A 121,896-nucleotide genomic window follows, 5' to 3' on the forward strand; every position below is an offset into this window, starting at 1 on the left:
AAAATTGCAAGAAATAAGGTGATAAAAACGCTCTGATCGCAGCCTCAACACTGCATCTTGTTGAATCTGTCGCCCACTAAATAATACCACATGACTGACATCAGGTTGGTGTAAAGCTGTCAGGGATTTCATTCAGCTTTGTTGTTTTTTATGTTTCTGGTAGTTGAGTTCTGAGCTCTGCTGTTATTTAAACTGATGTTTTTTACATACACGTGTAAGCCTCTGTATACTTTTGATCACTTAGGTAAAGCCGGGTGTGCTGCTTGTCGGATCGTTGTGTTTTCTACATTTTTGTCGAAAGATTAATGAAATACGCTATTTGGCAATCGTGTTTTTTAAAACAGTTTTGATTTACATTTACATAAGGTTGTACAATCACCAGTTAAAGACAATAGAAAAACATGGAAAAAGGCATCCCATCAAACTTAATAGCCCACGCAGTCATAACAGCCTACCCACCATTATTCTCACTAACTGTAATATGTAATTATAAGCAGTCATATACACAGTGTCTGACTATGAATTTGCTGGATGTCTATTTCTACCTCATCACAGGTGTTGTCCATGATTATTACATTTTGTAAATGTTCTGTTGTCTTGTATAGAAAGATGCAAATAAAGGGTTTTTCTTCCTCTTGTGTTCCAGTTTGGTGAATTTCCAGTCCAGTTCTGATAGATCATGTTAAGACAGCACTAAACTGGACCTCTAGGTCATAATCTACAGTGTCTCCATTCATGATCACTGATGTAGAAGAAGAGATGCAACATCAGCAGGCCCCAGTGACAGCAGCCTGGTTAATGTGTGGCCAACTTTACTCCAGACAGGATTATTAAAGCATGCATATGTGTAGTACAGCTAGTTTTCACTCATAGACACCACCAGGGAGATAAAAATAACCGCCTCCTTTGGCCAATGGGAGTTTACAACTGTTGTGTAACAGCCCTGCAGCGCGCCCCCTCCCGGCCCCAGCATCTGTATCGGTCTGGAGAAAAAAAGAGGCAAACAGCTGACTGACAGTCGCGGTCAGGGCGTGTTGTTAGCTGAGCACTACTAGCCAGGCGGGGCAGCCAGGCCGAGCAGTCGCCCTTTTAAACACACGGTTGACTTATGTTGGATCTATAGAAGATATGGATTTCGACGCGTTATTTAACGAGAAGACCTTTCGGTTTTCAGACTTCCAGGAGTTCACGGTATGTTCTTGAGTTAAGGCCGCGCTAGGTCAACACAACACGGAAGCTAGCGCTAGGCGCATTACGTGAGCTAAGTAGATGTGTTTAGCGATGTCAGCTAGCCAGTCCCCTTGTGTGAACATGATGTCCCAGGACAATACCTAGCTACGGTCTGATGTTGGATAAGTTAATGTCACGTTGATAAGTGTTTTAACTCAAGCTAAACAACGTGTCGTTAAAATCTTTTAGATTGGGGAAAAATAAAAAGCAGAACTAACTCGCATAACTAGCTGACGCTTGTAGTTTGTTAGCTAAACTGTTAGCTACACTCACTTCGTCGTTGACCCGCCACGGGCACGACGTTAGCTTAGCTAAAGTTGTGTAGTGTATGAGTTACAGTTGATTTAAATGGCAAACTAATGTTGATAGAAGCATTTTGTAAACATGCGTTAAAGTTAATGCCGCGTATATTGGTGACGTTAGCGTTTCAGCCGACGTTAAGCAGCTAGGTTGGCTTATTGCTTTCCAACTGACTTGACCTAGCTTAGTTCCCTAATGCTACAGCTAATCAGGAAGCTTATGTTATTGTTTCGTACAGTTTCTTCCTGCACACCAGAAGTTGACTGAACGAGTGAGGAAGCGACTGTACTATGGCCTGGACAAAGACGTTTCTCTGGACGCCCTCTCTTGCCCTGTTACAGGTAAGTTAACGTTTAGCTTTCAAACTGGGCTAGTTAAATAGTAGCAAGAACTCAGCTCCTCTCTGATGCTCCTACAGAAGAACTACCGGATGTCCATGCCCTTCTTCCTGACTTGCTGCCAGTCAGGAGATTTTAGATAATAGATAATAACTTGAGTTCACTTTTGTCTTTGTCCTTTCCAGATATTGCTGTCGAAATCTTCCAGAAGTCTGCCCCGAGCCCGATCCGAAAGCTTCAGAAGAAGTATGCTGCTCATGTCTCCAGGTTTGTACTTCGTATTATGTATGCACAGATCGAAACATGGCACCGCCAGTCATAACACTAAAAACAAATCTATTCTTGTCTCCAGGGAGGCTTGCATCTCTCCGTGTGCCATGATGCTGGCTCTAGTTTACATAGAAAGGCTCCGACATAGAAACCCTGAATACCTCCAAAAGATCTCCTCCTCTGACCTCTTCCTGATCTCCATGGTATGTGTGTTGGGTTCAAAGGTCATCTTTAATGCCTTGGTGTTATTTCTAGCGTGTTCTCTGCTCGTTTTAGAATGGATGCTCGTAATTGTTACTTACTTGTGTCCTGTTCTGCCTATTCCTCATCTTCCACACGGAATTAGATGGTTGCCAGCAAGTACCTGTACGACGAAGGAGAGGAAGAAGAGGTGTTCAACGACGAGTGGGGAGCGGCGGGCAAGCTGGACGTCAAGACTGTCAACAACCTGGAGATGAACTTCTTGAACGCCATTGTGAGTGTGTGCATGTTTGCGTGGGGTGTGTGTGTGGTTCATGGCCTCTGTTCTAACCCGCATGTCATGTCTTGTAGGAGTGGAGCCTCTTCACGGAGCCAAATGACTTATTTGATATACTAAGTCAACTGGAAACCAGGTATGTGTTCAGCTATGTTAAACTTGCATCATGCTAAAATAATGTCCGTAAGACCTTAATTTGACAAAGCATGCTGGGTGCTTCCTTCTGCAGCATCGCGGAGCGGCAGGGGATGAAACGCGGCTGGTTCACCTACACTGACCTCTGTGTTCTACTGGAGCAGTCGGCGTGGAGTCAAGCCCTCACCGCCATCTACCAGCACTTTACTAAGGTGAGGAGGATATGAGAAGATCTTTATGTGCTAATGGATGTTTGATTTGTAATCACGTTGGCTTCCATAGTCTGATTCAACATCATTCTGTTTCCAGGTATCCTGTATGCTCGGCCTGGTCTATCTCACCAGTGTGGCTGGCCTCATTGCCACCAGCGCCGTGCTGCACCAGCTCAGTCTCTCCAGAAGCGGCCAGTCCCTGCTTCCACCTCAACCAGAGATTAGCCCGGCCCACGTTCAGACCTCCAGCCTAAACCCCGCAGCCCCGTCTGAAGCCCAGCACGTCCCCTGTTGCATCCTGGCCAACGAGAGTCTGAACCGCCAGACCGGAGCACTTGGAGCCGACCAGCACCTCGCACAAAGCCCCCCGCCGGCTTCCTCACAGACATCGCTGTTGTGTCTCTGGGGCTCCCTCCTGGCCTCGATGGGTCACACACATCCTGAAACTAATCCTGACATGGAAGCTCCCCAAACTTGGTCTCCTGCCTCCTTCTTCTGTCCTGGCTGTCTTGCAACCCTCCCTCCTCTTCAGTGTGGGCTCAGAAACACCTCAGCACTTTGCACGCAAGGTCCTCTCGATAACCATCAGCGTCACGCCCCATGGCTGGCCTCCAGCCTCCTCGGAGGGGCCGAACCAAGTCTGAACTCTCGCCTGGGGGTGTTCCCCCCTGTGCAGCTCGGACCCTGCCATCCAGAGTCTATATTACCTGTCGACAAAGCCCAAGCTCTGCTGATGCCCGGCTAGAGACTGCAGACTTCCCCCCTGCTGTCAACCTGTAGTTCTGGACTCTTGAAGTTAAACCAGCGTTGAATTCATCACTCATCAACTGCTTTGTGTCATGTTTTCTTACTTTCCCAGATGTAGAATACAGGTGCAAAGGCAAGAGTTACTAGGCACATTTTGACAGGATGGGAATGCACTTATAGTCCCTCAGAATACATTTGCCATAATTGCAACGCCATAGTGTTCGGTTAACGCCCTGCTTTGTTTTTGCTGTGGAGGGAAGATCTGAAGGGATTCGAGAATAATTTGATTTGTTTCTCTTTTTATTTAATTTTTTTCATTTTGGCTGCAAACCAAATCGTTTCGTTACCACAGTTGCTCAGAAATTCAGACGCGTGAGACGGTGATGAAGGGCCCTCGTGTTGAGCGTGTTGAGTTGTCGTTATACTAAGGCTGTTAGCTACTTGGCAGGTTGATGAAAGTGTACGAGAGTTTCGCAACATATCTGGAAGTTGAGAGTTTCGCAGTAAGTCGAGAAGAATGAACTAAACCAGTTTACCACGCCTGCTACATTTTGGCTTTAACACATTTGCTCACTGTTACCATATATTTTTTCTTTCGCGCACAAGGAGCTTTACGTCGGTCACGTGCGAGCAGCGAGCACTGATTTTGTACACCGGGTAGTTTTTGTTACTGTTTGTGAAACGAGCCGTCTCCTGTCCTCGTCAACCTCCAAGAAAGGAACCGGCTTGAACGCAGACACCACCTCCGTACCTCAGCGTAACTGTTATCAACCACGCGGAAATGACAAAAAGAAACTTCTCTTTTTATAGCTGCTTCTTTTTTTACAGTCTGAATTCATCAGTTTGTATGTGGACTGTCACATAACCTCAAAGCCACTTGTGTAACAGGGTAATGTGTAGCCAAATTTAAGAGATTAATCTAGAAGTTCTCCGAGGGGAAGAAGGTCTGTATAAAAACGATGTGTTCCTGGGGGTTCAGTCAGTTTCTGGTTGGTGTTTTTGAAGTTTTTTGTTAAGATAACGTGTAACGCGTCGAAAGCTAACAGCAGTGTTTCTTTGTCTGGAATTTTGCACACCTGGCTCCACTTCCATTGCTACAGGACTGTTTCACTCCATCATTGCTGCGAGGTCACCAGAGGAAAACGTAAAAGAACCGATGACTTTTTATGTACACGGCCACACACGGTCCACGGGACGTTTACTTTGTAATTGAACCTTTGACGAACTGCTCTGAGCGTTTGAATTTGATACACTTTGAAGCACGAAGTCCTTAAAATTTTGTACATGGTGTAAAATAAAAATGCAAATCTGTAGAAAAGGAGCGAATAAAGACTGCATTTGTTTATGACGTTTGTTAATCATTGTCTGTGTTAACGAGAGAATTAAAACACACCGCCGTCATATGTTAACAGCATGTAGCATGTGTAGCCTCTCGTAAAGACCTTGACTGCATGCAGCCTTGACATTTACTCCATATAGACCAAGAGTTAATTCTACCACAGAAGTCCACTTTGTGTGCTGCAGCCAATAAATAGTGGCAAACGACTGTGATCAGCAGTGACAGTAACACAGATTGGGAATGCATCCTGAACGCATTCCATCAAACATCCATGAATGCGTTGTGATGATGGTTGCGCGATACAGAGACAGGAAGCAGATGTCTGGTTTTGGCAGAATGTGGCGCGTCCCTCCCCCTGGGCCCTGCGCCAGCTTCTTTTACCCCTCCCCGTCACATACCACCGGAGAGTTCCTAATATAGACCCAACTGCTTTGTAGGAAAGGGTAACAAACCACGCAGAGTCGCCAAGGGTTTGAGTTTGCTGCTTTGCAAACAACTTTTTCATGGACACACAGGAGAATTATGGAGCGTCTCTCACAGGTGAACTCTTACTTTAGAGTGAATATATAAGTGGGGAGTTTAAAGTGTTACCGGAGCCGTGGAAGTGATACGTCTTGTAGATTTTTTAATTATTGTGGCAATGTCAAGTAAAGAATGTTTGGCTTGGCTGTGTCGTAGGTGTCATTCCAAGTAAAGAAGCAGGAAATACAGGACAAAGGTACGATTGGAAAAATTGGCGTGTGTGTGTGTTTTGGTCTGTCTTTGGAAATAACAGAGCTGTGTGAACACATGTATATGCAGAGTTGAAGGAAGTACCCAGATTGTAATAACATGATTTCTCACAGAGGCTGATGCCACCATCTACATGAATTTCATGAAAAGCCACTGCTGCTACGAAGCCATTCCAACCAGCTGTAAACTGGTCGTATTTGATACCACGTTACCAGTAAGACTTCATACTTCCTGTATCTGCTATGGGAAATATAACGGATGAATGTGTGTGTGTATTTCTTTGCCTGTAAACCTGCACTCTGTGTGAATTTATGACTTCCAAAAGGTGAAAAAAGCCTTTTTTGCACTGGTGGCAAACGGCTTGAGGGCTGCGCCTCTGTGGGACAGCAAGCTGCAGAGATTTGTGGGTAAGACGAGCGATCAATAGCAGTGACGTGTGGAGGACTATAAATCAAAATGAATAAATGGCTCAATAAATTAATTAATAAGCTATTACATGCAACAAAAACAATATTTAAAAAATAAATAAATGTAGGGATCCATCTTTTTCTCTCACAGGAATGCTGACTATTACAGATTTCATCAACATCCTCCACTGCTATTACAAGTCCCCTCTTGTGAGCATGAATACACTCCGGTTTAATAATTAATATTTATAGCATTGATTTGATCTTTCCTTCTTCTGCAATTATTGTCATAACTTGACATTTCCATTTTAAAGGTCCAAATGTATGAGCTGGAGAGCCACAAGATTGAGACATGGAGAGGTGACTCATTTCAAAGTAAAAGAACATAACAGATCCATGATAGTATCTTTGCGCGTGCATCTCTGTGGATTACCATCAGAGCTCTCTGTCTTCCTCTATCTAGATGTCTACTTGCAGTGTTCCAATCACTTCCTCATTAGTATTTCTCCAGAGGCAAGGTGAGCGCAGCACAACACACGCAAATGAAATCTTTAATGCCGTTTTATCTCTGTAACATTCCACTTAACCTGTCTAGCCTGCCGGACGGTAAATCCCTTTGTTGTCTCGCCTCTCAGCCTCTTTGATGCCATCTATTCCTTACTTAAACACAAGATCCACAGGCTGCCGGTCATCGATCCACAGTCTGGGAATGTCCTGCACATTCTGACCCACAAACGAATCCTCAAGTTCCTCCACATATTTGTGAGCGAGCTTTTTTACTCATTCATTCAACCTGACATCATCAAAAAGGGGCTGTGGCATCAGTGTTCTTCTGCTGTGGTGTTTGGGTGTTTTCAGGGGAACAAAGTTCCCAAGCCTGCGTTCCTTGGGAAGCAGATCCAGGAGCTGGGGATCGGAACGTTCAGGAACATCGCCACCGTTCAGCAAACGGCAACGCTCTACGACGCCCTCTCCATATTTGTGGAAAGGCGGGTGTCGGCCTTGCCTGTGGTGGATAAACAAGGTATAAGGCCTGCAACAAAGGATTATTTTCTTTGTCCACTAATCTGCTCATCCAGTTTGTTGCTTGGTCTGTACTGTGCTAGAAAAGTGTTCAAACAGATATAACAGCATCCTACAATTTCTTTTCACAGGCAAAGTGGTGTCGCTCTACTCAAGATTCGATGTGATTGTAAGTACTGAAGAGAAACGAGAAATCTAACATCTTAACGCTTCTTTGTGGGACTCATTTTATTATCCTTGCATGTAGTCGCATTGTTTGCTGACACCTGCTCAGAAACTGAGGCATCTACCTGTGTTTGCTCCGTGGCAGAATCTAGCAGCCCAGAAGACTTACGACAATCTGGACATGACTATGCAGGAAGCCGTCTGCAGGCGCGTGTGTTACGTTGAGGGAGTGATCAAGTGCTACCCTGATGAAACCTTGGAAACCATCATAGACCGTATCGTCAAAGCTGAGGTAGATATTTTCTTCCAAAGAGTTTCAATTTGGTTCTAACATCAGAGAATAAGAGGTGAGCATTCTTTCTCCGTCCCTTTCCTGCTTATCACAGGTCCATCGGCTGGTCCTGGTAGACAGGGCTGACGTGGTGAAGGGCATCATCTCTCTGTCTGACCTGCTGCAGGCCATGGTCTTAACCCCTGCAGGTATTGATGCCCTTTTGTCCTAGCACCAGGAGACAGAGGTTCCCCTACTCTCCTTTACCACCTGTGTAGGCTTGAGTCCTGGTCATGTATCTAGCCAGGTAGGCCCTGGAGCCTCTTTTCACCCCCAACTGCCCGCATCTCCCCGCAACAACCCTCCCTCCTGACTTTCCATTGGCACGGCTGAGCAGATAATGACTGAATTTTCACTTTTGGGTGAACTATTCCTTTAACCTCACTAGTCTTTTTTTTTTTTTACCTTAAGCTGCTGTCACATAGCTTCACTCTTATGTGCAAATGAATCCAGCACACTAACACACAGACATGCACGTGCTGCTTGGCTTCATCTACATTTTCCCATGATGTTCTTCATAGTTGCTAAGTATCTTCTGTTTGTGCCTTTCAGAAATCAACCTGCCGGGGAAGTGAGAGGTCAGAAAGGGATAAGAGTTCACTGACTGTGCTGCTGTTTACATTGAAATGTCTTCTCTGATCTATGCGCTGTGTTCATGTCACGATAATGGGCAGTGAGCCGACCATGATACTGTGATGACTCTTCTTAGAGGTCTCCGGCACTATGTCCATATTGGCTACATTTGATCAAATTGATCAATATATGTTTTCTTAATACTGTTTGTTTCTGTATTAAACATTTGTATGAAAGCTTGCTGGTCTGCTCAGTGTACAGATCCTGGAGAAATACAGAATGTGGACTATGGCTTAAAGGGAAAGTTCACCCCAAAATCAAAAGTATGTGTACAGCAACAGCAATGTTTCTCTACAGAAATCATGACCCAGGTACTCAAGATGTTAACATTAATGGTGTGGGTAACCGGGTCATGATTTCTGAAAACAGACATTGCTATTAAGTTTTTCAAATGGGTTTTTTTGGTGCTTTGAGCACCACAAGCCAAGTGCCATCTACTTCCATTATATTTGAGGGAAGGCAGACCTCTCTACAGCTGATATTTACCTAAAGTGGGCAACTTACACCAAAACAATCTTGATGAATAAATAGCACAAGAGGTAAGAGGAGATGTGTTTTTGATTTTGAGATGAACTGTCCCTTTACGAGTTTTTATACAGAAGAGATTACAAAATAAGAATAAAAACTCAACACACAGCAAAATATAGAATATAAATGATCAGTAATGGTAGTTACTGGTAAAAGGAGGTCATACATGTTGGAGAGAGCTTTCATTTTCAAGTCTTGAGTGTTTTATGCAACATCTCATGCATGCAGCAGGATCCTCAGCCACACGGTGGTACACTTGGGCTTCAGCCCCATTCCCTCTATACAGTAAACAAGGAAACACGTGACTATGTTTTTTTTTTTTTCTCATCCGTGACGGGCCTCGAGATCATGGATGTATTATTAGTGGATACAGGACCGGAAAATGGCCGCCGTTGATTTCAACGGAGTTGCTCGCCTGGCGCATACGCCGAAAAAGTTTCTGACTTCCGGGTTTACTTCCGCGTTATGGGGCCCATAGAGCATGCGCAGTTGAGTCACCCCCCATGATGCTCTGGGGCCTCCCATCATGCCCTGGGGCAATGAGAACGAGCAAATTGCGTTCTGGACAAGCGCTGCGCGCTCATGAGTGCTTGTGGATGAGTTTGAGCGGTAACGACAGATCTACACAATCAAATGATGGATTTATAGCGCACATCAACCGATGATGTTCTCAAAGTCATGGTTATAGACTACACGTGGTTAATTTGTGTTGTGTTATTATTTCTAAGTAAGGATAAAACGTTGTTCTCCGCTGTTTTCCTAACCCTCCTCCCGGTCGTATGCTTTTGTTTCAGCGAAGTCAATCGGTGGATCGATGGATTATCATATACATGTTGTGTTGTGTGTATTTGTGTAGTCTGATCTGTCATAAACAACAGATTACATGTTACGGGGCGCGTTTGTGTCGCGGACTCACGGTGCCACAGAGATGGGAACTTTTTTTTTTTCTGTGGCCAGAGCGACTGTCTGTTTAGTGTTTCATACTGTACACAGTGACTCAACTACATCACACACTGATGGCACTATAGTCTACACATGTGAGACACAGTAATTATGGCACATGTTCCACCAAACACTAACAAAGTGATACAGCATGTCCAGTCTCCTCTATTCAGGATCCTGACTCTCCCTTTCAGGCGGAGCTGCTGTGATGTGTAAACAATGTTGTGTGCGAATCCAATAAAGTACAAATATCTCTACCGAAGTGCAAGTGCCATTATTCATGTGCATTAAGTTGATTGTGTATATGTATAAAAAATAATTGTAAAATATTTCCAAGGCTCAAACAAATCTGTCCCAAGTAAACATTGTTTAATTTGTGATTACAGTCTGCAAACCTGAGAAAAATAGTTTGTAAGAGCCAAGTGAGAGAATAACATGTGACTGCATGTTGACTTGTTTCTTACTTTCTTTAAATAGAGAACGCTTTGACATTACTTAAGTAAAATGTGCATTTCTTAGTTAATTGTATCTTATATTTTTCTATTTTATTCATCTTTATTATTTATTGCGTTGTCGTTTATACTTGCATCATCATCATCAGCTCTGCTGCAGACTGCATGACTCCAGGCCATCAGACTGAGACGGTTCAAACCGTAATAAAAGGTCGTTATGACAGGATGAAAAGGATATTAAACAGTCATCAGACCCTGGTGACACACATCACCGACACTATCACATGCATGGTAAATAACTTTTAGACTTTTCCACAGCAGTGGCACTGGCAGTAAGTGAAAATGCGGTCATTCAGCGGGTGATTTAACGCCAAAATACCTTTAGAACTGCATTTAAAATACATGCCATTAAAATATGAAACTTGTATCACAACGCTGTCTTGAAAAAGACTCACCCTGGAGTCATTTAATTCACTTTTCCCACCACGTTTAGCCCCGTTCAGAGCTGTCATTCAGCCAACAGGCATCCTCGCTCCCGAGACACAGCGCGACCGCGCTTGGGAGTGCACGCACACAGCTGTGACGTCACCATGGAAAATGAGACTTTGGGGGGGCTTTTCTGGCCTTTACAAAACTTTGTGACGGTTTAAAAGTCCATGACTTAAAAATATGGAATACAAAGATTAGCAGTTAACAGTGGTGACAGCTGGAGGTGTCCTGAGAACAGTTTTACAGGCTTCTCTTTTACTATTACGGCTTATGGGAAAAATGCTTTCTGGGCCCCATGGGATTTTTTGTTGCAATACCGCGAGTGGCCACTGGAAAAAATCGGCGTGCCTGCTGAGAGGCTTCGTCATATCCAGGTTATATTATAGATCCATGCTCGAGATCCGTCCGCCCATCTGTGTCATTGGTACATCAAGTTTACAGAAATGATTAAGAAAAAGGCCGGAAATTGTATCGCCTTCAGAATAAAGTACGATTAAGACCCTAAAAAATAATTAAAAACAACAAATTAAATTAAATTATTAATCATGTTAATCCTTACATAATATTAACTTATTTGTAAAATAGGACATTAATTTAATTAACCATGACAATATGTATCCGTATGCTAAATATTGACTTATCTACTATCAAAACAACATAAAAACAACTACAACCTTTTTTTGACCGTTTTGGTTTTACATTTGTGGTTCCATAATTGCCATTTCAGTTTCCAAAACGTATACAACCATTCACCAATTAAACCTTTAGTCATCTTTTTCGCTCTGGTACCTTGTGTACTTGCGCTAAACGGAATCGGCTTTATTTTGACATTCGCAACCGGAAGTTTGGGTTTTTTAAAGCCCGTCACGCTTGACGCTGATCTTTCCATATACCCCGTGATAGCCAAAACAACATAACAAAGTGGGGGAAACATGGCGAGCGGAGAGGAGGCCAGAAGACGCCCCTCGGTTACCTCGTCTTCGGTCGGCCTGGAGTCTCTGTTCCCTGCAGGAACCTCGGAGCAGGCCTGCGGGGACCTAAACCCGGAGCTCGTCCGGCTGCGTGAGCGTCTTCAGGGCTGGCTATCGCAGTATGAGCCCCTGCTGCTGTGGGTGCAGAGGCTGCTGGTCTGGGAGAGGCCGTTGTACAGCATCTCTGTCGCCCTGACACTCAACACCTTATTCTGGTAAACGTCGAATCACGTTTTTCCGCCTTTTTGACAGCTCGATAAGGCTGCACTGAACAGCGTTAGCGAGCTGGCTAACGTCGGCTAGGCTATTACGAGTGAATGTCAGGATAAGTTAGCTAATCCCACGTCTTTAGCTCGATGCTAACGCAGCTTGTAAGCAAGTCCAAACTTAATTTTCAGCACGACAGATTTGGCGTCATGTATTTAACACTGTTAGGAAAAACATTAATGCGCTGACTGAATGGACAACCAGAGTCATCGTGACATGCTCCACTTGTTAGCTTCAGGTCAGCTTAATCCCAACAAACACTCATGTCATGCTGTGTGGCCCAGGCCTCGTTAACCAGCTGTCAGTAAACATAGCTGCTGTGTGGGTGTATTCATTGAGTCTTATGTGGAAGTGAGCTTCTTGACATCATACGTATGTCTGTTTGTTATATCATATGTTTATATGTTGAACATGAGCCAACTGTCTCCACAGGCTCCTGTCATCCACCTCCCTGCGGCCTCTGTTCCTGTTGAGTGTGTCCCTGCTGGGACTTATGCTACTGGAAAGATGGAAGCCCAAACTGCCCATCATTACTGGTAAGCCCAGGCCTTTGTGTAGTTTGTATCTTGTCTTCAGGCTTTGTCACACAAGAAATCTCTAAAAAATTAAATAAAAATTCACCTTTGTAGGTTTACGCAGTGTGTTTGTCTGCTTAAATACTTTATTCAACTTGCTTTAACGCCATCCTGGTAGGGGGTTTGGTTTCCAGTGAAGACATCAAGTGGATCATGATCAATTAAAGGAAAAGCTCACCCTAAAATGAAAACTTAAGGCTTATTTTTAAACAAAAGCAACTAGCAAGAAAAAAAAATGGCTCTATACAACTTGTATCCAAGTCTACAGAAGCTCCGAGATCCGTCATTTGCTTGATTATTCTATGAACATTTAATAAAACACACTGCATTTTATCCACCATGTAAGATGTGGCAAAATACACCCCTGTGGTAATGAAAACCTTGTCATTTCATTTGTTTAATAAAAGAATATTGCTTCATGACGTGCTGCTAATTGTGTTTTTCTCTTCCATTGCAGTTCAACATGCAGATGCTCACCCTGTCGAAAGGTGTGTAGTGTGTACATGATAAACAAGATTACCTGCAATATTGTGAAGTAATGTCATTATTCTTGTGACGTCATATCCTGTTGCAATTCAAAATAAGAGCATCTGGTAAATCCACCCTGTCTTTATGTTTATGGCATTTTCTTGCACGTCACACAGTATCATCAGAAGTAATTGCAGGCTTCCGCTCGAGTTTAGTCTGTTGTATTTGTGTTCGTCTGTGTGTGTCTCCCTCACTCCACTGTCATTACACGACCACAGAATCCACCTGCAATCCTTTAAGTGCAGTCTGAAGCACTTTTAGGTACTGATTTCCGTTCTTTACAAGTGCTGATTCTGTCACTCTCTTCCTGTGTTTGTTTGTGTTTTTTTTTTTCTCCATACAGTGAAACAATGAGCACGGAGCAGCGTCTGCTCAGCATTCCTGAGCTCAGCCACCACCTGGCTGAGAGCTACCTGACTTGCTGCCTGTACCTGCAGGAGATGTTGCAGTACAAACACCAAAACCATGGCAAGGTACAGTGCTTTGACTCATCCCACTGACACACAAGGAAAGATATGTACAAGAATTATGAACAGCAGGGTTCCCATGCAGTATGGAATTTGATTTCACTGATTTCCAGGTCTGGATAAGCATGGAAGAAAGAAAAGCAGAGAGAATGGATACTGCTTTTCTTAAATTTTAGAAACAGAATTTCTTTAGAAAATGAATAAATTCATAATGCAAGCTAAAGGGTTTTTCATGGTGGTTGAACGCACACTGCTGCACAGAGCTGCCTCTACACCTGGAAGTCACACCTCTGCCCCAAGGGTCTTATAATTTTCCAAATCCGGACATTTGCAACTAAATTAGTTTGAAAGAAAGCGTGGCAATATCTTTGATCGCACATATAAATGACAAATATCCTGCTTGTATATGCATTTGTGAGTTATGCAGATAACAGAAAAGTAAATGGCCACTTTTCTGCATAAGGAAGCCATTCCATTATGACTGCATTTATCATTGTTTCCATCGTTTGGTGTCAGTTGATTTGTATGAGCTACAGTACCTAGCTACAATCTTCCGGCAATTATTTGGCAACTCAACAGCATACATACTGGGAATGTAACATACCTGTTAACAGTTTGATTTTAAAACCATTAATTTAAACAGTTAACATCTAGCTACTTGTATTTTGATGTCAAATCTGGTCAATGGAAAAAAATCCAGAAAATGTGATGGACGCTGGAACAGTGTAACGTATTTCAGACAACCTAAAAATTTGTATTTTTGGCTAAAGAGTGCACTTCTAAATTCACTGTTAATCTAGAGAAAATAAAGAACAAGTCAGTCAACACATGTGGCTGTCACTGAATAAAGATCTTTAAGAGAGTGCTTGTAGATCTTTAAGGGAGTGCTTGTGCCCCGTTCAGATATCTGATCCCTCGTCTCTTAAGTGTAACTCTGTAAAGCATGGGTTTATTCAGTCTGGACTATCTGGTGTCTTTATTTATAATCAGCTTGTGCTTTAGGGTTGTACTACGAAGGAAGATTAATGGGTTAGCAAGGTATGTAGAGGCTAAATGCAGAGTTTTCAATGTCTGAAAGATGTCTCTTTCAATCTGCTAGATCAACATGGTAATTTTTACTGCACTACAACCTGAGTGGATACAGATTCTCAGCTGAGGAAATGCATTATGCTGTGTAATTACAGCAGCACAGGCTGAGTGTATCAGGTTATGTTTTGCCATGGGGACCTCCATGCATTCAGTTAGCCATGCATAAAGCATTTCCCGCCCCCCATTTGCTTCAGGTAATGGTTAAATTCAATTCAAAGTTTCATTTTCTGATTAGCTGCCTAGTCCGTGGTACTGCAGCTGAAAGAACTGATTAGAAAATTGTGTGACTGTGTCGGACCTAAATGCAGTTTTTGAATATGATATTTAAATTTGCTGTAGCAAGTTTAAAGTTTAAGAGGATTGAGAGTGTGCAGTTGTCAGGCAGTGAGAGTCAATTGAGTGTTAAAATAAATATATTATTTTATGAATTTACACGCTTAGCGAAGTTTTGTCAGCTGTTGCTGTTGTTATACACTCTTCATAACAACCCGTTCCTCAGACTGAAGCAGGCGAACGTGATCAGTCCGTTTTGTGTGGAAGAAGAGACAAATGACTCACTGAATGCCCCTTTTCATGGGAACAGGCACATGAAGAAGAAAAACTGTATTAACAAAGAAAGTTGATTACTAGCGTCACGATACTCGACGAGCCAGGTCATGCAAAAATAGTCTGGCTACATCAAAAGTTCTTTCGTAGTACACCCGTCCAGTCACTGAAAGCATACACAGAATGTAAAAGTCAGCATTTCTAACAATATGGCTGAATGAACAACAAATGACTAATTACCAGGAGACTAAAAACGTAAGTCTGATCTCAGCAGGTGCTGCAGGTTCCAGATCTCATTCAGACATCCTCGTCTATCGTACACAGACGCACCACACACCTGCACAGACGCCGCTTTTTTTCATTTGCAGCTTGAAGGTGTAGTCGCCTAATTTTGCTTACTCGTTCTGTCTCCTAGTTCTGTGTGATGATGTGCAGTGGCTGTTTTGTACTGGCCGTGGTGGGACATTATGTACCAGGAATCATGATCTCCTATATTATAGGTGAGTCTCTTGCATAATAATTGTCATAAAGTGGGCATGTCGTGACAAACAGAGTGTGTGATTATAGGTAGTAATGGCAGTCAATGGTGTAATTACATTTTATTGTCTAGCTAATAGCTCATGCTTGGATTATAATATTTTGTAGCAGGTGGATTCTTTTTTTACGTCCCCTGTTAAACCCTATTTCCTCATACCACTTCCATAGATCACATAGACTCTGTGTAAATTTGCAACATCGTGCTTTGCCAACTGTGAAGAATCAGGGCAGTGTAAAGTTGTCACTGTTCTGTTTGTGCACCTGTTCAGTCCTGAGCGTGCTGCTGTGGCCGCTGGTGGTGTACCATGAACTGATCCAGAGGATGTACACGGGCTTGGAGCCAATCCTCATGAAATTGGACTACAGCATGAAGGGAGACACCGAGCACCGCAAGCATGACAAGAGGAGTGAGTGCCACTGTGACACCTTGGGGATATAGATACCGCCCTAACTTGTGTGCAATAGATCAAATTCATGCTTGTGTTTGTAACATTAATCCAGGACTTTGGCACAAGAGACGAAAGGGTTCCACAAGGAGCTTGAGTTTTAAATGGGTGTCGATGACCTTTCTTTTCCCTCTTACTGAGACACAAAACCATGCAAACACAGGAAGAATAGCGACATGTTACATAATTATGCAAATAGAGCAGTGCTGAATATCAAGTGTGATTATAAGTTCTTTTGGGTTTATTGGTACCTAGTTTTCATATGCTTAACACGTTTAGTCTAGCTCTTTCTAATGGGTTCTTTTCTGCATTTGTATCCATCCTTAGTTGTTTGTTGCCACTGTGTCATTATGTTAAGTTCTCATGCATTTCCTTCTCTAGGGTGACGTTTTAAAAGCATGTATGTGTGTTTTAACAGAGGTGAAGAAGGAGATGGAGGAGGGAGACGAGCCAAGAGCTGAAACGGAGAGTGAGAGCGAGGAGGAGCTGTCCTGTTTCGCCCCAACGGTACAGTCACACACTTGAAACTAAACCCAGATTACACTGACACATAAGGTGGGCTTTTATAGGTGTGTGTATTGCAGAGGAAGCAGCCGTAGAGTGGATAGCAAAGAATGTGTTGGCTTTATTATTTTAGCTGGAATGGGAGGGGTGCTCTGTGTGGTGTAGTAAATGGCTTCAAGGAATATATTTGAAGTACTACCGCGTTCCATTAGTGCAACTGTAGTGAGTAAATAGTTATATGAGTACTATTGCCAATTTTGATGTCATGCCAGGTCCTCGGTCACTGTGCTTTGTCTGTGGAATGAATTAGGACCTTGCAGAGCACAATGTAAGCTAAAGCGTACTTTACCAGACGGCTTTACTGCTGTCAATCTCAGTCCTTGAAGGTCACAGTCCATAGCAGTGCGTTCACGCCTGTTGATATATGTGTATAATGAAATTTTGATGCCTCAAGGCTCAAAAAAAGAGCGATTATGAAAACCATTATGATACATTAGTGTTTTAGCAGTGATATAACGCTGCGGTTTTGTCGGTCAGGTGGATGTGAAGACCACAGCTCTGGCGATGGCCATCACAGACTCAGAGTTGTCGGACGAGGAGGCGTCCATCTTGGAGAGTGGAGGGTTCTCAGTGTCCAGAGCCACCACTCCTCAGCTCACTGACTTGTCTGAAGGTAAATGATTACACGTATCATAGTCGCACTTGATGTTACGCTCATACAGAATTCGTTTTTCAGGGTCAGTTCAGCTCTGGAGCCAGTAGGTATTCATAACAGAGTGCTCTTGTCTGTGAATGCAGATGTTCTTCTCCCCTTTTCATGCCACACCGGTTCTATGTATCAGTGATTTTCTTTTAAGTGAGTAATTTCAGCTCAAGTCTGCATTCAAGTATATGAAACAAGATATATTTACGGCAGTTACCTCCTCTCTTGTATAATTTGACCTCTTCTCCTGGTATATTTACCTGTTCATCTTGTCAGCTTTTCGTCTTGTTTTTAACACCAGAAACCTTTTGGTTTGTTTGGATGTATCAGTATTAATCTTTTAGTCTATAAAAGGCCAAAAAAAGTGAAAAATATTCATCACAATTTCCCAGAGCTCCGAGTGGCGTCTTCAAATTGCTTCTTTTGTCCAACCAACCCAAGTCCACAACCCAAAGACTCAAAGCATAAAGTGTGACATTATAACTTGAAAAACGATTAATCAATTATGAAACCAACAGGAAATTAACTTTGTAATTTTATTTGATTAATCCACTAATCGTTGAAGCTCTTTGTATAATGTTTTGTTTATTATATTTGGATAAGATACTTGAGCCAGTTGAGTTTCAGGCTGGACACACTGGATGTGTGTTCAACGCTGTTGTGTGGCGTTACCTAATTTCGGCGTCCATGTTAACAGGTTAGACTGGCCACACTGGATGCATGAGTCGCCCTTCTCACTCGCATGTCAAGTGTTTCAACACGCACATGGTTCACAGCAAAAATAAACCTGAAAACGACCTGTAGAGAGTCATATGGACGTCATGCCAGCGTTTCAATACAGTTTTAATGTCTGTAAAAGTTAAGGTCCGTTTGTTTTCCCCGTGCACTATTTCTTTCTCCCTCCCACTTTCTCACTCTTTCAGCAGGGTAAGGGAAAATCATGTCATCATATTTATTGATAATAATCAAAGCCAACCTACATGTAAACAGATAGGGCAGGCAGGAGCCACGCTGCAGAAGCAGCAGCAGCAGCCTATGTGAACACAAACACGCAAGTGAGCAGCAGCAGCAGCTCAGCAAGCATCTTCTGTGGCCGGCCTGTAAGATTTTTGTGCTGTCTCTTCTCGACTACAGATCTGGACCAGCAGAGTTTACACAGTGACCCAGAGGAGCCATACATGCGGGATCTCCCCGAGTTTCCCTCAGTTGAGGAGTTTCCGTCCATCGAGCATAACCTGCTCCACTTCCCTCTACGAGGCCCCGGCCAGGCTGACGGAGCCCAGGCTGGTGCTCAATCAGAGGGAGAACCACTGAGCCCCGCCAGCCTCCTCATCCAGCACCTAGCATCTCCGCTCCACTTTGTGAACACGCACTTCAACGGACATGGACGACCACCTGGGGGTGAGGAGGGCATGTTGCCCATGTCGGCTGCAGGTGAGGAAGCGGGGAGGCAAGAGGTAGAGGAGAAGGAGGGAGCAGTAGCCCAGGGTGCACAGCGCTCCTTGGAAGCCTTGAGCGAGGAGATAGTAAGCACAGCGATCTCCACTGTGGTGCAGAACACTCTGTCGGCCCTGCTGCGCTCCAGCGAGGCCAGCGAGGAGCCCTCCTTGGCTGAGTTCCTTCCCACCGAAACCCCACCAGGTGTTCTGGAGACCTCCACCCAACCCACCGACGTCACTGGTAACACTACAATTGCTACAGTAGGAGCGCTGGGAGCTGACGAGGACCTGGATGAGGAGATTACGAAAGAGGAGATGCCCGACGACACACTAGTTCCGACCGAGGAAGAGGACTTTGAGCTTCTGGACCAAAGTGAACTGGAGCTGGTGGACGAGGAGCTGGACCTCAACTCTGACAGACAGGTGGTGGGAGGAGCTTCAGAGACACCTGCATCTCCTCAGCATCAACCACACTCATAGCTTCCCTGTTGCCTCCCCATGCCCCCACCTCCAACTGTTTTGTTTTTATTTGTACGTTAGAACTACATTATATCCATACATACTGCTATATACAAAACATTTATCAAAGAGTCTGGCGTTAAATTCTGTTGGTCGATGATTGTGTGGCAGATGGTTGAGATTACTTGGTGCGTTTTTGCTTTCATAGCCTCGCCATTACAAGGGTGCGTTCAGCCTCGGTACCTGAGTTGTTTCTAGTCCAGGACCATCACATTAGCGGGATCATCAGCTACTACCAGGTGGCATCCACGAAGACATGGCTTTGATTTATACACTTAAATTCACACATCAATAACGAAATCATCAATAATGCTTTTACGGTAGAGTTTTTGCGTGGTGTTATTCTGCCTGTTAGCCTGATAGCATCATGTTCAGTGAGAGCAGGTTCAGGGCAGAACTGGATTGGGTCAACAGAGACGTCATTGTGTATGTCTGGTTTTACACGATCATCTATTTGTTTGATAAATTGGCAAGCAAATTTTCTCACAGCGGAGTGAAATATCTCTCCTCGTCCAGTCTGATGTCACAATAACGATGCCTTTATTTTCTACCTTGGCTCACCTTCCACCTTGTTTTCGTTCAGAAGCAGATGTTTATCTAGATGGTCTTATGAAGAGTTGAAATGTTGGATTATATAATTATTAATATATGCTATAAATTATTTAATTTAACAGTCAGTCGATGAAACTTTATTGTTCGGCCAAGGGGGGAGTTAAAAGTAAATTTAATCCTTTCTGTTGCCCATGATGATTGTATAATTGTTTTAATGACAACACCATGGACGTGCAAGTTGGAAATGTAGTTACGTATTCCCAGAGTTAGCGTTAGTAAAACGATAGTATTATCCTTCACTTTATCCTTACCTGCAAGGTCTCTAAGGTTCCAGTTTGGACAGAAGCATTCAGTCATTAGTGGTCTTTCACTTGTTGCCTGGAATTGGAAACTTTTGACATTGTTGGATGTTGACGTGTAGTAGATCTTTACCCATACACATAAGTGACTTTGATGTGGCAAGATAAAAAGAAATGTTTTCCTGAATTTCCTCTATGATTGATGCCTCGTTTTTACTCATATTTGTGAATAGGATTTAATTTCACACATCCGTATATAATTGGTCCGTATGTAATTGATTCTTGATCTTTGTTGAGAAACACAGGCTTCTTGGGAGACAGCTATTTGTACATGTACAGTCATCACTGGGATATGTATATTTACCAAATAACCTCCTATGTGCCGCGACAAGTCCATGCATGCCATGCATCACGCATGTATTTACCATGATCAATATCTGAGGTCAGATTTCAAAAGAGTGTTACTTTTACTGGAGCAGATTTTTATTCCGTTTTTGGAGGAAAATCGTTAAATTACACGGGCCGTATGTGGCCGCTGCTGGGGGAAATAGTTGACACGACATGGAAGAAATTAGCACTATGCTCGACTGTATAAAGAGGCCACTTTTGCTTTTGTAAACCACTCAGCATCCAAATCTCAGGGGTGGGTTGTACAAATTGAATATAGCATTGCAGAGTATGTGTCCATTTCCCAACTTGTCGTCGTGCATTGTATTTGTACTAACCTTTCCTTTTTTCAGTCAATGCCTCCTTGTGTATAGTGTAGAAATGCTTAAAAAGAACGTGTATATTCTGCATGTAAAAACAGCACTCTGTTCAAGTTCTCCTTGTCAGCCGACAAAGTACTGCACAATTTGTGAGAAAAAAAATTGAATGTTTTCAGGTTAAACGAGCCCATTAAATTCAGTTTGTTTAATATTTAATTGCCAACCAGGGGAATACGAGTTTTGATGTGTCCAAATTTTAGAGACTGCCCAACTGTAAATGGCAAGTGATAACAGCAGATTTAGAGAAGGATATTAACTGACTAGTTTGTGTATGGTAGTAGTGTGTTATATGCTCAAAATATTGCTTCTTGAACTATAAAAAAGGCACTTACTGAACTGTACAATTTTAAAAAAAGGAATATATTTTCTAATTTCTCCTTTTTCCATAAAGTACTCAGTTTGATCTTTTACATCTAGATATATAACGGCTATGGATGAGTTTCACAGAGCGGGAAAAAGATATATTGACATGAAACTGGTCAAATAAAACTGCAACTCCACATGTTGAAAGTAAGAGAATAAAAGAACAAACTGAAACAAACTTGAGATGTGGCACTGAAATTTATCTGGACTATTTACTTTGATCATTTTAAAGGTCCCAAATAATGCTTATTTCTAGGTTTATATTTTTATTTCATGTTATTCATATATTTATTAGAAATGTTAATTAAAACACATTGTTTTTCTTATACTGTCCTTTGCTGTCCATTCCACTGGGACAGCTTCTTTTTTTTCCTAATCCTGATGACTCGTAAGCGTTAAGCATTTTGATATTTTCACAGTATTTATATAGCTGATCAAGAAAGACATGGAGATCTAACTTTCTACAAATGGAATCAATTTCTAACCTGTGTTTATGTTAATGTTTTAAGTGATGTCATTTAGGTTTACAGAAAAAATTAGGACAAAACACGTCACTTTTAAATGACTATCAACTGTCTTCTTTATTCATAAGGTTCCTGCAATTTTATGATCCAAGTTCTTTTTCCTGGGGAAAAAAACACAGCTTTGTACCTTAGACGCATTTTTGAAAAGACCATATGTTGAAGTAGTAACAACGCATTGTAGCTATGAAAATGTATGCTACAATATCCCTCGTTATTCTTGTTAAGTACCTGCCTGAGTTCACTCGCAGAAAGGTGAAGTCTCTCCTTCAACTCCTCGCCAACAGTCACATCAAATAGCACGGACCATTTGCCGTCCGTGAAGGTGACTGGAACTGAGAGGACGATGCCATCTGGGAGATCGTAGTAACCTACACAAGTAGCCAAAGACTATTACATTCCAACTCTAGCTAGATCAGTCAAAGTCGCAGCTAAAATGTGAAAGTTTTGTCACACATTGTGCTTGGCTGCATCTTCACCTGGGCAGAGTACACCCATAGAGAAGACCTCATCTGGACCACAAATGCCATTCCAAGCTTTTAGGACAGTGACGATCCCATTGGCGAGCGACATGTCGGCTGCACGGCAAGTCTTTGAAGCCACAGCTGCACGCTGACAGCGTACCAAGTCTTGAAAGTCTGTTTCCAACCATTTCCTGGAAGAGAGAAGGAGGATTATTGGCTTTTTTGGCATATCCCAGCACAGGATGCTCTTGATCAGAGCAGTCAAACTGCTTGGTCAGATGTATTGTGCAATCAACACTGGCACAGAGCTGAGTCACAGCAGGGTGCAGTTTGGTAGGCAGTTTTGTAATTTGATGGTAGATGAGTGCCAGAGCTTATCATGTTCTGTTTGTTTAGCCTGCCAATGTGCCCGGTGGGTGGAGTTGACCAGTAAACAGCATGCAGAAGAGTAAACACAATGAGATAAGCCTATATGAGTCCAGTGTATAAAGCATACTAGTAACCACCGATACCATTGAACCAGGGATCTGAAGCACTACTTTCTTGAGTATTTCCGTATTTCATACTTCATACTTCTACTTCACTACATCTCAGAGGAACATATTGTACTTTTTACTCCGGCTGTTTTTACCGTTTTCAATTATGGGGTGAACTTGGATGAATGACTGAATATATAAATATAATATACTTATATACATAACATATTTGTATTTTTACTTCAGAAAGGACCTGATCATTTCTTACACCCCTGGTTATTACAAACCTTTCATGAAGAATCTTTTCGACGGGTTGGGAGAAGAAAGCCGGTCCTTTGATTGCCCCATCATAGTTGAAAACCTTCGCCCTCTGCAGGTCAACATAGAAACTACCACTGATGTTTCCCCACACAAGGACATTTGTAACATCTAGAGCAGGAAAGGGAGAAATGATTTACCTTGCATTGAAAGTGATCATGCATAACTGCAGTGGGAATGTACAGTAGGTAAATCACTTTCACCAGAGAGAGAGAGAGAGAGAGTGTTTATAAAAGCTACCTGATGTCTTCACTTTCAGCTTCTTTGCGATGACGGCTCTGGCTTCGTTCTCCAGCTGTGTTGCCATGGTGACAAACTGGTGGCTGTCGATGGAGCGTGCGTTGTCCAAAAGGAGCGAGCATCTCAGGTTGACGAATGAGTCACCAGACACAATCACCTTCACCTCCTTGTTGGCCCTTGTGTCGATGAGTTGTCCATACTCTCTGTACCTGTCTGAAATCCCCTTCACCGTTTTCTTCCTCTTTTCCTCCTCATTCTCATTCTTTGTACCATCAGACCAACACTCATCCAGCAGTAGAATGACATCTGCATCTTGGAAGGCCTGTCCCAGGTCTGTGTGAGTGGTCACCTGTTAATAAATAAATCAGATGGCTTTATTTTCCTTATGATGAAGTTAAAAAAAGGGGGGAAAAATACTAAAAATCCTATACTTGATGGAGCAGATGTAGTGCCAGGTCCTCTGTCTCCATCCTCAGCTGCTGCAATTCCTCCTCATTCCTGTCCAGGTCCAATAGGTGGAGGCTGATTGTAGAAACATGGGGGAACACCTCAGCCGAGAGCAGATTTGGGATCAGGAAGTGACAGGCTGGGCTGAGAGCACTGGGAAGATTTGAAAAAATGCTGACACACTTGGAACCTTCCCATAAATTCCTCTTTTTCTTTGGTTTGGAGTTTTTCTGACCAACCCACCTGCTGATCCATATGTGAAGGGGTTGGATAAGACTCAGGCGATGCTGCTCCTCTACAATAAGTTTCATCTCGGTTTCAAGATTCTCTGCTGCAACACTCAGCATTATATCTGTAGGCATGTCTGACGTGATGTTGTAGTACTCCTGCACAACCATTGATATAAGAAATTGTCATGTTTGGAAGTATACGTTAAGAAGTGAAAACCTAACGTATGCCTACCTGACAATGCTCTAGGAAGTCACTGAACCCCCCTACGAGCATCCCTTTCCCTCCTTGGTCCACCAGTTCCCTCCAAACCAAAGGAGACTCCTTGTGTTTCCAGCCATTTCTGTTGCAGGTGGCCTCCAGCCATTCCTAACAGACACCAGTGAGAGGCCACATGAATAAGATGACAAATAAGTATAAGAAAAAGTACGCAAAATCTTACCTTCCACTCATCTGGGAGGATGGAGATCTTATGGACCCTGAAGTTCGGCAGAGATCGATGCAAAGTGTCTGCTAATAGTTCCGCTTTCGCATAATGTGGGCAGTCTGCCTTCCCTAAAGAGGTTGAAATCATAGACAGTCAGAAATGTGATGTTTTCATATGCAGTTAAATGCTACAAGATAAGGAAGTAAAGTCAAACTTCACCAGCAAGCACAATTTTTGCCATTGCGTCTGTTGCTAGGAAACGGAGTGTGTTGCGCTAATTTGAATCCGTGTAGGAAACACCAAACTAAAAAAACATCAGGACCCGCTATGATGACTGTGAGACCTATCATTGATAAAGGTCACATGTTGGTTTTATTAAGCGTAATAAAAACATTATTCTTGAGACATTTTATATTAGGGAAAAACATTATTTATTACATTTTGAAAGTACGTGCCGTGTCAAGTTGACAGGGGGACTGAATATGGCGACGCACACAGCATGAAGCTGCAGCGTGTGGTGCTCGCTAGCTAACATGTAATGTATCTGTTGTAGTTCTGCGTCTCAGCTGTTTCTGCCAAATGTCACATGGTCCAGTCGGTACTATGCGTTACTTTGGGACAATTGTTTCTATTTACTCTCGCGGTTAATACAATAAATAAGGTAGGAGGCTAGTTGGCTGACATTAGCTAATGTAAGCTAGTCACTTTTCTTAACTTGAAGGAGAATGTCTGTTGACCTTGTTGGAAGCCTGGTTGTAGTACTCTGTTATACTCTAACTACTTGGGTATTTTAACAGTGTATGCAGCCAGGAATGTAAAGTGGAGACAGTCGGATAGTGAAAGTAATAGTAATAGTTGCTATTACTTTAACTAGCTTAACACCTGACGTCTTTGTTTTGCTAGCTAGCAGCTATTTGCTCCACGCAGGAGACGTCGTAGCGTGTTATTTTCACCCTTTTATTACAGAGCAATGTCTCTCAGGGTGACAGAAGAGGTCATGAGACGGAGCCTGCACTTTTGCAGCCGCAGGTTTCTTTGGCACGTTGGCAGATTCCCGTTGACACCGTCAATCACAGATGCGCCTGCCTCCAGTCAACAGCTGGCACACATCTGGCGCACAGGGCAAAGTCAGACATGCCTGGCTGGGAGTCTTATCAGTTCAGCGAGGTTTTACTCCCACGATAGTCATCACAGCGAGGTCTTCGAGGAGAGGGAGCCCGCTGAGAGCCAAACTGATGCCACGAGGCAAGGACAGTGGTCGTCCGCCTTCAATGACCGCTTGATGCGCTGCGGCTCCCCATCGGACGTGTTAGACCTCACCTGTCAGTACGCACCCACAGTTAGACAGGTCAGCAACTGCTTCACCCACATGTGGTCCACCACCAAGAAGATGTCCCATGAGCAGGCTCGCCTTGAGCTGCAGCTGATGTTTGAGCATCCCGCATTTGAGAAGCTGCTGCAACTGGCCATGAAGAATGTGCGCTACATGAGCTGCGAGGACATTGTTCATTCTCTCATATGTATGGTCAAACTGGGTGTTCCCCAACGTAGCCGTGTGATCCAGACTTTCCTCCGAGCCAGCCAGGTAGGCACTAAAAGATTGTCCAACAGCAAGCAAACATGTTTTCACATTGGCATTATCTTTTAACGTTTTGTGTTGTTTCTATTGTCCTCTCTCAGGAGAAACTGAATGACTTTGATGAGAAGGGCCTTTCCATCTTAGCCACCTGTCTGGATCATATAGAGGAGGGCACCCCCAATGTTGCTGCACTCAAGAAAGGCATGAGGTCAGGATGATTAAATGATCGGTAGCCAAAAATCAGCAATCAATGCATCATCTGACACACTTGAGGCCTTTGTTTGTTGTGGATCGCTGTACATTTTTATCACCACTTGTTCAGACTGATTTGCATCGCTGATTTGCATCGCTTTGTTGTGGCTGTTTCCCAGGCTGGTAGTCGAGGCCCGTCTTCCCACGATCAAGAATGTTGTGCTCCTCCAGACCATGATGCGTGTCATGGGGAAAGATGCCCCACTGAAGCTCAAACGGAAACTAGAGGTTGGTTTATGAGTCGTGTTTGTGACGATGTTAGGTGTTCAAATCCCTGTGTATGTGATTCTAACATCATCCGGGATTATGATTGCTTACTCTTGTGTATTTATGTAGTGCTTTTCTAGTCTTAGCAGCCACTCAAAGTGCTTTACAACACATGTCAGCATTCACCGATTCACACACATCAATACACTGGAGGCTACCACGCTACAACCAATATTGGATTATCCCTCTCCATCCCCCCGAAGATCACTAATAGGCAGACTGCTGTCCATGTCCAGACCCAAACACCATCCTGTCCAGACCAGACCTTTAATTGATTGTTGAGGATTATTACATTGTTAGGGAGCATTTGTATTTCATCCGGTGCAGCATTTTTAACTTTTACAGGACTAGTGGCCCAGGAAACTCTCACACCAATTGCTTGCGTTCTAAATCATCTCACAAGATGCTACTCAGCCAGTCAAATCTGTGTATAAGCATTGTGATTTGATTTATCAAAAGGGGCAATGTGATGCGCCAATGTGAAGGCACAGGAAATAAAACATTTTATGTGGCACTGAATCATAATGCAAGTTAGAAATTCAGCTGTTCTGGACCTTTGACTTCGGGGATTTAGGTTTTAGGAAATAGGGGACTGTTAAAAGTTAACAAATCGCTGACTCTATCTATTTCCACATTGGCATTCATTCTACACTCTGCTTCCTCCAGGGAAAAGCTTTATCAATGACAGACCAGTTCACCCTCCCCAACACCCTGTACATGATCTCCACCATGGCCACAATCGGCTTTTATTCCAGACCCCTACTGGATGTCTGCAGTAAGACGATCAAAGGTAAAATATTTTCTGACAAGATAAAAATTGTTTGAATTATAATGACCTCACGAAAGTGGAAAAAATCTTGCCATATGTTGCAGAGCTTGCAGAAGTGTGTTTTGTGTTATAGTTTTGTGTTGTAGCTCTACCAACCTTCTATCCCTCTTCTGCTCCTCTTCCACATCTATTCTCTCTGGTAGAAAACCTCAATGTAATCCCCTTCGGCGGACAATATAGACTTCTGCAGTCCTGTAAGCAACTGCTCTACAGAGACATGGATCTGCTCACTGAAATGTCTGAGTACACCGCATCTATGGTGGACATATGGTCCAACAAACAGGTGCTGCGACAGACAACTGTTTTTTTATTGAATATTAAGTCTTAATTTACATTTTACTGCTCTTTTAATGCCTGTAATCATATCATACAAGCATTTGTTCTATGTAATAATAAAGGTCATATTTGCCTTCGTTTCTGGACGACTAATGCCTTTTTCCTCCTCTCCGTTCAGTTGGTCATCCTCCTATCTGCGTTCGAGAACCTTTTCTTCTGTCCCACTGCCTTTATGGAGGCGTTTGCTGAGAAGGTGATCGTCAATCCAGACGCCCTGACACTGAGAGACCTCCTCTGTGTTCTCAAGGCGTACGCCTCTCTTAACTATGATCTGCGGCACCAAAGACAACAGTAGGTTGCTCATGTGTCTCCATCTGAAAATCCTACTCATACACAGGCCCTTAATGCACAAGTTTGCGTACAGTTGACTCAATAAAGACATGATCCGTTTTTAAGTCTGCTGGTACTCTGCTGTAGTTGCTGTCTTTCAACTTACTTTAGTCTTTGTTCAGATTGGGAGGTGAGATTTGTGTGTCCAGCTGTCATCACCAGCTTTCCCAGCCTTGCATGCCACTTCGGTTGTAGCAGCTCAGCCACTCTGGTGCACTTCGGTCACTCTGGATTTGACAATGTGTGATGTATTTGAGCAGCCACAGCATTCAAACTGAGACTTATCTGAATCCCAGTTGGGATTTTATTGTTAACCACCTCAAAATGTGTCTTGGATTTGGACAAATCGCATATCATGTGGTTGTGTTTGCCATTCAGACTATCTAAGAACAATCTGGATATCCCAAAATAAATAGATTTGGGTTGGCAGTCTGAACAAGGCCTTAGATGGGGGATCATAAAACAAAGGCAGTGTTGGGTACAATTCAGTTGAAAGAGGGGAAAACCCAGAGAAGACAACTTTTATATACCATAGATCAACGCATTGTGGCGTGTGATCTTTATCAGTATCATCATGATGGTAAGTTGTTTCATGATAACAACGAGGGCGCCAAAAGCTGAAACCCTGAGCCTGAAAAAACAGTAGTTCTTTATGCTGGAGTTTCGACTTTAAATTTTCATCCTTTCTCTATGCACCCTGGAAGACGGTGAAACCCCTACTCTGCTTCTACAATGGTTTAAAGACACGCAATGGAGATAAAAGGGAGAACAACAACATGCATATTTGTCCCATATCTTTTCAAAACAGCCAGTCAGTGCGGTTTGTCAGGCAGCAGAATGTGTAGAAAAGAATTTCAAGGCCAATCAGTGCAGAAAGCAGGTGGAACTGTCAGGTTGTTGGTTTCTGAAAGTTTTTCAAATTTTTCTCTGTAATCATTTTTTTCTTCAAACAGTCGATGTTGCATAACTTCCATGTCTGTTGCTCATGTTGCTGTTCCAGGTTCCTGGATAGTCTCACTGGGGCTCTGGTCTCCTATCTGCCCAGGATGTCTGGGTTTGAGTTGTTAAAGACCGTGTACCACCTGTGTCTACTGGGCCACTTCCCCTCCGCACCACTGGAGCAACTCCTGCAGAGCAGCACACTGGAGAACTTTAAGACTACAGGCAAGATAGTGGACTCACTCACACGTGAACGCTCCTGCCAATCTATTCTGTCTTCTTCTTCTTCTTCTTTGTGACTTATTATCCACCATCGTTTTTCTTTTGACTGCTGAAGTGAAGTGAAGCTGAGTTAAAAATAGGCAAAACATGAAATAGAAAGACAGCTTCCACATTGTTGGGCACTACTTTTGGCTTTTGCGGCCCTGCAGTGTGTGAGTCTTTTTGTTTCATGTTCTGTTCAAATATCATCCATCTGAACTTTTTCTGTTTCTCTACAGCGCCCAGGTATCTCAGTAACCACGAGAGAATGTTTCGAACGGTGGACATGTGCCTCCGTCTCGACCATCCTCAGCTCCCACAGCACCTGACTGTCCCCCCGTTTGTCCTGGGCGACCCCACCCCCAGCAGTCCATCAGACAAGCCGTGGCTCTTGCAGAGCCTGCGGAGTGTCTTGCGGGACCAGGCAGACACAGTTCTTGAGGAAATGGTGGTGGAGAACTTCTACCTCATAGGTAAAGACAGACTCTTGGAGGACAGAAATTTAGTTGGAGTCATGTTTATGAGTCTTCGTTTAAAAAGCCAAGACAGGCGGCTGATCATTTTCTCCCATTGTGATGATGACCCTTATATCTTTCGCTTAAAGAAGATGGCTGTATTGGAAACTGTGATGCTAGCCCCGTCTTTGTGTGTGTTGACTCTTAGATGGTGTGATCACCAAACCTCTGACAAACCAACCCTCTGTGACTGAAGCGAGTGCAGGAGAAGCTTGCTCTCCAGCAGAGAGCAGTCAAAGGTAAGTTATCAGCAGCGGCTTCGGCAGTGGTATGTTACTAGCACGTTCTGTTTCTGATTTAATGTGCTTATGTCATGTTTGGTAAGAGAAGGTGGGGAGGATGTCTGGGCATTCTGCACTGTCAGTGTCGGGCATTGACGCGCACCATGATCGTATACGTCGTCACGCAGCATGCTGTGGCTGTGATAAAGAGCATCCAAATATAATCAGATTAAATAGATAAAATAAAATAGTGCTGCAGAGGCAGGGCTGTTTGTCACTTATATTGATCACCACACTGAAAACTGGTACTACAGAGTTTGAATTCCATTTTGAACTATTTTAAATGATGAGATGAGAAATCAGTCACTTGCTTTTACTGAGCAGCAAGGGTTGAAAATAGATGTTAAAAAAATCATAAACAGAAATTTGTTTTCTGTTTTCAGATTTTGTGCAAAAAATTAAAAATAAAAAGTTTATCCACTTTTACTTAAGTTCTAAAATGTAATGAATTTTAACTGAGTTTACTAACAACCTTTGGAATAGTTTGAATTTAACTTTGCATTTACTGTTTTTACCATTTAGATTTTTGTTAACGTGTGTACTTTATAGCACAAAAGTCTTCTTCTTGGCGTCTTTTTGTATTTATTTGTGTGTGTCGTTAAGATACTGGAATTTCTAGCCTCGATATCGAAACTATCTGTTTCATATCATGTTGGATACCAGGAGGAAAAACTGACACGACATTGAGGGCACAAAATTTTAGATTTTCATTAAAAGATAGATAAAACATGGCTTGTGTACTGTGTGTTAAGCACAAAGGCTCTACTTTAATTTACTTCATGAGGCGATGTGCCTATGTGGGCACTACAGCGATGTATATGTTTTAAATGTTCAGAATTAATATGTGTTGATAATCTGCTAATTGGTGTCTAACTCTTCACAGAGATTCTCCTCGGTAGTCATTTAATTTCATGTAAAAATAAAAATAGCAATACACTTGATTCATAGAGCACTTTTCTTGACAATTTTACAAAGTGCTTCACAAAACATAAATTACAATAACACAATAGAAATAAAATATAGATAAATAGTTATAGAATAAGATTTAAATAGAGATAAAAGTTTTTTTTTTGTTTTGTTTTTTACAAAAGATTGTTTTAGGAAGCGATTTAAAAGAAGTGACACGTTCAGCAAATGTAGCGTTTAAGTCGTTGCAGAGTTTTGTGACCCGAGCCGGATCGTCCTTAGTCACCAGTCTTGCTCTCAGAAAGACCAGAAAGCATGTATATACTCACCTTTCTTTCTCTATCTTTCTCACTACTGCACTTAGATCTTTAGTCTGAGTTTAGTTAAATATTATGTTTTAAATCAGTTATTCAGTCTGCTGGTGCATTTTGCCCATGCAACTCCAACCAAAATGGTTATAAGGTCTTAGGCAAACTGAAGAATTTGTAGAAAGAAATTTCAATAGTTTGTTGTTTGTGTTGCACAATGCATGTTCTCAACTGTGACGGAAATTTTAATTATGAGTACAGATTGTCGCTAAGTGTGCGTCAAAGGAAGTCAAAACTACAAACGCAGCACTGTCTCAGTGAAAAGAAAGCCACAAGTCTGAGTCTCCGGCTCAGGTTTCACATTTTTTGACATTCTTATAACGAAACCTCAACTTTCATGCTGTCATACCTGCACCTTAATTCAAACCTTGACCTTTTTAAGATGAGAAACCCTTGTCTGTGTCCTAGAATTGCAGTCGTTTGCACGCCACACCCTTTTTGCCATGGTACATCTCACCCTCGTGGTCCTCTGGCTGCTATGACTCGTCATCTGAACAGCCTGGGATATGACTTTGTATTGGTGAGACTCAGAGATCACAATTATATATTTCTGCATTAAAAAAATCTGTTATGCTTATGTTGTTGGTAACTCTTTATAATGACCATCATCAATAAATAGTGAAATTATAGTCAAACTAGTTCATGGTTTTAAGGCTCAACCATATAATGGCCATCCGAATAAAGTTTATAGATGAACTACACATTATTTATGAACAATTTACAAATTATTATAGCAGTATATCAGTTGCAACTTTTCAATAAACTATTGCTTAATAAATGCTTTATAAAGCATTTCATTGTTTGTTAACCGTAATATAACTATCAACTAAGGTTTAATTAACTGTTAATATACTGTTATTTAATGATGGTTATTATAAAGTCGTTCCATAACTTTATAATACAGCCACATGTTATTTTTCAGGTTTGATGACCGCTGCAATGAACAATGCACTCATTTCATCAGCATATTAATATTTATTTTTCCATTATTTTGTTCTGCCATGACAATAACTCACTGACATTTCTACTGCTGTTCTCCAGGTAGTGGAGCACTCGATGCACGCCATGACTGAGGAAAAGAGGATGGAGTTGCTCAGTAGACAGATTTTTCCAGAACGCCATAGATCAGACACACAACCAGAAATGGAGCAACTGGGATCTTGAGGACAGATGTCAGTGTTTAATGGACGCCAAGAGCCAAACCAGGCTCAGAAGACTCCCAACCTCTGCAAATGTCATGATCTCGTTGCGCATGTTGAAGCTTTGAAGTGATGAATTTATTTAATTATTTGAATAAAGGTGGTATGTTTTGTAAAGTTGTGAAAGAGTCTTTTCTTCACTGGAAGAGTCACTTTATAGAAAGGGGAAAAATCTGCTATCGTGAGCCTTTTTGCTTTTAATCATCTTACCCTAAAACGTCTTGAAAAACCTAACAGAAACAATATGTTAATGTTGCTGATGCTTGTGGTAGTTGATGAGTAAGATCAGGCTGCTGTATTACACTCATAAAACCAGTGTGTGCACTTGCAGTAACTGCACAGAAACTGCAAGGTGAGCAAGGTAAACGTAGAAACCCTTTGAACCAGCCACATCTGCAGAAAGCATGAGGAAGGGAGAAGAAGTAGAGGGAGGAAGACAGGAAACGGTGCAGATTGTTATTGTTTGAAGCGTGCCTCTCCCTCTTGTATATCTGGTTCTGATCATCCTCGGTGATGGTAACTATCCGAGAACACAGTTTGATTTCTTAGAAATAAGAGCGTGCATACTGAAGAGGGGAGTGTGATGTTAATCGGCCATTTGAGATTGAACCTGTAACGGCTCTTTTTCCATTCTGAAAATGTGGTCTCTCTTTATCGGCATGATCAAATCAATCACACAGGTTTACAGCGTGAGAGAACCCTTTACATGTGGTTGAATCCCCTCATTTCAACACCGCCTTCTGTTTCGACCACAGAAGCAGGGGTTCCAACTACAGTTTATTGTGTTTGACAGGCAGAGACAGTGAGTAGGTGAAACAGGAAATGAGCAAACCAAAACTGTTGGGTGAGATGTTTTTTTTTTTTTTTTATTGTTTTTTTCTATACAACTGTAAAAGGTTTGCTACTTCTGCTGAAATTACTGGCAGACAGCCTCAGGCACAATGTTCCATTTAGGGCAAATATGACAGGGATCCCTCCCTGTTTCTATAAAGTAATGATGAGAGGTGTGCAAGTAATCCCATGATTCTCAGGTAATCAGAAGTGTCGTGGGAATGGATTTTGAATCCCTCGATTCTTCTTGCGGTCCCTCGCCGGTTTGGGTTTGGTGTTCATGTAGTCGCTCTGGGAATCTGTCTTCCTCAACTTGAGCTGTGACACACGTGAAGAATGTTAAACAAGTGAAGCTTACATTTCAGAATACCAACATTTTTAGGCTTGACTGAGTAATTTAAGGCCAAGAGAAATAAATATTTACAATAAGGTTAACTGGTTTTAAGGTATACTGTGGTATGGAAATTGACAGTTAATAATAATAATAATAACAAGTGCCTAAAACCTTATACAGTGGAACCATGACATTATCTGAGATGGTTATTGTACCACTAAAATCTCGTATCATTGCAGCTCTAGAAAACATACATGGATAATTTTCTTAATATTTTTGAATGAGTTAAGTGAATCAAAGAAATTAAAGCAGCTGTATAAATTAAACGGGAAAACAAAATTCATAAGTGACCATCTTTCAAGACTGTCACTAAATTTACTGCATAGATCAATCCATCCGTCTATTGTCTGCACCGGCACATTTGCAGGGTGGCAGGGGTCGGAGCTGAACTCAGCTGACACTGGACAAGAGGCGGTTTGCACCATGGACAGGTTGCCAGTTCTGACAGAGGAAAAGTAATCACTCACACCTATGGGCAATTTAGAGTCACCAACTAACCACATTGCATGTCTGTGGACTATTGGAGGATGCTGGACTACCCAGAGGGACCCCACGCAGACATAGGGGAGAACATGACAATGACACAGTAGTGCTAACCACTGCACTACTGTGCCGCCCTAATGCAAAAATGTCTTGCATAAGAGATCATTTGGATTTGTTTCTTGGCAATCTGATGATGTGTTATTGATCTTCATGCAATATGAGAGTATGTACACAAATAACTGTATACAAACGTATTTATATCGTAATTTCTTCTTAACCAAAAAAATATTTGCTCCCTGTTTCACTGACGGCCAGACAAAAAAAAAAACATTAAACATCAAATGAACACAGACAAGTCAAGTTAAATTCCAAGCTGAGTCAGGTCATTTATTTTCTGTCAAGTCAAGATGCAAGTCATCAAATCACTGACTCAAGTCCATATCTCTGTTTCCTACATCCAAAAGGTCAAAGAATTTATTTGAAATGAAGGCTGCTGCTGTGCTGTTTGAATACTGTGCGTTAAGTAAGTAAGTTTCAAACTCAAAATTTCAGGCTTTTTTTGTGTTTGAGGAATAACTTACCCAGGTGGAGATAGCGATTACGGTGACAATTATGCTGTAGACGGTGACAATTCCAAGAATCAAACTCAAAATCCAGTGCAATCCAAAGTTTGGTTCTCCACATGTTGGACTTGGAGGAGTCACAGAGGTCGTATTGCATTGGTGTCCTGGAAGAAACATATTCAGAAAGGATTCAGTGGACTGGACTATGTTGTGCACTATGTTGTGGACTATGACTGCACTTGTTTTAAGGAGTATTTACCTTTCAGTAGTACCAGGATCAAATCACTTCGTTCTGTTATAAAGGGAGGAGGGAACGAGGCTTTCTTCTCACACCTGTAGAGGCCATGGTTGCTGGCGTTCACTTGAGTGAGCATGAAACTGAGCGATTTATTAACTGTATTGTTATGCAGTTTCACATTCTCAAAGTACCGTGCATTACAGTTTTGTGCATTGTGGTTCCATGTACAGTTGTAAATCAGTTCTCCGTTTTGAAGAAGTTTGTACGTCACAATTTCTTCTTCTGCTTTCAACTTTGGACACGGCACGAATACGCTTTCTCCGGCAGATACGCAGACAGTTCTCAGGTTGTCTGGAGAGAAAAGATGTGAAAATGATCCAGGTTGCAATTTTATTCTGATTTCTGATAGTGGAGGTCTCTTCCACAAACACATTCAAATCTACTATCTCTCGATATTTGTTACGAACAAAGGCTTGCATACATATACCGCCAATGTGACTTTTCAAAACTTTGAGTTAGAGAAAGATAGTGTTTTCTCGTTGCAGTGAGTTGAGTCAGGATGTCTATAACCAAACACCTTTGCAAAGGAAACGGCTTGTCACGTCTACAGCTCCAGCAAAGATTGATTTATTTGCATTTAATCCCACTATCTTTGAATTCAGCCTTCGAAACTCAAACTCGTCATTTCACAGCAACTCCACCCCCACTGGAATTTGTTAAATAATAGCACATCTTGATCACATTTACCTCTTTTAAGCAGCCTCACATTTCACCTGAAAAGAAGGCATTTGCCATGTGAGTGAGTGAGTGAGTGAGTGGCATACTTGAGTCACTCAAAAGGTTGTGGTTTAGGTGATTTAGTGCTATTTGTTGCGAGGATACGTGTCTGAATTAAGGCCTTCTGCACTATAAACCAAAATTGTTGTTGTATTTTTACAAATTAAACATGTTTCTCTAGCAGTTAATACACATATTCAGCCAGCATCACGTGTATAGCATCAGAATATCTTCACTATACCTTACAAACCAACACATTTTTTGGCCCTATGACTCAACTTTCCATATTTTAGGTACCTAAACTAACCAAAGCTGGCAACCCAAGAAGGTACAATACCCACCCTGAACATCTACTAATACCACAACAGTTATTATATAATCCACCCACATTAATATTCAAGTTTTACTACATTACTTTTGAGGGTGCTAACCTCAAGAGTGTTAAAACCCACTGAATATGAAACCACATATGCTTGGTAAAGTTGGAGTCAGTAGGTAGGGTTTTTTTTGTATTTTTAAACAAGCCATTTCAAAATGATGCCATCCCCCTTATTAACCTGCCATCCCCACTCTCCACTCACTATTAGCAGAGACAGAGAGGTTGTTTAGTTGAATATTTTAGCCTGTAGTCGGCCTGACTCAATGATCCTTTATCTGACTGAGGTTTGCGGGTGTTACAATCCGTGGCCCTTGTTTGAAATTAATAAAATGCCTATTGACAACAAGCATATGAATCACTAAAAGCAAGAATTTGTGTGTTCGAGTGGAACTTACCAATGCAGCCGCGGTCGCCCTGAGGCTGACTGGCATGAGATAATCTGCAGCACACAAGGATCATGAACACCCAGCGAGCACTCATCTTGATCTTTTGCACAGAGAGCGTGAACTTGCCTCCAGCAGCAGAATGATGCCCTCGAGGCTTTTCCTCATCACCTTTAAAAACTTCAAGTTCCTCAGACTAAATGTACGCTGCAGACAAATCTGATCTGTCACCCCGATATCATCAGCCCTGGTTCCGTGCATGCGTTCTTCTGACAGTAATGCATCATATCTGCCTCTGATTGAAGCACTCCCACGGTGCTGCAATGACTGAACCTTACACATCCTCTCTTGAAGGAAAACATCCTGTGACATAGACTCCTCCTCTTGTGAAGTTTCCATTCTGTCCCAGACTTTTGTGACATTTGAGGTCTGAGGTTGTGTTACTGTAAACCAGGTTCATGTATTTATTTAGACTTAAAGGTCATTGCAGGACAGTTCTGCTCCTCTCGAGTATTTTGGAAGCTGCTGTATATTCAATGTAGTGTTTTATACTGTGTCTTTGTGTAGAGACAAAAATGTGCATTGTTTGCATGTAAATACTTGTTAATGCTTTTGCCAGAATCAGTTTTTTTTGCATGAAAGCAAAGACCTTGGTCACAGGAGGAATAGTGCACGGATGTTAAAAGCTGTAATACTAACATTAAGTGCAAATGAGCACTGCAAGTTAGATTATAGAACATATATATGCCATAAATGTTTGTATTTTCTGCTGGGATATGGTTGGTGTTTGAGCAGCATGCGAAGAATAATGTTGCAACCACAGCTGGAGGCGGAGTGAGTGACCAGAAGTGCAATGACCCAGTGTGCCATGTGGAAAGGCTTACTAGACACAATGGAGAGCCCCGAATAGACATTAATGACATTTGTGTGACTGTGAAAGTGTCATTGCCTCACAAAAAGACAGAGGTAGCCCAAAGGCTGACAGGCAGCGAGAACATGTCAAGGAGATGTGCTAAAGAAACTATCTCTATACTGTATGAGTCACTGAGTGTGTCACACTCACACACTGATATATGTAGGTGAGAGAAAACGGTACTGTGTTTGTGCTGTAACAGAAGGTAATTCCTTTCCATGGTGTAGTGAGACATAAATTCTGAATCTTTGATTTTTGACTTAAAAACCCACGTCTGCAGCCACAAAATGGGGTTGAGTGGATTAACCATTAGCTTTCTTATTCCACTAGATGGCAACAAAGCACTTTATTTTGTTCAGCCTGTTGATAACATTTTATTCTGCTACAGGAAAGGAAGACAACTACTGGCTACAGTCTTTTAATTGCAACAATATTTAATTTTGCCTCAATGCCCTGTCCTGTTGTATGCAGTTTTAACAGCAGGGATTAGAGACAATGAAAGGCTAGAAAATATTTACTTTGTGGGGCAACACATGGTGACAGATTCATGGGATTGTGAAGTGGGGATTAAAGCATTTCAAAAAATGTTTGTAAATTCTAACTCAGAAAAATGGATGAGGGGGATTGACGGGTTAGTAATTCCATGTGTCCATATGGATGACACGTAATCTCCTAATCTGGAACAAGTCCCATTTGTCTGGCGGTGGCTGTGGTGATGGCTTTAAGCGAGCATCAGCAAGAATCCATGCAGAGCTCCAGTGTGGTTAAATGTGCAGCTTCACTCATCTTACTAGGTTTTATTTATTTATTAATCTTTTTTTTCTTTTCTTTCCTTTTCTTTTTTTTCTTTTATTTATTTATTTATTTATTTACATATTTTACCTTCATTTTTAAATTATCTTTTTTTTAGCATACTTGTGTAAAAAAGAGCATTATAAATTATTATTATTATTATTATTATTATTATTATTATTATTATTATTATTATTAATCTACTACCAGTGACTACAGGGAATAACTACTGGATGCTGATGCTGCCTTCACTGCTCCCCCAAAACTCCGATTTGTCAGGTTTCCATTGAAACGACAAAATAAACAGGCAAAAATGGGCATTCAATTGGCATTTGTACCGATTAATCAGCTAAATATTGCGCTAATATGTGTCAGTTGATTAACTCGGGCAACGAGGCAATTTCTATCTTTCCAACCGATATCTAACATTTACCGAGATCTTTCCTCTTCTCCGTTCCCTTTTCTAATACGTGATATTTTCGACAGGCAGTGAAGGCAGCTTTGGGATCTGGGCTGGACAGGAAACGACGGAGACGCGCAGCGTGTCTCCTCCTCAGCTCCGGGAGGGAGAGAAGAATGGGAAAGAGACTGGGAATGTATATCTAGACGAGGCAGCGTGCGAAAACATGACAAGGGGCAGTTTTTAGCTTTATTCCTGGTTGAAACAGATAAATTACACATATCACATCAGGAGTTTTCCTTCCTTTCCCCCCCCTGAGGACAGGGATATCTGGCTGCCATTGGAGAACACAGGAGAAAAGAGGACCCGCTTTGTGAATCCCATTTGGCTGTAAGTGGATTTTTCTTTACTATTCCGACATGTTTTAATTCTCTAACGCCCCCTTTCCCTTTCTTGAGAAGGCACACTCAGAGACTTAAAATGTCAGTCATGTATACAATTCAGTATGCCATACACAGGCAGCCCATCCTAGATTGTGTCCTCTGGAAAGGAGACGCAGGAGTAGCTGTGCAGCATGTTTACCATACTTCCTAAAGAAAAGGACAGCCAGTTATGAAGAAACAGCCTGATGTGACTGTGTTGTCTGTTAGAAACGGTGTCTGTGGTGTGGTGGCTGTGTCAGTGGGGGGCTTGTGTCCCCCCTATGCGGCCATTGAACAATCCCTTTCTTGGGGAGAAAGGGCGTGCAGCGTTCGGGCCGACTTGGGGAAAAAGAGCCGCAGCTTCACGGGAGAGGCAGCTGAACGTGAGCCTATTGTTATGATGTATTTGTTAGTTATGTTGCCAAACCCTAGCGTTTGGACTGTGTCGTAGCCGGTTGGAGGTATTTTTTCAACCTTTATTTTCCTCCCCTGCGCCCAGCTGAACAGAGAGAGATGTATAGTCTCCACCCTGTTTAACGGGAGGAGGCTATCAGCTTAATGGCCGATGGTTCGCTCGCGCTAATGTTTATATCCCACCGGGAATTTCTTTAAATGCCACATTTTACGTGATTAAGAGCCCATAAGGTAGGTGGGGATGTACTTGAGTGTGGTTGGGTTGAGTTCATTATTCGCCACCTCGTTCACTGCAACACTGTTTTAATTCCCTTTGTTGGGTGACGCCGCCGGATAACATGTAGCCAGCTTGACCAGTGGCTATTCCCAATTTAATGCTAGCATTCTCTTTAGCTCGTACAATTAGCAACTGTCCCCCCCAAAAAAACTATGACGCGTTTTCGCTTTATTTTGTCCAAGCTAAGCCTTGTGGATAAGTTAAAGCTCAAAGACATATTGTGTTTTTATTCTGCTGCTGCTGCTTTACTGGCACAAATGACTAATTAGAGGTTCACAAACAGCCGAAAGATTGTAAATTACTTGAACACTCCTCCCCATGCAGACTTTGCTTGCAGTCAGACATTAACACTGGAAAGATAATGGCCCTTCACTGACAGTGGGGTTCAAAGGTCATTTGTAGAGGGGCTGCACACCATGCCACTGTCTGGCATACTACCATATGGGCCCAGGTTTTCACCCAGTAAACATTCCCTGTGCCTGTGTTATTTACACTATGACGGCCAGGCTCGGACAGCTTTTTAAGGGCAACACTTCCATTGAGGGGTGACTACACAAAACAAACTGTATTCGCTCAAAAAAAGGCCACTAAGAAGCCACTTGGCCCGGCCTTTATTCCCCACAGTGGCATTATAATAGACCGTCTGTGTCCTTAAGGCACGCTTGATTTGCATCCTCAAAGCAATAGACTAGGAGCACATTATTCTGGGCATGGAGACAGTGCCACAACAATGCTACCCATTCGCTTACAGTGCAGTTAATGGGTCGAAAATAACTACTGGCCTTCTGGTCGCTTCCCCTCAGGCACATGCCTTAAAGCTTAGAGCTTGTGCAAAGGGAAAAATGGCAAGACTGTGGAGTCAGATTTCACTTGACTGTCTTACTGGTACTTATTGTCATGAGTGATGCCACAAGCACATCTGGAAAACCCAGTGATATTTTGTGTTTGTTCCTTTTGGGCATTTTCATTGCGTCTGTTTCCTGTGCTGTGTTCCATTATGAGTGTGTTTCGTAAGAACTTCATTATCATCTGGTTGGGAAAATGGAGGGATTGGTCTGTTTTTGAAGTTCGAGGCTACTTTCTCAGGCTTATTTTTGCCCTGTGGCTGAATTCCAACAGGATTATTGTCGTCGTAGCTGTAGCAATATCACAGAAATTAAGTTCAACGAGTACCTGTTTGATTTGCTCTCATTCATAACAAGCGTGCTGTAAATATGCCAAGGACAAGAATATGTTGTGACGGCATTGATGCAAACACCCAAACAACTCAAAAGGAAACGGTGGACATCGTGTAACGGGGTCATACAAGACATTCACTCAGTAGACTTAATAGTCCTGAAGTCATTGCCTTCAGACAGTGCAGCTCAGTCATAAAAAGCTCAGTCATGGATTAAATTTCCAGCCACGGAGGTAAAACATATGTTAGAAAAGAGCGTGTCATTTCACTGCCTCTGTTTAAAAGCGCATGTAAGGAGTTCCTCACTGCCAGCTTTCTTCTTGAGGCTATTGAGGAGAGAACCTAGGGAGAGAGGGGGAATATATTTTGGAAGAAAGCATCAGTTCAAAACACATAACCAGAAACGTGGTTTTCTCATTCACCCACTCTGTCTTGTTTTGCCAAAAGAGGAAAGGAAGAAATAAACCCCTTCTGCTTTCCTCCCTCCATCCCTCTGCTCCCTTTCATCCTTTTTTTGTATGCTTGATTTCCTTGGGATGTAGTTGATCAGATGAGAAAAACAGTTGTCAGAAAAATTCTGGCTAGGGGAATGATCCCCAAAGACCGTGTGCATTAGAGAAGAGAGATTTGAAATCTATTCTTGGTTTGTGTATTAGCATGTCCTGCGTGATGTTCTGTCTGTCTGTCAGCACTTTTCTGGCTCTGCCGTGCGAGTTGCCAGGGCCATGTCTGACATCCACCCATCTATCCATCCATCCGCCCATGTCCTTGGGCACGAGACTTTCCTGCACAAAAGTTCTAGACCGAGACAAGTCTGGGGGTGGCGATGGTGTAAGTTTACCCAGGTTGTGTTACAGCCGGGGGGTGTAGGTGGGTAAAGGAGGGTAGGGGGAAGATGGCACTTCAAACGCAGCCTTCAACACTACCTGATGGAGAGCCGGAGGGTAGAGTGTAACCTGATATTTCCATTGATAGGAGGTACCTTGGCTTTGGGTTTGGGAGTGGAGGATAAACTCCTAAAAAAGAAAGGCCTACAGGCTCCATCAGGCTCCATCAGGCTCCTTGATGCCAAACAAGACGCCACATTATGGGTGTGTTGTGTGCACGAGTGAAAACAAGAGAAAAAGCGTCTGTGTCATTCCACTTGGGTGTGTCCCCAACTCTTGTCACCGGCACGTGGTCGCAGCCACTATAGGGCCTTGTTCTGGTAACATTTTGCTGACCTTTGGTGGCAGCTGCCCCTGCCATTTGGAAACAAAGACAAATGGGCTAACCAAGCCCGCATGTAGCCTGCGAAACCGCTACTGTTTCAGAATGTTGCTCTTCCTGCTAGCCTTTTCATGCATACTGTGAGACTCATATCAGTGCCCTATATGGCAGGAAATCAATTGTTTGAGATCCAAAAACAGTGTTTTCTTTTGTGATGATTGATTTGAAGTAAGGATTAAAAAAACATGGACTTTAACTCTCATGTATATTTCAGTATGTACTCACCATCATGAAATGTATGACGATCTAGAGATGTGAAGGTGCATCATATCATCCTACAGCACTGATATATGGACAACCCAGCCTCTACCCTCTGGCTGCTGATCGAAGCAGGCAGAAGGAGGACACCCTCCTTTCCTTTCAGGGCAATACATGATCTGGGTCCTTGTTCAGCAGGTGCACTGAAGCGCACAGGCGCACACACACTGCTATATAAAGACAAGTAGAGACACAAATGGCAAAGATTGACCTACAATTGAATGTCTTTCCTATGTTAGTTTCCATATCTGTGCCATTGGGTGAGCGGTTTCTCCCGGAGCACTTTGCAGTATCACGAGTGTATGCATTTTTAGTACAGGCCAGTTCTGGTGGGATTTACACTCTTAAAGGAAGAGGCCACTCTTAGATGCTTCACCATTGCTGGAAGTTATTGATTCATTGTTTTCAGTAGGGTTAGGCAATGTCTAACAAATTAGGATATGACGATGTCCACAATGAAACATGGGCGATGATTTTTGTGATTGGCTAATTTCTATTTTTGAATGTATCAGAATTTAAGGCTGTCCCATAGGAGAAAAGCCCACTTGCTTAAGCGAGGAGGGAGAATCCTCATCAGTTAACCACCATAGTCACCATAGATTGCCGTTGTCACTCTGACAGCATCCTCCAATGACTGGTTACCACCATCAGCACTGCAACACTGAGCAAGTTAAGTTAAGAAGACAATAGTGCAAATAACGTCAGCACGGTTAAAAGAAACACTGCTGCCACCAGTCTAACCAAGCATTTTAAGTTTGTGTAACCTTTTAGGGCAGGTTTGTAAGAAAATAATAAACGGTACATTGAGACGAAAAGCATTGACGAGCAACAAAAGCCTGGCAGGCTTTTAAAATCACTACGTTCCAAGGGTAGAGGGCAGCCATCAGAGATGGATGATTGCATCGTTCATTGGCCAAACCCTAGTTTTGAGCATGTTATTTATGATGAAATGTTGTAATTCTTCCTCAAACAGTCTTGTCTACCTTTCTACATTTCCCACATTACCTTGTAACAACTGTCAGAGAACTGGTCTGCACTTGTTGCATCTAGTTGTGGGTTATAATTTGCAGGTGGAGAGAATGAGGTGCAAGTCTTAAAGTGGCGAAAAAGTGATGGTTGCACTCCTTGTTTAATACTTTATTGTTGTGGCAGTAATGCATACTGGTATATACTGGTGCTACTATACTAGGAGTGATTGATGCCTCTGCTACTTTGAGATGTTTTTTCTCTCTTTTAATATTGTTTTGCGTCTGTAGAAAACTGGGACAGAGACACCAAAATTTAATATGAACTGTTTTAGCTTTTATAAACATGTTTTCAAAGATATATTTTATCTATCAAATGTCATTAATAGGGTCTTGATCCATCTATTAAGCTACATAACCACCTTAGTCTGTCAGTCTTTATCTCCACATGCAGCTTTTCCATGACCTATTTTCCTATATTTGATCTGATCTGCTATGATACATGTGCAGCCGGCTGTATTGTTCATTCATTAATTGTCCCTTTTGTTTGCTACCTCTTTCACTGTACATTTTGTGTAAGCAGCTTAGGCAGCTATTAATCAGTGTGACTTTGACAATGGCAGGTGGCTGATTCTCACCCCCCCTCTCTTCTGTATTACAGATGGTCTGTTCCATTCACTGTTGTAGGGGATCAGTCTTTGTTAACCTAACAGCACACGTGACAGGAAATGGGGGGCCCTGTCTTGCTACTCTCTGTCACACGTTGATCATGCAGTCACAGCAACACCTGTGACTGTCACAAAGCCTTGAGGCTCATTGCTGGTTTTTATGCGCCTATTTTAAAGTTAAGTTACACACAGTTGGGTAATCACCTTGAAACTGATCTTAGTACCCAAGGTTGGAAAAGGGAATCTCATCCCAGTGGGAATTCTCAGTTTGAATTCCAGCAGCTGCATCAGGTATCTGTGAGTAGAACATAGAGCGAGCAGTGGAGGAGGTGATTTATGGTGTCGTGTTTCTTTCTCTACCCCACCTGCCTATGTAATCCACTGCAAAGTCCAGCTGAAGCTCCACCGCAACAGCCCACAGGACGGCTTGATGGATGGGGCGGCCTGTCTGCGTGGATGGACAGCCTTTATTGCCGAGCCATGGATAATGCGTCTTTGACATGAACACAAGATGCTTAAGGCAAGCAGGAGTGCTTCAGACAGAGTAGTTTTAAGAGCACAGAAAGTGCAAACTCATAGGAAATATACATGTGCTGTCTGGCTTGTGCGGCTGCTGTATAAAGAATATACACTATTGACTGGGTGATGTATGATCCGTCTGGTGTAAGGTGTAGATATGGAAAGAGAAAGTGGATTTATTTCCTACTCTCTGTATTGCTTTCATGTGGGCTATTTTGTGTCCTTAATTGAATTAAATTAAATTAAATGGCCGGATCATGCAATGGATTACAGCCAGGCATAAACATCAGCACAGCCACTTCCTGTGTCCTCGCTGCACTGTGCAGAGTTCAGCTAGTTCTCATGGAACCATAACAGCAGTTTGCGTGTCTGTGTGTTTATGTGTGCGTAGGATTGATGGCGTTTGTTTGCCCTTTTTTTTGCAGTCTCTGGTAACACTTGCAGTCCATCATTCAAAGGCGTTGAGACACACACACACACACACACACGCAAACCAAGTGAAGTGTTTTCCCTCACCCCACTGTGAAATGCCTCCCTCTTGGCCCAAAATGTTTAGATGGCCTCTGTTTAGATGAGTTTATGCTTGTACAGTTGCTTTCTAACCATTGACCTCCATATTGCATTCCAGTCAAATCCACCGAGGGTTAGAATACACTAACAATGGTGGCATAACAAGACTATCAGAGAAAGTCGAGGATGCAGTGATTACAGTGTTCTTTTCTGGTGTCTCTTTTAGGAGGTTAGCATCGTATTGTGTCTTGTTTGTGTGTGTGGTTACAAAGGCAGTATCTGTATTGTTGGAACAAACCCATATCTTGCCACGCATAGAAAATTCACTCCAGACCTGAGCGTGCGCTCGATTGGTTTAGGCTCAGCACCCAAGCCATTGGGACAGAAATATGCCATTGCAGCTTCTTGTATGCCTTATCTAAAGAGGAAGAAACACCGGCGTTGTCTGTAATGTTGTGGTCAGGATCTAATGGTCATAGTTGGTCCTGAGTTGAGTTCTTTAGCTAGTTTTATCATTAAGCTTTTTGGGTGTTGTTTATTCATTGTCTACTCTGACTTCTCCAGTTTTTGCACATATTTATGATGATGATAATTGGCCAAAATGATATGAAATTGCATATTTATTTATAGGAAAATGTACGATTTTTTTGCATATATTAACTAAGGCTTCCACAAACCTACTACACTGGAATTTGTCATCCTCTTGAATCGCAGCGATTGAAGGGTCTCTGCTACACTGCATGAAGACGAAAACAGGCTCACTCTTACATTATTTAAATGTTCCAACTGTTTCAAGTGTTTCTGTGTTCAGTTCAAGCCACAAACTAGCAGTACACCAGAAACTGGGGCTGGAATGGCTTGTTTTGCTATTAAATATGCACTGTAGCCTACTTTTCCCCCCGTCAGACTTTTAACTACACCCTCACCCATAATCATGAAAGTTACCCCAGCTCAAGTAGCTACACTATTAAGGCGGTACTTAAGCGTGCAGTGAAACCTCAAGAAAGGAAAATGAGATGGGATCAAAAAGCAGCCTGCCCTTGTCCCATTGCCCATTCATAACACCGCAAGCCAAGAGCCACAAGGGTCACCACACATCGCCATGTCAGTAGTGACCCCACACTAGAGCTTGGCTGACAACAAAGACTTGGGGGAAGTGAAAGAACACCTGTGAGGAGGAGGGTGAAATGTGAAATGGTGAGAGGAAAGAAGTATTGGCTGAAGGGGGGAGAGGACAGAAGAGAGAGGTTTATGAGAACCAATAAAATGTTCTTCAGAGCAGCTGATGTCATGTGAAATACGACAGCTTGGAAACACTGAGGTCATTCTTCGTTTCCTCGCGTCCTCTGCCAATGTCTGGTAGTCGCACTTTTCTCACAATGCTTGGCTTCAAGCTAGCACTCTGCATTTACTGTACAGACCGATGTTGGCAGGCTGCTTCATTTTTCCTTTTTTATATCAGGGTTCATGTAGGACACTGAAGGGATCTGGAGTTTCTGTGACCTACAACACAGAGAATACAAGTGAAAGCAGCCGCAGTAGAAGTAGATTGACACATTTTTGCCAGAGATTCCCTTGACAGTCACTCAAACCTGCAGGCTTAATCTCACAAAATAGCACAGTGTGTGTGCCTGTGTGGCTGCTCTTGCCAAATCTCATTGACTAATACCCTGGCAGCTCTGTGAGGGAGCCCGAGCCTCTATTGACTGAGTCTCTGGGTTAAGTTAGTGGCTGAGAAGCTTGCTAATCTCGCTCTGCTCCACTGATCTTTACTGTCGAGTGATTCCTGATTATTTCGTCCCACGTGCCACACACGCAACTTCACTCTCAGTGACCGAATTGAGATCTGCCCATGAGTTTGGCACCGTGACCGACTTTTAGGCAACGGGGAGGTTTCACTGGGCACATTTGTGGTCACTCAGCTTGACCCCTCACCCTGCGCTGCTGTAGATAGTCCCCGACGGGAGATTATTAGAGCGAAGCAGTGTAAATGAGAGGTGAGATTTCAGTCTTTAAGCTGATCAGCTGTGAGCAAGCTGTGCTAATGATGAGATTTGAGAGTTGATTTCTTTAGCAGTTAAATGAAACCAGTGCGCACACAAAGGACTATTTTGATCCAACACAAGAGCAGGTCCAAACGTACACTAACACAAGAGACATTTGATCATGTAACTCTGTATGTGTGTGTTACATTACCCATAAACCCCACAAGCCAGCCACTGGGACCTCCATCAGATCCTGCTGGCCATCGTGGGAACATTCCTGACACAGCATTATTCCATAATTCCCACCATGTGTGGTTTTTCCAGAGCCCGGCGCTCACTGCACAGACCGTGGAGAATCCCACCAAGGAGAGGAGATCAGCTCCTTGTAATCGCAACCAGACTTCACTTTGTTCCAAGGAATAGAAAACTTGATAAACGATAGTGGAGGGTCAGTTCAACAACACATTCACCGTGGGGTAAAGCTCATAAACAGAGCAGGTTGTTTGTTAAGCCTTTGTACGAGACTTACTTGTCAGGTGACCAAGCTGCTCTTTGGTGTCTGTATGCATTGAGTACACTGATTGAAATTAAGTGCCAATAAGGGTGGTTGTGTTCAAATTAGTCATGGGTGAGTCACTTAAAGTGTAATCCAGTATTCGTCAGAAAAGCACCTCCTGATGCCTCCTTTCCCTTGCATCATACGTCTTGACTCAACTCGACTCAACTCGTTTAGGTGTATTCTTTTTTGGTTTTCCTTTTTTTTTTTTTTTTTATGCGGATGGTACCTGGTGTTTTTTTGGCATCACCTCGGTCGAGGTCCCAAGCAAGCTGAGCTAATGCTAAATGGTGGAGTGAAAACACTGCAGACCACAAACTGGTCAGAGAGAATCATCAGTTTTGCGACATGGACCAACCAGAGACATCTTGTCTGTGCTCTGATGTAGAATTTCCCAAAATCTCTTTTCTCTCCTTGCTGTGACAAACAGCCACATACCAGCAATCAAGAACACCATCCCTTCAATATCCTCAATTGTTCCTGTGTTTGTGTTGCGTTGAAGATGATGTCACGGCAGCTTTCACACAGCATCATTAAGATCCCGCCCACACTGTCTGCTCAGAAAAATGAAATCGAGAAACAGTACCTGGTACCGAATGTGAGTCAGGTTGAGCCGTGCCATACCACGCAGTGGCAGAGACAGCCATGTCTAGCTATATTTAAATTCATGAATGTGAAATGATTAGATACAGCTTCATTGTTCAACATTTCTTGTGTAACCATGAAGTGACGTGTAACTTGAATTCGTTACAGACTTTGAGCGAGGCCCTTTCAGACAGCTTTTGTTTTGATTTTCATTGAACCACCAAAGAGGCAGCAGTCTACTGTGTACCGGTAGAAGCTGTTTCTCCTGTGAGTTGCACTCGACTTGGTATTAAAGCAGTGCATTGATTAATACTAATGCACCTGTTCAGTGAGAATCTCCTTTGTAGCGAACCATCAATCAGATGACTGATGCTTTACCTCAGCGCCCTTACAAGAACGCTCAGGGTCACTGCTAAGGCCTTATCTTGTTCTTGAACCAGATTAAGAAGCTGTTGGGTGTTTCTGATCAATAAATCTCAAGCCATTGTTCTGCAGATCATTAGTGATTTAGGGAGTATATCTATTATGTGTTGTGAATCAGAGTTGATCACCAGTTTATAGCGCTGACTGGTAATTTCCTCTTAAAACACAGTGTAGAAGTATATCACATTTCCAGACGCTATCTTATCATGTGACACAAGAATGAGTGGAATGCATCTTTAATCATTTATCTGTATTGCGTCGCCATGACAGTGTTTTTGCTATTTTGAGCATGCATGGTTAATAGCAGACTGCCCTCTGTGTTTTATGAGGTGGCTGTTATTTTAATGTTAAATTGTAAATAGTTTTATGATCTCATAACATTACAGATTGCCTGGTGTTTCCAAAATGTTTAGAGGCATATTCAAATAATACATTCACAATGCAAATCCATAGAGATTACAAAAAGCGTAGATACATTTCTACCATTCAATGCAATCCATTTCCAGTACCCTGATAGATTATGTGAAGAGATGCCTTGATTCAACTGTAGTTGCAGTCATTTGTAAGGTGTTTGTGCTGAATTGTATTCTGCAAAGATGTTCATGTTTTTCTGTTCAGATAGGTTGTCCCTTCCAAGTGTGACACAAGTTTAGAAACACAGCTATTGAAATTCGAACATCTTCACAGTATACACAAAAAATCATAAAATCTGTACAATCTGCATCAAAAATTAAATACATTTTCCACTGTTCGTACAAATGAACAGCTAAATCTGATAGCGATATATCAGCCGATATAAACAAAGTTTTTGCACTGATCCCTCGAATGTGGGTATCAAACACTTGTTTGGACATTGTAAATGTGCCAAGCAATATATCTGTCGCGCTTTAGTCAAAATGGCCAACCAGGTCCTCTTTTTTTTTGGCCATCATTTATGTTGATTATATCGGTGTAGAATGACTACGAAAATGTTTTTAATTTGAATTGGGCACATATGGCCAATACTCAGTCTATTTATTATGGCGTATATTATTGCTCATACCCATCGACTATATCAGATTTGGCATCACTAAGCAAAACTAGAGAATCAGAATGATACAGTTTATTTTGTAATCTTATTTTACAGTAGATTAGATGTTTCTGGTATGATGAGTGTAGAAATTTTAAATAAAGATTTCTCTCCTGGAAGTCGAACCGTATTAAAACGCAAACAGATGATTACAGTATAATCTTTCCAAACCTGGAATCCATGTGAATGAAAAACATGACCGAATATCAGTATGAAAGGTATATTTTCTTTGAATATGGCTGACTCAAGTGCCTGAGGGGCATAATGTACACTAATCTACCCAGTTAATTTGGTGTGTCATGCTGAGCAACAAGGAAACTTTGTAGGGACTTGTGTGTCATTTCTGCCGTTCTTTCATGTCAGTTTGGGACAAGTCTGTTATGTGGTCATGTAAAACCCATATTACAGTATGTGTCTTTTTATAGATGGATGATTAGTCTAGCACAGGAAGTTCTTCTCACACTATGATTAGTAGAAAAAGCCACATATTTGGGATTTGTACACTTGTATCGTGCGTTTAGCTCTGTTTGACGCCTGCTTACTCATTATGTGCTTTCCCCTACAACAATCCTGTCTTTCTTTTCCTGCTGTGACATCATCATCACCCCTGCTCGCCCACTGCCCTGCCCTCCTTCCCACTTCCTGCCCCGACAGGAAATGAGTTGCGCCGAAGGATTGCTGTAAATGGGGGAAGCGCGGGTGGACAAGGACACACCTGTGTCCACTACACAGGAGCCTGTGTTTCCCCTTGGTCTGTTGTTGAAGTGGGGCACCAATCTAGGCCGCATAAACAGTCTGTCGAAACAGAAAGTGTTCTGAAGGCGGTGATACGCAGGGCATGTTTTTGGGCAGTTGTGTGTTCTCACTGTGTGTCAACTCTGCATGTACCTGAACAATTATTCTTCTCATACCCATGCAATTTGTATGCAACAACTAATGTTGCTGCAGGAAAATCTGAGTATTCCAAAAGGCAATAATGCCACTATTGGCTACAAACATTGGTGTGTTGACTACTTTTGCCATGATTATTACAGAATTAAGAGGTGAAAAATCTAATTTCCTCAACCCGTTTCAAAAATGTGTTTTTCGTCTTGTTCCTACAGTTGAATGTTTGAGCTTCATTGTGTAGAATGATGTATGTGATGAGTTTGACACTGGAAGGCTGTTTTCACATTCATTGCTGAAATTGAAAGTTGTCCTTGCTCAATGAAAAAGCATGATTTGTGACATCACAAATAGTTCACAAGCCAGTCATGGTCCAATATTCAGCATACACACGTGAGATGTGGTAATATGAAGCCGTCAGTGCACATACAGTGAGGTGGGAGACATCTTGTGTCCAGCAGTCAAACTTGTGAAATGAAAAATACTTGTACAACTTTTAATGAGGGAGGAGTGGGTGCCATTTTAAGGATTTGTATTCAAAATTTAAGATTAATCTAATTGTCATTATTCAACACAAGATTGTACAATGAGGTTTCTGTTTCCTTAAGCTACATACACAAAAAAATGAAAACTATGCAAACTGATCTATGAATAAGTAACAATCAAGTCACAAAAGTAAACTATTCATGGTGTTGATGATGAGTTCAGGAGTCTCACAGCCTGAGGAAAGAAGCTGCAGTGTAGTCTGGTGGGGCGGGCGTTGGATACTGCTCTATTTTTTTGCTAGACGGAGGCAGGGTGAACAGACTGTGGCTGTGATGTTTCCAGTCAGAATGCTTTCTATTGCTCTTCTGTAAAAGTTGACAAGAACTAGGCACAATCATTCAGCCTTCTTAAGATTCCTTAAAAAGTAGAGCCTTTTCTTGTGTAGAGGAGATGTATATGTTGGTTATGTTTGTCTGTGCATGTGCCGCAGCCCTGCCTTTGTTTTCAGCACAGGAGCAGCTGCCCACTGGCTCCTGGCGCTGTTGTGACTGGAGCAAATGTGTTCGCTGCAGCTGCACAGATCCATGTGTCACAGCCACACCTGTTCAATGGCCTTGTGTTGACTGAGTGATATCACACGTTAACTGTGTGCAAATTACACCAGAGAGATGGGGAGGGAGGTGGGGCGCGGTGAGCTGTTATCTGAGTAGGCAATTGTGTGTTTTTGACACATATATGGATGACACACAAAGTACCACTCTTCCTGACACTCTCTCTCTCTGTTACAAGAAGTCTGTTTGCTGTGAAAACACACACACACACACACACACACACATGAGAGGAGCCACATGCTGTGGCTGAACAACAGTTGGTATGTAGAAAAACGATGGAACAGCTGAGGCCAGCGGGAAATGCTTCCTAGTAGTTAGCCACAACATCAGCTGCCTACACACACACACTCACACACACACACACACACACACACACACACACACACACACACACACACACACTCACACACACAGTACACACTTATGACCAAATTGTAGCTTTGATATTTACCTGCCAGCTCAGCATGTTGTAACCTACAACCAACCTGTGTGTGTGACATGCCCAAATTATGTTTAATTACCAGACTATGAATCAGCATCCAGATTGTTTTAGATAAAACAAGGTTAGGCCAGTATGAGTCAGCACTGTTGTGTATGAGTTGATGATTTGCTGAAGTGTTTAATGCCGGTCAGCATTGTTGAGTCACAGTGAATACACGAGCAAGAGTTTTGACAAGGTATGAGTTTCTGCTCTGACTCATGTTGTGAAATTATTATCCTGTGGTGGTTACCATGCTAGCTGCCTGTGTGTGAGTTTGCGTGTGGATCTGAAAGGCTCTGTAGTAAAATGAAGAAGGCCTCTGCAGCTCAAATGTCACGTTCTTAATCTTGCTGTAATGATGAAGAGAGTTTATAATGAAGGGGGAGAACCGCGCTTGATTGCTTTCAGAGCTTTGCGATAAGTGTCTTTCTGGCTGTACATGTCAGTTTTGTCTGTGTGTAGTTAAGTCTCTCGCTGAAGCACCCTCCATAATCCTCTGCATTCTTGTGACAGTGAAATCGGTCTGCTCTCCTCCAGCTGCCAAGTCTCTGAATTCTGCCCCTGCAGTGCGGTGAACACGAGCACATGCGATCCATAAGTTTGGTATTTCACTGACTAATGGCCTTGGATGAGGTGGCCAAAACAGGGATTGTTTTCTGCTACTATAATCACAAAAATAGACACTGACTGAATCATTTTCTTCTCCCTTTTTTTTCATTTCCAGGGGATAAGAGCCCAGTCACAGAGCGGAGTGGTGGTTTCATCTGACCTTTAACCTCAGTAGGAAGAAGGGAAAGCCACTTCAGAGGTAAGAGTTCCTGTAAACTGGAGTGAGTTAATGGTGCCACTGCTACTTTCTGTGGGTAATAAATTTGGAGCAGAGGAAAAATGTTGCTGCCAGGAGGCTTTGCAAAACCTTCCATGAACAAATGCCACAAAGATTATTATTTTGACACAAGTGCTGTTGCAAGCTGCCAGACATGTTCTATTTAAGGTGGTCTCAAATGCTTTTTTTTTTTGCGCTGCGCCTCTGACCCGCATGTCTGAGGCATCATGTGCTCCTACAAGCTATCATCTGTCATGTCACTGCTGCACATTTTTCAGAAAGTGGAATCTCCAGTTGACGGTGTGGATCTATGTGTTTGTTGTTTGTAGTAAAAAGGGGTAAATCCACAGCAGAGAGGAAAGGCTTCACCCCCCCACCAAAAGCCTCCGTTAGAAGGCCTTGTAAATCAAAGCCAAATGAAAGGGGAGTCAAGCCTCTGAGGATCTTGTCAGGGGAGACTCTTCCTCGCCGAAGGAGATAATTCCTGACTAAAGTAGAACCATGTGAGGGCGAACCGTGGCTGTGGTCTGTAGCTAAGAGATGCTCCTCACAGTGAGCCTTTATTCTCTCACCATCACAGATCTGTGTTGAATTTGCAACCAAGAGTCTCAGTGTTTCCACTTGTATTCATCCAAGGGATAGCAACTCCTTTTTTAACTAATTACATACTATACACAATTTTAGATTGACTACTCGCAGGCAAAGAAGTGCACCAAAAGATTGTTTTTCTCATTAATATTTAGCCTTCGCTCAGTTAACACAGTCAGTGTTAGATTTGATACCGATAATTTCATTCTGAACTTACAAGTGAGAAGAAATAGAAATAAAAAGTGCTTCATAATGGCCATAGGTAGTAAGAGCCTCGGGGTAGAACAACAGAGAATGCAAGAAACCAGAACTTAAAATTGCAACCTTGTAAACACCTTATAAACTAAACTCGATTAATAAAATGGCCTACTGGCCTACTAGTTTTCTATCATGTATTTAGTTTGTTATTAATTCAGATGATCTGGAGGCGGGTGCACTCTTCTTGCAGTGGTGGAAAGCAGAGCTTGTCAATTAGAAAAGGAACGTCTGAACAGAACATTTTGAGAAAACACTAATGGGGTGACAATGTGGACAAAGGCCCAGACACACACTGTGATATTTTCATCTTTGGAAACAAATCAGTGATGCGTAAAAAGCCCAGCAGTGGGGATGTGGAAGGAAGGAAGCCGGGTTTTAAACTGGGACCCCAGCGGTGATGGAAGCCGGAGGCTGAGAGGAGGAAGCCTGCTCCCCTGGACTTAAACTGTTCCAGGAAGTACTGATGCTTGTGTGTCAGTCAGAGAGGTTTATAATGGTTTGTTGCTGGATGTGTGTGTGTGTCAGTGGCGTGTGTTAAGGAGGGATCTGTCATGCGGAGATGCTTACCAACGTTGACACTTGCCGTCAATATTGTTCAGCATGTACCTCACATGTGCAGAGCTACAGGTCACATGTCATTGTTCTGTGATGTGGTGTCATGGCAACAGTTTCATCAATGCATTGAGCATCCTTAAAACGGACTGTCCTTGAAACGATCTCCCATGCTGCTCCCGAAGACATGCACGCTTTTGCAAGTTGCAACCACGAAGGCCTTTTGGGAAATTATAGAAAAACTTAATTATGTGTGTGTGCGCAACCAAAAGTTGGCAGGATGGCAGTGTATTGGGACAGCAGGAATGCTAGAGGTGGTGTGGCAGGAAACAGGCTGGCATATTTTTTGTCTGTTTCATGGGAGACACAAACACACACCCAGACAGTTGCTTTGAATATAGATAACAAGAAGCTTTTCAGCAGAAGCCAATCAGTGGCCAGCTGCAGGGGCTATGGGGCAAAGGACTGAGCAAATGGTGGAGATGAGAAACGTAGTACGCTAACAGAGGAAGACTTTCCCAGCTGCTAGTGGCATGTGTGCAGACGTGTGCGTATTTCTCTTTGCCTTTAGGTATAGCACATAGCACACGGTTGGCCTGTTGCAGTAAGAATGTGTTGTTCATGCATGGGTTATTCATGCGTGTGTGTGTATTTGGGCACGTGTTGCCTTGTGCAGAATGTTATACCTACTGTACTTTGTATTCCCTGACAGGTGGCAGATGTAAAACCCCTGCTCCGCTAGACCGAGCGCAAAAGGATGAGAAAATTCTGTTGGCAGCATAATGATTTCATTTATTTACAGTAGAGGATGACAGAAGATGAGCTATATAAAAATCATGCTTAAGATTCTCAGTCAAGAGTGAAAGATTTGTTTAAAAGATGAATAATCTGGAATTATTTGCAGGGTATCTGCAGGTCTTAAAAATTCTTAATTTAAAAGACATTGAAAAGTCCAAAAAAGAATTGTTGCTATAAACAGCATTCAAGTAATGAAAACTCTGAAATAGTAATGGATTATTGTAGGTCACATCGTCTCTCCAACTGGTACGATTGTGAAATTTAGTTATCTACATGAACTATGCAGTTGCCCTTATCTAAAGCGACACTGATATCTAAGAATTTACAATCCATGGCTACTTCCTGTTTATTTTTCAACCACAAACGAGTTATCCCAACAAGTTCCAGCAGGTTCTTCATGTTTTAGGGCTACATATTTATTCACACACATTATTCCTGACCAGGTGAGTACAAAGTGAAGGCTTGCATGACGATGCAACAAACTTCAATTCGACAAAAAGTAACCATCAGCTGAGAATTTACTTAACATTTATTTCACATACTTCAGCACTGAAGCTCTTTTTATAACTTGATGTTTTTACCAGAGCAGCAGGCCTCTCATCTTTTTCAAGCGGTGCCTGTTTCTAATGTGTAGCGAGTTCCTCTCAGCAGTCAGCCTCCGTTGTCGGCTGCTGCAGTGCTGCATCATGTTTAAAACTCTGTCTGTGTGCATGTGTGTATGTGTGTGAGGCCACTGCAGCAGACCACCTGAGCCCCTTTATGTGTGTGGGTGTATATACCTACGTACGTGTGTGGATGTAACCCGATCTCCTGAGGGCAGGGACAAGACTATTGATTTCACATTTGGACTGCTGCCCTGCAGAGAAGCAGGGAAGCTGACACATCCTCTCTGTGTCTGCATGCAAGTGAGGGGGAGGGAGGGGGACGGTCAGAAACAGAGAGAGAGATACAAATAAGACAAGAACGGAGACATGCCAACTTGTGTGCTGCTTGATTTCTAGCCTGCTTTTATATTGTAGTCGGCCATTTTGCCCAGCGACCGCCTCTGATTTTTCTTTCCATTGTCATGAAGTATTGGGGAAATTTTGGAATTCCATGCAAACTGAATGCTCTTTGGTTCTGTGAACAAGCAGATGGACACCCTGCAGGCAGGGATGTGGAAACATCACATCATTATGTTATGGTAATATGTTATTAGTGAGGATTCAGGCATGGCTCCCGCTGAAGCCTTGCGATAGCCTCATGTCAGTCCACAGCTGTCAACGTGAAGATGTGCATGTGTGTTGCCATGGCAATGACTATTCAACTAGATACAGGGCAGCTGAAGTTTGGCTCACTCTGATGCTGGTGAGCTGCCGAGTCCTCACACCTTCCGCCCACCAGTGTGACCATGCATTTTCACTCTCTTCCCTCGTCTCAGTTTTTCGCTGCTCTTCCCCTCTCCATTTCCTCCCCCCGCCCTCCCTGACTCCCTCTCCATCTGTCTCTCTCTGACATCCTCCTCATCTTTCTCCCCTCTCTCTGTCCCCCATCCCTTTTCTCTGCCCCTCCTTCCTAATTGGCTGTATAAGCCAGAGAGGATCTCTGTGTCACGCTGCGCTTGAGTGAGTTCGTATGTGTCTGTGGAACCATATGTGTGTGTTTGTGTGCGAGTTCGTCCGCTGCTCACAGGCTGTTGGTCGCGCTTGAGTAATGACACCGGAGCAGTTGTTTAGGCCATCAGGCCCTTTCCTTTATTCACAACCTAATAGCTGGCTCCCTCCCTGCCATTATTGTACCTATCCATCATTCCCTCCATCACTCCCCCTGCTTACTCACTGGCCTTTTTGTTACCCATCTCATCTCTCTTCCCCCTCAGTGCTCTCTTCTTCTTTTATGCATCGTGTGTCTAGTTTTTTAATGTTTTGTTTTTGACTTCTTTGGGACAAAATGTATTGACATTAGTGCACACTGACTAGGGGGTGGGTGATATTATCTAAAAACAAAGATACCAAGGGGGATTTTTTTGATAACAATGTTAATGATGATATCATGAAATAGGGACTTGCATTGATTGCAGCATTGTAGAATCGCACGTCCATGGTTGTAGTAGTCTGCAGAAGATGGCTGCTATCTGATTTTTTTTGTGCGAGTGCTGACGAATCCCCTCCACAGCAGGGCTGGCAGCATTTTTACTTTCATTTTGATGCAATGCTTTTTGCTGCTGTAAAATAACATGGATACTATCAAGGAAAACTCCTAGGGCTGCAACTAACAATTATTTTCATTGTAGGTTAATCTGTTGATTATTTACTTGATTATTTGATTGGTTGTTTGGTCTATAAACTGTCATAAAATGATGATAAATGTCGATCAGTGTATTCAGTTTACTGTCATAGAAGAGTAAAGACACCAGAAAATATTCACATTTAAGAAGCTGGAAGAAGTTTTTATGAATTGAAATAAATTGATTATTAAAATAGTTAGATTTAAATAGATATTAATTTAATAGTCCACTAATTAATCCATTAATTGATTAATTATTGCAGCTCAACTCCAATTTTAGACTTTTACTTTGAAGGGGAACAGGCTTTTTGATATAGTCTCCTCAGAGAACATGCATAACAACAACTTTGTGTTGGCTTTTGACAAAATATTTAAATTACAGTGTTTGGGACCAAACTAGTGCAATTTGATATTCGCTGTGAATATCCTCTACTCATTGCCTAATCTAGCTGCACAGAAAAAAGAAACTTTACAGTATGATATTTAATGGAGGCTGAATATTTTACAGTTCACAATAAACTATATTGTCTAAAATGCCATCAGTGCACAACTCACTGTGAATTTAATAATTGTAAATTACACCAAGCATCTTTTACAACTTTTATATCCGTGATCGACCAATATTGGCTGATATATATAATATAATATAAATGCTCCCTGCCCCTTTCCCTGTTTCCTTCTCCCTCCTCCTTGTTTTTATTAACCTTTAAGGATCCATCCCACATCTCTCACTCATGGAGGACACACACACAGACACACACACACACACACACACACACACACACACACACACACACACACACACACACACACACACACACACAGAATTATGTAATTTTTTGTGTCAGACATCAGTGGTCACTACAGGTCAGTTGAGGTGGACTGCCCCGCCCTGTCGGACTTTGGACAGCAGCCGACTAGTCGCTCCCTTCAAAGAGTTCTTTTACTGGCGCCGCTAGCTCAAGCTTTTAGCCAGTTTCCTCTTTCGACTTGCATAAATGTCTATTTGACACACTGACGTCAGTTCCTGGTCTCCATTGCTCCCCTCCCAGTGTAACATCTATACATGAAGGGAGTTGACCAGGAAAAAAGGCAAGGCAAGAGGGGTAAAAAAAAGGGATGGGAGCGGAAATGAGCGAATAACCACAGGCCTCGCTGAAAACGTGAGCCTGGAAATAACCGTTATTACATGCCCGCACATTTACAATGAAATTGTATCTGTTTTTTGTGTCAAAGGCAGTGAAGCTAAACATGTGAGAGCAGCAATAAATGTTCATTCGTGACAGACGCCTTCTTTTCGCTGTCTAGCCGCACACCAGATCACATGACAAGCTCCTAAGTGTATAATGGCTTTAAACGGCCTCGCTATGACACAGAACATCCTTACGATAGCTTGACACTTGGCATTTCAGTGTGTGTTTTATGGCTTGAGTTTATAGACCTTGCGGGTTTATGATGACAATCAGACACAAGTATGTGTAAGAGGTGATTCATAGTCTGTCAGGCTCGAAGCACAGTGTCGCACCAGATGATGGGTTGACATGAGACAAGAGAAGGAAAAGAGGTCAGTAGAGAGGAGGTGAAAATCTGCGTTTTATGTATTTGAGAGCAAAGCAGAGGGTGAACAGACTGTGTCTTGGGTGGGGATTGTTTTTTAGCACCCTTTGGGCTCTGTTTATACACCTCACCTCACCAATATCGCTGATGCTCAATAGATGGGTACCAATGATGTTCTGGTCCGTTTTAATCAGAGTCGATGCAGAGCCTTTATGTCTTGGGCCGTATAGGAACCATGCTAATTATGATGTTTCAAGGTCAGAATGCAATCCAAGTTCTCTGTGATGTAAAACATTATGTAAATAAAGCCCAGTAACTTAACATGTAGTTTTCTTTTTATTTGAAATCATGTCATTAAAAATGTTCAAATTAGCAGCAGTTTCAGGCACAACAGGGCTCACAATTGCTAGGTTTTTAAATTAAATTATTCACCAGGGAATTTACATGAAAATATTTGTGTGTTTGTTTGTGTGTTTGTATTTACATATGTCTATACACAACGCCGGCTTTGCTTGCTATTAGAAGATATTATGTAGCTTCGGTGTGCCTGGTAGAGTTTCCCACTCAGAGCATTATTACATGAATTGAATTGTCCCTCGTTGACCTGGTGAATGACTGTGTTTTGAGCTATTTCTAGTCATGTTGGTATGCTAAATGTTTTCTGTTTGCGCTTTGTCTGTCTGCATCTGCCCCCGGCGACTCCTGTCAGTGTGAGCATTTGTGTCCCACAAAACTCTCAAGAATTCCCACGCTGCACTTGCACTATGACGCTCTACACATGCCTCATAACAGTTCACTGAGTTTCTGTAATTGCCAAGCTGTTTTATAGCTCCATGTCCAGTCCTGAACAATCTCTGTTTTGGCTTGCTTTCATTTGATGGTATGATGTGTCAGGAATATTTTTAGAGAGAGGTGTCAGACATTTGCGAGTTATTTTTGTAAGGGGAAAAAGAAAATGGCTTACAGGACAAGGTGGCTTTGGATGTTAGTGTGTAATTCACCATTTTTCCAAGGTGGAGATGATGAGAGCCAAAGGACCAGTGCCCAATTCCATCAACCTCCACAATCCTCATTGCAACAGTACCACACTACACACACACACACACACACACACACACACAAAATGTGTCGTATTTGGTCCCAAAATAGTCTATTTTGAAGTTCTTGATGGAAACATCCACTCAGTCATCATCGCAGCAGGAGTATCTGGCCACAATAGTGTTTACACAGCTAAGGTCATATTCCCCAACCCAGCCCTCCTATTTCCTGTGTGACTGTAATATGAAAGGATTTTATTTAATGTCAGAAGCAATTCATCATTTGAATGTCAGCTGGGAACAAGGCAGGAGGTGCTGAAAGAGTCACTGAATGGCTTCAGCATTATAGAGGGGGCCTGTTTTCCTGTCTCTTATATGCATTCACTTAGATGTTTTATTTATTTTCGCAAAGGTAATTTAAATTCAGTCCAATAAACAGGACTTTCTTTCATAATGATTATTCTTTCATATGAATAATCGGAATATAAATATGACATTTCCAAACATTACCTAAGTCTTTTACCCCTTAACCTGGCTGAAAGCCAAATCACACAGGAAGTGACGCACTCTTGAATACACTTTCCCATTACTGTGACTACAGTGACTGGAAAGTAAGTGAGTTGCAGCATTAACCAATACACAAACTACCCAAAACATGAGTACAGCTACTTAAGTGAGTGTGGTGAATCACCCGAGTTGTGGTTGTCCATGCCAGATTTCAGCTTAATGTGAACCAAATGAACAACTGTGCTCTGTTCCCATCATGCAAACTGAATTAGGGAGCGAGCCATGGTGACCTAATCTGACCTATGATGTCATGTAGCACTCTCCCTTAATCTTTCTGTCACACCCAGATATTTGCGTGTCTTTCTCCCTTTCCTCAGGGCCTCTCTCTCTCTATGTCTCTCTCTACTTCTTTCTTTCTCTTTTCTTTTTATTGGTGAGCACTGTTGCCTCACACTTTGTTTTGTGTGGAGTTTGTGTAATTGTTGGTTGCTCGAGTTTCCTCTCAACCCACAGACATTTTGGGAATACCCTAGCCAATGCCCGTGACAGAGGCATTTGAAGTTGGTCCCTAGGCCTTTCATGGTAACTACTTTTGTTTGATGATATATTGACCAAGAAAGAATTGCAATAAATGATATCAAGTACCCTTTCAAAGAGCAATACATTTAACATTTTTAAGAATACTCGGACATTGGAATTGGGTTGTGACATAAATATAAAAATATCCCATTAAATAAGACATCACATAAAATAAAACATCACAACCAAAACAATAATTAAAATGGACTCCTGGGCTATGTTAACAAAAATGCATGTAAACACAATATGCAATATGAAAGTCCGCAAAAATGATCGTTCATGTACATATATTTTTCGTTGTTCATATATTGTAGAGTTCATGAGATGTGTACAGTAAATCAATAATGTTATTATTGGGACAAGCCTATTGGTCCTTAATATTTGAGATGGATCAACTGCTGAAAATGTGCTTCCAGAGAGGATAAATGTGCTGTGAATGAGCTTAAAACGTCTCTTGGAGGGACAACATATGTTTGTCACATGTGGGGTGAAAATAGCACTCGGGCAGCATTCATTCATTCCAAGAGGTGTGACCTAACATGTGACAAGAAGTCACTGGGTTCATTTTTAAACCAACGAGGTTGTGTTTTCTTGCCTTAAGTGATGGTACTCTTTATTTTTTTATAAACTTGTTGTATAATTAGTTTGCATAATTCAGATCAAATACATCTGTAGCCTGTGAGTTGACATACAGCCTAATTTTAGTTAAAACTCAGCAGGATACCATTTGTCTCAGAGTTCGTTGTTAGGAGTAGGAACTATAGAGGACTATTCGACACTTTTCTTCTCAGCGACTTAACATCTAGTCTTCATACCACTCCCTTTTCCAATCCTCTTGACACTCTCTGATATGAACGACTTAGTCTAAAGATAGACGTGTCCTCCTCCTCTTTCTCCTCCAGCACTTCATCTTCATCTTCCTCAGCACCGGAAGCCCACTGTGCTTTCTCTAAGATGTAGAAAGATTCGTCTTCCCAGAACACACTTTCATCTTCCTTTCCCTTCCATTGACTCCTCATCTCCTTTTGCCAGCACTGCAGCATCAGCGGAAACTGCATGAGAGACTCCATCGGAAAGACCTTTGACCTTGTAACATTTCACTCTTAGACCTCTGTGCCAGCCGGCAGTCACAGGAGACCGATGAGTGCCGGTCATGCTCAGACAACAGAGAGGGGTCATGCAGTATCAGGGGGGGGGAAGGCCAAGGCTGCCGTTTGGTTTGCGATGATCCCTGTCGCAGTCCATTTGTGAACACACACACACACACACACACACACACACACACCCCTGTGTCTCTCTCAGGTCATGCTCCATAAGCTTAAAAGCAGGGCCTCAGGTGGTAATTCACTTAAACCTGCAGCATCATCTGCCTTCAAGGCTGCGATTCCATTAGAATGACAGCAGCAGGGCTATTTTCAAAGAGCTTTTTGTTTTCGTGAGTTTGCTTCATTTTTATTCTTCCTGCAGTTACATTGTATATGCACCTTCAGCATATACACATTTTTGTATGCACCTACTCGCAAAGTGTGTGTGTGTGTGTGTTTAACTATTGGGAAAGGCCCGCAGGCTTGTTGATGTTTAAACACAGCTGTTAAAAGCGTCCTGCAGTTGGACTCATTTCTGGCTGGTGTATTTACATATGGAAGCACCTCAGAGAGCGTTGGCAAACACAATGCAAGCTCATTTGATTTTAGCCATATCCTCTTCCTGTCTGCCTCCAGCCAGGCATGATGTCATGCCTTATAGCAAGGACACTCAACCCTTTTCATGCTGGGGAACCCCCAAATGGATATGTCTGTGACCAAAGGGCCCCATATGGAGCCACGTTTGAGGGTAGCAAAACAGACAAATGATTCTGTGGCCGTAATATGGCACCATGTAATTTCAGTGATGAAAAACTATATACTTTTTTCATTTTCTGGTAAACCACAGGGTCAACCTAAAGGACGGGGTGGAGGGGTCTCCCTCCTCTCACCCACAAGTCCCTCCCCATCACAGTAAAGTGGCACGGATAAACCAAAGGACAGCTGGAGTTTCCTGCCAAGGAACAGGCCATGAGGGAAATTAGGAATTCTGCACATCCTGGCCATTTCCTGCTCTGACTCCCACACATGATTGCATGGATATAATTTCACACACACACACACACATGCCCACACGCACATTCGGTTGACTTGTTTTTGTTTACATACTCCATCTTCCTCCACAAGCTGACATGTCCATGTTCGTCATCTGTTTGATATGCGTGCCAAAACAATAAAAACTCTCCATCACACACACATACACATACAAGAGTGGCAGGTTTGGCTTGAAATAGCAGTTGTAGAGACATAAAGGATGGGATGGGATGGGACATTGCGAGATTATATTTCTTAAATTTAAGGAGCTGAGCACATGTACTATCTGGAATATGACTGCTTGTGGTCTGAAACAAGCGTCCCTCAGCTGCTGTGTGTGCGTTTGTCCTCAGCTGACCGATTTTTAATGCTTTTACTATCATATAGCTGTTAACTTTGCCAAACGCAGCCTGTTTTATTGCCTTTCACCTACGGCCTGCTTTATTACCTGCCTTTTATCACCTTCTAACAACAAAGCATGACTCAACATTGCTCTCAAGTATTCAAGTAAGTAAAGGCTTAGACACACAAAGCCACACATATACACATCAAGCCACACGTACACAGTTTGCTGGATCAAAAGAACAGGGGTCACCAGGGGGGTTAATCCTGGTTTGGTACAGTCCCCACTAGTGACTGACACCATAGAGCGTGGTGAATGGGTGGGAATGACACCCCCTGAAAACATCAATGGGATTACCCGGGAATATTCCATCTGAGTGAACTGTATTGGGAGGGCACTGGCGTGTACCAAGATGGAAGCGCTCTTAGGGGAAAAGTACAGTTGATCCATGCACTCTGGTGCTGATTAAACAGTAGATAAAAAGTTGACCGTGTGACACACTTGGTTTAATATCAGGTTGTCTAAAACAGTTTAGCTGACCTAGAATTTGATACTGTGAAGAAACAGGGAGGGACGTCAGCACACACTGACACAACACATTGTCAGACACTTGTATAATAGACTAGTTTTTGCACTGTTCTTGAAGTCTGCTCCGTTTTCTTCATGTTTGGATTTAGTGCTTTGTCTGTACTGAAACGTGTCCTTGAATAGACTGAAAAGGGTCTGGTAGTTTTCTTTCTTTCATTGCTTTTTAACGTTATACTAGATGGCTTGACACTGATATATATCTGCAGTGTCTTGTCATGTTTGAATGTGCTATAGGATTAGTTAAAAGGTTTTTTGTTTGTCTGTTTAATGAAAGCAAGCAAACCTTCCTAAAGATCCATGAATATCTGATGTTTGGTCATTCCTAATCATTTGATATATATCCATAAGAATCCAATTCTCTCCAACAATGTAAAATGTCAATATTAAGTAGGGCTGCAACGAACGATTATTTGCATTATTGATAAATCTGCTCATTATTTTCATGATTCATTGTTTAGTCTATAAAATGTCAAAATTGTGAAAAAGTGACGTGTTTAAATAGTTGCTTTTGTACAACCAACAGCCCAAAACCCAGAGACTCTTTATTTGCTATCAAATGACAAAGAAAAACAACAAATCCTAACATTTAAGAAGCTTGAACTGGCAAATGTTTAAAATTTTTTGATGTAAAAGTGACTGAAACAATTAATGGATTATCGAAATAGTTGCCATTATTAGCTGGCAATTATTTTTCTTTTGACTAATTCATTAATTGACTGATATTGGAGACAATCAGCTGTTCAGTTGCATCACTAGATTGCTTGTATCCAGTCAACCAGGGGCACAGCTGTATCTTGCAGTTACATCACTTTCCTATGTGGCCAGTAGAGGGAGCTCTGTCATCACCTTTGACAGCACACAGCTGGGCTCTCATAACCAGCTCGCTGTGCCTCCCTACACTGACACCCTTATAGCCAGAGGAAATCTTTCATACAGCCATCAACACCACCTGCTAGTGCTGGTCACTGTGCTTCGATTGATATCTTCTCCACGGGTACGCTGCTGGTGAAGTGATTTAGTACAGATTTATAGTCCCCGAAAGTACATCAGTTTAGGCGATATTGATTGGTGTTCTGCACCTCCTGACGTCCATCAGCGTCCCTCTCTCTCAGATTTAGCTGGAGGTGGAGATGATGGGTGTGTCAGCGGTGAGCAAGCACACAAGACACTACAGGCCATGATTACACTGAGCTGGGTGCCCGCTAGGGGTCCATGAGCGGTTGTCATGGTAACAGGCAGTGAGGTTGGCATGAGCTGAGCTGAAGGTTTTTTTTTTTTTCCCTTCTTTAGATCATTCCCGCTATGTGGGTGTGATGTGATGGCGTGTGAATTTGTGTACACGTGTAGAATCATCCGACAATTTCCTAATCCCTTCCCTCTATTTCTGTGTGTGTGTGTGTGTGTGTATTTGTAGATGGAGCAGGTGTCAGATGATGAGCTGGACCATGGAGCAGAGGAGGATAGCGACAAGGAGGACCAGGACCTGGACAAGATGTTTGGAGCCTGGCTGGGCGAGCTGGACAAGCTCACACAGGTTAAAACGCACACATAAAAAAAAAGAGGGGGCAGTTGGTTACACGCACATATAGACTCACACAGGTAGAAGAGCAGACAGAAAGGAAGGGGCTGTATCCATAGCAACCTTAACACTGCTAATCCTGTCTCCCTATACTGTATCCTAGCAACTCCTCTCCCACCACCACTTTACATTTTGCATTTGTGCAGGTCTGCACTAGTGTGTGTGTGACCAAGCAGTCTAGCAGGAAGACATGGTTGCTTAGATCCTCTACATTGACTGTAACATCAGAATGAGTGGGGTTTTGCATATGTGCACCTCATGTTTTGACTGTATGTGTCTGTGTGTGCTCTGTAGAGTCTGGATGATGGCAGGCCCCAGAAGGCGCTGCAGAAGCCTCCTCTCAGACAGGAGACAAACATGGCCAACTTCTCCTACCGCTTCTCAATGTACAACATAAATGGTGAGACCTCTCTCGTCTCATTGGCAGTGGTCCAGATCAGTATAATAACAGCACAGATCCAAAAAAGATCAGACAAATGAAATCTTTAACCCCTTCCCCCTTTCCTTCTGCCTGCTCTCTGTTCTTCCTCTATGCCTGATCTGTTGCTCCCTGCAGAGGCGTTAAACCAGGGTGACACAGTGGACCTGGACGCCCTGATGGCTGACCTGTGCTCCATCGAGCAGGAGCTCAATACCATTTCCAAACCAAATTCCACATCTCGTGGCCAAAGCAAAGGCCAGCAGCGGGCCCCTGGGGGGCGCAGTGCCAGTACGAAGCACACAGGCACCAGTGGAGGGGGAAGCAGTGGAGGTAATGAATAATGTGCTTTTGGGATGGTGCTTCTTGTTGTACTTAACAATAAAACAATTACTCCACCAATTACTAAACATTCATATTTTCATTGTAAACAAATAAGGCTTTTGTGTAGAATCTTCAGCCATACTCTACTTTTTTCCATATAAGTGGATAATAGTTGGACATGGAACACAAAGGAGGAATGCTTTCTGGAATAAAACAGGAAGATGTCACTCTTCTTCTCCTGTGTTTCCAATGGAGGAAGAATGCTGACGGGGAAAAAAATCCCTTCCAACACGTCTCACTAAAGCCAAAGACAAAATAAACACATGCAGGGTAATAATACAGAGGAGGAAGGAGGGGAGACAATTAGCAGCATCCTGTTTGCAGCAGGAAAATTTAGTCTTTAGCATACATGATGGATGACTATACCACTTTGGCTTGTTTTTTGTTTTTTTTGCCATCGCGTGTGTGCGTCATGAATGCAGTGTAATGTTAAGAATTTGTCAATCTAAAAAAACATCTTACTATAACTGTTCTCAGTGAACACAGTTTGTTCCAGCATCCCAACATTTCTTAAATCAGGGTTGTAGTTTAAAATGTTGTCCACCTACTATTCGTTTCTTCTTCCATCTGAGCTGTGTTTAAACTTCAAACCCCCCAACAGGAAGTGCCAGTAGCAGCACCCGGGCATCCCCAGCCAACACCGTACGAAGCAACAGCAGCAGCACCCGCCCTGCAGCCTCCAACATCTCCCTGGCTGACATTACCTCTCAGCTGGAGAAGGCCTCTCTGAGCATGGATGAAGCGGCACGTCAGACTTCTTCCTCTTCTTCCTCCTCCTCCTCCTCTTCTTTCTCCTCCACCACACTGCGGCGGCCCTCTTCCGGATCGTCCGGCGGCGGAGGACAGCACCGGAGGACGGGCTCAGTGGGCGCAGTCAGCGAGCAGGAAGCTCCTTCCCAGCGGTCCAGTGTAAACTCAGCATGTGCCTCAGCGTCCAGCATGGACTCGCTGGACATCGATAAAGTGACAGCGGGCGGAGATGTGGAGGGACAGAGCAGCCCGAGCGCGCAAGGACAGAGCCAGACCAGCACAGAGGTATGACACTGAAATACACAAGGCAACCCACACAACAAGGATGTCCAAGAGGTAGACCTAGTATTATCAGCTAATAAGAAAGTGTGTGTGTGAGTCGCAGTACGAAAGACTGTGTGTACATTTCCACATGTAAAGGTAAGTAAAATGTGAATCTGCTGTGCATCATTAACTTTAATGGGGGGCGATTTTCTAAGAAAATCTCAGTAACCCTGAATTGACCTCAGTCTGGCTCTGGTCCTGCATGTTTAACCACAGAGCATGCCATTTGAACAAAATTGCATGCCTGAAATGTGTTGATGCACAATACCGCCCGTGTATTTTGCATTGGATGGTGTGTTCAAGAAAACATTGTAATCTCCTATAAGGCTCCTAACTGTGGATTACAATGTTAACATCTGCCACTTCTGAAATCCTTTGTTCACTCCCCAAGCATCTTGATTCTCTAACAAAAGCAAAGCGTCCTCAAAGGTGCATTTGAGAGTTTTGTTTTGTGAGACAAAGATCTTAACCGATTTACTGTGTGTATATATGACAGATATGTGTGTTTAGGTAACTTTTAGGAGAGCTAAAGTCGAGGGAAGGAGGAGACGAAAGTAAAACCATGAAAGTGAGATAGTATTTCAGTTAAGACTGAAGAAGTTGACACCTAAACACAGTATCTTGCATGTCCCCTGTCCCCCCCGCATGTGATCATATTATCTGTGTCTGCATCCTTTCCTATACCTGTGGTCTCTGTCCACGCACACCTTGCCTGCACCTCCTGACATTCCCCCAGCATGTTACACTGCGACGGGCCAGACGGCATCTTAACTTCACCTCACGAGAGGGTGAAATGGATCAGACCACTGTAAGTGCAAGAGTGTGAGATTGTATGTGTGCATGTGTGTGTTTTGCACATTTAAGGCTGCAGGTTAATCATTTGGAGTGCAATCATATATTGAGGAAATATTCATTTCCACCTTCAAACAGATGTGAAATATTGTCACTTTTAAGTCATTTTGATTTCCTTAGGTTGCCTATTAATGCTGAAATGAGAGGTCAATAAGGCCCTGTTCAGACCTGGTATTAACATCTGTCCTGAGTGATCCAACCACAATTGGACAGTCAGCAGTTCACACCTGACACATCTGAACCTGCATCTCAAGTGACCACATGATCAGATCTCACTTCAGTGCTTCATATGACTTTGCATCTCTGGAACAAAAGACCTCAGTGTTTTTTACACAAAGAAAGAAAGAACATAATGTATCAAATTTGCCAAATTTACAAGAAGGCCCAAATAATTATGATTTTGTTATGGTCAGCTTTTAACAAAAAGTTTTTCTTAACTCAATAACTCACAAAATTGTGCACTTTTTTGCAGCAGTCTGGTGTACTTCTCCAGGGGTGACAAAAGATGTAGCCTATATTGGTCACTAATTGGTTACTCTATGTTAAAAAATTCAACACATTTACCGTCAATAATAATGATAGTCTTCTTTTATAAATCCAGTGTAAATGGTGAAATCATCTGAAATGGTGTCTTCAAAAAGCCGCTAAATGTTGGCAGATAAGACGCCCCTTAGACACAGAAGCAGACGGGCTGGTACAGGGCCGTCACAACAAACTGATACTTTTTACAAGAAAGGAACAACCTCATCTATTGCATCTAATGCCAAACTGACAAGACTGACAAGAGTGAATTTGCTGTGGAGTTTGGAGACATTGCCGTTTCTAGTGAACCATGTGGAAATCCGACAGCGTGTTGCTAAACCTGCCTGTTGTTGTGGCTTCTCGCTGTTGTTACGCCGGTGACATCAGTTGAGTAGGCGATCCTTTTATGTGGCCACGGACACATTCGCTTACTCACTGCTAAAAGAATGTGGTCTCATGCGGCCCAGACCACCTCTGACGTGGTCAGGAGTGATTGTACCTCTTGGTGCATTTATGCCTGTACTAAGAGCTTCCCACTTGTGATCAGATCACTCAGGACACATGATTATAACAGGTCTGAACAGGGCCTCTAATAATTACAACATCATTTTAACTACATTTTAATGGGTGGAATATCGTAATTGAGATGGTAGCTATAGTGTGCAGCCTTTGGTTTGTGTATAATGCATGCACAATAAGCATAAAAGTGTGGTTGGTGTGGAGGGGAGATTGCGTGTGTGTTTGTGAAAGTAGCTGTAGACCATAGGTTAGCTGAATGCACAGTATACTATGTATTCGAACACTCCAGTCTATTGCAGTCATGTTTTCTCTGTACATATCTACAGTACTTCTCACAATCATTGCTTCTTTACCCACAGCTGCAGCTAATGACAACCACAAATGCTGAGCACTCCATTTATGGAAACTTCTCTGCCACGCTTCTTTTATACACAAAAAGATCAACATACCTGCAATTAATAAACCTCCAAGAATCATCTGGCACTGACCTTTCTACATTTTGTCTGTTCCTCTGCTCTCCCTTTTTATCCCCCTCTTCTCTCTTCACCCAAGCACTCCTATCTGGACCGAGAAACCTCGCTCATTCTGAAAAGCATAGCTGGAAAGCCTTCTCACCTCCTGACCAAGGTGACTTCCATATACACTCGCTTCTTTTTCATCTTTTTCTTCTTCTTCTTCTTCTTCTTCAGATATCTCATGTCCGTGCACACTGCACCTCTCTTCTGCTTTGCATGTGTATAAGTGGAAAAATCCATGCTTCAGTGACTGTCAGAAAACAGCTGCAGGAAATCAATTTATTTGTTTACTTAATAAAAAAGAAAAAGAAAAAAAGAGGCAGAAAAATAACTTCTCAGCCAATAAAGGGGATGTTGGCTTTTTTCAACTCTCACCCTCTCCAACAGGATCAGGCCTATAATGAGAGCTGTATTAGAATTCTTGGAAATTCAGTAATGCACAAATAAAGAGAAATAAATGAGGCAATTTGAGAGAAATTTGACATGCCAAAAAAATGAATTACAAGAGTATAACACAACATCAGAATGGATTTTGCCCCTGTATTACTTTTCAACACCCACCCTGTACATACTGTGCCACACATATAGGCTGATTGTTTGTGTCCTATTTGCTTCGGCATTTCTTTCTGACTTGCAGGCAGTCTTTTGCCAGTTAGTGTCCATTTCATACATTTTCCTTTCTTTCCACTTGCAGTTTGCTTTTGATTTGCACTCTGTCTTCATTTAGAAAGGAAAGCTTGTGCAGGGAACAGCAACTGCTTATGAAGTTATGTTATTAGAACTGTCGATTAATCAATTACTTAATCGACAGTAATTGATTAATCGACTTACTTCTCAAAAGAGAATGAATCTACAACAATATTGATCGATGGCAGAAATCAAATATCTTTGGGTTTTTTAATGGGTGGTTAAATAAAACAAAAACATTGCCAGAGCTTCACAGCTAAACAGTGTTGCAGCATTCTCTTCTGAACAACTGAACTTGTTTTAAAATCTTATAAAAGAACCAAAAAAACTCTGGCTCTTGACCGCTTGTTTGATGTAATTAATGTCTGCGGAAGCCCAGAGATACCAAATTGATTAGAAAAGACGTTATTTAACCCCCTCAACTCGTGGTTGAGCTTGTGTATCCACTTAAGACAGGGCGCATGCTAATGCTTTTAGCTTAGCAAGAACACCAAAGATTTTTGCCTTAAAAAAACAGTGTAAATAACCTCTTTTCAAGTCAGTTTGGGATTTTGGGGCTTCCGGAGACTTGGATTACGCTGGACGAGCTGTATGGAGCCATTGCATGTCTTTGTTTGGACTATGAAACCTGACTTTCCATCAGCATGGTGATGAGTAGATAATAATGACTTTTTCGGGTGAATTGAATGTCGATGCAATTGCTTTGCTATTTGATGCATTAAATGTACATTAAACATTTGGAATGTGAGCCCTCTGTGTTCAGCTGTTCCTCAACACTTCGTCAAACCTCTCTGCAGCAGTCAGTTGTCCCTGCAAAAGCGCCGGTTGCAGCCTTGGCTCTAGTGCAAAGCTTATGCTGATCAGATGTGCGTGTCGGTTTATGTTTTAAAGTTGGCCACTGTTGATTGTGATTTATTGTAGTCGCTACGCAGCACAGAGTGCTTTCCAAGTGCAATGCGGGAGATTCCAGTAGAGGTGGAAGATGCAGGTCAGAGTTCCTTACGTCCTATTGAGAGTTAAAACCAGCTTTTGCTGAATATGTAACAAAGCACAAATGATGCAAATCGCTTAAGCATGGGTGTGGGAGATTCTGGAGAATGATTTTGATTATTTTCAGGTCGCCTTCCAGGTTAAAGACTTCGGTCTTGTGCTATTCATGTGAAAGTAAACTGAAAGATCCTCATGAGAGATCATTGGCATTAAATTACAGATTTCCTTCCAAAACTCTTTCCGTGATCTCCATTTATTTGAATATGATAGAAGCCAACATTTAGCTGGCTGACTCTCACTGTAATATCCACACAATTCATCTGTCCATGAAAATTTTTACAGCCAAAAATCTTGGAGGGGCAGTTACTTACTTTCTCTTTGTATTACGAAACAATGGAATGAATTCAACTTTCAGGGCTATTGGTTTCTGGCATATCGGCTCTCAGTCTGTCTGTGTGTACAGAGAGCATTTGAGCGTTTTTTAAACGCGGGGAGAGGATAGATTGCCGGCGGCGTACAGGCTGTGAGGGAGTTTATGCGTTAGTGTTACACTTTTCACCAGAGAATAGGAGCGAGGGAGCCGCGATCGCATGGACTCACAAATTCTCTCCCTCTCCTCGCTCGCAAATCAGAATACTGAATGAGTGCAGGATGTTTGGGAACAAGCGAGGAGAGAGGGAGAGAGAGAGAGAGGGTGGAAAGACATCAAAGGGAGAGGATGCCAAGATTTTTTTTTCCAGGCTAGGCAGAAGAGCCTTTTAAAATTGGCTCTGGTGTGGCTCAGTGTGAAAGTGGAAGGGAAAACGCCTGTGGAATAGGAATCAGACTAATGTCTAATAAAAAGCAGGGTGTAGGTGTCATGTGGTGAGGAAATAATGGAGGGGAGAGGGGCTATGCTGACAATTCTGGGGCAAAACCTACAGTGTGACTCAGATTGACTCTGGACTGTAATCTGCCCAACCCCCGTGACCTCTTCCCCCGTCACACACACTCTGCTGACTAAAAGCCTGCCACTATGTGTTGGCCAAACAGAGTGTTGGCTTCATTGTATTAATGTGCATGTGCCTTGTAGCTGGTCATGTGGAAAAGGTAGTCTGGGTCAAGGAGAGGGGATGGGGGTTCTCGAGATAAGAGGCTTGGGGTTGTTAATACCCCTCACCCCCTCCACTTTAACACACATGCTGGCGTATGCACGCACATGACTTCAAATATTCAGCACCTCAGATTCTCATTCACCCAAATTCCACCCTCCGTCCTTGTCACTGTAGTTTAGCTCAGGGGCCAGTGTCGGTCACAGTCTCCCACCTTGTCCTGATTGGACAAAAGGGTAGCAGGGTCTTGCGGTCGGGGCTCGCTGGTTGGCTGACCCCCCTGTTCTACTATTTTCGTGGGGATTATGCTCCATCGATTGGGCACGCTCCCAGACCCCTGCATCTGATGTATAGAGAGAGGAAGGAAGAGAGTGATGGAGAAGGGGGAGAGAGAGAAGCAGGAAGAGAGGGTGGGATGGTAGAAGGGGGAGGGGCGTCCTCCCCACTGTCTCACTTGGGGTTTTTAGTCAAGTTGTGCTCGTCTCGGGCGCACATGTCTGCAAGTCTGTGAACCTGGGCTGTCACAAAGTCACAGCTAAGTCTCGGCTAGCTTATCTGCTTTTTTAAATGCCAGTAGCTCACTGTGAACGGTGGAAAGCGGACACTTTTTTTTTTTTTTCTTTTTTTTTTTCTCAATCTTTCTATGTTAAGACGACTGAGAAAGATGTCATTTTTGTCTTTAACTGTGGACGAATCTGGATATTTTTCTCATCTTTGCCCTTGAGATGTGACTATGATCTTTGCAGGAGATCGCTGCATCTTTGAGTGGAGGGCATAGAGGCTTTCTGAACTGATCCCACACTCATCCGCAGCCTCTCGCCCTTCGGGGATCTTCTACTATTGTTTCCCTTCTGCTGTATAGCGAGATCAAAGGAAGCCGCTGCAGCTCCATATGAATCCAATATGGAACCATAGACGGCAAATGGAGCGCCATATTTGAGGGAACACCGGAGCGATGTCGCAATAGCAGCATTGGCTATCACGGTGTTTATTAGGGATTGATCCAATATTCACACGAAAGTGATAAAACACACCCACTGTACACACGTGGAAGCAACCTGCGGAATGGAGGTGATGGCATCTTGTTGGCGGGGGCAGGTAAGCGACCCAAAGCATGGAAGAATTGGATTAGGTTTTTCACATGACACCGTGCGCCATCATGCCAGAGGCTTGTGCATTTAAATGGTTGAGACGGCTGCTTACTATTTAATGAAGTTGTGTGTGCGCATGATGTCTTATTCCTGCCAGAGAGTAATGAAAGACATGCGTGAAGAGGATGAGGCAAGGTTATGAAACCAGAATCGCTTTCTTAGTTGTTGTCAGGGTTTCCGTGTATGTGTGTTTTCTTTTTTATTGTTTGACAGCTATATTAACCATTTTCCTGTCTGTCCATCTAGGAGGAGCAGGCTGCCAAACTGAAGGCAGAGAGGATACGAGTCGCCCTCGAAAAAATCAAAGAGGCACAGGTCAAAAAGGTAGGTCCACCTTTTCTCCTTTTGTACGCGTAGGCTTTCCACTCACTGACTCGGTTTCTCCTTTAAAAAAACCATTCTGACTCATAATAATCGCTGTCTTGTCATATTCACTGCACACTGCATTTCTTTGTGAACTTCATTCACAGCGAGGCGGTGAAGCGCGGAGAAAATAGGTCATTGCAGTGTTTGATTATGTGTGTGTATCTAGCGGGGAGGGAGCAAGAAATCAGAAAGGGAGCGCTGCGAGACAATGCAGACACATTCTAAACAAAACATCTTATTTACCCACTCCAACCAAAGGAGTGCTGGATTTTGGTGAACAACTGGGGCGCCTTGCTCCATTGAAAGCCATGACGTGTCCATTGGGAAGATGGCATGGGACTCCACAGGCAGGCCATTTTTTGCCAGTGTTTCCGGCAGTGAATGAACTGTCTCTGTGAATGAGAGCAACAGAATGGTGGCCTTTTGAAAGCAATGAATGGTTGAGACCCAATAGTGTTTCGACGGACAGGGCTCGACTTCACTCTTCCAAGTGAATACAATACGACAGGATAAAGAGTGCTGGTACAGCTGGGACATTAAAGATCTTTGTCTTGCATAGCAGAATGCTGTGATGTGCTAAATTATTAGTCCTGTCTGTGTCAGCAGTCTACACAGCCAAACATTTTACTATATTTTGGATTCTTGACATTGAAGCAGTTTAATTAGATAAAAGCTTCAGAGGCATAGTTTTTTCAAGCAGTGGGATTTTTGGTTTGATTAAACTTTTTTGCTGCCAGACGAGGGGGTTTGTGGGGTCTCTCCTGTGAGAAATGTAGGTCAGACTCCCCATGTCTTAGTCTCACAGCTCCCCCAGCATTCTCATTGGTCCAAGTTTCCGTTCAGTAAACTGTACCCACATGCTGATTGGGTGTCAGGCTCCTAGTGGGAGGGCACAAACAGGAGGTCAAGGAATTTAAGGCTTTATTTGGTTTCACACCAGGACAAGTCTTATGTGGGCTGCAGTTGTGTGAGGCTGGATTTGGCACGTGTGTGCTTGTCTTATACAGCTTAGTTTAGGCTTGCTTGTTATGGGAGACTTTGTTGGCTATGGATGCAAAACTTTTGCCAGATTATTAGATTTTAGTATTTAGTGTGTATGCAACATTGTGACTGTACTGCCCCCAAGTATTTAAAACAAGACTTACAAGCACAAGATCAGATTTCATCCTTTCAGTACTCTGAAGCAGATTGTGGCTTGATTTGAGTTGGACTGTTCCTGGAAAACGTTGTGCCTTGAAATATGTCCATATAAAATTAACCGATTGCCAAATGTTCCAAGTGAATTGTGCTCCAGAGGCCTTTAAGGAATTACATGAATTTTTGAAGGGTTTTGTTCATTTGGGTATGCTTCCTCCAAAGAAATGAGTGAAAATAATCACCCTTTGTCCCCAAAGATTCCTGCTTCATGCTACAGTATGCTAAGTGATATTGCGATATTTTAAGTCTATATCACCATACATGATATTTTGAAATCTCCCCAAAGCACTTAAAAAATGCTAGGAGAAACTCTATTACTGACCAAATATCTCAACATCAATATTGCGACAGTATTGAAGGGATGACTATTTGTACTTTTACTAAATATTAACATTACAAGATTTTTGATAAATAATCAGCAATAATGTAGATATAATGACTAACTTGTACTTTCGTTCTAATACTTGCATTAACCAAAAGTCTGGTTAGTTCAGAAAATTACATCACTTAACCTTAATGCAGCCTTTGAAACCAGCAAAAGACAACACTTACGCTACATCACATTACATCAACATCCAAATTCTAGTATATAGTGTCATATCACAATAACGATATAATATCAATATATTGCCCATCCATATGCCATTATTATGTCAAAATGATGCGTTTTACCTTGTTAGGAACATCCTTAGCTGTTACAACTAATTTCCCAGACATTTAAACTTGAGTTTAAACTTACATTAGTCCACAAGTCTAAAAAATAAAAACTACCGGTTTACTCAAACCTATAAGGTTAAATGTTGTCTGAAAAATATTGCATTTATAGAAGAGCTATTGGACACCGTTAATCACATTCTTCAATAACCAAATAGTATTTTGAATGCTGCTTAACTACTGCTCACTTTGAATATTATCCTACTAAACATTACAACAACTCACCAAATAAAAGTTGACGAATAACATTTGTTGAACAAAACTCTATAAGAAATGTGTCTGATTATTACAACAGGATTTCATCGGGTGAATGCAACAGTTTACCCGCATTGTTGACATTCGTAATTGATACCGGTTCTTTTATAAAGCAACATTTGATCAGGAGTGCAAATTATGTCCGCATGTAATTTAAATGGGTAAACAAACAACAAGCCAGCCTTTAAAAAAAACAAAAAAAAAACACTCTCCTTCCTCTTTCTCCTCTTCCTCAGCTGGTGATCAGGGTCCACATGTCAGACGAGAGCTCCAAGACCATGATGGTGGATGAGCGGCAGACAGTCAGGCAGGTGCTGGACAGCCTGCTGGATAAGTCCCACTGTGGCTACAGCCCTGACTGGTCTCTTGTGGAAACCATCAACGAGCTACAGATGGGTAAGGGAGCAGCTGCAGATCATTTCCACCACACCTGAGTCAAATAAACATTGTTTATGGTTATTCTGCACCGTTGGCTAATAGATGGGAGGGTTTGCACAAGGTTGAATGCGCAGTAATGTAAACAATGTGGGTGACAAACCTGTACTCTGTTATCATTATCTGTGATCTTAGTGTCTGTTTGTGGCTTCAGGCTAATTACCAGGCTCACAGTTAAAGGTTCTGCCCCACCCAAAAGACAACTCCCTGGACGGACGAAATTAAGTCCATATATGCACATCAGCAAAAGAAGTGCATATCTTGCATCTCATCTTCATTTCTCCCTCGTCTCCCTCCTTCTCTCTCTCTGTCTCTCTCTCTCAGAGCGTATTTTTGAAGACCACGAGAACTTGGTGGAGAACCTCTTAAACTGGACCCGAGACAGCCACAACAAGCTAATGTTCATCGAGCGCATTGAGAAATACGCTCTTTTCAAGAACCCTCAGGTGACTGTCTTACACCTCAATGCACACATAGACTACAGGTGATCGAGGATGGATCATCTTCTCAATGCCCTCTGTAGCCGCTCTGCATTCAGCGTATAAATGCTGAAAGCATATGCTATACACACAAACACATTGTTTATGCATGCTTAGTGCCTGCACAGCCCAGAGAGTGAACAAGGGAGTGTGTTTGTGTAGGAGGGATGGAAGTAGGTCAAAGCTCTAAAGCGAGTAAAGGTGAATAATTTATTTAACATAAGACGAGGTGAGCCACCGATTTAACACTTCCCCCCCTCCCTCCTATCCCTGTCCTCTATTTACTGTTGCTCTCGATCATCTCCAGAACTATTTGTTGGGGCGGAAGGAGACATCTGAAATGGCTGACAGGAATAAGGAGGCTTTATTAGAGGTAAGATTATGTAAACTACCGACTGCCCTAACATTCATGCAAATCAGGACTCGGAAGGTAAACTTTAACGTCAATTTCTGTGCATGTGTGTGTATCAGGAGTGTTTCTGTGGCGGCTCAGTGTCGGTACCGGAGATAGAGGGTGTCCTGTGGCTGAAAGAGGATGGGAAGAAGTCGTGGAAGAAACGTTACTTCCTCCTCAGGGCGTCAGGAATCTACTACGTCCCCAAAGGCAAAGCCAAGGTCAGTGAGGCTTTAGGCACACTAGTCATGTGTACTCCGACGAAATGAAGATGGAGAAAAGAAATGTGGGTTGGGGTTATGAGAACCAGATTCACACAGTCTGCTCTATGGTATTTCCTGTTTAGCGCCGGGTTACTTTGAACACAACAGAAACGGCACGATTTGTTGTGCACATGTGCTCTATTTTTAGCACCATCATCCTCCAAAGTCATTTTCAAACTGTAACACTTTCTGCACAGTCTTCAGCAACACCACATTAGCATTCAGTAGCTGCATTACTTTCTTGCCTTATTTAAATCCTGCAGTCTTGTGTAAGCTAAAAAGTAGGTTGAGTCCTACAGTACATTACAGTGCCAGCTCAGGCTGTGAATAAAGCATTATACATTTAATTTAGATCTGTGTTATCACTCTCTAAAACATTATAACATATTTAAAGCCCATTTAGAGCCATTTCATTCAAGCTCAAAAACAGCATTTGTTCCAAAAATACTGTTAGACCATTAATATGTAGTTTAAACTATTGCATTGCATATTTCTATACATCTAGTCAATCCAAACATAAAATGACTTCTCCACCTTGTACAGAGCAGCAGCTTCATTCAGTCCCTTTTCAAAGTCAACCATGTTTCAGTCCATCCTCCTCTGTCTCCCTCCCTGCAGGCATCTAGAGATCTTGTGTGCTTCCTCCAGTTGGACCACGTTAACGTGTATTATGGCCAGGACTACCGCAGCAAATACAAGGCTCCTACCGACTACTGCCTGGCCCTGAAGGTGAAGCACTGTTCCTATATCTTAGTGGAGAAATGTTGTGTTCTCTGTCCTAAAATCTGTCTGCAAATGTCATGGAAGTGTTTTCACGGCAACAAATATGTAGCATGTTAACACGCACACTGACAGAGTGTGAATTTCTCGCCCTATGTATGGATTAGAAATAGCTCAGTGAACATGTGAAATTATTCTTATGGTCCCCAGAGACTTATTAGAGCAGACGGGCATTCTCAATGCATTTACTGCCATTAGCCTTCCATTAGAAAATACCTATCTAGATTTTATTGTCTCAAAGGGAGATCTGTTTTCACAGCTAGTGCAACATTATACAACATAAAACACCTTCACATAATTGCTTTCAAAAAAGTCAACTTAGAATCGTTTAGGTTGATTGCCATTTAATAAGTGGAATCTCTTTTGTTTTAAAGATGCCTTAAAGCCCAAAAACTTGCAGCTACTTATATACCACATATTATTCTTTCATCATTTTTAAGTGGATATGTGAGGCAGTTCCTCCACATTCAGTTAGGAGTGGTGGTCAACCACAGGATGGTACGTGTCCGCCAGGGCATTGGGCTTGCAAACACTCCTGGCTGCACCTGGTCTGGTATTTCAAAGCGGACCAACATGGCAGCTCGGTTGGAAACTTTCTCTTAAATTCCCAAAATAGCTCACTAAAATATGTTTCTGAAGACATTTATGCAAGAAATAAGCTATATAGTTGCCAAAGCTGTTAACTCCACAATAATTTTTCAATTTTTTCCGGAGGCAGCGAGCCCTAATTTGCATACGACAGCCTAGACAAAGAGCGGGCAACGCGATACCCCGTCTCTCAAAACGTAATGCGACACTGCCAGATTGCCTTGCACGGCTGCTTACATAGACAATGAATGGGAAGCGTGGAAATGATGGATCCTGTGGACACTTACCATAAGAACATTATCAGCACAGCTTAATATGATGGAAATGACAAACAAAAAAGCATAAGGCATGGTGTGTAGAAGTAGCCCTATAATCATGATCAAGTAACTAAACATGAACAGTATTAGTGCTGCAACCACTTAAAGCACTAGAACCAAAACTAAGACCAACAGGGATGGATGTGTAACAAATACCAAAAATGACCCCCTGCTACCACCGCTATAAAACAATGACAGAGAAAACACTGATGTGAGGAATTGGTGGATGGTAATATACACATTTACTTCTTTTTTCAGCATCCACAAATCCAGAAGAAGTCACAGTACATCAAGTATCTGTGCTGTGATGATGTCAGGACCCTGCACCAATGGGTGAACGGAATTCGCATCGCCAAGGTGCGTCTAGACCTGAGTTGCAAAAATAATTCTCTAACACTTCTAAGAGAAACTGTGTTTGTTCATTTCTACATTCTATTCTTGTGTATGTTTTCTTTGTAGTATGGGAAACAACTGTATATGAACTACCAGGAGGCCATGAAGAGGACAGAGGCGGCCTACGATTGGTCCTCGCTCTCTACCTCCAGCATCCGATCAGGCTCCAGTTCCGCCAGCATACCTGGTTAGTTAATTGTCTTATGAGGCAGAGAATAAGTGTAATAGATTTTGAATAGAGCATCTAGTTCATGATTATTTACATGTACATATGTAAAAGGGATCATCCAGCAGTTAATATTCCACTAAGTATGGAGGCTTTTTAAAAAGACACGTTAAAAACAGAATGACCTGATCTTAATTTATTTAAAGCTCATGTGTTAGACTTCCCTCAAATAAAAGTATACTGCTCTTGTGTTTCAATTCAAGAACTTACAGCTACAATTATGACATGACATAAATTATACTTGGCTCAGAAAGTCTTCCTGTCATTTGTGTGCACTTCCAGAGTCCCAGTCAAACCATTCAGGCCACTCCGACAGTGGGGTGGACACAGGCTCATCTCATGGCCGGTCCCAGAGTGTGGTGAGCTCCATTTTTTCTGAGGCCTGGAAGAGAGGTACCCAGATCGAGGAAAACACCAAGGTATGGCTTTCTTTCAAAGTAGAGCTGTACAGAATGTCCTTTTTTTTACATTCAAAGCATCTACTGAGGTTCTCAAATGAAGCTTAGAATGTTTATTATTTTTTATTACATCAACACCACAAGAAAAATGAAAACCCCTCGAACCCCTCTTGATTGAGAAACATAATATAACCATTTTATTTATTTATTTATTTTAAACAAATCAGCCATTCATTCCCTGGTAAGATGATTCTGTAGTAGCCACGGGTGTTTATCGCTCCAGCTCTGATCGGCAGTGATGGAAACATGACACTCATGTTGACATGCTAACTCGCCCCTTTTCATTAGAGCGTAAATAACTTTTTGCCTGTCTCCGTTCAAGTAGCTGTTGAACATGAGACGGGTGTTTATCGCAACAGAGATGAAAAAGAGCGAGATGTCTCACTCCTTCATCCTCAGCTCCAGTAAACAACCGTTTCATTCAGAATATGATTGAGACTTTTACTAATGAAATCTTAACGTCTGCTGGATGTAGTCTGATAAGGCACATGATCTGCTGCTTTCCACTGTTCCCTGTTTTCCAGTGCGTTTTTTCTTGTGCTCAAATGTGAAGCACAAGGGAAAAAAAGAAAGGCAAACTCGTCTTCTGACGATGGGAAAACAGTCAGTCGCCTATTTTTAGCAGGCCTACCCACATTTAATAAACCCACATATACAGGCTCATTTTGGTGTAAAAATGGTTTAAGATTGCTGCTAAACAGCTTGTTAAAGCTGCTGTGAGGGTTTTTCGTCGTTTTAGCTAACTTGTCCATTATGCAGTTAGCATAATTTCATTTCTCTTTGACTGTGTGAGCAAGGAGAGGAGAGACATGGTTTTACCGAGCCAACATTGTATACAGTGATTGCTGTTGGAATATAGTGCTATTAACACTTATTTTAATAAAAATAAATCACTTACGGCAGCTTTAATAAAGATCAATGCTTTTTATTGTGCGCCAAGCGGGAGAGCAAGAGTTTTTGACTGCAGTGAAAATGTTCACTTATTCCAGTAGGGATTGAAGCATAATATTTTGTGAGATAAAAACATTTTGTGAATTTTGGAAATTATTAGATCTATCTTTTTCCAAATTTTGATTTTACAACACTGTGGTGTGAAATGTTTGGATCACACAAGGTGAAAACGATCCCAAACAGCCACCAGTGGAATCTAATTCTACTAAGAGTAGGACACTAATAATGTGAGTGTAGCCCAATCTGTGTGCAAAATACCTGATTTAATCATTTGACTCCACTAATCTAACACACGGTCTCTTTCTAGCATATGAGGATGGAGGCAACCAGATCGGGCACCCTGCCGCATGGCTCCCACGGTCACCGACATCACAGCCAGCATTCAGTTGATCACCCAGCCCTGACGCCACCTCCCCAACCTCAGGTGCAGCCCCCGCCCCAGCCCCAGCCGCAGCAGCAGCCACAGCATCAGCCGCAGCCGCAGCAGCAGCCCCAGCAGCAGCCCCAGCAGCAGCCCCAGCCCCAGCCGCAGCAGCAGCCCCAGCCCCAGCCGCAGCAGCAGCATCCACCACAGCCTCAGTACCACCAACAGCACCCACCACAGCCTCAGTACCACCAACAGCACCCACCACAGCCTCAGTATCACCAACAGCACCCACCACAGCCTGTGCACCACCAACAGTACCCACCACAGCCTGTGCACCACCAACAGTACCCACCACAGCCTGTGCACCACCAACAGTACCCACCACAGCCTCAGCACCACCAACAGTACCCACCACAGCCTGTGCACCAGTCAACACACCCCCAGACACCGACCCAGCAACAACTCCAGCACATGCCTCCTCAGCCTCAGTCTCCTCAACAGGCCCCACAGCCTCCGCCTCAGCGCGCTCAGCCAACACCACAGTCTCCACAACAGTCACAGACCAGCAGCAACTACAACCACATGCCCCCGCAGCAGCAAGAGCTGGCACCTCCACCCCCACCTCCTCCTCCACCGCCTCCCCCTCCTCCACCACCACCAGTTCAGATGGTGTCACACCACTCACCGGCTCCGACCATGTACAAGTACAGTACCATCACCAGGCTGCAGAACCAGAAGGCGTTCCCGGCTGGCAACCACAAGCTTCCCCTTCACCTCCATGCAACAGCTCAGCAAGTTCTCCCTCCAGTTCCAACACCACCTGCAGCACAGGTGAAACCAATCAATGTGAATCACATTGCGGCAAGGACTAATGTCCCGCCTCCACCGCCACCTCCTCCTCCCCCTCCACCATCCATGCCAACCCCTGGGTCAGCCATGGCTGTGTTGCGGCTGGGACCTCCCAGCCCAGCTTCCCTCCCCCCTGCCTTCATTCCTCCACCCCCAGCACCTCTACTTGCTCCACAGGCCAATGGAGTAGCATTTCCTCCCCCTCCTCCCCCTCCACCCCCTCCTGAATCTGCTCCCATGAGCCAACCCGTTTACACTAACGGGCTGAAGCAGGTGCTGAAGGAAAGGTTTCCCAGCCCACCACGGGACCTCCTCTCTCCTAACGGAGGCCTTGAGGAGTCTCCACCACCTGCCCCAGCTCCACCACCTCCACCTCCTCCACCCCCACCTCCGCCACCACCTCCTCCTCCTCCTCAGCAGTTCCCAGTGCCATCCCAGTTCCCGCCCCCTCCAGCACCGCCACCAGCACCACCCAAAACTTTCACCCCAGGCTTTGTCCCTCATACTGCTCCTAAACTGGTGTCACCTGTCTCCCCATTCCCTCCTGCCCCACCTCCTGCTGTCCTTGGTGGCCCGACCCCGCCACCACCTCCACCCCCTCCTCCACCTGCACCCTTCAAGAAGCAGTTCAGCCTCCAGGCAGGCCACACCTCCAGTCATCCACCTCCAACTCTGCCCAAGCAGCACAGCCTGTCAAAGCCGACATCCATCTCCACAGGAGGGGCTCCAACCATGTCTTTGGTGAAACAACTGGCAAGTCAGTTTCCAGGAGCCTCATCCCAAGTAGCTAATAACACAGAAAGCCCCAAAGCCCCTCTCTCCCCACCTGCAGTCAAGACCAAACCAAAATGGCAGCCTGGAGGTGGCCAACAGCTGCAGTCTCCAGAGTTCCCTCCTCCTCCTCCAGACAGCAATGCAGGCTTCCCTGCTCCTCCTCCTCCTCCTCCTCCGCCACCTCCCCCAGCTCCTGTCACGGGCCCAACTCCACCTCCTCCTCCCCTCCCTCCTGGAAACCTGGGCTCCCCCACGAGGAGTTCCCCCTCCTTCAGTTTAGGAGGCAAGAAACCTCCTCCCACTCCTCAGAGGAACTCCAGTGTAAAGTTCAACTCCTCATCTTCCTACGAGGAATCCAGGAGAAACTTGCTCAGCAAGTTTGCCCCACAGAAGGGCACCCCTCCCTCCTCCCCATGTCCCAGCTCCTCCTCTACTGGATCCCCTTCCAAAGACCCCTCAACTGGACCCCCTGCTCCCCCAAAACCAGGCAAGCTCAACCTGGCCAACCTGCCCATGGCACTCCAGGCCAAGGTGAGCCAAGTAAAGCAATCCAGCGGAGAATTCCCCTCCCCACCACCTGATTGCACCTACTTCCCACCTCCTCCGCCAGCCTCAGAGCTCTTCCCCCCTCCTCCGCCACCTGGTAGTGATGCCCCCAGCGGGGGACCTCCGAGGGTAGCCGTGGTCAACCCCCAGCCCCAGGCTCCTCCTCCTCCTCCGCCTGTCTCCCTCGTAAGCAACTCAACATGGGGGAAGAGCTCACTGAAAAAGACTCCTCCACCCACACTCGTGAGGCGCAGTAACACCACCCCAGAGCCCCCTCCGCTCTCACCACCTCCACCAACCTCCCCAAAGGGCAGCTCTGGCCAGCCAAATTTCTTGGCGGATCTCAACCGGACACTGAAGAGAAAGTCAGTGGGTCGCCAAGGTTCTCTCAACTCAGCCGGTCTCACGGGCAAGTTGGACCCTGTGGGGACTATGGACGACATGGCACTGCCTCCACCACCCCCTGAGCTGCTGCTGGACCAAGGAAAGCAAAGCAACGGGGGAAACGGCGGCTATATGTCCGGAAACATCTCAGGCTATGCAACGCTACGAAGAGGGCCCCCACCTGCACCACCCAAACGGGGGGACACCACCAAACTTACTGGAGAGTGTTGAACTTGGAGATCCGGTCACGTTAAAGATGGATGAATAGACAATGAGTGAATATATGGAAGCAAACATTCATAAGCGAATTCCTGAATTCTTCTGTCCTCTTGGGATCATAATGATAAATGGATGACTGTGTATATACTAAAACCCAAACCAGACCATGATCAATTAGTGTTTGCTAATTATTTTTATCATGCTTGGCATTCTGGGTCTGTGGGGTCTACAATACTGGGACAATTAAGACTGGAGCAGGTAAGTTTGAGGTCACAGAAAAGTTTCTGTGATTGTCTAAACTCTCTGGAAGACATTGTATTACCCCGTATGGTAAACCTCACCCATCTGGTACACCAAGCAGATTTAAATAAACATTAATAAGAATTGTGCAAATATTACTGGATCCAGGTCTGAGCCAAACCATGTATCCGCTTTGCCATAAGTTTGTGCCACGTACTGGAGACAAAAAAAAAAAAAACCAAGACAAAAAACACATCAGGATCTTTCTGCTTTGGTACTGCATGGACCTCATGTAAGGACAAGCTGGTGTGTGCATGAGTGAGAAAGAGAGACTGCGTATGCATACATGCATCGTGTGCATGCATGTATGTATGATTATATGGTGGTGAAGTAGTTAGGGAAGGCCTTCGTGGAGCGGGGACGGTTCGGTTTGCTTTTATATAAAATTATTTAATGATTGATAAATGGAAGGATTTTTTTATAAGTCTGTCTTTTAACAGCTGGTCAACAAAGTCTACAGAGGAACACGATATTAGGGCACAATGGAATGTATAGGGGAAGGCATATTTGAAAACGTGAATTACACACATGAAGGCAATGATTCAGTAATAAAAAGTAAAATAAAAAACTTTCAAATCTCAAACATTTCTAGACTGTTTCACCACTATGAGGAAGCCTTATTCCCAAAGTCTTGCACAGAGGTCAAAGCAGAAAGGAGATTTCTTCCAAAGGTTCAGCGGAGTCTGGACTGTGCAACTGGAAATAAAATCCACTTTGTATTTAATGGACTTCTGTAAATGAAGAGGGGAGGGCCTGTGATGGTGTATCTTCGTGGAGTGTGTGAGTTTCCCCGTGCGTTGGCTTGATTTTTGGACCTTATCCTTCAGTTTGTGTCTGTACAGTCGCAGCTGCTACTCCGTTAACTGTCGGTCCCCCCCCCCCCCCCCCCCCCGCCGCCTTCTTAAAGTCACATGGTGTTACAAATCAGGAAGTAGAATGTACAGATTGGATTCAGTCATGTGAAGTATACCCAGTTTGAAAAAGATACATTTGTCTGGTTAATGTACAGAGCATCGAATCATGTAGTCAATAACAGAAATCATCTGACTGGCATTAGACTGAATGTTTTCAACTTCGTGTGTCTGTTGTATGTTTTTTCTTTATGGTGCCATTACTGCTTCGACCCGTGGTGCACGGAGATTATCTCTTGATTTTGTACCTACAGAGTGGATCATGAAGGGTTTTAATTTCTAGCAGCAATGCCTTAATTTTTAGGGTGCTAGCGCTGTCCTTCAAGGAACTCAATCTCAACACGTCCTTGTGTGCCAGGATGACATATCATTAATATTTCAAATTGGTTCTAGTGTGGAAATGCCGTGAAAATGGTTGACATGACCATTATACCCACAGGTTCACTGAGCTTATCATGAGGCTGGTGTTGGCCGTTTCCACACGAGCCAAGTTTAACATGCTATTCTTTTGTCCTACTCAGCTACGGTGGTGTGATCGCCACCATTTCTTATAACTGAATATCATTGTCCTTAACAGGATGTTTACTACAGTACAGTATGTAAGTTATTGATGTGCTGATGTGAACATGTGGGGCCAGGTGAAATGAAGAAAAGTGGTTGCAGATGAGTAAATGTGTCCTCTTGCATTTAAACTGAAAAATCACAATATAAATGTTCAAACCAGACCTCAATCTGTCTCAGAGTCCTCATTTGTTCACATGGTTTGGGTGAGGTGTAGCTGGGAAGATCATTATAGCTAATACACTCATTGTTACGCCTTTAAAGCATCACAGTCTAAGCACAAATGATTAAAATGGGATCATATTTGTTTGGTCAGTGAACCTTATACTCCCTCTAGTGGTCTTATCCAGCCCTACATTTAAAAAAAAAAACTTAAGCACTGAGTAACACAGCATTTTGGAGTCTTTTGTAGCCAGATAGAATACTTAAATAATGGGGATTGAAACATGAACTCCAAAAAAACATTAATTAGAATGTTTTTCTTATGTGGTTCACTGATCTGCCAGCGGCTCTGTCATTTAACCAATTAAATATAAACAAGACAAAAAGACATTATGTGGAAAGTACTTTTTAATTCAAATTTGTCAACTGATTAGCACCTGAATGTTGAAGTTGAACCTTCACAACAGGTAATTGCTGAAAGTGTCTCCTCTGGGCTGGACTTCCACTGTCTGGCTGTGGAGGGACCGACCAGGCTGGACAGATGGAGGAGGTGCAGGAGGAGCCGGAACTGTTGAAAGCTATTGGTCAGTGACATGCAGTGGAGTCTCAAAGTATCAAGGAGTTAAACACTGATAAATGCCATCACTAGTTAAAACATGCACTTACCTCTATTTGCAAATGGGATGGTTAACTGGTGTCTCCCTCTTGAGAATATCTGTGAAATCAAAGTCTTGACATTATTCATATGCACCATATAGCTCAGGTCACTGAAATTCATTGGAAAGCTTAGCATTTTTACCTTCATTAGGGCAAGGCAATATATTGATGTTATATAATGATACCCAAAATCTAAGATGACATATAGTCTCATATCACGTTAACGATAAGGTGCTAAGCTACAAGTGATGTCATTTTTCTGAATTTACCATACTGTTCTACTTGTTCTAATACCTGCTATTGCCAATTTAGTCATGACATCCACATCACTGATGACTATTTATGAAAAAGTACCGAAAGTCGTCCCTACAGTAGCCTAATGTTACAATATCATGATATTTGGTCAAAAATATTATATTTAATTTTGTTGTCTAGTCCTCGTCTGTATATATATCATGATACATGCTATCCTGTATATAGCATTATTTTAAAGCAATATTGCCCAGTCCAAATTTAGGGTATGGGTTTATTTATTATGGTTAGTTTGAACTAATTAAATGTGAGGATTATTGGAAAACTCCAAAATGAATGTCTCAATAATTCAAGTTAATGTTTGGTAAGTAGCAGCTTTAAAAGATAAATAAAATAGCAAATATAACTACTTCTAATACTGAGTCTTAAAACAGAAAATGAAAAAAAAGAGTTTCCTCATGTGCCCTCACCTCCTCACTGGACTCGCTGGAGCTGGAGCTACTGTCACGGCCGCATCTGAGAGAAACCACCTGAGCTGAGGTGTCCAACATTCGGACCCGGCTGACGCAGGAAAACGTTGGCTGGAGAAGTGAAAGAGGGCAAAAGGGGAGAGGGCGGTGCTTTTGATATTCTGCATGAAGTAAACATCTGTTACAGCTAATTTAGTTTCACTAGGATCACACGTCACTGTCACGTCACTGCATCTTGGAAAAACAGATCTGATCGACACACTCTGTTCCTGTCGATTCGTGCCAACTCAAACAGTGGGCTGCATCAGTGTGTCAACATGTGTCCTGCCCACAACTCAGATATCAGGCCTTTTACAGCAGTGTGTGAGCGTCACAAAGTACATTTACTCAAGTACTGTACTTGAGTATTATTTATTTTGTAAAACTTTATACTTCTACTTCACCAAATCTCAGAGGCAAATATTGTACTTTTACTCCTACATTCCTCCTCTGACAGCTTTAGTTAGATCACATTTTTTCTGATACACTGAAGGACGACTGGTTCCTTCCTCAACCATTAAAAACCGTCTTGGATTAGCTGGAAAATGCACCGTCGGGACAGCAACGCTACAAACACACAATGATCATACAGAATATTATTAATTGCTGTGGATTAAACTACCCAACTGTATATCAAATAGTTAAAATGAGCTCAATCTTAAACATCTACAGCGTAGACATTAATGCAGCAATAATGTTAATCCAAAAAGTACATTCTATTTTGATACTTTAAGTATATTTTGCTGATTATACTTACATACTTTTACTTAAGTAAGGTTTTGAATGCACTTTTAAGAGGACTTTTACTTAAAGTGTAGCATTTTTTAACATTGTGGTAACAGCACCTTCATCTAAGTGGAGGATCTGAAGACTTCTTCCACTACTGCCTCTCAGAGAAGTGTACAGGTACTTCAGCTGATTTTCTTTAAGCTTTATGCTGCTTGTTGCATTCTCTTCATGTGTTATACCTCTGTGGCACCAAACTAACACAAACCATAATCAGATTAAATTCATTTTTTCCACCCTTAAGTGTCTCACCACAAAGAAGCCCGGTCTGAAGGCACACGTCTGGGGGTCGCTCGTGGAAGCCTTCAGACACTCCGTCTCTTTAATGCCAAATGTCATGAGCAGGTCAACAGTGTTCAGGCCCATGGGAATAACCTGGAATACATGTGATATATGTCATAATCCCACAGATAACACCTCCCTAGGACTGCTACATTTAAAAGGCAGTTTAAAAAAATGGAAAATAGGCTTAGCTACGAAATAACACACGTGTAAGTTAATAAATCTTATGTGCACTCACCCTGCTGACAGAGCCTCGAGTGACCCGGTAAAGATGGCTGACAGCGTACACAGAGTTAACCTGTGCCAGAGCTGCACCAAGACCCCTGTTTGCCATGGACTCCAGTTCAGAGTTGTACAATGGGATTCCTAAGGACAAGGATGTGTTAAAAAAACTAAAAAAAAGTCAGCCAGTTGCTGGATCTATCTATGAGGTGATCCGCAGAGAGAACCACTCACCTGAGCAGCCCAGAGTCTGCAGAAGGGCCAAGAGAATCACGTAGGACTTCATCTTGACTAGCACCAAACCTCAGTAGCTTCAGTTCTTCCTTTACCTTCCTCTAAATATGTTCAGCTTTCGTCCTGACCCGTTTGCACCGCCTAATGTCCTCAATAACCCCTAAAAAAAACCTCCCTCCCTCCCTGCTGTCTGTCCTGCTTCCTTCATGCAATAGCTGTTAACCTTTGTTCAGCACTATTGATTCCAGGGTGAATTAAAAATGTGGGACACTGAATCACCAGCAACCACATTTTTTTAGGTTCTCAATGTTTAGAATGCTGAGAGCTTAAACAATTAGTCAATTAACTGATCGACAAATATACAAAGCATTCACTGGTTTTAGTTTCATTATTTCTGCCCAGATTTGATGATTAAAGTTTTTTTTTCAAGATCAATAAATGTCATATATCAACACAACAACCCCTTACTCGTCATATCTTTATTACATTCATCATCGATATAAAAAATACTTCACATTTTGAACATGACATTTAGTCCCGTTACCACCACATTAAATATAATATAATCTCTTTAATTAAACTGACACTACTGACAAAGGAATGTGTCCTGTAAAAAAAAAATGCCACAAGAGCTTGAACTGTCATTTCACAGGATAATCTAGTATGTACAGATACACGTGTAACACAACTACACGGTTTTCTGCAGCTGCATTCATTACTCCATAGACAGAATTAGATTCTATTCGTACCAGATTAGCATTCACCTTTAAAAGATTGTTTCTGATAGGGGCCATGTGCTTAAACTGTGCACGGGTTTTTATAAGAATGATAAGAAAGTAAAAAGAAGAAAAGCATTTACTCAAAACATCCTATTATGGTGATGTAATATGTCTTCTTATTTGGGAGTTTTTACATTTTTCTGCTTTTAGAACAAATTCATGTACACTATGCTTGTTGTCAGCATGTGTGGACAATTTCAACCGCCCTGTGTGAGCATGAGAGCAGCAAGTGCATCAATATAATCCCAGTCGTACAGTGTGAATGCAGCCCTAAGTGCATCAAGGAAAAGGTGCTCAAAGTAACTATCCACCATAACTATACACACACACATACACAAACAATGAGTCCCCCTCTCATCGTTCAAGTGTTCCCATCAGAGGCTCCATAGCAGCGAGGAAGCACGCTTCAAACTCCTGATCTGAGAAGCGAGCCACAGACTGACGGGCGTTGCGCCTGATCTGCAGCCGCATGGCGGGCGGCAACGCCAGGATCCTGTCTATGGCCTCTGCGTAACTTTCCTCGTCATCAGCCAGGAAGCCAGTCTGGCCGCCCTCGAAAGGTACCACGATGTCCAACTTGGGACCGCCAGACTTGTGCGCCAGCATGACCTTCCCTGCTGCCATACACTCCACAACGCCTAGAGTGGGAAAGAAGTGAAAATGCACTTTTAGGATCATCATCAAGGTTTTTCTCTGTGGATTGAGCGATGTGATACTTTCACAGCATTTATACAGCACCTAGACCTGCTTTATAATCAAAAAGAGATGAAGAAATGGGAATTTAAAATTAGACAGTATGTCAGACTGATTAATTACCTATTCCAAAGTGTTCGTTCCACATGGTGTGCAGTCCGATGGTGGCTTCCCCCATCTCTCTCTTCAGTTCCTCGAAGGATATGTTCAATTTAAACTCCACCCTGTCGGCCAAACCCAGCTCCTGGCACAGCCCCCTCAACATGAGCACCCTGTCTTCGTCCTGCTGGTCCCTGCACCCACCAATCAGAACCAACTTCAGAGCCTCCCTGCCCCCCAACCCCTCCCTCCTCCTGTCCAGCACCTTCTTGAAAGCTTTGATCTGCAGCCGGTGGTCCTTCTCTGGCCTGAACTGCCCGATGGAGACGATTGAGTGGCACTTCCTGTCCCCGTCCTCCTCCAGCGGCACGTCCAGGAACGCGCTGACGTCGCAGGGTGGGTAGACCACGCTGGTGCGGTTGGGAGCGCGCCACAGTGACAGGATGTGATCGAGAGTCCACGAGGAGTTGACCATGATGAGGTCACTGCAGGAGCCGGCCATGCCGTAGAGCAGGGCGAACAGGCAGTAGTAGACCACCTTGAAGGCACTCAGGAACAGACTGTTGGAGACGTAGTCGGGGTTGTTGAACCTAGGACATCAGCAGTTAGTGTTATTTGAGGGGTTAGCCAGCAGCAGGTTTTAGTTATCAATCCCATTATCAGTTCTACATCTGAAACTGAGGGCCTTAAAACGTCTTAACACATAACACACACAACTTTTTCTTCAATACAGCCCTATTAGACAATTTGGATTAGTTACACGCAGCTATTACCTGGGGTTCCTTTCTCTCACTACAGACAGCATGTCAGTGCTGATAGTGGGATAGTGAACGTAACTCCCCACGCTGCAGCCTCCCAAGTAGCGAAACAGGGGCAGAGTGAAGGCGTAGCCCATGGAGTCGATGTACAGGTCTGGGACAAACTCCGTCAGCGCCTCCCATCCCAAGAAGATGGAGCCCACGCTCTGTCCCAGCAGGGTGAAGTGAGGAAACAGGCCGGGCTCCACGAGCAGCCGGTGCCTCAGGAAAACAAACTGAATGGGCCTGGGAAGCACGATGTTGAAACGGCGTCGCGCCCCTTCCAGAATCTGCTGGCCCGTCACACCCAGGTCCCCCGTGTACACCACAAAGTTGATGTCCACATACCTGTGCAGATGTTATTATGAATTATTTAGCTATAATATTACTACCCAATAAGTTTATAATAACTTAACTAACACATCAAACTATAAACTAAAAAAACATCATCAAAATAAATTCATCAGATTTACCTGTTCTGCAGAGCCCTGATCGCACACCAGAGCACCCTTTCTCCCCCGCCACCGGCATTGCAGTAGGGGTGGAAGAAGGCCACCGTGGGACGGCCATCCCTTGCCCGCCGAGCGTTCCTGCTGCTCTGAAGCCAGAGACGCACTGCCAGCACCAGCAGGACCAGGACAGCGATCAGCAGCACGCACAGAAACAGCAGGGGCAGCAGCAACTTCCACAGCAACCTGGAACACACACAGGAACAACACAGTGAGTTATAGGAAACAGCAAGCACATTTTATTTAATAAAAAACAAAAGGTTTCAGAGGGATTATGTGGAAAAATAAAAGTAGGAAGAGGGAGATAAGAGACAGAGGAGAGAATAAAGGCAAGCAACCCACAAAATAACTCATATGAAACCTAGAGAAAGCCAAAAAACACAAAAACAAATGAATGCTTGCGAGATGTGTTTCAGATTGATTGGCATCTGAGACTTTGAGGAGGGCTGCTCTGGAGTCAGAATTAAAAGATTATACTTAAAAATACTCTTATGATCAAAGGAAAACATTATAGCAAAACCCCAGCTCTAACCATGTTAGGAATATTATTGTGACATGGCTTAGCAAAAGTAACTCCCTCACTAGCATCACACATGTACACAACACATCAATTTAGTCACAATAAAAAGCTCACACTTATAGGAATAGTTCCTTCTAGGTTTAAGAAACAAAGACTTGCCTACATTTGAATCACACAGTAAAGAGCTTGTTATTCATAGTGAGGAACTGGAACACATTAGCCTTGTATTTATCTACAGGACTACAAGCCACCAATTAGCTTAATGTTAGCTAAGTTTGCTAGGTAAGCTAAGTTTTTCTTTATAATGTCACCACTATATTGACGTCTGGTAAAAGCTACGACCCGGGCAGCACCTAATATGTAGCGTTAATGAAACAAAACAAGCTAACTGTATAATATAATAAAATATAATATATTGTACCTTGTTATTTCACACAAACAGTGGACCAGCTGATCGTGGCCCGACATCTTGCCAAATGAAATTTAACAACACATCACCTTTCAAGTTTCCTGCTCTGTTTTACAGCCGCTGTTACATTTACCTGCGCCACCTAGCGGCGAGGAGGTATTACTGCACTCACTTTTCCAGCTTGTGTTGATGAATACTCACATGAAAAATCTTGCTTAATTCAGACCTGTGTAAATTATACAAAAACTGTGACTGAAGTTACTGAATTTATAGCTGAAGCAACACAGGCCACCTGCCTGTTCCCTCTCCGCTATGATGGCTGATCTATGCCCTCGTCTTTCAAAAAAAGTAATGTTTAACTCTAAATAAACACTGTTTGAATCAATAATGTCTCCCTATCCCCACATTCTGAACAAACCTCAGTCTTTAATAGTCGTGAGTCTGACATCATGAAGACTCTTTTGATTTTGTTTGTTTTGATGAATTTGGACAAACTCCTGAGGACAGGACACTGCACAGAAACACGGTAAGTCGACTTGTGAAGTTTTAATGGAATTGTAGTTATTTGTTGTCCGCTGTTGTCCACAAAGAAACTATCTTATGACACACTTATGCAAACACAAGCTTGTATACCATGAATGTTGTGGTACCTGAACAAAGTCACTTATTTCTAACACTGACACAATTTTAACAGAACCTCAACCACAAAAAATGACACTCTTCACCTTTGCAGTCTGTCACTGTCGATAATATAGTGAAAACAGTGTGACAAATGTGTGTCTGATTGGTCCAGAGGTGTCTGCATCATTCATGGAGGACAGTGCCTTTTGCTGATGTCTTTTCTTTTTATTCAGAGACCAGATTCTAACAATCACGCCGACAACACAAGAACAAGTGGACATCTTGAAGAATGTGTCCACACAATATGAGGTGGGAGATCTTTATCAGTGATTGAGTCGCTCTGGTTTTTGTGTTGTTTTTTTGGCCTCCTGCGAATCATTATTTGACATGTTTTCACCCAGACAGCCTTATGGCAGCCGCCTGCACCTCAGTTCATCAAAGAAGAGACCGAGGTCCACCTGTTTGTTCCTGCTAACAGCTCAGAGACCGTCAGAGATCTGCTGCAGACACACGCCATCACTCATGAGTATGTTAGTGGCCTGAAAACTACGGAAGCTTAATGCTGCCACACTTAGAAAAAGAAAAATGGATCAGTAGTATTTTAATGTGAAAAGTTTATTTTTAGAACAAGATGTTTTCATGTTGTAACAATATATTTGCATGTTAAAACAAGAAACTTATATTAATGTTACTTAACTTACTGTTATGTTAATATGATATTTACCTTGTTATGATGTGAAATGTTCCATGTTACAAAGTAACTTATTCTTATAACATCGAATGTTTCAGGTTATGACAAGATATTCTCACAAAACCATTTTTTGTTATTATTTACATGTTGTTATCACTTTATAACATGAAACGTCTCACATTATAACAACATAAACAGTCAAATGTTTTAACAAGAAAAGCCTCAAACTACACAAGTTATCACATTATAACCTGAAACATTTTATGTGAAATGTTTTCAGTTATAACAAGATAAATAGTATATTTAAAAGTAAACGTTTCTTATGTGATCAGTTTTTATTTTGTAGCATTGTAAAAACATCTTGTTATAACATGAAAACATCTTGTTCTAACATAAAAACATCTTGTTATAACATGAAAACATCTTGTTATAACATAAAAACATCTCGTTATAACATGAAAACATCTAGTTATAACATAAAAACATCTAGTTATAACATGAAAACATCTTATTATAACATGAAAACATCTTGTTATAACATGAAAACATCTTGTTATAACATAAAAACATCTAGTTATAACATGAAAACATCTTATTATAACATGAAAACATCTTGTTATAACATGAAAAAATCTTATTATAACATGAAAACATCTTGTTATAACATGAAAACATCTTATAACATGAAAACATCTTGTTATAACATGAAAACATCTTATTATACCATGAAAACATATTATTATAACATGAAAACATCTTATTATAACATGAAAACATCTTGTTATAACATGAAAACATCTTGTTATAACATGAAAACATCTTATTATACCATGAAAACATATTATTATAACATGAAAACATCTTGTTGTAACATGAAAACATATTATTATAACATGAAACATCTTGTCATAACAATAAATTTTTCAAATTATACTATTATACTTTCAAACATACAGAAAACATACATGTATTCCTTGCAGAGCTTTATATAGCATTTCATGGCAGGCGTACAATTCTTTATAGACATTTTGTGATCTAACTTGCATGTTTATTTTAGGGTGTTACTTGCCAACGCCAATGAGTTGATTGAAATGCAGACGAGGAACGACTCCGGCGACCCAAGGAGCGGCGCAACTTTCTACGAGAGATATCACAGTCTGGAGGATGTATGCTTTTCCTCATTACATTCAGCCTTTATTGATAATACTCCTTCTCACGGCTAATTTTTAATTTTAAGCCTCACTAACAGGGTTAATTACAGGACTGGATTGCATTGGAATGTCATGAAGTACTGCATTTAAGTACACTGTCTCCATTGTAGATCTATTACTGGATAAACAGGACCCACCAGGACAACCCCAGCACAGTCGAAGTCATTCTCATTGGCTCCTCGAGTGAGAAGCGGCCCCTCTACGTTCTGAAGGTGCACTCATCCAACACATGATAAGCTGCTCAAATTATTTGTTTCAGCTGACTTGTGACATGAATTCTATAATACCCTCCTCATGTTGACGTCCCTTGTCTTCTCAGTTGTCTATGAATAACAGGCCGAACAAAAAAGCAATGTGGATCGACTGTGGGATCCATGCCAGAGAGTGGGTCTCCCCTGCTTTCTGCTTATGGTTTGTACACCATGTGAGTACATTTAATCTGTTATAAACAGGCCGGAGATATCTTTTTTTGTGTTTGTTTGCTATCAGGTCAGTTTCACTGTTGTCTAACACTAAAATCAACCTCCTTTCTCCTACAGTCTTTGGCATTTTACAGGCAAAACCAAGACATTACTAACATCCTGGACAACATGGATGTCTATGTCCTGCCTGTTATGAACCCTGATGGATACGAGTACACATGGACAACAGTAAGAATGCATGAAACAGAACTGGTATTCTGTGCTAAAGGAGGGAATTTCAGCTGGACTCATGACCTGTCCCTGTTGTGTTTTTGTTTTTTTGTCTCAGAAAAGGATGTGGAGGAAGAACCGCTCCGTCAGCAAGAGAAGCGGCTGCATCGGAGTTGACCTCAACAGAAACTTTGATGCCAACTGGTGCAGTAAGTCTTCCTCCCACACTACTGTCCGGTGTATGGAAGCCCATTTCCTCCAATGTATTGGAGAAAAAAAAGATCCTGTAAGTTATTATAATAAGTAACTTTTTCAAAATAATGACTTACTTATCTCAAAATAATGTCTTAGTATGTCAGAATATTCGCTCAGTATCTCCAAATGTTAACTTTCTCAAAGTAATGGTTTACCATCTCAAACACAGTGAAACTTTCTCAAATTTATGTCATATAATCTCAAAAAAATGACTTAGTATTTGAAAAATAATGAAACTTCCTCAAATAATTACTAAGTATCTCAAACACAGTGAAACTTACAGAAAAAAATACCTACCCATCTCGGAGTAATGTCTTAGTATCTGAAAAAAAATGACCTAGTATCCCAAAATAATGATTTATAATCTCAAAATAATGACATAGTATTTTACAAATAATGAAACTCCCTCAAAATAATGACTAAGTATCTCAAAATAGTTACTAAGAGTCTCAAAATAATAGCTTAAAATCTCAAAAAGAATACAACTTTCCTGAAAATAATGACTTATAATATCAAAATATTGATTTATAATCTCAAAATGTGGAACTTTCTCAAAAAGATGTCTTGGTATCTCGAAATAATGAGAAAATTATGTAGGGATATTAAGTTGTCATTGAGGTTATTTTGAGGTCCTTTAGTGTAAAGTATTGCCATACTTTAATTTCAAAAGAAATGAATATACACATTATCATATATGAGAGTGTCATAGCATCTATAAGATACAGAGATGTGTTCCTTCCAGCCGAGGGGGCCTCTGATGAGCCTTGCACTGAGATCTACTGCGGTGAATTCCCAGAGTCAGAACCAGAGACCCAGGCTGTGGCCGACTTCCTGCGCAAGAACAAGGACACAGTTCAGCTTTACCTCACTATCCACTCCTATTCTCAAATGCTGCTCTTCCCATACTCCTGCTCCTTAGAGGAAGCAGAGAACCACAGAGACCTGGTGAGTGGTCTGAGCGGACGGTCAAGCATCCCACTGAATGTGTCAATTCCTGTATCTTGAGATAAAACACAGACTCTTAACTCTTTCTGGATGTTTGTGTAAATGTTCTCTTTTTAAAGTATGAGATGGTCCAAGAAGCTGCCCAGAAAATTAGAAGATATTATAGGAACAACTATCGATATGGTTCTGGAGCAAAGACAATATGTAAGTGAGACTTGTTTTGAAAGAAAAATTACCTTTACTTGAATCAGTCAAAATACATTGATGTAATTCTCACTGTTTGCTCTCCAGACTTGGCTCCTGGCGGTTCTGATGACTGGGCGTACAACCTCGGCATCAAATACGCCTTCACATTCGAGCTCCAGGATCGCGGCCGGTATGGCTTCCTGCTGCCACCGTCTCACATTTCCAAGGCCTGCAATGAAGCTCTGACTGCTGTGAAGACCATCGCTCTCAAGGTTATAGAGAAAACACAGGCGCCAACAAGTCCTCCTCGAACTCTATAAGCAGTCACACCTGACATTAAAGTTGAAGTGAAGCCTGTTAACAAAGACTTTGTTGTACCGCTATCAGATCAGCTAGCCTTTAATCACTGCTTTAAGTGTAATCTGATAGTTATTCAAGGTATTTTTTGCTTTAAGGAGATGTTTTTGTAGCATTCCTTTAACGTGAGTGTATGCATACATAAGTATATAAATGGCATGGAAAAGAATTTGCAATTTATTAATTGATTAAGCTTTGTGGACTAAAAACTATAAAAGAAGCTGTAAAAAAATCACCCAGTGAGTTCATACAGTAGTGCTGTAGCACACTTGGGGCTGCTGTGACTGAGGAGGTAGAGCGGTTGTCCAGTAATCAGAGGGTCGCTGGTTCGAATCCCCGGCTGCATGTCGAAGTATCCTTACTCAAGATACTGAACCCCAAATTTTCCATCAGTGTGTGTAAAGTATTATAAAGTGCTTTGAGTGGTCAGTAGACTGGAAAAAGTGCTATAGAAATGCAAGTCCATTTACCATTCTTTCTACTTAAGTAGAAAGTAGTTCCAATGAGAACTACATCACTGTGAATTATTAATATTGGCAATATATTAAGGTTATAGTGGTGTTAATACTGTGTTGATATGAGAACATGTGAGTATATCACAGTGATGTAGTCCTAATGTACATTTCGTCATCGCCACATTGTCAAAGCATGTACAATGTAATGAAATCTAATAAAACACCTCTGCGTTATAAAAATGAAAAAATGTTACCTTGCTATGTTCGTTTACCTTATGTTGTTTTGTCCACTTGGGGAATTTTATTTTGTAGGAGTTTCCCCGGAAATCGATTTATCATCATCGTCGTGGGATTTGTCGCCCTCCGGTGGCAACAAGAGCAACTACAACACTACACAGTTAAATCGTTTACATGCGCTGTAGTAACCTGTTCACTGTAAACCCGCATACTGCAGGCAAGTGAGAAGCAACCCTCTGTTAAACTATAGGGCTTTTCTCACTGCACTCAGAGCTAATGATAGCCTGGGCTGAGACCATGCAGCGTGAAAAGCCCTTATCAAGGCAGACACAATAGAATAATGACACTTCCGGTTTAAACTTTCAATATAGCGCCTGGCGAGCAAAGACATTTTCAAACAACCAAATAAATACTGAACACTGTTATCACTACCAACACGACTATTATATAAGGCTTTCATCGGATAAAGGGCTTTCATCAATAAGTTTTGCTACAGCACGAGAAGCTCTGGAAAATAAAAGCGTGCAGCGGATGTCCGGTAGATGGCAGTGGAGTGCAAACTACCTCAATAAACAAGAGAAGAAGAACACGGCATATGATGCGCACCCCTCCGCCAATATGAAGGCACTCCGGGCAGTTTCTGCCTTTGATTTTATAGAATAAGCCTTGTTATTTCTACAAGTGCTGAATCCACTCACTGGACTAAAGTAGATGCGACGCCGAATTTATATCTTGGGTAAGACGTCTCTTTGTGTTCGCGTTAACTAGCAGGCACGCCGGGGAAGATGTCTTGAAGGCCCCGCGCTGAGATACAACATGAAGTCATTAGCTCTTTGGTTAACTAACTTTAGCATTAGCCTCCGTTCGCTTGTTGTTTCCAGCATGAGGCGTGCACAAAATAATTGACGTCAGCCAGTGACCGACTTGACATTTGAATCTCACACACACGCCTGCGAATGCAAACTACTTAAATAATGGCTTTAAAGTCGCGAAGTTGGCTCGGAACTTTAGCTAGCCTCGAGCTAGCACGCAAGACTGCTCGCTGGAAGTAAGCGCCGAGCAGCTGCACGGATAACAACAGGCCGATTGCATGCATCTATGTTTTGGATGTGTCTCTACCCAGAGGAGAACTAAACATGCTAGTAGGCGAGTGTAGAATTGAAAAACTTTTTGAAAAGTTGCTATATTATAATGATCAGACCCAATGGAATGAATGAATGAATGCAGTGTAGTCATACAACTGAGGAGAAAGTTCTGATCAGTACTTCATTTACATTTCAACTCAAGTCTTAGTGTGTGTATTTGCATTGATACAAATGATAACTCGCAGATATTAAACTAAGCATTCTCTGTCATATGTCCAGTCCTGCAGAATGTCCAAGATCAGGCGGAAGGTAACAGTGGAGAATTCAAAAACCATATCTGACAGCAGCAGCAGCAGCACCACGACCAGCAGCACCAGCAACCCCGCCGCCCCCTCCCGCCGGCCCAGTGTATTCGAAAGACTCGGCCCCAGTACTGGGAGTAATGCTGCTGATGTATGTATGACCTAAAATGCTCATATGGTCTCTTTACTGGATGTGCCTTCATCTGATCGGACGTGTACGTTTGTGTCTTTCAGAGTCATTGTAGAAACTGGCTGAAGACAGGTAATTGCAGTTACGGCAACACTTGTCGCTACACACATGGAACTCAGCCACGAGGCAAAGGATTTAGCTTTAGTCGGTAAGATGGCTTGCTTTAATTTAGTTTGGGAATCAGAGTTTCTGTGTGATATTTTAGGTATGACATTCCAGTTTTGGGACACATGATTCCTTTAAAACGCTGCTGCTGTTTTTCTTTATTGACACGTTGCTTCTTGTGTGTATCTCTGAACGTCTTAACGGAGCAGGTCAGCCGAGAGACCCACAGGTGATCTGCGGGAGAGGATGAAGAATAAAAGACAGGATGTTGACCCAGAAAACCTGAAGCGAGACCTAGACGAGCCCACATCCCCCAAGGTGAGAGTGAGTTATCTGCTCCTTTAGTCTCTACATGTTTGAAGTAATGATGGCTGATTTTTTTAAAATAAAGACTTTGGTGGCACCGCTGACCCTGAATCTGAAGTTAATTTTGACATATAATCTGAAATATTATGTCTTAAACCTGTAACGGCAACTTGAGTAGCCTGGATTGAACACTGAACAAGCACATTGTTCAAAGCTCATTGTGGGTATCATTCTAACTTCTCTGTGTGTGTCCATCTACAGCAGAGAGACTCCTCCAGAGGCCGACGCAGGGAAAAGGAGGATATAAAGATCACAAAAGAGCGCACCCCAGCCAGTGAAGAAGAGCCCACAGAGTGGGAAGCCAATCGTGAAGGTTCGATAGCTCCTTTTGCTCAAGTCAAAGCATTAGTTCATGCTACAGATGGTTTCCATTTCATGTTATTTGAAATGAACTAAAGAACATTAATATTGACTTGACAAATTTGTGTTTGTTTGACTTTAAGACTCAGATATCGGTGACTACGACTACGAGTTATCCTTAGAGATGAAGCGCCAGAAGATTCAACGCGAGCTGATGAAACTGGAGCAAGAGAACTTGGAAAAGAGGGAGGAAATTGTTATTAAGAAAGATGAGGCCCCCATCAAAACAAGAGCCACTGCCATGTCAAAGGTAAGTCACTAGTTTAGTATTTGTGCCACTGCTACCTTTGCTCAAGTAGCTGTTTTTAGCATCTGACTTGAATTTCAGTCTGATCTGTCATCTTCTGTCCCTCAGGCCTCCCCAGAGGAGTTAAGCAGTAAAGATTCACCCTCATCCAGGAAGTCAAGTGGATCCCCAAAACACAAAAGTGCAACCAAAGGCCCAGGCTCTGGGAAGAAAGAGAAGAAGGCGGTCGTGTCCTCGCCTGTTTCAGAATCTGCCAGGTAGGAGCCTGGGACTGGGCTTGTTTTTTAATCTCATTAGACTTCAGTGACATCTGGTGGAAAGTTAGGACTGATTGTGTGCAGGAAACACAACTATATGTATGTATTATATGCACTTTTTTTTGGGATGTATCAAAACACCTTTTTCCGCCATTTTTTGAACACATTTCCCCAAATTTGATGCATAACATGTTTGGATGAACCTGGAGGAAAAGGATGTTGTCTTTATTCTAAATGCATTGCTATTTTTTCCATAAGTTCCCTCAAAATTAATTGCACTGATGTTGTGATGCAATCATCTTCACACATCTACAGTAAAAAAGAGTCTTAGAATTATATAATTATTAATATACATATTAACAGATGTTTTCTTTCCTCTTCTAACCAGGTCTTCTAAAGGGGGCCACAGTAAGAAGAAGGGGCCCCGTACCCCCAGTCCTCCTCCGCCCGTCCCTCTGGACCTTCCTGTGATGGGGAAGAAACACAAAGGCAAGCACAAAAACAAGGAGAAGTCTGAGGAGAAGCAGAAGGAGGGCAAAGATCGGGGGCGAGATACAGAAAAACACAAGGAGAAGAAGGAAAAACGCAGGTACAGTGTGGACGTAACGTGGGTTTAAAATGTACTGTCTAGATAACAACATCGCACAATATGTGTACATGAGCTATCGCCATTATGATGACAGTCTTAATGGTGTATCTGACAACTCTTATCATTTCTCTTCAGTCTTTAACGCGCATCCTTTTGAACGTGTGTTGTTTATAGGGACCGATCAGACAGTTCACACAAGGCCAAGCGGTCAGTCACCTCAGAGGAGCGTTCTGGTAGCGTGTCATCACCTTCTCGGGGCGCTTCTCCCTCCGCTAGGAAGAAATCCACCTCGCCTAAAGCTTTGTCCCATAAGGCCCCTGCACTGGCCTCCCCTCCTCGCAGGTTAACACATGTGCATGATGCCTCCTCATATCAGTAGAGTTTAATCAGAGAATACAGGATAATAACCCTCCTTTGTCACTGCAGGTCTCCCTCTCCCCCACGGCGCCAGCGCACCCCCACGCCTCCCCGGCACCACTCCCCTTCATCCCACTCGGGTTCCTCTGCCCAGCGGCACTCTCCGTCTCCTCGTCGGCGTCGCTCATCCTCTCCCGCCTATCACCGGAGCACAGCAGCCCAGGCCTCCGCCCCCTCCCCTCCGAGCTCCCGGCGCTCCCGATCACCTCCCGCCTCCCACGAAGCCTCCTCGCCCCACCGCCGATCCGACCGGTCGAGCCCTAGCCGGCGGCACTCGAGGGGCCGCGAGAGGAGCCGTGGTGAAAGAGAGCGGAGTCCGCCTGCCCAGGAGCGTAGACATGAGCGCAGAGATGGTAACTTTGTGTAATCACTGTATTTGTTTGTGTTTTTCTCTCGTCCGTTTCTTTGTTCTGTTAATTAAATTTCATATAATTATTTGCATCGGTTTTAAACTTTGAGTTTCTCTTTTTAACAGAAAGCCGCAGCAAGCGAGAGAAGGACAGCATCCGCGACGACCGGGACTACGACTCCGAACAGGTCTCTTCACGGGACGCCCGCGATGACAGGGAGACCAGAGAGGCCCGCGAGCGGCGGGATGCTCGCGAACGAGGACGGGAAACAACCAGAGACTCTCGTGACCACAGAGACAACAGGGACGTGAAGGACTCCAGAGAGAGCAGGACTGAGACCCGCTCCAGCCGAGAGTCGCTGGAGATTCGTGACCGTGAACGGGAACGAGAGAGGGAGCGGGAGAAGGAGAGGGAAAGGGAGCGGGAAAAGGAGAGGGAAAGGGAGAGGACAGACACCCACAGGAAGGAGGAACCAGCTCAGGAGGATAGGAGTTACGGAAGAGGTCACGGAAGGGAAGATGGAGGGAGAGCTGAAGGAAGAACAGAGAACAGGACGGACAGAACTGAGAGGAATGGACGAGGGAGAGGGCGTGCCAATGAAACGTCTGATAAAGGCAAGAACTGACATTACATATAAACCATATACCACCGCTGTACCTTTCTCCAGTGTGTGTCATGTCATCCTGTCTCTCATTTGTTCTTCTACCAGGCTCAAACAGAAACTCCCGGGGCTCCCAGCTGGAAAGCAGCCATGACAACTGGGAGTCACGGAGCAGCGGGGTGCGTGAACGGAGCGCCGAGAGGAGCACGGACCGCAGCGCCACCGAGAGAAGCTCGGAGAGGGGTTTGGACCGAGACCGCTACGAGGTCGAGAGGAGAGGAGAGCCGGCCAGAGACTCCTCCTACGACAGGAGAGGAGGGCACGGAGAGCGGGATCGCAGAGACAACCGAGAGAGAGGTGGGCCGAAGGGATTGCTTCACAGCCAATCAAAAACAAATATCAGTCGTATTATAGTTACTTATTATCAATTTTTTTTGTTTTTCCAGATCAAAGAGCAGCCTCTCCCAACAGACACCAGGGAAGATCCGAGGAGTCCGAGAGGGAGGAGAGGAGGGAGGATCGTAGGAACGATAGAACAGAAGACAGACGAGACGACAGGGCCCGCGACCGGGAGCGAGAGAGGGAGAGGGAGAGGGACAGAGAGAGGGAAAGGGAGAAGGACAGGGAGCGAGAGAGGGAGAAGGAAAAGGAGCGAGAGAAGGAGAGGGAGGCCGAGAGGGAGCGCGCCAGGGAGAGGGAGCGGGAGAGGGAGAGAGAGCGAGAGAGGGAAAGGGAGCGCGAGGAGCGGGAGAGGGAGAGGGAGGAGCGGGAGAGGGAGCGAGAGAGGGAAAGGGAGAGGGAGAGGAAGGAGCGGGAGAGGGAGAGGGAGAGGGAGAGGGAGCAGCGGGAGCGGGAGAGGCAGCGGGAGTGGGAGGAGCGAGAGAGAGGACGAGAGGAGAGGCGGGAGAGGAGAGAGGACACCAGGGACGACCGGTCCGTTCGAGACAACCGGGACGACCGCAAGCTGAGGCATGTGTTTCATTTGACCTACCTGCTGTTCCTTTCAAGATATTACTTCCTTGTTAGCTTTATCCAGTGACGATGTGTTGACATAGAACTAATAGTTATATTCCATCACTGCTCATGGCTAAGGCTAAGGCTAAGTAAGTACATTTACTGCAGGACTGTACTTAAAGGTGCAATCTGTAAGATTTTTAATTGAAAACATTCAAAAATTAAATTTATCAACAGAATGAGAAAGAAATAACAGTTTTGATGTAATCACCTTCTATGTATTGTGTCGCAGAGAAGTTAGCATGCTAAACACCAACATTCCCCTGGTGCTCTGAGCTCACAGTCCAGACTGCTAGCTGCACTGCTAACTGAGCTAAATAGCTAATGGCAGTCACTCCAGTGATATGCTGCCCTCTATTTGTAGTATGAATTCAGCAGGTGGACATCTCTAAAGTGTTGCATCTTTAACTACAGTTTTGAGGTTCTTGTACTTTACTTGCATATTTCCATATTGTGCTACTTTATACTTCCATTCCACTACATTATGAAGGCTAATATTGTACTATATATATTTATATATAATTATACTTATTACTCCACTACATTTATTTGATCACTTTAGTTACAGGTTACTTTACATGCCAAAGTAGTTTTATCAGAATTCAGGTTTAAAACAGCACAGATTCCAATAATCAGAAAAAATGCTAAATATAGGCATTTTTGTTTGTAGTAATAATAACAATGATATTTCTACATTTTTTTTGTTATAATTCTCTTTCCCTCTCCCTTCAGTCGTAAGAGGACCAGGGTGGAGAGCAGCCCGAGCCCCCGACCCTCGCCCAAGCGAGCGACGCGAGACCTCAGTCCAGCGGACAGCGATGGCTACAACAGTGGAGAGGATAAAAGTGAGCGCCCGATTGGCCGAGGGCAGGCCAAGCTCCACCCACAGCCCCTCCTCCCCAGCCCAGTGTGTCCGCCTCCATCTGACAGTAGGGAAATTCTTTCTGAAAAGCACACACCCCTAATTAAATGGGGAATGCATCTCCTATACTGCACTGTTAATCATTTTAGGTTTTATTTCTCTTTGGTATTAATTCACCTTGATTTCTTGTCTTTTGGTTGCATGCATTCCAATAAAAGAAATAGACAAAAGTCAAATAAGTTTTAGAACAATGCACACTAAAATAAAAAGCACTTTCTTTTTCACCCTTTTTTGTTGTTTTGATTGTTTTTTTCTTAATTTGACCTGCCAGATTGGCTTTGCCTTAAATTTAAGGACAATTGTATCAAAGGGCTGCTTTTCATAATATTTTGCTTTCACATTAATAATTGCAAATGCCTCCAAAAAGAGGCCTCATCTGTTAGTCCAGGAGCTTTTATGCTTTAAAAGTCTGGTTATGTGACTGTTTTGTGTGTATGTGCAGGTAGTGACAAGCATCGTCTGCTGAGCCAGGTGGTGCGCCCCCAGGAGCCCTTGCTACGTTCTCCACCAAGAACTCTTTCGTCCGATGACAAGCCCGGTCACTGGAAGGATGAGGAGCGCAGAGGAGCCGGGGACAAGAGGGAAGTACGCAACCGCCTTGAGGAACTGGAGCCACGCGTGGAACGCAGCAGAGGGGGCGAAAGGCGTGGAGAGCACCTTACAGAAGCCTCCGCTGACTCCCGTGGCAGAGGCAGAGACCAGCGAGAGTCCACGCCACCTCCGCTTCCTGTCATTGCCAGTGAAGACAGAGACACCGTTAGCTCCCAGTCCCATGAGGAGGGCAAAAAGAAGACCAAGTCGCAGAGGAAGGGCTTAAAGAAGGGTCGCAAAGACGAGGAGATTGCCGCCGTCAACACCTTGGCTGGTGCAGGAGATCGTTTCAACCCCGAGCCGCCAACTGGCAGTTCTACAGATGGACCTCCACCCTTATACTCCCCCAGGAAAGTAGCCAAGAAGAAGGCACTTGAACGAAAGAGGAAACGGTCACGAGGAGGAGAATCGGATGTGTCCGACGAGGATTCATCCGCTCATCAGCCGCATAGTAAGAGAAAGAGAGGCCCACGGACACCGCCACCCTCAATGAGGCCTGATAACCGCGGGACTGGAGTCAACACAGAGCCGTCTCCACTGTCCAAAATGGACAACTTCAGTGACTGGTCAGATGAGGAGGTCACAGACCGACCAGCACCAATTGAAACACAAGCTCCCCTGGCTCCTGCTGAGAGGGCTCCTGCTGAGCCTCTAAGGAGAGCAGGTCCCAGGGCGGGCAGGGACAGGGACCGGTGCAACCCCCCTGCCATTGCCCCTCTAATCCCCCAGGATCCTCCGATGCTGCTACAGACTCTCACTCCACAGCCCCTCATGTCCCAGCCTCTGCTCCGCAAACCTCCACCGGAGCAGGCGCGCAGTAGCAGCATGGGAAGCAACCAGAGCCGCGCATCATCCCGACGCCTGCGTTCGCCCTCCAACGAGTCCGCCCACAGAGAAGACCCCCAAGGTCCGCGATCCCGTCGGGGCCGACTGCAGGGCACCAACTCTCGTGACCGGGAACGTGAGAGAGAAAGGGAGCGGGAGAGAGAAAGAGAGCGAGAGAGAGAGCGGGAGAGAGAGAGGGCGGTCGTGAATGAACCTCCAGGGGCCGAGAGGAAGTCTCGAATCGACCAGTTGAGGAGAGGAGAGCCCAGCCGCAGCACCTCCTCAGGTAGATAAACACACATCTCGACGCTACATTGCTTTACATGAACATCTATCAACACAAAACCATTAACATTTTGTAAACTGCTCCGAGCCTGACTCATATCTGTTACTATTGTCTTGCAGACCGCCAGGATTCCCGCAGCCACAGCTCCAGACGCAGCTCTCCTGACTCTGAGAGGCAGGCCAGGTCCCGCGCCGGCTCCTACGACAGCCGAGAACGGGAGAGGGATAGGGAGCCTTTTGAGCGGGAGCGAGACCGAAAGGACCTCAGGCCACAGCAGCAGCAACAGCAGCAGCAGCCACTCCTCCTCCAACAGCCCCTACAACAGCAGAGAGACTGGGAGCCCGAACCTAGGGACTGGCCTAGCAGGGGACGGGAGCCTCTACTGATGCGTCCTGGCCGCGAGCCTCTCCTGAGGGAGCGGGATATCAGGGACAGGGAACGCCTACTCCCCGAAGGACTCATCCAGCAGCATGAACGAGAGCGGGAAAGAGAGCGAGAGAGGGAGCGGGAGAGAGACAGCCGAGGTGACAGAGGCAGCGATCGAGAGAGGGAGAGGATGATGATGATGGACCTACCACCCCACGGCGACCCCAGGGCTCCAGGACGAGGGGAACTGAGAGGTGACATCAGAGGAGACCTGCGAGGGGATATGATGAGACAGGACAGGGGTGACTATGAGCCTCTGCTGCCAAGAGAAGCCTTCAGCCCTCCAGAGCCGGAGAAACCGAGCAACAGTCACCATCTAATGGGAGAGCCGCGGGAGCTGGAGAAGACGGACAGCATCGACGGTAGGAAGATGAAAACTTTGTATGCAATTTTCAAGCGTGTTTCATTTTTCTTTCAAAATCTCCAATATTAATATAAACGAAACTTTTGTGTTCTCAGGAGATGATGATGGGAAAGAAGACGATGGGCAGTCTATTGCATCTGTTGGAGAGGAGTATGAACCAATCAGTGATGATGAGCTCGATGAAATTCTGGCTGACAGCCAGAAAAAAGAGGATCAGCAAGATGATGAGAAAATCACAGGTAAGAGGAATTTAATTTCTGTATTCCTTTTTTTTAATTTGAAGAATGCTATATTGAAGGATTGATTGTTTCATTCCAGAACTGCATAAAATGTTAAATGTAAAAAAGATAAAATCAGAAAGATTGTTAAGAAACAGGTGTTTCCTTTTTAAAATTAACCCCCTAATCTATGTGCCGACAGGACCTCTGGATGTGATCGATGTGGACTGGTCCAGCCTGATGCCCAAGCAGAAGCAGGAACCGCGGGCAGCAGGGGCAGCATTGCTCCGGTTCACCCCGGGAGCCGTGCTTCTTAGGGCGGGCATCTCCAAGCGACTTGCTGGGCCTGAGCTCCTGGAGCAGGTCAAAGAGGTGTGCAAGTCTGAGCTGGATGACCCCAAAGGTGAATTTTGACATCATGGAACCCTAAAATTTTTGATTCAGGGTTTGTGCAAAGTCTTGAAAGTTTGCTTGATTATAACCGTAATGTTTTCAGGGTGAGGAATATGCTTGAATTCTGATATAAAATGTTTGTTTTCCATCATGATGTGTCATCAGCACAATCACTCATGTAAACCAAAAATATTCTAATATTTTAAACATATTTGTTTACTTGGTGTCAAAATAACCATGATCATAACATACAATCAGAGTTAATATAAACAGCTGGTAAAATAAACAAAGTGACAACATACATGACAGCAATTTGGCAATTGCAGTTATAGTTGTAGTTGTATCAATGTAGAAGTGATGATAAAGATGGTTTGGGTTACTTGAAAAGCGCTTTGAAAAGCTGTCTGAAACCTGTACTTGTATTTGTCACAAACATTTGCAATTCACTCACTGTTCTTTGAAAGTAGTGATTTTTTTCTTCTTGCCTTTATAACATCAACGCTTGCCCTTTTTTCTTTCGTTTATTTTAAATTGGTAACATGATAACATTGTTTGAATCAGCAAAACAAGTCATTTTGAACGTCATGGGGATCATGATACCTGCCATTACTGTACACTTTGTTCTTGTTTTTCGAATTTAGAAAGAGTTAAGTCTGTTTTGTGTGATCTATCCTTAAATACTCTCTACTCTCTCCTGCCAGATGCTGAAAAGCTGTTCGAGCATGATCTGGGAGCTCTAAATATGGCAGCCCTCAACAGGCGGGTGGAGAGGGCAGGGTTACTGAGCAACCTCGGGCCCTGCTGCAAGGCCCTGTGTGCCCGCAGAGACTTCGCCATACGCCGGCAGCTGCTAAAAAATGACAAGGTAGATGTCGTCTAATCACTGTCAGGATGATGAATTGAACACTGCAATTACTTTTTGCCAATCTTGGCTTTCTCTGGACATCATTTAGATGTGAAAGAGAGAGGTTTAAATCTACTTCTCCTTCCTCAGGGCCTCACCAAGCAGTACCCCGTTCCGCCTGTGGTAGACAACGAGCTGCTACAGATGAGCATGCGTCTCTTCAGGAGGACCATGGCCGGTCAGGCCTCAGGCCCAGAAAGGTCTGACGGTGGGTCAGCACCAGCAGCCGACGTGGCTGCAGCTGCTAGCAGTAGTAGTAGTAGTAAGCTCAGCACTGCGCAGCCTGAGGTGTGTGTGTCCTGAAAGAAATGGGTTTATTCAGACAAAAACACATGAAAGTGAACACTTCTAAGCCCTTCCTTCTTCTTCCCCAGACTCTGTCCCATGTCATTACATACCTAGCCTTTTTAGTCATGAGAATAAAGAAAAACGGCAACATTGTGAATCTTACTCAGTGATGCTTTACATATTTTGGATCTGCAAGTGCTGTGCCATAGACTACTGGACATTCTAGCCTATGGAGGTATGTAATGAACCATGTACAAGAAACTTCAAACGCAACTAAAATGACCATGTTTTTTTTCTGCATTACGATGTTTTAGAGCAGCTTTTAATTGTCTGTTTCACCTGCCTAACCAAGTTTAATGTTTTGTTTTCATATACTGTGCATTTGGTTTCTACAACTGTGCATTAAATGGTTAGATGTTACTTTTTGTAACGGGTCTTTTGCTTTGTATGAAGTGACCATTCAGCCTTCTGATAATGTGACTCCTGATGATATTCTTGCCGTTTTGTTTACACCATATCGCAGAATATCTGCTGAGCAAATCTGTAGCATTTGCGGCAGAGTGTTACCGACCAACGACACTGAAACATCCTGCAGGGACTTGAATGTTTCTCATGAATAAGCACTGCCAAACTATTCCTTTTATTGAATGTAATTTGTTACATCTGTCAGTCATTGGAAACATTATTGCTTGATGTATTTGTTTTGAATGGTTTGGCAATGTCTCCCTGAAATGAACTGAAGTGAGTGCAGAGCACACTGTAGACTGCAGAGTACCAGATCTCCAACACTGCCATGTGGAACTCCCCAGCCAACACCATCCAAAAAGGAGCCAAAATGTTCGCAATAGGAAAAGACACTAGGCTGCTTAGATAAAAAAATGCCTGAAAAGATAATTAATTTCAACCTCACATCACGTTTGTGTTCCAGTGGTTGACCGTCCAGAGTCACAATAAAAGACTGGTACAAGTGGATAAACTGAACCTCTGGGATGTGGTTATATCAACACTCTTAGTCCAGCAGTTGACACTTGAAAAGAGCAGATTGTGCTCGGACACAAAATCAATGGACAAACCAGCGTCAGTGGTGCACTGACCAGTTTAAAGAACTTAATAAGAACGGGGAAGGCTGTTATCTTAGAGCCCTGGATTCAACATGATGCCTCCTCCCACCCATGCAACTGTGACTTGAAATCTAAGTGACATTACAGACATGAAGAGATTGGGCTCTGATGTAGCCGCCATCTTTTAGTCAGACCACAACTCTATGTTGTTGGAAAAACACTTTTCTTACTACATATTTATTTTTTCCAACTCAATTTTGAGATGTGCAAATAATGATATCTGGTTTAACGCTGTATTTTTATTTTGTTTTTTTACTGTAAAATAAATTTAGAATGACATTTTTAAAAAGAAAAGGCATTTTGTCAAATAAGGACGACTTGGAACCTGGAGGACTTCAAATGTAGCGCTAGATTATCATATTAAATTAACAAGATCTATGAGGATAGCCACTCTTTTGCATTTTGAGGTTAAGTGATGACACAGAACCACACCCATTTTAGGGTTGTTGCCTGTTATGAATGAATCTTCATTAAGAATTATGGTGCTACGTCCAGCAAATTTGTCAAATAACTTTAAAATAACAATTTTTTAAGTAATGCTTATTGCTGCCATGTCAGAAAGAGAAAAAATTATCAGTATCACGTTACAAAGTGAAAAGTTTATTGTTATAACGATGTTTTCAAATTATTATGAAATATAATTGTACAATGATATTTATCTTGTTATAGCACTGAAAGTTTCATCTTGATAACTTATGACAGTGATTCACATAACATACTTCCACATCAAAAAGGTATTTTCATGTGATATAACGTGAAACGTTTCATGTTTTGACAATATAACTTAAGTTATAATGCAACGCCTTTCTGTTATAACAATATGTTATCAGGTTATAACATGAAATGTTATATAAACAATAAGTTTTATGATGTAATCATATGTAAATATCTAATAACGAAAACATCTTATTATAACAAACTTTACGTTATAACATGACAGTGCTTTGTTTTTCTGGCATGGCAGTGATACACTGCTGTAGATATTGTTTGAGAAAGACTTACAAAAAATAGAGCAGGGGCCTCATTTATAAAAGTGTTCTCAGAATTTTACCTACACATAGCCTCAAGACTATTTCCAGCAGTGTGCTTAAGTTCGATACATAAAACAAAAAACCTCGCTTCAGCAGGTTCTAAGAAACCCGTTTGTAACTTACACACCTGTGATCTATAAATCTCAAATCAACTTAAATGAATGGCTCATTCAAGCTCATTCAAAGTCTACCATGGGCTTGGATGCATCTGTCCCATATATCCCTACATAACCAGCAGGAAGATCTCTTAAGTCAAGTCTAGACTTTGCTTAGAGATAAGATCATTTCCAAGTTAAAGTAAGGTTTTATAAATAACTATTTAAACATGGTTTTCTGTTCAAGTCATTGTAAGTCTGTTTTATAAATGAGGCCCTAGGGGTCTGATTGCAGGTTGAACACCATCTCCTAATACACAAAATAAAAAAATACATATACTGTGAATGGTGGATGTCTCTTGTGTTCTGTCCTACACTGGTTCGAAGAGTTAATATATTTTTCATATGTCATACAAGTGCAGTGCCCCATCCTACATATTATCTTAATCACAAAAATATCACCTTTTAGGCAGCTGACATGCTCGATCAAAAGAAAAACTAATTACTGCATAGTACATAATGTTAAACAAAAGAAACTGACAGAGGCATACATCTCACTGAGTCCCAATCATATCATAATCGTTCTAAAAGTACACTAAATTATATTAAATAGCCAGTTTGTCGGGAGTGTATTTCATTTTACATTTCTTTCAGCTCACGCACTGTCCTCTTCACCAGTACACATATTAACAGTGCGAGTGTGTTGAACAAGGCAAGGTAATAACAAGAGGAACCAGTAGTCGTACACTTGTTGTTGACGAACATCATATAAAACGGACCGGTTTCCTTTACCCACAATCCTGTGCTTTAGATCCGTCCTTCCGACTTCCGTCTCAACTACGAGCCGAAGTGAGTATTTTTTACGGGAATTATATTTCTACAATCTAACGCCATCCCGCGATATTAAAGCCACAATTGACACCATACATGACCAATACATTTATAATAGTGTTCCATTGTCGTTAATCTGAGGTTTTTGATGCGTTTGAACATCTTTAAAGATGTTAAAGTTAAAAGCGGAGAATGGTAGCGTTGACTCAAGCGATGGGCTGCATATTGCCCGGCTGTTGGGTGCTCACATTTTGCCTGAGCGAGAAAGACATACAGTGACATAGCTTATAACCTAAAGCACTAGTACTAGACTGAAGTGCTGTTTTAACGTTCAATTTATCCTGTCGTTTAGTCCGCAGGCTAGCTTGCGTTGAATTATGTTATAGCAAGCCAGCTTTGTGCTAACGTTAGGCGTGAGTGTATCCGAAAATGTGCCTTGTTCCTGCTAGCAAAGAAGCTGGTGGTGTTTATTTTTCCGAAGTTAACATGTGAAGTGGAAATGTAACGATAAGAAATATGCTCAAGCAGTAATGCACGTTTGTTGTTATTAGATGGCCCCCAACAAGAAAGGAGAGAAAAAGAAGGGGCGTTCAGCCATCAACGAGGTTGTGACCAGAGAGTACACCATCAACATCCACAAGCGCATCCATGGCATGTAAGTACTGCACGGACACTGACGGCTCTGGACATGCCTGATTCAGGGACAACTGTTTTATTTAAAGACGGCGTTATAGGCTTTTAATTAACTTGTTCCGTTATTGCTCATGCCTTCTAATTAAGTTGCATACCTGACTTATGTGGGTATATGATGGTGTTTATAAGTGTTTTCAATGCTAAAAACTGTTGCTAGCAGTGCTGCTAGCATAGCTGGCATCATAAGTTAAGTGTTTCAGAGCAACCTGAGTAGTCCCTTAAGGGACAGAGTAGTATAAACTTTAATGTGCATAAAGCTAATACCAACACGTTTTCAGTATTGTGTGATAAATGGCAAAATAATGATCAGTTTTGGAGTTGTTGCATTCTGTATCATTAACGCTGTTGTCTCCTCCCTGCAGTGGTTTCAAGAAAAGGGCTCCCCGCGCCATCAAGGAGATCCGCAAGTTCGCCGTGAAGGAGATGGGAACTCCTGATGTCCGCATTGACACTCGCCTCAACAAGGCAGTGTGGAGCAAGGGTGTGAGGTGAGATGATGCACTGTTAGTACCACACATGAGGAAAAGCACACAGCCAACATGGACTGAGTGATGTTCTTGATTGTCCTGCTTATGCTACTTTAAGGAGAGTGGAAAGGGCATGGCTTGTGCAGAGTTTCTTTGAGATGACATAATACAGCAAAAATTTGCCTATTTTTGTAGTAGTCATTGATTGAACTATAGTTTTTCCCTTTATACACGATGTAAGCTGTTGCTTAAAGTGTGTAGCACTGTCAGTTAGAATCACATGATTTTTAAGGTTGCATGCCGGTACTTAAGGTCTTTAAAACTGATTCTTTTAAAATGTAATAAGATGAGTCAAGTTCTTCTGTGTGAAAGTCCACATCTTGATGTTAAAGTCTTGAAGCCTAATACTGTTTTGTTTTTCACTTAATACTGTCACATAACCCGTTGACAAAAATGTAGATTAACCTTATTCTATCTAATCCATATTCCTACATTAACCCGCCTCTCCAAGTGTAGCTGTAGACAATCTGATTTAAGCAGTGACTGTGCTATAGTAATGTCTGTGCCACATGAAGCTCCAACGTGTGGTTTGAGAAATTGTACCCTCAGCTTGTACAAAAAAAAAGTAACTGAGAAACAAACCATTTGTAGCCGTATGCTTGGAATTAATGTCTAAATCCTTGGTGACTATTGTGAATTCTGTGCTGATGGTCGAAGGACTAAGTGACAGATCCTTTTAATGAGTGATACCAGCTACCCAGCTGTCTGCATATACTGGATATCCTGTTTTCATTACTTTACTCTAAAAATAGGATATGTAAGGCTGCAACTATATTTTCATAATCGATTTATTGCCTAGTCTTTAAAATATAAACCGATTAGTGACAATTTCCCAGAGCCGAAAGGGATGTCTTCAGGTTGCTTCTTTTGTCTAACCAAAGGTTCAGAACCCAAAGACTCTTAATTTACTAAGAAAATGACAAACAAAAGCAGCAAATCCTTAAACTTAAGAAGCTGGAGCCAGCAAATGCTTGACATTTTTGTGTGGACAAATGACTGAAACAATTGATTATCAAAATAGTCAGGGATTAATTCATTTTTTGCTTCTTGATCAATTAGTTGATGTACGAATCATTGCAGCGCTATTAAAGTGTATAAATATTTTGACACAAACTCCGACATGTACATAAAGTCGGAGCCATAACGAATCTACTGGTTAATGCACAGATGTGGAACCATATCCAACGGCTTGCATTTAGTAAAAATGGTAACCTTGACGTTATCTGTTGTGCAGGAACGTGCCATACAGGATGCGCGTACGCCTGTCAAGGAAGCGTAATGAGGACGAGGACTCTCCCAACAAACTGTACACCCTGGTCACATACGTTCCTGTCACCACTTGCAAAGGTAAATATGGCACTCACTCATGTTGTCATTCACCCACTGAAGCAATAAAGACATTTCACTAATTCTTTCCCTCTTTCTCCTACAGGTCTGCAGACAGTCAATGTTGATGAAAACTAAATTTGTTCCCTCTGCGAGTGGAATAAATGAAATAAAATGACCTCCGTCTTGTGTCTTTATTTCTTTCTCTGCACTTAACTGAATGTCATATTTTACAAATCTTGAATTTAGATTCATGTCTATAATTGCAGAGGATTGTATATGAAACACAGGTTGCACACTGCAGGGCTCCAATGCTTAAATTAGTCAATGCACCCAAGTATTAATGTTTGGAGCAAACTTGCTCTTCACCAGTCTGATTAATTCTAAATGTAGCCACATTCCCTGCAAACAGATAGTTTGTAATGACATGCTTGTTGAGACTAAATTACTGCTTCCACCATTTCAGGTGGAAGTGTTTCAGGAAGGCAGGCAGACCTTGTCTCTTTCTATGGCAAATAAATATTGTATTAGAATGTTCTCTCTGACCATGATGGTGCTATCTTGGTACCTAATTATTATTCATAATATATTATTATTTTTTACACAAATGGGATGGCAGCTTTGCCAGCTCATTGAAATGTTAGAATCGTGGAAAATTGTAAAATTTTGTAATGGATGGTACTTGGTTGCACCACAACAAGCATGAGGTGCATTTGACCCATTATATCTGGACATACTGTTGAACTTCTGATTACAAAATGAAAGGATTGCATCTGATCCTCAAGCACATTATTTAAAGGGGGAAAAAAGTGCAGTTATAACACTTTTAAATGGTGCAGCCCACAAACAACTGACATTTACACGACAAACTCAAACCTGTGTGGGATTGACTAATTAAAATGAACATATGGACATTTTTCTTATTAGAGTCACTATATCTGCAGTCTGAATTATCCTGGCTGCACGGAGCATCTTTATAATCGGTTTTTTGATGGTATCATCACTATAAATTAAAACAGCTGGAGAGGCCTAATACAAACTTACGGTGGGTGTCCCTGTAAACATGCGGTGCTGCAGTGCTGTCACCAGGGGGCGCTACTTATTTACGAGCAGTCGGATGTTGTGAGGAACAGGGAGGCAGCAGCAGGATAGACGCGATGGCATCGTCCAACATTTCCTCCAGAGTTTGTCCAGCTGTAAATTAGCTGTAACTAAACAACAAGGTAAGACACGGAGCTGCTCTGGTGCTGTGCGGGTTGCCACGTATTGAATTGACTTCAACTGGAAATATTAACGTTAGCACTGCTGAAGTTGTCTTCTTCATGGCTACTCACTGTCTGGTGGACACAGGTGTGGCTAGCTGGTTGGCTAACTAACTGACCAGCTAGCGAGCTAGCTTATTCCAGTTATTTGGATACGTTAATGCTAGTTGTTGGTAGCTATCCATATGCAACATCCACTCAGTAGCTAATCAATGACACCTCTCCAGCTAACTCATAACGCGATATTAACTTAACACGCTGATAATGCTAGCTTAGTTAGGTATTACAGTAGTTTAGCTAGGTGATATTTTGCTTTTGTAATCAACGTAACACGGTAGTTAATGTTAGATACAGTGTAGTCAGCAAATATTTAAGCTAACAGCTAGCTCGTCCAGTACAGTCTTCAGTCAGCTGTCTGTGTGTCCAGGTGGGAGCGCCGCACACTGTTTCCATGGCCGTCGGCTGATGGGCGAAGCGATGCGGCACCACTGGCTGCTCCTTGGGGCTTGCGGCTGGGTGCTGCTCATCCTGATGTTCGTCAGCAAGTTCATCAGCTTCAGAGCTGTGGATGGTAAGCTGTCAGTTCTCATGTTGTTAGAGAAAGGCGGACAGTTGTAGGGGTTCACGTGATCAGCCCACTCTTAATATGTATTTGCAGACTATGGCGAGAGGGCTGGTGGTCAGAGTTGGACAGTGCCAGGAACCAAGGTGGTTAAACCCATTTCGGTTTCCAACCCAGGAAAACCAGCTCCAAAGCCATCAGATCAGGTGACTAATGCAGTTTATTACTAGCTGTCATCCACCCCTGACTCAACATGAAACCTTCAGTCAGATGAAAAACTAAGCTATCATTCACACGAGTGTTGTGTGTGTGTTTCAGCCTTCAGTCGTACCAACAGTGTCAGACTGGCAGTCTGTTGCTGAGAGGCGAATCGACTTGCTCTCGACTGTATGCAAGAACAGCAGCCTCAGGAACTTGACTCACGTTTCCATCAGCAAGTTTGTCCTGGACCGCATATTTGTCTGCGACAAACACAAGATCTTGTTCTGCCAGACGCCTAAAGTGGGAAACACACAGTGGAAGAAGGTCCTCATTGTGCTCAATGGTAAGTGTGGGACATTGCTCATGTTGACTGTACTGATAAGGAGTAGCTGATGAATACCATTTGTGATTCGGCCATACTCACACGGGCCAAGCATGACATCAGTCTTCTAATTATCTAATGAACCCTTTTGTGAAACCTGATGTCGTAGTATTGACTCAGCTTCTTTTTGTTTAATCAGTAAACTCAGTTGATGACTTCTGTTATTAACATTGGCAGGAGCATTCCCCACAGTGGAGGAGATCCCAGAAAACCTTGTTCATGATCATGAGAAGAACGGCCTGCCCCGTCTCTCCTCACTTACGCCGCAGGAAATTACTCACAGGTTGGTATAGAGTTGCTCTGATAAATGTAGACTGTTGGCTGGATGACAATTGCTGATAAAGCAACAACTTTTGGCTGGCAGGGCTGCAAATAATGATTAATTTAATTTTCAAATGGGCCTAATCCCACATGTACACAGGTATTTTTGAAAGTAGGGGTTTAAAACAAAAACGATCCCCGTCCAGATGAGCGTTTTTTGAGGCAGTGAAATGTGACTGCTCTTCACTGAATCCACCTGGATAATACCATTTTATTAAAACATTGTCAGCTGCCATTTTTCTCTCTCTCTTTTCCATAATTGTGTTCAAATGTCTGTTTATGTCCCTCTAAAGTGGACTATTTAACATCCATTCTGCCAATGTACAAAGTTGATACTCCACAATATCATTACACATAATCCGACTTTACTTTTGCCAGTGATGCTACATACGCTGGTAAGGCCCAGTTAGGAAGCAAACCTGGTCGTCATAGTTTCCAAAAATCTCTGTTTCTGTCCGTCTTGATGTGAAAATATGAAAACAAAGTTTCTAAATATTTCACCCTGGAAGGAGTTTTCCAAAAGGTCAGCTTTTCAGTGAACTTGAACGCTGCTCAGGTGTGTTTTAAAAAAAGACCAAAATGCATAGAAAAAGCTTTGTTTTAAGAAATACCTGTGTGGCCAGGATCTTAATCCGTCAGTTATTTTCACAATTAATTGTTTGGTTTATAAAATGTCAAAAAATTATAAGAAATGTTCATCTCAGTTTTCCAGAGCCCAAACTGATGTTTTCAAATTGCTTCTTTTGTCCAACCAACAGTCCAAACACTAAGCCATGTTGGCTGAAAAACGAATTTTCTTTCAACTGACTCATTAATTGACCAATCCTTGCAGCTCTATTGCAAGACAATATCTTCATCCTTTACAACTGTTTTCTCATTAACTTTTGTGTCCCAACAGATTAAGCACTTACTTCAAGTTCTTCATCGTGAGAGACCCCTTCGAGCGCCTGATTTCTGCATTCAAGGACAAGTTTGTGAAGAACCCGCGCTTTGAGCCGTGGTACAAGCACGACATCGCTCCAGCCATCATCCGTAAGTATCGAAAGAGCCATCGTGACAGCGACCACTCCGCCTCGGGCCTGCACTTTGAAGACTTTGTCCGTTACTTGGGCGACGTGGAAGGGCGTCGCCGCATGGACCGGCAATTCGGCGAGCACATCATTCACTGGGTGACTTACGCGGACTTGTGCGCACCATGCGAGATACACTACAGCGCCGTGGGCCACCATGAAACACTGGAGCAGGACGCCCCGTACATCCTCAAAGCAGCCGGCATCGATCGGCTGGTGTCGTACCCGGCCATTCCTCCAGGCATCACCCGCTACAACAGGACCAAGGTGGAGCACTACTTCTCAGGCATCAGCAAGCGGGACATCAGGCGTCTCTACGCACGCTACCAGGGCGACTTCCACCTGTTTGGTTACCCGAGCCCAGACTTTCTACTGAACTAAAATGATTAACACTGACTAAAAGACCCGTTTTCATATAAAATCCTCTCAACATCTTTGACTGACACAGAGGTGTATCGTAGCTGACTGAAATGCCCTAAAAGGCTGGTATGCAGTAGATTGCTCACTGTTATGTATTTGACTGAAAGGCGCTGCCTATTAACACTATTTATAAGAGAGGAGCTGTAAGCGTGCAGTTTATCTATAGTGTCACCATACGCTGAAGGGAGACTGAAAATGTTGCTGCAAGAAGATGGTACGTCAGTGCGGGCCACACAGTCGCATAATGAGATTCAGAGGTGATAGAAGCAGCAGTTTACCATTTTGTGTGGGCAAAAAGGTCAATATAAAGATCGAATACAGGTACACTTCAAATTGAGACACATTTGTCATCTTTATATTTAATGTTTATGACTTAATTATCCTCGTCTGTCCGAGGTATACTCCGTAACGCCAGGGATACAGGCCCGTTAACCTGTAATGTAGCTATAATACTGCACTGTATGGATCATCAGTTTAATGATTCATCCTGTCGAGGAAGGCTGTGGACAATGCTACACGTTTCGACATGTAGTGTCTTTTCTGTACTCCTTGCTGTCATACTAGATGTAGGCGAGGACCATCTGTATCAGGGATGCTCAAATTTTTGGACAAGGAGAGTGAAGAAGAAGAATATAATAGGAACTGATTGGAAAATGATGGTTTTCATTGGTGTTTTTACGAGCTACACATCAGTGGTAACTTTTTACATTTTTTAACATTTTGGCTTTATGCAGGACATATTAATGTCTCGTAAGACAGTAAATTACTCTTCAAATGTCATGAAATAGCATCAAAAATGAAAACTGAAACGACACCCTTGGTCATGCCCCGATCCATATTGTAGCCATTGTTCCGGTTGCTCTGCCTTTACTTAAACTGACAAGAGGTATCAAATGCTTTTGAATGCGTTTATTTAGCTGTTCACTGCACTGGGACAATGAAGGAAACTGGCACTGTATTTTGAAGGGTCATTTTTCTATCAGAGACGTACTGTGTAAATGTTCTTAACATGACTTGCGACTCAACATTTGTATTACATGTTGCTATTTATAATATTAACCTGCTGACTGGTGGTGCGAACAGTGTCTCAATTGTAAGACGGTACTGCCTCCATGCACCCACCTGGTGACCTTTTGGACAGGTGGTCATAATACAAGAGCAACGCTAGTTAGTAATAAAGTTCCATGTGAAAAAAAAAAAGTGCTCTTAATTTGCTGCTTTTTGTTAGCAGAGAGAATACATGATTCATAAAGGCTTCAATCTTTCATCTTTGCTAGTAGAAAAGTGTTGGTGTATATGTGTGAGTTTGCACTAGAGCTGCAACAACCGCTTGATTAGCTGTCGGTTAGGGCTGGGCATTTATATACTTTATTTTTAATTATTACGATATTTATTTTGATGGTTTGCTATCAGGCTAAAACAACAAAAATCAGTAGTGCTAAAAAAAGAAATATAAAATTAATCCAACTGTGACGTTAAAATTGAAAATCCAACTTGAATCGTTGATTTGGAGAGTCGTGACACCCCTACTCAAAATTGAGAAGCTGAACATAGGGCGATATGGCCTTAAAATAATATATATATATATATATATATGTATAAAATATATAGTATTATCTGGTTTCTTTCCTCTATGACAGTAAAATGAATATCTTGGCTTTATGGACAAAACAAGGCATTTGAGGGCGTCTTCTTAGGGTTTGGGAAACAT

At 42.8% G+C, this 121,896-nt stretch overlaps 14 protein-coding genes across 25 annotated transcripts in view; 10 read left to right on the plus strand and 4 right to left on the minus strand.

The window, feature by feature from the left end:
- The window catches only part of abcb6a (ATP binding cassette subfamily B member 6 (LAN blood group) a), a 10,066-nt gene extending 9,434 nt beyond the window's left edge, over positions 1-632 (plus strand). The window contains exon 20 of the mRNA XM_084346923.1: positions 1-632. This exon is cut by the window's left edge and continues 546 nt beyond it. The gene's annotated coding sequence lies outside the window, so the exon portion shown is untranslated.
- A 290-nt stretch (positions 633-922) lies between these two features.
- Positions 923-5,055, plus strand: cnppd1 (cyclin Pas1/PHO80 domain containing 1). The gene is made up of 8 exons (XM_084347017.1): positions 923-1,191; positions 1,769-1,871; positions 2,054-2,135; positions 2,221-2,341; positions 2,485-2,613; positions 2,691-2,752; positions 2,846-2,963; positions 3,061-5,055. The coding sequence occupies exons 1-8, from the start codon at positions 1,129-1,131 to the stop codon at positions 3,706-3,708; spliced, it is 1,326 nt and encodes a 441-aa protein (XP_084203143.1). The 5' UTR covers positions 923-1,128; the 3' UTR covers positions 3,709-5,055.
- Positions 5,056-5,138: 83 nt separating this feature from the next.
- On the plus strand, positions 5,139-8,516 carry prkag3a (protein kinase, AMP-activated, gamma 3a non-catalytic subunit). 3 transcript variants are annotated; one of them, XR_014621646.1, is made up of 13 exons: positions 5,139-5,589; positions 5,728-5,767; positions 5,895-5,995; positions 6,107-6,188; positions 6,340-6,398; positions 6,503-6,563; positions 6,652-6,706; positions 6,824-6,950; positions 7,047-7,212; positions 7,343-7,380; positions 7,522-7,668; positions 7,763-7,954; positions 8,260-8,516. XR_014621646.1 is itself a non-coding variant. In XM_084347018.1 (13 exons), exons 1-13 carry the CDS (start codon positions 5,572-5,574, stop codon positions 8,280-8,282), a joined length of 1,011 nt encoding a protein of 336 aa, XP_084203144.1. In that variant the 5' UTR covers positions 5,139-5,571; the 3' UTR covers positions 8,283-8,516. The 3 variants fall into 3 exon arrangements, 1 of the variants encoding a protein (XP_084203144.1); XR_014621647.1 differs by having other exon boundaries at positions 6,503-6,548; XM_084347018.1 differs by having other exon boundaries at positions 7,763-7,856.
- A 3,097-nt stretch (positions 8,517-11,613) lies between these two features.
- Positions 11,614-21,501, plus strand: retreg2 (reticulophagy regulator family member 2). The gene is made up of 9 exons (XM_084347371.1): positions 11,614-11,937; positions 12,422-12,525; positions 13,022-13,052; positions 13,436-13,565; positions 15,610-15,694; positions 16,001-16,138; positions 16,596-16,684; positions 17,219-17,354; positions 18,519-21,501. Exons 1-9 carry the CDS (start codon positions 11,684-11,686, stop codon positions 19,301-19,303), a joined length of 1,752 nt encoding a protein of 583 aa, XP_084203497.1. The 5' UTR covers positions 11,614-11,683; the 3' UTR covers positions 19,304-21,501.
- Positions 21,502-21,874: 373 nt separating this feature from the next.
- On the minus strand, positions 21,875-24,728 carry mdh1b (malate dehydrogenase 1B, NAD (soluble)). Of its 3 annotated transcripts, XM_084347374.1 has the most exons (10): positions 24,664-24,728; positions 24,460-24,572; positions 24,252-24,386; positions 24,033-24,175; positions 23,774-23,942; positions 23,343-23,691; positions 23,072-23,213; positions 22,324-22,499; positions 22,080-22,215; positions 21,875-21,948 (listed from the first exon to the last, which is right to left on the minus strand). In XM_084347374.1, the coding sequence occupies exons 1-10, from the start codon at positions 24,683-24,685 to the stop codon at positions 21,909-21,911; spliced, it is 1,425 nt and encodes a 474-aa protein (XP_084203500.1). In that variant the 5' UTR covers positions 24,686-24,728; the 3' UTR covers positions 21,875-21,908. The 3 variants fall into 3 exon arrangements, with proteins under 3 accessions (XP_084203500.1, XP_084203498.1, XP_084203499.1); XM_084347372.1 differs by having other exon boundaries at positions 23,774-24,175; XM_084347373.1 differs by having other exon boundaries at positions 22,076-22,215; positions 23,774-24,175.
- Positions 24,729-24,817: 89 nt separating this feature from the next.
- On the plus strand, positions 24,818-32,626 carry fastkd2 (FAST kinase domains 2). 2 transcript variants are annotated; one of them, XM_084346820.1, is made up of 12 exons: positions 24,818-25,105; positions 25,411-26,029; positions 26,125-26,231; positions 26,395-26,503; positions 27,209-27,332; positions 27,515-27,654; positions 27,826-27,998; positions 29,038-29,201; positions 29,477-29,710; positions 29,901-29,991; positions 31,716-31,827; positions 32,349-32,626. In XM_084346820.1, the coding sequence occupies exons 2-12, from the start codon at positions 25,415-25,417 to the stop codon at positions 32,469-32,471; spliced, it is 1,992 nt and encodes a 663-aa protein (XP_084202946.1). In that variant the 5' UTR covers positions 24,818-25,105; positions 25,411-25,414; the 3' UTR covers positions 32,472-32,626. The 2 variants fall into 2 exon arrangements, with proteins under 2 accessions (XP_084202946.1, XP_084202947.1); XM_084346821.1 differs by having other exon boundaries at positions 24,818-24,979.
- A 786-nt stretch (positions 32,627-33,412) lies between these two features.
- On the minus strand, positions 33,413-36,843 carry LOC311253339 (T-cell-specific surface glycoprotein CD28). Its single transcript, XM_084347231.1, has 4 exons — positions 36,567-36,843; positions 35,037-35,366; positions 34,796-34,941; positions 33,413-33,655 (listed from the first exon to the last, which is right to left on the minus strand). Exons 1-4 carry the CDS (start codon positions 36,649-36,651, stop codon positions 33,542-33,544), a joined length of 675 nt encoding a protein of 224 aa, XP_084203357.1. The 5' UTR covers positions 36,652-36,843; the 3' UTR covers positions 33,413-33,541.
- Positions 36,844-38,794: 1,951 nt separating this feature from the next.
- On the plus strand, positions 38,795-86,913 carry raph1b (Ras association (RalGDS/AF-6) and pleckstrin homology domains 1b). Of its 6 annotated transcripts, none has more exons than XM_084347077.1 (18): positions 38,795-39,049; positions 52,944-53,027; positions 65,649-65,768; positions 66,108-66,213; positions 66,370-66,564; positions 67,217-67,650; positions 68,426-68,497; positions 70,135-70,209; positions 74,263-74,340; positions 76,785-76,944; positions 77,308-77,429; positions 77,770-77,835; positions 77,934-78,077; positions 78,738-78,848; positions 80,063-80,161; positions 80,264-80,384; positions 80,706-80,842; positions 82,140-86,913. In XM_084347077.1, exons 3-18 carry the CDS (start codon positions 65,649-65,651, stop codon positions 84,981-84,983), a joined length of 4,884 nt encoding a protein of 1,627 aa, XP_084203203.1. In that variant the 5' UTR covers positions 38,795-39,049; positions 52,944-53,027; the 3' UTR covers positions 84,984-86,913. The 6 variants fall into 6 exon arrangements, with proteins under 6 accessions (XP_084203203.1, XP_084203206.1, XP_084203205.1 ...); XM_084347078.1 differs by lacking the exon at positions 38,795-39,049 and adding an exon at positions 39,310-39,464; XM_084347080.1 differs by lacking the exon at positions 70,135-70,209.
- Positions 86,914-87,363: 450 nt separating this feature from the next.
- Positions 87,364-89,905, minus strand: spp2 (secreted phosphoprotein 2; the record flags this gene model as incomplete). Its single annotated transcript, XM_084346633.1, has 6 exons — positions 89,848-89,905; positions 89,630-89,757; positions 89,362-89,484; positions 88,285-88,395; positions 87,572-87,620; positions 87,364-87,473 (listed from the first exon to the last, which is right to left on the minus strand). Exons 1-6 carry the CDS (start codon positions 89,897-89,899, stop codon positions 87,364-87,366), a joined length of 573 nt encoding a protein of 190 aa, XP_084202759.1. The 5' UTR covers positions 89,900-89,905.
- Positions 89,906-90,311: 406 nt separating this feature from the next.
- On the minus strand, positions 90,312-93,749 carry alg11 (ALG11 alpha-1,2-mannosyltransferase). The gene is made up of 5 exons (XM_084346832.1): positions 93,666-93,749; positions 92,689-92,910; positions 92,192-92,563; positions 91,443-92,008; positions 90,312-91,264 (listed from the first exon to the last, which is right to left on the minus strand). Exons 1-5 carry the CDS (start codon positions 93,710-93,712, stop codon positions 90,981-90,983), a joined length of 1,491 nt encoding a protein of 496 aa, XP_084202958.1. The 5' UTR covers positions 93,713-93,749; the 3' UTR covers positions 90,312-90,980.
- Positions 93,750-94,083: 334 nt separating this feature from the next.
- On the plus strand, positions 94,084-99,293 carry cpb2 (carboxypeptidase B2 (plasma)). The gene is made up of 11 exons (XM_084346958.1): positions 94,084-94,179; positions 94,508-94,583; positions 94,676-94,800; positions 96,023-96,131; positions 96,287-96,388; positions 96,496-96,600; positions 96,716-96,826; positions 96,927-97,017; positions 97,806-98,008; positions 98,128-98,212; positions 98,300-99,293. Exons 1-11 carry the CDS (start codon positions 94,103-94,105, stop codon positions 98,512-98,514), a joined length of 1,299 nt encoding a protein of 432 aa, XP_084203084.1. The 5' UTR covers positions 94,084-94,102; the 3' UTR covers positions 98,515-99,293.
- Positions 99,294-99,846: 553 nt separating this feature from the next.
- zc3h13 (zinc finger CCCH-type containing 13) lies at positions 99,847-110,763 on the plus strand. Its single transcript, XM_084346924.1, has 20 exons — positions 99,847-99,979; positions 100,608-100,781; positions 100,865-100,968; positions 101,135-101,249; positions 101,493-101,604; positions 101,735-101,901; positions 102,007-102,155; positions 102,544-102,744; positions 102,919-103,086; positions 103,171-103,514; positions 103,637-104,125; positions 104,221-104,469; positions 104,559-105,081; positions 105,859-106,055; positions 106,491-107,750; positions 107,870-108,538; positions 108,636-108,779; positions 108,961-109,161; positions 109,853-110,016; positions 110,146-110,763. Exons 2-20 carry the CDS (start codon positions 100,617-100,619, stop codon positions 110,356-110,358), a joined length of 5,634 nt encoding a protein of 1,877 aa, XP_084203050.1. The 5' UTR covers positions 99,847-99,979; positions 100,608-100,616; the 3' UTR covers positions 110,359-110,763.
- Positions 110,764-113,331: 2,568 nt separating this feature from the next.
- rpl31 (ribosomal protein L31) lies at positions 113,332-116,145 on the plus strand. Of its 2 annotated transcripts, none has more exons than XM_084346834.1 (5): positions 113,332-113,439; positions 113,973-114,076; positions 114,477-114,602; positions 115,876-115,988; positions 116,074-116,145. In XM_084346834.1, exons 2-5 carry the CDS (start codon positions 113,973-113,975, stop codon positions 116,103-116,105), a joined length of 375 nt encoding a protein of 124 aa, XP_084202960.1. In that variant the 5' UTR covers positions 113,332-113,439; the 3' UTR covers positions 116,106-116,145. The 2 variants fall into 2 exon arrangements, with proteins under 2 accessions (XP_084202960.1, XP_084202961.1); XM_084346835.1 differs by lacking the exon at positions 113,332-113,439 and adding an exon at positions 113,644-113,750.
- Positions 116,146-117,087: 942 nt separating this feature from the next.
- chst10 (carbohydrate sulfotransferase 10) lies at positions 117,088-121,692 on the plus strand. Its single transcript, XM_084347097.1, has 6 exons — positions 117,088-117,190; positions 117,657-117,800; positions 117,888-117,997; positions 118,110-118,335; positions 118,552-118,657; positions 119,594-121,692. The coding sequence occupies exons 2-6, from the start codon at positions 117,695-117,697 to the stop codon at positions 120,144-120,146; spliced, it is 1,101 nt and encodes a 366-aa protein (XP_084203223.1). The 5' UTR covers positions 117,088-117,190; positions 117,657-117,694; the 3' UTR covers positions 120,147-121,692.
- Positions 121,693-121,896: the final 204 nt, after the last annotated feature.

The sequence above is a fragment of the Pagrus pagrus genome (genome assembly GCF_965226575.1).
Source record: "Pagrus pagrus genome assembly, chromosome: 24".
NCBI classification, from domain to species: Eukaryota; Metazoa; Chordata; class Actinopteri; order Spariformes; family Sparidae; genus Pagrus; species Pagrus pagrus.

What these genes read in the sequence shown, in the direction of transcription:
- fastkd2 (XM_084346820.1), top strand. Translation starts at nt 25,415, where the DNA reads ATGTCTCTCAGGGTGACAGAAGAGGTCATGAGACGGAGCCTGCACTTT. An exon ending in ACATATGGTCCAACAAACAG is followed by an intron (nt 27,655 to 27,825) that starts GTGCTGCGACAG and finishes CTCTCCGTTCAG; the next exon opens with TTGGTCATCCTCCTATCTGC. An exon ending in CTGCGGCACCAAAGACAACA is followed by an intron (nt 27,999 to 29,037) that starts GTAGGTTGCTCA and finishes TTGCTGTTCCAG; the next exon opens with GTTCCTGGATAGTCTCACTG.
- alg11 (XM_084346832.1), bottom strand. Translation starts at nt 93,712, where the DNA reads ATGTCGGGCCACGATCAGCTGGTCCACTGTTTGTGTGAAATAACAAG. An exon ending in TGTTTGTGTGAAATAACAAG is followed by an intron (nt 92,911 to 93,665) that starts GTACAATATATT and finishes TGTGTGTTCCAG; the next exon opens with GTTGCTGTGGAAGTTGCTGC. An exon ending in GAACGAACACTTTGGAATAG is followed by an intron (nt 91,265 to 91,442) that starts GTAATTAATCAG and finishes TTCCCACTCTAG; the next exon opens with GCGTTGTGGAGTGTATGGCA.
- cpb2 (XM_084346958.1), top strand. Translation starts at nt 94,103, where the DNA reads ATGAAGACTCTTTTGATTTTGTTTGTTTTGATGAATTTGGACAAACTC. An exon ending in GGACACTGCACAGAAACACG is followed by an intron (nt 94,180 to 94,507) that starts GTAAGTCGACTT and finishes CTTTTTATTCAG; the next exon opens with AGACCAGATTCTAACAATCA. An exon ending in GGCCCCTCTACGTTCTGAAG is followed by an intron (nt 96,389 to 96,495) that starts GTGCACTCATCC and finishes TTGTCTTCTCAG; the next exon opens with TTGTCTATGAATAACAGGCC.
- retreg2 (XM_084347371.1), top strand. Translation starts at nt 11,684, where the DNA reads ATGGCGAGCGGAGAGGAGGCCAGAAGACGCCCCTCGGTTACCTCGTCT. An exon ending in CAAACTGCCCATCATTACTG is followed by an intron (nt 12,526 to 13,021) that starts GTAAGCCCAGGC and finishes CTTCCATTGCAG; the next exon opens with TTCAACATGCAGATGCTCAC. An exon ending in AACACCAAAACCATGGCAAG is followed by an intron (nt 13,566 to 15,609) that starts GTACAGTGCTTT and finishes TCTGTCTCCTAG; the next exon opens with TTCTGTGTGATGATGTGCAG.
- rpl31 (XM_084346834.1), top strand. Translation starts at nt 113,973, where the DNA reads ATGGCCCCCAACAAGAAAGGAGAGAAAAAGAAGGGGCGTTCAGCCATC. An exon ending in CACAAGCGCATCCATGGCAT is followed by an intron (nt 114,077 to 114,476) that starts GTAAGTACTGCA and finishes TCCTCCCTGCAG; the next exon opens with TGGTTTCAAGAAAAGGGCTC. An exon ending in TCCTGTCACCACTTGCAAAG is followed by an intron (nt 115,989 to 116,073) that starts GTAAATATGGCA and finishes TTTCTCCTACAG; the next exon opens with GTCTGCAGACAGTCAATGTT.
- chst10 (XM_084347097.1), top strand. Translation starts at nt 117,695, where the DNA reads ATGGGCGAAGCGATGCGGCACCACTGGCTGCTCCTTGGGGCTTGCGGC. An exon ending in CAGCTTCAGAGCTGTGGATG is followed by an intron (nt 117,801 to 117,887) that starts GTAAGCTGTCAG and finishes ATGTATTTGCAG; the next exon opens with ACTATGGCGAGAGGGCTGGT. An exon ending in GGTCCTCATTGTGCTCAATG is followed by an intron (nt 118,336 to 118,551) that starts GTAAGTGTGGGA and finishes TAACATTGGCAG; the next exon opens with GAGCATTCCCCACAGTGGAG.
- prkag3a (XM_084347018.1), top strand. An exon ending in AGTATTTCTCCAGAGGCAAG is followed by an intron (nt 6,707 to 6,823) that starts GTGAGCGCAGCA and finishes CTCGCCTCTCAG; the next exon opens with CCTCTTTGATGCCATCTATT. An exon ending in GCCTGTGGTGGATAAACAAG is followed by an intron (nt 7,213 to 7,342) that starts GTATAAGGCCTG and finishes TTCTTTTCACAG; the next exon opens with GCAAAGTGGTGTCGCTCTAC.
- mdh1b (XM_084347372.1), bottom strand. Translation starts at nt 24,685, where the DNA reads ATGGCAAAAATTGTGCTTGCTG. An exon ending in ACTTCCTAGAGCATTGTCAG is followed by an intron (nt 24,176 to 24,251) that starts GTAGGCATACGT and finishes ATGGTTGTGCAG; the next exon opens with GAGTACTACAACATCACGTC. An exon ending in CTTTCTGCGAGTGAACTCAG is followed by an intron (nt 21,949 to 22,079) that starts GCAGGTACTTAA and finishes TTTTTTCCCCAG; the next exon opens with GAAAAAGAACTTGGATCATA.
- LOC311253339 (XM_084347231.1), bottom strand. Translation starts at nt 36,651, where the DNA reads ATGAGTGCTCGCTGGGTGTTCATGATCCTTGTGTGCTGCAGATTATCT. An exon ending in GATCCTGGTACTACTGAAAG is followed by an intron (nt 34,942 to 35,036) that starts GTAAATACTCCT and finishes TGTTTCTTCCAG; the next exon opens with GACACCAATGCAATACGACC. An exon ending in TAATCGCTATCTCCACCTGG is followed by an intron (nt 33,656 to 34,795) that starts GTAAGTTATTCC and finishes CGTGTGTCACAG; the next exon opens with CTCAAGTTGAGGAAGACAGA.
- zc3h13 (XM_084346924.1), top strand. Translation starts at nt 100,617, where the DNA reads ATGTCCAAGATCAGGCGGAAGGTAACAGTGGAGAATTCAAAAACCATA. An exon ending in AAAGGATTTAGCTTTAGTCG is followed by an intron (nt 100,969 to 101,134) that starts GTAAGATGGCTT and finishes TTAACGGAGCAG; the next exon opens with GTCAGCCGAGAGACCCACAG. An exon ending in AGCTGCTAAAAAATGACAAG is followed by an intron (nt 110,017 to 110,145) that starts GTAGATGTCGTC and finishes CTCCTTCCTCAG; the next exon opens with GGCCTCACCAAGCAGTACCC.
- raph1b (XM_084347077.1), top strand. Translation starts at nt 65,649, where the DNA reads ATGGAGCAGGTGTCAGATGATGAGCTGGACCATGGAGCAGAGGAGGAT. An exon ending in CTCAATGTACAACATAAATG is followed by an intron (nt 66,214 to 66,369) that starts GTGAGACCTCTC and finishes TGCTCCCTGCAG; the next exon opens with AGGCGTTAAACCAGGGTGAC. An exon ending in ACGGAATTCGCATCGCCAAG is followed by an intron (nt 80,162 to 80,263) that starts GTGCGTCTAGAC and finishes TTTTCTTTGTAG; the next exon opens with TATGGGAAACAACTGTATAT.
- cnppd1 (XM_084347017.1), top strand. Translation starts at nt 1,129, where the DNA reads ATGGATTTCGACGCGTTATTTAACGAGAAGACCTTTCGGTTTTCAGAC. An exon ending in TATGCTGCTCATGTCTCCAG is followed by an intron (nt 2,136 to 2,220) that starts GTTTGTACTTCG and finishes TCTTGTCTCCAG; the next exon opens with GGAGGCTTGCATCTCTCCGT. An exon ending in CTAAGTCAACTGGAAACCAG is followed by an intron (nt 2,753 to 2,845) that starts GTATGTGTTCAG and finishes TTCCTTCTGCAG; the next exon opens with CATCGCGGAGCGGCAGGGGA.